The sequence below is a fragment of the Molothrus aeneus genome, chromosome 2 (assembly GCF_037042795.1).
Source record: "Molothrus aeneus isolate 106 chromosome 2, BPBGC_Maene_1.0, whole genome shotgun sequence".
Classification (NCBI taxonomy): Eukaryota; Metazoa; Chordata; class Aves; order Passeriformes; family Icteridae; genus Molothrus; species Molothrus aeneus.
Window position 1 is genome coordinate 34,234,655 of NC_089647.1, and position 121,896 is coordinate 34,356,550.

General features: G+C 43.5%; 4 protein-coding genes and 1 long non-coding RNA gene across 9 annotated transcripts in view; 2 read left to right on the plus strand and 3 right to left on the minus strand.

Annotated features, from left to right (window-relative positions):
- The window catches only part of PCF11 (PCF11 cleavage and polyadenylation factor subunit), a 20,994-nt gene extending 18,702 nt beyond the window's left edge, over positions 1 to 2,292 (minus strand). For both annotated transcript variants that reach the window (XM_066572354.1, XM_066572353.1), the window contains exon 1: positions 2,072 to 2,292. In XM_066572354.1, coding sequence (XP_066428451.1) covers positions 2,072 to 2,260 — 189 coding nt within the window. In that variant the 5' untranslated portion in view covers positions 2,261 to 2,292. The remainder of the gene's footprint in view (positions 1 to 2,071) is intronic.
- Positions 2,293 to 17,888: 15,596 nt separating this feature from the next.
- LOC136571721 (uncharacterized) lies at positions 17,889 to 26,230 on the minus strand. The gene is made up of 2 exons (XR_010785726.1): positions 18,791 to 26,230; positions 17,889 to 18,086 (listed from the first exon to the last, which is right to left on the minus strand). It is a non-coding gene; the product is annotated as an uncharacterized lncRNA (long non-coding RNA).
- Positions 26,231 to 30,916: 4,686 nt separating this feature from the next.
- RAB30 (RAB30, member RAS oncogene family) lies at positions 30,917 to 79,768 on the plus strand. 2 transcript variants are annotated; one of them, XM_066572355.1, is made up of 5 exons: positions 30,917 to 31,138; positions 62,162 to 62,262; positions 63,612 to 63,695; positions 68,772 to 68,955; positions 71,241 to 79,768. In XM_066572355.1, exons 2-5 carry the CDS (start codon positions 62,170 to 62,172, stop codon positions 71,489 to 71,491), a joined length of 612 nt encoding a protein of 203 aa, XP_066428452.1. In that variant the 5' UTR covers positions 30,917 to 31,138; positions 62,162 to 62,169; the 3' UTR covers positions 71,492 to 79,768. The 2 variants fall into 2 exon arrangements, with proteins under 2 accessions (XP_066428452.1, XP_066428453.1); XM_066572356.1 differs by lacking the exon at positions 30,917 to 31,138 and adding an exon at positions 37,811 to 37,913.
- A 4,210-nt stretch (positions 79,769 to 83,978) lies between these two features.
- DDIAS (DNA damage induced apoptosis suppressor) lies at positions 83,979 to 93,060 on the minus strand. Of its 3 annotated transcripts, none has more exons than XM_066572357.1 (6): positions 93,000 to 93,060; positions 92,787 to 92,897; positions 90,666 to 90,794; positions 89,730 to 89,891; positions 88,539 to 88,656; positions 83,979 to 86,711 (listed from the first exon to the last, which is right to left on the minus strand). In XM_066572357.1, exons 3-6 carry the CDS (start codon positions 90,776 to 90,778, stop codon positions 84,222 to 84,224), a joined length of 2,883 nt encoding a protein of 960 aa, XP_066428454.1. In that variant the 5' UTR covers positions 90,779 to 90,794; positions 92,787 to 92,897; positions 93,000 to 93,060; the 3' UTR covers positions 83,979 to 84,221. The 3 variants fall into 3 exon arrangements, with proteins under 3 accessions (XP_066428454.1, XP_066428456.1, XP_066428455.1); XM_066572359.1 differs by having other exon boundaries at positions 92,753 to 92,897; XM_066572358.1 differs by lacking the exon at positions 93,000 to 93,060 and having other exon boundaries at positions 92,787 to 92,926.
- Positions 93,061 to 93,306: 246 nt separating this feature from the next.
- On the plus strand, positions 93,307 to 120,712 carry PRCP (prolylcarboxypeptidase). The gene is made up of 9 exons (XM_066570294.1): positions 93,307 to 93,643; positions 109,226 to 109,366; positions 110,472 to 110,573; positions 110,898 to 111,079; positions 111,744 to 111,901; positions 112,480 to 112,652; positions 114,056 to 114,220; positions 115,385 to 115,572; positions 119,892 to 120,712. Exons 1-9 carry the CDS (start codon positions 93,515 to 93,517, stop codon positions 120,094 to 120,096), a joined length of 1,443 nt encoding a protein of 480 aa, XP_066426391.1. The 5' UTR covers positions 93,307 to 93,514; the 3' UTR covers positions 120,097 to 120,712.
- Positions 120,713 to 121,896: the final 1,184 nt, after the last annotated feature.

A 121,896-nucleotide genomic window follows, 5' to 3' on the forward strand; every position in this document is an offset into this window, starting at 1 on the left:
CAGTCACACATTTCAGAACCATTTATTAAATAGTAAAGCAGACCACTCAAGTTTTACACTAAACAAACTGTCTCCAGGCAACACTTTTTAAAAGTGGCTTAGTAAAGGAGATCACTTTCCCAGAAACAACTAAAAATTTGCCTTGAATAAACTACAGTCATAAACAGTAACTAGGCAAAACTAACCATTGATACAGGTTTTAAGAAGACATCCTTTAAAAAACCCCCACACCTCAGGGCAGGTTCTAAATCACCCAGAAATGAAAAAAAAATTGACAGCATTGTTATTTCATCACAAATCATTTTATATACATCCACTGCCCTTTAGGAGATATAATGGTGAGAGCTATTAGATTATGAGGTCACCTCCCCAAGGAATGGCAAAGCTCAGCCACTGGCAGCATTTAAAACTAGACTGGAAGAGGTCTGTGGCACACTAAAAAGACATCCTGCATTGATAGAAAGATAAGATTAAGTATCTTAAAAGATGTTTCCCACCCCCATCATTAGATAGTACAATTCTCACCATTATAAACCACGATTAAAGCCAAAGAAAAAAAGCCTTTTAACACCTGAGATCAGAGGGAGCAAGGGAAACAACGGGGGAGGGGTGGCTGGCACGAATACGGGGGGTTGGGGGATTGAAAGAAGAACCCTTTTCTTCTAAAATGCTCGCTAAAAAGGTGCTGCAAACCCCCATGCATGTACAGTGGCTGACTGATGTCAGCAACTGCCTGGGCTGGGCTCAGAGGGAGCCTCCTCTTTCCCTTTTTATATCATGTGCCTTTCAGACGCCATGTTAGGATCCTACAGGCTGCTGCAGTTTCTACAGTCAGGGAGAATTTCTTCTACCACATCCTCAACTAATAAACTTCTCTAGCCAAAATAAATTAAATACGCACACAACGCTAGTGCTACTCGGGGCACAGATCACCTGAAATCCGAACAGATTATCCCAAGCCCACAGAATTTTCTCTACCGAGGCAGAGCAAAACAACCCCCATCACCACCACACATGCTTCTCTAACCGAAAGAGATGTTCACCTTTCACCCACAAACTTTTTTACGATATAAGGGAGCCTCCACCCCTCAATTAATCTCTCACAGGGACCGCACTGGTGAAATAGCTTTAACTTATACTTAAAGGTCACTGCACTTAGCCCTTCAGTGGCGGACAATTTGCGCTCTAAAAACGTAACCTTATTTTCGCTTTAGACCACCCCCCCAAAGAAAAACCCAACTCTCCACGAGATCTCCCCACTCAGGTCCTCTCTAATAATTGCAGCGTCCACCTACTGTAAAAATCCCTAAAACGCCAGGGTTTAGTCACCAGATTCGGAGACCGAATCCTGGCTGCGTGTCGGGGGAAAGCCCGGCTCCAAGGGCGAGGAAGTGCAGCTGCCCAGTCACTGCCGGGCCGCCATGTTGTGCCTGCTATTTACGCGGGGCTCCCAGCGACAGCCACGCTGCCCTCCTCCCTCAGCTCTTCCTGGGGCCAGTCCCAAAGCCTTCCCTACTCCCAACAGGCTGGTGTGGGGGCTGCTCCCCTCCCTCGAGTCCCCTGCTCCCTATGCCACGGGGGAGTAGAAGCAGCAGCAGCACCCTTAAGCTTCGCGATGGAAGGAGGAGCCCCCGCCCGCCGCCTCGCCCCGTTGCTCCCTGATCCCACCGGAGACACGCTCCCCTCCTCCGCCTGTATCCCGCACGGCGACCCCCGGCCTCCTACACCCCCGTCCTCCCCCAACTCCGTCCAAGCCGCACTCTCTCTGTTCGCCCCCTCACTACCAACACCCGAGGCCCCCCCCCCCCCCGGCACTACTTCCTAGGCCCCCCCGCCGCCCCAGCCCAGCCCAGCCATGCCCACCCGCCCGAGCCTCTCCCCCTCTCTCTCACCCCATCTCCCGACCCTCGGGCCCTCTCGTCTCCCGGCCCTGCGGTGTCCCCCTGAACCGCCTCCGCCGCTCGGCTCCCCCCGCGCCTGTCCTGCGGGCCCCCAGGCCGCCCTACCCCGCTGCCCCGGCCGGTCCCCCCAGCAGTATAGGTAGGAGTAGTAGTCGGTGGAATATAAAAACCTTGGCGATTTGCGCCTCGATCAGGGAGACGATGTCCTTGGCGAAGGGCACGTTCTCCTCGGCCAGGATGGTCAGCATGTTGATGTGCGGTTTGCTGTTGAACGTCAGGTCCTCCAGCGACGACTGGTAGTCGCGGCACGCGTCCTCCCGAGCCTCGCTGCTGCCAGCGCTGCTCTCCGGGGCCGACATGCTGCTCCGACCAGGACCCGACCCACCGACCGACAGCCCCCTCCCCGCGATCCCCCGCCGCCGCCGCCGAGCGATGCCGATGCCGCCCCCCCGCCGCTGCCGCTGGGCTCCTCTACCGCATCCTCTACGCCGAGGCTCCCGCTGGCTGCGCTGCCGGTGCCGCCGCTCCTCGGGCCGCCGCCGGCTCAGTCTCCGCGCTCACAAAATGGCGGCGGCGGGCACGGCTCGCGAACCGCTTCCTGCAGCCGTTGCGTCATGTGAAATTGTGCTCAGGAGAGGGGCCGGCGTTTCGGAGAGGCCCTTTTGTTCGCCGGACGCGCCCTGATTGGCTGGCGCCCCGCCTGCGCGGCTCGCCATTGGCTCCTCCGTCACCACAGCGGCCCCCGATTGGCTGGCACCGCCCTTCCTCACCGCTGACAGGCTCCTGCGCCCGAGTCCCGCTCTCGCACGCGCGTCCCGACTCGCAATTGGCCACGTCTCCCGTCCCGTCCCGCCCCGCCGCTTCCTCCCGCCTTCCCGCGCTGCTCCGAGCGCTGATTGGTGCTGGGCGCAGCCCCGCCTCCCTCCGCGGCCCGCCCCGCTCGCCGTTGGCTCAGCCCCCACACGGCAGTGGCCGCTCCCTGGGCGCTGGGTTTGCCCTGCCGTATGGGAAGCGCCTGGGCGAGAAGCAGTGGCCATCAATAAAACCACAAAAAGTTCCACCTCAGCACGAGGAAGAACTTTTTCTACGTTGAGGGTGGCAGGCTGCCCTGGGAGGTTTGTGGATCTCCTTCTCTGGAGATTCCACAAACCCACCTGGAGGCGTTCCTGTGTCACCTGCTCCAAATGGCTCAGCCTGGGTGCGGGGATTGGAATAGGCAATCTCCAGAGCTCCTTGCCAATCCCGTGGTTCTGTGGCTCGTTCGCCTCGGCAAGAGCCCTGCCCCCCGTGCTTCTCCGATGCCATCCCTTTAAGCAGTCAACCCTCGCACCAGTGTTCCCAGGTCTTCACAGAGCCGGGAGCCGCCGGAGAGAACTGGGAATAGGGGGAGCGAGAGAAAAGTAACAAAACCTGCCTTTCCTTGGTCATTAGATTTGCCCAAAGGTACCTCTTGGAAGTGAAGTTGTTTGCAAAGCACTTTCAGGTGTAGCCATTCCTTCCCCCCACACTTCCTATTCCTTGGTAACTGGAGAGCTGACAGCGTGTGAAACCAGGCAAGGGGTGAAGCTTCATTAAAATACACGGCATAAAACACACCATGTGAGAGCGTGTTTAAAGTGCAAATTGTGTATATATTTATACATACAGACATCAATGTATTCTGCAAGTATAGTAGAAAGATAGTAAGAACATAAGCCTGGTACATTTCTAACAAGAACTGCTTGTTGTTTTATATGGCTAAAAAAATTTAGTTTGTATGCCCTTTATGGAAACCAGAGAAGGCGGGAACAGGAAATGAAACGGCATCTTCTATTTGCCTGTTGAATTGCATGTTCATGTTTGTTCCTGGAAGCCTCAAAACGCTGTACTTTGAACACATCACTTTGCCTTTACAGTGTGTCACCAGAAGATAAGAGAATAAAACTGAAGTTTCCGTCCCTGGCTGACCAAAGCTGGGATCACAAGACCTTTTTCTCAGAGTAAATATTAGCCAGCTGTTTGAAGACACATTGTCTATGAAGAATATTAATTATGTACCAGGAATCAAGCCATAATATATACCAGTTTATTTGGCAAAACCAGAACACGCTCTTCTGCTGCTAGGGGAAAAATGGGGGTGGGGAAATCTAGCTCCTCCTCCAAAGCCCGTGTTTGTAAGTTAGAATGCTCGCTCCTATTAATTACAGGAGCAAAACCAGTAATAGAAACAAAGCAGCCTTGATGAGGATACCGTGTGGTCCAAGGCCACCCTGAAAACCAGGTTTGCTGCTCACTAATGAGGAAAGGACCGAGCCTGATGTCAGGCGGAGCAGTTTGCTGCCTCCAGAACACAGAGCTTTCCTGAGAGCGAGTACCAACGTGCCTGAGCAGATCTCATGCTTTAGTGTAATATTAGTTTGCCTTTTATAATTACACAGGTTGCCTTTACCAGTCTTTGCGTGAAGCCACTTCTCACCAGGTCGGTGGTGAGAAGAGCCCGTGAGGCCCCCGTGTGCCGATGAATCGTGGGAACACTCCGTGCTCTAAGCAATTTCTGAAACAGCTCATTATGAGTGGCACAGGAATACCCACCGAGTCTATCCCCGGGCTCTTTAATGAAAAAAAGTTGATCATTATTATGGAATTGTTTATTATTTGTGTTATTTGTGTTGTTAATTACAGGAATTGTGTTGTGCCAGCAGTGTGTGCACAGTGTGGGTTTCTTTGTGCCTACAAAAGCACCTTCATACATGTGTTCTTGAACCTCCTATCAAAAGCAGAGCTTTGCTGAAAGCATCACCTAGAAATGCCTCTGGTGCAGCTGTATTCCATTGCTTCTTATCAGAGTTGACATAGCTGTCAGATAAAGTTTGGATATTTGGGTCATTTGAGGGTTTTTTATAGATGCAGCTATGGGTTTTGCTGGCATAAAACTTGCTAAAAAGCCTCTAAACTAGACCCACATATAGCACACATGACTTGAGAATCACCAGCAGTTGGTGATTAAGGAAGGTTTGCTGGATAGCCGTGAAATTATTGTAATACATAAAAAAAACATATCAAGGTAAAACACCTTCTAAGAATGTATTACATTCCAAAACATTTATAGTTGAGAATAGTCATGCTTGTGTTTATGTTATGAGATAAATTTTCTTAGGAAGTTTTACAAAATTCCTTTTAAGTGTTTTATAGCTATGCAAGGATTGGGTGGGGTGGGAGGGGAAGGATCTCTAGGCATCCAGAAATGTTCTTGCTGCTTTTCATTCTGGAAAAGTGAAAAAAAAAAAAAAAAAACCTAATTGAAAATGCATCCTTTTTGACATGTCTGGAAGAGGAAAACAGTCACTAGAGGAACAAACACAGTGTCGATTTTTAAATATTGCTTAAATGAGATGCAAATTACCCCTCCCTGTGTGAGCTGAAGTCCTTTGTTCTCCAGCCGAGAATCTCTTAAGGAAGCAGGCCGTATCCCGCGTGTTTCTCGGTGGGCTTCCCAGAGCCTGGGGGTGCAAAGCTTTACACTCTCCTCAAGCTTCCAGAGCAGCTCTGCTGTCATCAGCCTCGCACTCTCCAGCAGCTGATTCCTGGAACAGCCTTGACTAGAAAGTTTGCCGATGTAGCTGCAGTAGAAGACCTGGTAAACCCTCCAAGGGACAGGATCCAATTTAAGTTGCTTTAATAATTAGCTCTTGCTTATACCAGAGCTGCAAAGGGTGTTTTGCTGTTGAAACCACACCTGTGGGTTTTTGCTGGCAAAGCTGTATTGATTGGTGAGGGTTGTTACATCCTGCTATTGCTAAATCAGCAAAACTTTTAAATATAAACCAAATCCCTGTCATCTGCCAGCCAGATTACTCCTTGTCCAGATTACATAGGTGTCAGGCAGCCTCCCTCACTTTTATTCACCTTTAGAGTTGTACCTTGGTGACCTCTATCTGAATAACCACAAGCTTTTTCTAACTGGATTATCTCCTGTTTAAAGCTAAGCACCTGGGTTGTTCTGAATGTGGAGAGCCTAGTTTTGTTCATAAGGTCAAAATGTAGGAAATGCTGGAATTACACATCTGTGGAAGCACAAAAAGTTGCAGTTTACTTTTCTGGTGAGTACAGCTGAGTTGGAGATGCATGATGAAGGAACCACCTTTCTTTACTTTCAAAATTCTGGGTAGTGTAACTTTTCTAATATGTTAGCCTCAGGACGTCTATATTTAGTAAAAGATCATTTGCTGGGCTGATAATTAGGAAAAATTCAAATACAGACATAGTGAAAAATATGTTTAGTATGTCTAGACAAATGTACCAGCCTGTATTGCCTTTCAAAGGTCTGCAAGATAGTCCTGGCAGCTTGTAATCTCTGTAAGATTTTCAGTGTGATGGGTTCATCTTTACAGGAAGGCAGACAGACCTCAAACAGCAATGAGCCAAGATCAAAGACTAAGGAGAGGTAGGAAAGAAACTCTTGAATCTACGTATTCCTGTCTTTGTCAATCTATACTAAATACCATGGCAATTAAAAGATCTCTGAAATATTTTGTACAGTATTATCAAACTCAGTATTTGGTATGTGGACATAGCACCCAAAGATGTGACAGTAAGTCTTGTGAAGCACATCTTTATTTACACTGACTTTAACTGTGTGGGCTACTACTAAAAGCCTGACCACAGCACCTTTTTTCCTTATGTTCCTGGTGCTAAAGACTTGCTGCTTCCCCAGGAAGATTTCTGTAATCTTTGGAAACCCCATGCTGTCACAGCTAGATTCTTACTGGTGCCCAAGTTGACATGCCACCAGCTCACCTTCTGAAATGACATCTTCATGGGTCTTGGGAGATCGGAGTACTCAAAACCCAGATATATTTTACTCTGGCACATCTGTGTCATCTTCAGCTACCCAGAGAGATATTTATTACCATTCTGTGTTAGCTGGGTGACATTTTGCTGGGAGAGGTTCTGGGTTGCTACAGAAACTGTCTCTGCAGATCCATTCAATCAAGCAAGGCTCTAGTGACAAGACTCATGCTTTCAGCAAGAACATAAATAATGCACATTTTTGCTGGCCAGCTCTCCATGCCTTCCATACAAACAGGCTGGGAGCTCCAAGGAAAGGAAAGTAGCTGCAATTAGCTGGAACTAATATCTAGAGATTTAAAGGCATGTTTACTAAAGTAGACTATATTTTGGAAACATTTTGCTTTAGAGACTAATTTTTTTTTTTTTTGAGAAGGGCAACTCCAACAGGCCTCTTTGTCAACTGTTTTTTGAAAAGATAATGAGCTAGTTTAACTAAACCTGCTCCTATCACATGGCATCACACTCCCCCCCTCTATCCCTCCCCTGCCAAGGAGGCAGCTGGCTTTCTCATGGTTAGAGCACGCAGTCACAGAGCACCATGGAATGGACATGGAAAGGATTCCCTGGTGTTTCAGACCTGCCTGGCTCTCTCTGCCCACGAGCAGCCATTGGCACAGACAGCTCTGGGTACCCACAGCAGTGAGGGACTCACAGCGCTAAGGCTCTGTTCACACAGGGCATTGCAAGTGCTCATTAAAACTTGGCATTGAGCTGGAGAACTGAAATGCTGTTTCTACACACAAATTCAAGAGAGCTCCCTCTGTACAAGTTGTTAACCCTTGTCACTCCAACTTCTTCCATCTATGCAGACTATCTGTCCAGTATTTAATCCATCCCCTTCTTGGCCACACTTCTGCTGTTCAGTTCTGAGAGTTCAACTCTTCCTCCTTCTACAATAACATCCCCTTTTACAACTATTTTCAATGAATGTGGGATGAATATCAACAAATACAGCATAGATGTTAAAGAGTATGGGTGGGATAAATATCACTGAATATTGGATAGATGGAATCTACAGCAGTGTTTGGATGAGCCAAAGTCTTGTCCATCTTTAGCAAGAAGATTCACTCAAGAATTTTGTGAGTAAATTCCACCTAGTTAAGCAGTATCTGGGTTGTTTTAGTGTTTCATGTGGCTGCAGCTAGCCCAGCCTCTGCTCAAGACATAAATTATCTTTTGTGTGTGTGTGTGTTACAGTGTGGTCTGATATAAAATAAAATCCTTTAACACTTAAGTGTGTGCTGGTTTTGGGAGGAGTAGAGTTGATTTTTCTCACAGTGGCTCTATGGGGCCATGTTTTGGGTTTGTGCTGGAAACAGTGCTAGTAACACAGGGCTGGTTTTGTTATCCCTTAGTGGGGGTTACACAGAGCCAAGGCCTTTTCTGCTCCTCACCCCACCCCACCAGCAAGGGGGCTGGGGGTGCATGGGGATGGGACACAGTCAGGACAGCTGACCCCAACTGACCTAGAGAACATTCCAGGCCATAAGGTGTCATGCTCAGCATATGGAGCTGGGAGAAGAAGGAAGGAAGTGGGGATGTTTGCAGTGATGACATTTGTCTTTCCAAGTCACCGTTACCTGTGATGGAGCCCTGCTGTCCTGGGGATGGCTGAACACCTGCCTACCCATGGGGAGTGGGGAATGAATTCCTAGTTTTGCTTTGCTTATGTGTGCAGCTTTTACTTCACCCATTAAACTGTCTGTATCCCTCCAAAAAAAATTTCTCACTTTTACCCTTGTGATTCTCTCCCCCTTCCTGCAAGTACTGGAGTGTGAGTGAGGGGCTGCACAGGGCTTAGTTGCCATCTGAGGTCAAACCACAACAATATCACATGTCTTTGGTGGTCACCTGCATCTGCTGGAGGCTGTAGGTGCCAGATCATTGTGCTGGGAGCTGCCACATGAATTACAGCCCCTCCTGCCTCCCCTGTTCTTCTCATCACAGCTGTTTCTGGCTGTGGGATATTCTGGGGGCGTTTTGAAGCTTCTGGGCATTGCACCAGCTTAATAAATATTTGAAGTTGATATGAGAGAATGCATTTGATTTTCCTAGGTCCCTTTTTAGAAATATTCCTAGTCTGCCAACTCTGAGGAATAAGGAGACTGGAAAGCTATAGACTTCTGGTTGTGATTTCAACTCCAAAGAGCGACAGCACACAGACCCACATGAGAGAAAAGACCTTATCCTGTCCTATTCATGCAACTGATATTTCTGCCAGAGACTACAGTTCCAAAGTATGGCAGGTGATGGAAGGTGTGTTGTGTTTCTTTTTACTTCACAGATTCTGTTGGGAAAACCAGTGCTCACCAGCTCCTACTCAGCATGTGTGTCTGATTGTTCATGCCTCAGTGTCCTGGTCCCCATTAAGTTGCAGTCATGAAAAAGTTGCTCTGGTTGTCAGGTTTGTTTTGCAATTGAATCCCATCCTTCATTATAATTATGGCCTTCCCAGTTTTGCACTATTGGTAAACTTCAGACATGTATGTTTTATTCCATCATCTGCATTGTTAGTGAAACATTGAAACAACTTGGCTAGAGCCACGTAGCCACCTTTCTGTGCTGAAAATACATGAAACCAAATTTGTACTGGGCCTGGATGGGTTTCAGTTAGTTTGTTTATGAACATGCATGATAACAAAAATCTCACCAAAGTCCACGTATCTGATGATATCTACAACTTATTGCTTATTTATGAGTCTTGCTAATCTATCATAGAAAGAAATTTGATTGCAATTTCTACTAATATCATTTATACCTGATGAATCGTGATAGCTGCTACTCCTTTCCTAGTTATTTTCCAAATTCTTACAAGTAACTGTTTATCTACACCAAATTGAAGGAACTGAAAGTGGCTGGCCTTAATTTGCTAGTTTCAAAGACCAAAGCCATCAGATCCTACTTCTTATTGATGGTATTGAAGTTACACAACTTACAGTAACCCACTAGAAATGCAGGAGTTGATTTATATGATGAATTTACAGCCCGCACCACTGCGAGCTCACAGTGAGTGAGGACTTGACTAACAGAGGAGCACCTGATCTTTGCGCTAACACTGTGAAAATCAATTGGGAATAAAAAAGACAGTGTAAACATCAAGCTCTGAAGAGAAAGAGCTATTCCCTTATGTCTTTATGGAAGCAGACCTGGGATGAATGCCTGCAGGTGCACATCACTCTGCTCTGACAGTGAATCACTGATAAATATGTTCTGAGAACAGTTACACAACCAGTTTTGCACCCCCTTAGAAGTTGTAGCTGCTTTGCTTATGGGACTGTTATGTGAGGCAAAAGCCCTGCTCAAGTAGACATTTTCAGTGCTTTTTTTCCTCTCCAAGAATATGTTTACCCATGCAAGGTTTGCTATTGGTTTGAAAATCTTTTTTTCATTTAAATTGATGTTGTCAATTACTAATGTCTTTGTTATCTATTGTAAAAAAAAAAAAAAAAAGAAATTGAAATATTGGCAAAGATTTCCAAGGCATTTTTAAAAATGTATATTTTTGAGGTTTTTGTTTGATTGGTGTTTTCTAAATAAAAGCAAAGCTTCCATTTATCTTTTAACAAAAGAACCCTGTCCATCAGAAAAATGCTCAGTTTTGCAGTGAGGTGGAAAGTAGTTTTCTCAAAATCAATAGATAAGGTAGGTGGTGTCTTTGTTTTTAGATTAGAAGGAAGCACCTTCTAATTGAATTGAATTTTATACTGCTCCCCGGGCTATTCTTCTGGGAAGAACTGTTGTGATTCTAGGCTAAAAAATTCCCATTTGCCTGAAGGTGTCCATTTTTGGGGTTCCGCTTACACTACTAGCCCAACGATGGCTTTGTATACCGGTGAAAAATCTTTTTATGTGTATTGTATCACAGAAAGTTCCCAGCATTTCTCTTGAGAAAAGCAAATCTGGTCTTGGGATGGTGCTTTAACTCTTACTTAACACAGCTGTGGTTCCAGCAACATTAATTCCCACGAGTAGGAGTAGGACACATTAACAGCCTGGAGCAGGGTGTAATGTTCCAGGAACATTAACACCCACTGAGTAGGAGACAAAGCCGGCACCCTCCCTCTCTTTTCCCACTCCCATGCTGGACGCCTTGTAACGCATCTCCCTTCTAACACATCTCTTCCCTCTCTAATTTTCAGCCCGGACAAGAAAACCCATGCATGGATCAGAAAACAAATCATCCTTGCAGTGCCGCCAAGCCTCGTGTGTTCATTAAAATACAATTGTTGCTGGCTCAATTGCAGAAACACTTCCTAGAACCTCTTCTCTCCTTCTCCCACCCTGGACAGACCCTGAAAAATACCAAGCCACAGGGGGCTGGACTCCGCTAGCGGGAAAACCACATAACAGAGGGTCGGGAGACTGCAGCGTTATCAGCACATTATCTCTTGTTATCCAGAAAAGGCTCTTCCCTGATTCTTCAAACAGGATTTTCCTGTTATTGTGTGTGGGCTGGGAGGTTTAACTACATTCTGACTCTTTCTTTGCTAGGCCTGCAATTGTCTCCCAGAAATCTTTATGGAAACCTTTATGCAAGGAGGCATAAACCTGCTCGGGAGAGCAGTCTCAGTGCTCGACAAACCCAATCCTTCTAGCTGTCACCATCACAATACAGCCAAGCAAGCAGCCAGCCCCCTCAACCCTTTACACTAAGGAACAGTTTTTGACTTAAGCCTATTTTGTATTTTGTAAGAAGATTAAAAGAATTAAAGAGAAACCTGTTCAGTCCATTTAATATTAAGCATATGACACATAGCTTCATCTTGTACGGGGTCAGAATAAACAGAAGGACATAATGATTATACATATTTTATGCTGCTCTTGAGGACTTCTAAGGTGGAATACCCTGCCTGCATCCATCTCCAGAGGATCCCCAGAGCTTTGTCGTTGCATACAGATGCCAGCAGCCACAGTTCTTGGAAAAACCATTCTGAGTGAGCAGAGTAATCACTTCAGTATACTGAAAAGGAAAGCTCCCTTGGCTGTGCTGCAAAGGTTTTGAGGAGGTGAAAAGTGGGTGGCAGTGGGTGGGATGGGGCTGAAGTCATAGCATCCCTGCAGACCCTGCCCAGGGGGGCCCCCACAAGGTCCACATGAATCAGCACTTCTCTCATCAAAGGTGTGAGTAGACCCTGCTCATCAATCACATCAGTGCGATGGTGGCACATTGGTGTGGGGGACAGGGAGAGGACAGAAATTATGGCCTTGAAGGAGGGGCCCTGCAGCAGAGCTGTACCTGCCAGCCCATTCCCCAGGACTGCAAGACAAAAGTGATATGAGCACGATGACTTCTTGCCATACTGGCCACGCCTAAAGCTCTTGCCTGTCCCTAAGTAAATGCCAAACTAAGTGCAGCCATTTTGAGGACTCTGTACAGTAAAACAATTCACTGGCTGACCTAGATGGAATAATTACAGAAGTACTTAAAATGTACTTCTTCACAACCATCATAAAAGTCCTGGGTTAATTCCCAACTGCTTTTACAATCTATTTGCCTGAGTTGCTAGCAGGATAAAAGTTCCAGCTAGTTTATTTGCATGGTATAGGAACATACAGCTGCCTAATATCCCTATTTGTTTACAGCACTGTGTTTGTTCAAAATGTACATACAGTAAATATTGTCAATCATAAACAATCCATAATGTACTAACAAACTGTTGTCTTTGTACTGGGAGCAGCTGGTATATTGGGCTATACCATGAGAATCAGCATTTGGAGATGTGCCACATGAGATAGAACTGGGATGGGTTTCTGGCCTTGTCACAGCCAGTTATTGCTTTGAGCTGGGTTTATATGTGACAATACTGTGCTTGGGTATCTTGGCATATTTTTAAACATATGTAAACAAAAGTAAAAGTTATGTGTTTCTGTCTGGGGACAGTCTAGCCCCATAACAAAACCTTCTCACAATAATCCATACATGTATTTACCCCACATTTTATATGATTTAGGCTGCAATTTCAGTTAAGTCAATAAATTTGCAGATTTGAATTATCGAGTCACTAAGTAAATACAGCAAATAAGCAGAATATATACATACTGATGAGCTAGTGATTTACAGTAGAACTCATTAGCAAGCAGACACATGACTAGGTTGCCCAAATAAAATCTTAGGTTTTCTCTATCTCAATTTTCCTCCTGATAGCAGAAATTCTGGCTTCTCCTTTTGCCCTTTCCCCCTTGCTGCTTCCATCAGGAATAAGGAAGTATAAAGGCATCTATTTGTTTCACTCACACTATGTGAAACACTGCAAAGTGTACACACCAGCTCATAAATAGGTAGAGGAGCTGCAAATATGCTTTGTTCAAGTTCTGCATGTGTTATAAAGGGCCCCATGGTGCAAAGTGTGCAAAGGCACAAGCATTTAAAAGGGCAAAACTGAGACTCATTGATACAGGTCAACAGGGTAGCTCTGCTGAGGTGCTTTATGAGTCCTTCTCTTTTGCCTTGCCCTTTTATTGCTCTTTACCTCTGTACTCAACTTTTGTACGTGCAAATGCTCAGAAGAACTACTTGATGCTTCCAGGCCAAAGTTTAGCAATGAGTTTACATTCAAATCTTTATGTTTGGCAATTGGCTCTTGTCATGGTCACATGCAAATCTACTAAGTGCAAATCCACTAAGCACAGGGCAGAGGAGCAGCATCTCTGGCAATGAACTAAGGTATTCACATTATAACCCTGCAAGACACCTTAAAACAGGCACCTCCTCATTTTGGGGGTAATAAACATGTATAATTTTATTAGCACTCTGATGGAGTCAGCAGATCTTTGAGGTGGACCTACCTCCAGTTTTCCCTAGAAACACACATCCCAAAACACAAAGCTCTTAACTTCAGAAATCAGTGGAATAAAGGAATATTTTTTACAAAACCCTAACAACAACAACAGAGACCTCTTCAAGTTAGGCAGAACAGAAACAGAAAGTTTCTAAATTAACTCCTTGTTAGTTTAGGTTCTTTCTTGCAAACACTTTTCGCTGTCCATGCTATCCTTAAAGTGGTTCATTCCACTGATCATTCTTAACAGCACCAAAGAAAAGCATCTTGTCCCCTTTCCAGGGCTCCAACTACAGTTGCAGCATCCAAGACAGAGGCAGCATCTTCCCTGGTGCCAAAACAACAGCCTGTATGTTTTGTTACACACCATGTTCCAAGGCACGCAATAGTCAGTGAACACAAAGAGAGCAGGAACTCCCCCTGCAAGCTGCAGAAGGAGGCCCCGGGCTGTGGCTGCCTTGCCCTGCAGCAGTTGGGTTAGATGCCCTGGAACTGCCTGCTTTGTCCTGTTCCAAACCACCTGTGTGTCTGGCTAGGTGCTCATTAGAGGCAAAGACATCTGGCAATTTTGTGCCTTGTGTTGACTTTTGTGGGTAAATGAAGGCATGTTAGTGCCTGCACAGTGCACATGCATGTTTATACTCTATATAAACAACTACATTGTCAGTATTGCAAGATAGCAATCTCTTGTGGTCACTTTATTGGGGATGTAGAGCCTGTGTAACGGAAGGCATGTAGGTAGTCTCTGTGGAGATGGGTGCAAGAGGCTGCTGAATTCACCCCAGAGCTAAATGCCCTTACAGACTGTGACCCAGCTTGTGAGCTGATGGAGTAAATACATCTCACATCCCATGTATGCATGAATCTGACAAAGCACATTTACCTAGTTTACTTAAAATTCCAGCAGACTGACGACAAACAAAGCAATGATCTATATTTTAGATGATTTAGGCTGTGTTTTCAGTCAAGTCAATAAATTAGTGGATCCAAATTGTCCAGTCACCATAATCAGGATAACCAGGTCATATAATGAAAAAAGTTTTTAAAAGCTTATCTTGGAATATAATGAAGGTCTAGTTTTCTTTTAACCATAAAACCCCAGCTACTATTTAGCTAATATTTTATTGACACAGTTAACATGTCACTGGAGGACCCTGTCATTATTGGCCATAGGTGTCTGTGGAATATTAAGGGGATATTTTGGTCTTTGGCCAGTTAAATGATCCAAGCAGACAAGAACTGTACCTGAGCTCAGTTCAAGAAGTGTAGTTATACAAATGCTTGCAACACATCCTTAGATCTCCCTGCTTTTACATGTTAGCAGTTTCCCATTGTTTTTGCCATCTCTATGCAGTTACAGAGTATTTTGAAGATTTAACATGCAGACAGATGATGGTTGAATCATCTCCAACAGCAGTTTTCCCATAGCACTGGCTATTTCACTGAGAAGAACATACCAGTGGCAGTGTTTTCCTTTCTCAGAAACTGTAAGAGACACAGCTCACCCTCCTCCTCTGTGGCCATGGCTTAATGACACAATAAATCCAACATTAGGGCTCTTGGCATTGGACCAGATATACCATAACCTGCTACCCAAGGTGCAGATCCAGCTTTCACTCACACTGTCAGTTAAAATTGCTCTAAAATTTTTCTGATTTCTTACTGACACACTTAATGTGATTAAAACTACTGCTCTCTCTGTGCCATTGTCACTTCATGTCAGATTAGATATCAGCTACCAACTGTTAAAAACTCATATCAACTCCATACCAGACATACTTAATTCAATGACAACGTGGTCATGTGCCCACACTGAACTGGAACCAAACCTATATGCTTGGAGATCCATCACTGCACACATCCAGTAAAAATGATGGAAAGAGCCTCACACATGCACTCCACACACTAAAATTAAGACATGCTTTCACTGAGAAAAAGTTAAAACATGAATGGTTCAAGCAGCTGTTTCACTTCTTAGGATCTCTCTGATTAAAGTTACTCTGGGATTTTACCAAATTTGGTGTTCCTACATAAGGGTGCAAGGCAGTGTGTAAGGGGCATGGTTGAGAAAACAGCCCTGGCTCCTGGTTCAAACTGAAAATGCAGGACCTCTATCACTATCAATTTTGTTTAACAAAAATAATCAAAATTTTTAGAAGTACAGTATGTCCTTACATTCCTTCTTTTCTTGTCAATCACTGTCATGCTCTCAGCGTTTTTAAAGCACTCCAGATTCTTACTGTGGAGGAACAGAACAAGTAATAAGAGCTCACAGTTCAACTTGTTAGCTTTTGGCCTAAAAAGCACAAGGCTGTTTGGCATTTTGTAAGAGGACATTCCACTCATAGCTAAATAGTTTTCTTGTACAAGTTGTCAAGGGGATTTTAAAAAGCTTTGCATGTTCTTCATGTGTGAATAAATATTGAGGCTTGGGATGACATGGTATGCTGTTGGTTTTGGTTGTAGTGTTTCAGGGAAGGTGAGGAGAAGAAAGGAGAGAGAAGTGGCATAATCTCTCTTTTAAGTTAGTTCTTGAACTCCTGGCGACTTGTGTTTATTTATATTTCTGAAAGATAGAACTGCTCTGGGCACTGCCTCACATTTTCCGCTGCTTGGAGTTTGATCTTTCAGTATTAAAAAATGGCAGTTTGCAACCACCCAAGTTTTGCACTGTTGTTTCCTCTCAGGAATTGACATCTGCCCCACATCACCCATGACCAGGCAGCAGAGTGATATTTTTCTGTACTGTTGTACCAATATGTACTTCTTTCATTTGTCATGGAAGCTGCAGCATGTCAGTAGAAAAACAGATCCTGTAATTACTGTGAAGACTTCTAATCCTTAGAGTTTCAGCTTGCTTTAATGCTTGCCTTAGCTCAACTCAGTAGAATGGCTGGAGTTGCAATAGCATGTACAAGGTTGTTATTTAGTAAATCTCTTTCCCTTAGCTTCTCACAAGATGAAGCACACCCGTAGCACTGCTGCCAGGCAGAGACAAGATACATGCAGGAAAGAGTGGAGCTTGTTTTGCTGATAGGAAACTGCTTTTTGAAAGAGCAGCAGACCCTCCTCTGAGCATGCATTCTCTTCAAACATGTCACAACTTCCCTGTTCCTAAAGTCCGTCCTGTCAATTCCTTCCTTGTTGGTTTTGGCAGAAAGTTCACACAAATCAATTAACTGGTGACAAATCTCTGCTCTAAGAAAGTAAGATCCCACTGGGAAAACCAAGAATAGCCATTAAAAATGTTCCACAAGAAAATGCCTCGTGTTGCATCTGCATTTAATTTGTCAAAGGCTTTGCAAAATTCTGTGCCTTGATGGAGCAACTGTCAGTTGTCAATGTCTAATAGCATTGCATTTCAAACCTGGAAAACTGTTGGCTCTTTTACCCCACCCATGTAATTTGGTTTGTTCCACCTTCTTTCCTCCTTCTTTGTAGGATAACAGCTAAAATGAGCTGCTTCCAGAAAGGCACAGTGGCTTTTAACTGGCACATACATTATGCTTGAGTTCACACCGGGTCCAGCAATGGACAGGATCAATAAGTGACTGTTAGGTTGCAATGCAAGATGTAACTGCAAGTATGAATTCTGTTACCAGCTGTTTATAGCAGGTGGGACAGTTATTTTCTGTTAATGGGCCAGCTGTTAAAACCAGGTGGTTTAACCTTTTCCCACTGGATTCCCAGAGGAAGACCAGACCTGTCTGCACCACCTGTCTGCACCTTCAGAGGAGAACTGCACCCTTCTGCAGGATCACTGCTTCAACGGAACCACATTTGTCACTACAGGAGGACTGCAGCCACCATTCAATCAGACTGCTAGACTGCTACCAACACCCTGACCCACAGGGTGTCAGGTTATATTCTGACTCTGTCAGTAGTTTTTTTTTTTTGTTTGTTTGTTTTTGTTGTTGGGTTGTTTTTTTTTTTGGTACTACTGCATTTTTATTTTAATTTTCCTAGTAAAGAACTCTTATTCCTATTCCCATATCTTTGCCTGAGAGCCCCTTAATTTTAAAATTATAATAATTCAGAGAGAGGGGGTTTACATTTTCCATTTCAAGGGAGGCTGCTGCCTTCCTTAGCAGACACCTGTCTTTTCAAACCAAGATAGTGACTTATGACACTGTCCCAGAGATGAAGAGGAATGTCTCTCTGGCAGAAACAAATTAACAACAACACCATCACTCTGCAATCTCCAGCTATTTGGCAGCACACCCAGTAGTCTGCACAGCCACTGGAAATGCAGCTCTTCAGCCAAGACATTATGTCAAAATTAAACTAAACTTAACCACTCTAAGTTAGGACCATCCAACCTCCTCTACCTAAGCCTTTGCTATATTCTGTAGAGAAAGGGTAAAAATACTCAATGAAATACCTCACAAAAGATTTTTTATTATGTTGTCAGGCACCTAATCAATTTCATCCCTTGAAGGGTCAGATGTCATATTGCTGAGATTTCACTGGCATTAGAGCCTCTCTCCAAAAGGCAGTGAAATATAATCTTGTGGAGCATTACAGTATGTACTTTCCATCTGAATCCAGAACTTTGTGGACCCCTGGACTCATTACGCTGTGGGAGGAGAGTTAGGTACATACAGTAAATACAAGTAATTAATCCCCCAAATCAAGAATTCATTAATTTAAACCTAACTATACACAGGTATTTTTTCAGTAAGTTATTATAATTCAAATCAACAGTGACGTGGATCAAACCTTTTCCCCTAGGAAAGAGCAGTAATTAATCCAAAACTGGTAAAACTGGGACTAGTTCAAGTGAAAACAGTTGTCCAGTATCATCAATCCAAATCCCAGGGGACAGGTTTCAAAGAACAAAGAGCTTGTATGGGGAAGGCTCAAGGGTTAGAGATGACTCAATATTTCACTGCATCATTGCAAACAGGAAGAGGCTATTTCATAAGTCATGGGTCATTTCCATAACTGGAAAGCCCATCTGTATACTAACAGGTCATTAGAGCAGGGAATCACACACAGGATTTTCCATCTTAACCTCAAGCAGAGCACAAGTGCTGGGCACGCTTACATCCTGCAGAAAGCTCTGATTAGTCTGGTGTAGACTGGAAACTTCCAGAAGAACCACAGTGTATGCTGGTGTCATTGATACACCCTTGTGTCTGCAATAATCTTCTCTTGTCCTCCTGATCCTTTTCCTCTAATCCCTTAATCATTGTTGTGGCATGCCTCTATATTTACATACATCAAACGCTTCTTGCATTATGGATATGGTTTTGGAAACAGGCTCAAAAAGTTTGATACCTGCTGATCAGGCAGGAAGGAGGAAGTGAATCCACTTCACATTTGGTATTGCCTGTCTTCTGTGGAAAAGAAAGCCAGAGGTCATCTGCTGTTTGTAGCCTTTGTGAAGATGCCTCTTCAATTTTTTGCTTGAGTTGGTCCCTAAGTTGCACTATTTCTGCAAACAGAGAGGAATTTTATCTACTCTAGTAAATACTAAGGCTGCATCTGTGCTATACTTCTGCAATAGTTCAAAACTGCTGGTACTCAGGTGTTTGAGTTTTTTAATTGAAGAACTTTAGATAGGAATTCCATTTTGAAAATAATTTCTGAGCAGTAAATAAACTGAAATCAAGAACAGAAATGTCTGAATTTTAGTTCAAACCCTTTAAAACTACTTAAATATATGTAGGATAATTCTGAACAGAGCATCTAATTCAGAATATAAATCACTATATATTAGAACATGAAAAATTTTCCATCATCATTTACTACTACCTTTTATTTTTTAAAGCTTCTCAACAGGTCTCCAGTCAACAACAGCCTGAACTACATATTCACGCACACATGGTCCCATGTGGAATTCCACTGATTTCGGAGAAGTTAATGGCTGTCTACTAATTACATGAACTGTTACACTTTAATCCCTTAGATGTGAAATCAGATCTATAAAATCTACCAAGTGCGTGCAGGCCTTCAAAGATGAAGCCGAGTATTACCAACATTAGCAGCAGCAGCAGCCTGCAGGCACAGCAGCTGAGCTGTATCTCAGCTAGATGTGGAGGTCAGATATCTCACTTTGAGCTAGTCTAACCTCTGCTTCCTCTGTGGTCAATGAACAAACATCTCAAGAGACAAATTAGTCTCCCTGCAACACAGACACAAGAACTGAGCCCATTCCTACATAAACTACTCACATAATTAACCATCTAGTCATTAATTGTCACACATAGTGGGGTTCCACGTGAGAATAATTATACATCCACAAGTGCTGTTTGGGCTCAGGCTCCTACTAGCTTTTGTTCTCTACACTGAGATCTTGAATTAGGGTAAGAGGTGCTGAAATCAATCTTGGGATGTGTGCAGTACTCTCCACAGAGTGCAAGGAAAGCCCAAGCATGCACTGGGCATCTGTTAGGCGTCTGAAGTTCAGCAAAATTACTTCCATTCAATATTAGTGTCTTATGTTTCAATCCCTAATAAATGCTAGAGCACTGACGACTTACACAATTTTTATTTCAAATCTCTTGATCCTTAACTATATTTGGTTAACTAACTTAACTATATTTGGTTATTCTTACCTGGAAGAATAATGCCAGAGGAGAAAAAACCAAAAACAAATCAGCGAGGGGAAGCTGAAACAAAAACCTTTGCTAGATACTTCTTTCTTGTAATTACTAACTAAAGATGAAGTATTAGGCACTAAAGGAAGCACTGAGGCCATCACGCTCCATTTTCACGCTGTAGTGTTTAAACATTACAGGAATACATGAACGGTCTTAGAGCCACCCTCTGCTGGTGAACACCCACCGGTACAGGGGGCCTGCAGCTCAGGCAGCTACAGCAGCCTCTCCAGTTCCAGAGCCAGCAGAGATCAACGCCCCTGACGTGCATTTTGCAGCGCCACGTAGCATTCGGCTACTGGGAGGGACCGAGGGTAGGCCCCTCTCTGTGCCCCTTTGCGTTTCAGGGTGCCCTGGGTCCTGCAAGGGGAAGCTGCTATTCCCTTTCCCCCCTTACAGCTGCATCCAGCCCAGGTTTCACCTTACAGCCATGCCCCTATGAGTTTGCCAGGAGAGAAGATATGAACAGGATTTATGATTGCACAAACCGTGCTCTCTTTGCTGCTCTGCAGGCAAAACAGGTAGGCTAGGAAACCACAAACCCTGCCTGAACAAACCCTGCACTGACTTGCACCACCACCTGCATGACTTTATTTTAAATAAAATACAAATGTAATGTTTCTGTTTTGAAAATTAGGCCTTCTTTTATGACTTGTACTGTTTCTAAAGATATAACATAAAGCAACCTTGCATTTTGGACTCAGAAATGTGAACATACCTGCTGATGTCAAAACCAGGCCATATGCAAACGGATGAATAGTTAAAACTGTATCAAGAAGTTATTTATCTATGGATGGCTTCCAATATATCTTTACTAAAGAGAGGGCAGTAGTTGACTATGATTATGAATGCACTACAAATTAGGGGAGCCCTACAGAGGTACTTCTAAGTCTTTGATTCTCCTTATTAAAATGTGTCAGCAAGTTTTCCAAGGGATAATAGCTTTCACACATAACACTGTAAACATAACATGTATGAAGGGCTGGGTTTGCTCAGCCTGCTGACCGGTTTTTGCACTATTGTATTTTAGCTGTGACGGGCTGGTTCCCAGCAATACTGTGCGTCTGCATCTTCCTTGGGCATCAGCAAAACACCACTTCTGTGTTGGAGGTATTTGAAGCAACTGGCTGGAGAGATCTGGTTTTCCTCAGGTGTCATCAGTTTAGGAAATAGAATGCACAACTTTAAAGTTTTAAAATGCAAAGGTTAAATATATGAAACTTGGCACACAAAGAGCAATTTTTGTCTATCTTTTAAGTGTTATTACATCTCTTTCCCTACCCAGATTCAAAGAGGGCTCTTTCCTCTGGGATGCTATAGGTGGAATTCTGCAGCCACCAGAATCACCATCTCCCCACAGCTAAAATTTATTACTACAGGGAATCATCCTAGGGTTTCTCACACACTAAACACTGAGTGCAATGTGTGCACTACTTATGGGTGACAAGGAAATAGTAGAAAAATAAAAAAAAAGGGAGTTTGAAAACCTGTGTGTTGACAGACACGTTAGCTAGAAACAAAATGGTGATGAAAACCAAATGCCATTTGTGGATGGTGGACATGAGCAAAATAATGCCTTGTTTTTCCCACAATGTCACTGACTGCTGAGCAGTAAATTCAGGAAAGACTGGGATAGCTGTTTCCCTTACATCCATGGAGGTGAACATTACCTGGAGGTTGCCTACATAAAGCACTGCCAGAGCACACAGAAAGTTCAGAGTGCATTTTTCCTTTGGGAGAAATAAGATGGTAAATCAATACTACCCAAGAAGCAGTCACTGATACCAGTGAGTGAGGCAGACATATTCCAAAAGCAAGATCTTGGCTGATGTGATTTGTACCTAAATTTAACTTCAGGTAACAGTGAACTGAATATAGCAAAAGGCTGGAATATTTGAGGTACCATCAAACCCATGTGAATGAGGCTGCAGTGTCACTAAGAATGAATGGCAGCAATGCCACCCTTCCCAGAGAGCCACATCACTGAAGTGTTGACAGAAACTTGTGAGACCCCTCACATCCTTGCTTGCATGGCCAAGCATGTCACATGCCTCAGTGCTCATGACAAGGTTAATCCACCCTCCCCAAGGTTAAGAGTTTAAAAGACAGTCATGAGCAGTTTTAACAAAACAATCCATGCCAACTGTGGACCATTCATGCTGTGGACCAGATGTTTGTGTTCTATTTGTTCTCAAGAAGGAACAGCTTCTCCATCCCATGAGTTTGTCAACACAAAGCTCCTCTTCTTTTCCATGATTCTCCCAGCTTACTAATTTGTATTTTAGTGTTAAGATTATGAATTATAAAACAATGTATACAAATATATTTAAATACGTACGTTTTATATACATATATGCCTAGATTTCCAGATATGTACTTAGAAATAATTTACACTATAAAAATACTTATGAATTATTGTATAAACATTTATAATGAATAATATTCATTTATTCTCTTTGGACCTACTAAAATAAACTCCATTTCATCACCCCCTTGTTTCCAGGAGGTAGCATGGGACAGCAGTTCCTCCAGTCACAATCTACCCTGGAGATGAGAGCTTTCAGTGGGCAAGAATTTTCATGAGGCCAAATGCACCTCACTGCTGTTAGTAAAGGGTGACTGCCTGTCATCCCTGGTGACACACAGCACCCACCTGGCTGCCAGCTCATGTGAGGATTGCACATGCCTCTACTTCATGTTTGTTTCTCCAGAAAGGTCAACAGCAGCAAGTCTAACTCTTGGGGGATGCAATTACTCTTAGCTGACATCCACTCAGGCGGAGCATGGATGGTGAAGCCACTGCAGGTCTCTCTGAAACAGCTGTCACCTCATTGTTCTCATCAAAAGGCAACATTCACCATTTTCAGAATGGGAAAAGAAAATCGTAATTGCATAGTAAGAGCTCACAGCAGAGCAGCCTTCACTGGAAGCAGGAGCATTGCAAAAATGACAAGGATTAGCTTTTTACCTATCATATGTGCAACATTTTAGTACCCAATTCTCTTTTGCTGATCTACTCTGCCATTGAAAATATATTTGGCTATGTGTGCAGGGATAATATACAACTCCCTATATGTAAGAATTAGTTCAATCAAAGGAAAATATATTGGTAGTCTCAGTAATTTAAAAAACCCCAAACTTAGGAGAAAAGTGTTCCATATCTTACTCCAGGTCTGTTGGCACAAGGATTTGTCTGGAGTACATTGAACAATCTCTAGTGCTGCTTACAGACAGCAGTGTGGCTTGAGCTGCCTGGTCAGAAGGCTACACACAGCAAAACCACAAAAAGGCTGTGCCATGAGACCTAACACAGAAAAACATGGTTAACAAAAGCACCCATGTGCACAAAGGTTGCTGCTGCTCCTCCCCCACAAAATTAACAGCATCCTTAGATGCATAATTTAATGAGTCTGAGACTTCAGCAACAAGGCAACAACTTCGGACTTCTGGCATGCACCCAGTCACCTGGTTTTTGTGCCATGGTGAAAATGCTCTAAACCAGTTCACAAACCTAATTCAAGTTCTAGAAAGCCACAGAACTACAAACCTCTTCCTCCAGACATCTGCAATGACCCACAGAAAGGCATACCCAGGGCAGGGAGTGTGTGTTAACACGCTGATTAAGACACTGATAGCTCCATATGCTGCTCCAGGGAGTTGCATTGGTGTGAAAAGGAATGGTGTACTGCAGCATGGGAAGGCAAGGGCAGAAGGTAACACCAAATTCCTCACACTACCAATGCCACCACTGCCTCTGCTTCATGCAACTGCATTTTTCAAGAGCTCAAAAGCAGGGAATTCAAGTAATTACACCACCTGGGAATGCATGCCTAAAATGACTCTACTAGAAACAAAACACATGAAACCAGAAAACGAGGGTTAAGACTACCTTGAGCAAGGTTGCTTAAGTGATCAACTACACATCTCTAAGCTATCTCTCCTGTATTGTGGCACATCAGACCTGAAGAATGTATCCTTCTCACCCTGTGAGCCCTAGGTGTTGCGCATGCAGAACAAGGTTCAGAAATCATTCTGGGTCCTGCAACTCAGCAGGTAAAGTGAGCAACGCTAATGTGACCAACTTTAAATCTCTGCAAGAGCAGTGTAACATTATCTTTTTCATAAAGTTGTGCATCAGGAAACCAAGGGCTGCAAGAGTAGCCACTGAATTCATGAGGAAGCAGGTTTGTGTAACTTATGTGGACTGCAGCCAACACATCTAGGTTAGCTCCTCACTAGCAATCCACTAAATTACGTCCTTAGGACACCACATGTAAATAACTTGACAGAATGCAGCAAGTGAAACCATGTGAGTGGAAACTTGGCCAGGAACTTGAGATACTTACTGTCGCTGCCAGTTTTCCAGGAAGAGGCATTTGCAAATAAACAGCAAAAAAACCCCACCCAAAAATGGAAGAGTAAACCAGTGGTAACATACAGAAATACTAGAAGTTTGGGTAGAGTCCAGGGCAAGGAAGAGAGCAAACCCAGGGAACTGTAGCACAGGCAACACAATTAAATGGTGCTGTCCTAGGAGCTCCATGCTTTTTCACAGTGCAGCATTACTTACCCAAAGGAAGTGTTTCTGTGCACTGAGGAATGCTCTGACTACAATACTGTTGTTTAGGTACTCACTGCCCAAGCTTCTATTTTAAGCTGAATCATATAGGAAGCAATATGTGATTTTGCACCATTGCACCCACACAGCTGAAGAACCCAAAGACACTTACACCCATGATCAGGGATTCCAACAGTTTAGGTGCGGGACCTCCTTTGAAAATTAATAATGGTGCATCACTTCACATAAACATAGTTGCTAAAATTAAATGTTAACCTCTGGTTATGGCTTTCACTCTCCCTTCATCCAACACTCTTCCCCTACAACCTCACGAAAGAAAGGGCCAAGGAACAGTGCTGGACACCTGCCATAACCAAAGGCTCATATTGCCCTTGACAAAGGAGGTAATTTCCCAAAATGCATTCTTTCAATGAATATATTCTTAGTGAGCTTTTAATTTCAGTAGAATTTATCTGGCCCTTAAAAATCCTCTGCTCTCTCCCCTCCCACCTTTTTTTTTATGTTGAAAGATGTAAAAGCTAGTACTATGCTTGAATGTTTGTCAACTCATGGACTGCTCTCCTGGCACAGACAAGCCCATCAGCTAAACAGTATCAGTTACCAACTCAGGTTTACCACACCACAACAAAAATAGACCTTCCTCGGATTAGTGGCAACTGAGTCAGGTCCACACCTCTACCTGCTTTATGTAATACAGTATTTTTTCAAGCTTTGTGCTGAAGAGGGCAGTGCATACAGAAAGTACATCTAAACCTGCACTCCAAGTGTTTCTTGTTCCACATGGAAGTGCTCAAGGCATCCACTGTACATATTATAGCCAGAACATTGACAGCCAAAGGATTTATGCTCAGCCCTGAGTCCACCTGAGCCATGTTTGTGTGCCATTATCCAGCAATCCTCAGTGCACAGCTACAATCAGCCAGCTGGCTCTGCAGGAGTTAGGGGGGCCAAGAAAAGCTATTGTTCCAGGAAGTAACAGTATTTGACAAAAACTGAAGCTCTTTGGGTGGTTCTGAACTGGGTAGTGGCATATGTCCTTTCAAGAGAAATGCAGTCTGCCTACAGCCTAGTGGTCTTTAGTGGTCATGTCAGGCCATCCCACCTGAAGAGACATATCCATGTGTAGCTAACAGCTGCAGAACTTTTGGTTCTGCTTGTGTTTAGCAAGTTCTCCCCACTGCTATTGTGGCTTCCAAAATGGAGCTTCCCACAACTGGAGGCTTGGAGCCTCCTGTCCTTCAGCTACTTGCAGTTTTTCAGTGTCCTGACTAGCACTTTTAAGTTCTGCATATTGTGATGATCTTTCCCAGTATCTAAAATAAAATCAATTTCCTGTTTCAGTATTAGATGAGCTCTCTTTTCAAATGAGTTTGCTTGAGTGAACTGAGTGAGTTTGAAGCTGTGGAAGCAACCATCTTTTTCTCTCTACTGAGTTCCTTCAGATGCCAGATCTAAAGAACACAGGGACTTGCAGCAGCCTGCACACCCTTTCCTATTGTGTAACTGCTACTGAACTGCTGCCATGTTTCAGCTGAAGAACATGTCCATCCTATTTTGGCTCTTGACTGCTCTTAGAGCACTCTTCTTTGTGCTGAAAGACAAAAAAAAAAAAAAAAAGAAAACACTATAATTAGTCATTAGAATAATTTCCAGAGTTGCTTTACACTTGTTTGGCTATGCACAACTACTCTTCCAGATATTGGTTTAACAGTTGCTGCCCCACAATTTCCTGTAGAACACTTTAAAAAAGTACAGAAGCCTTCCACTCTTTCCTATTTTTCCAAGCTCACAATGTATTCTTGGCATTATCATTAAGATACTTGGAAACAGTAACACGATATACAAGTACTTACCTGTTCTTCCCAGCTGAACTCATCCTCTCACCTTTCCCCTTGCAGCTCCAGAAACTTTTTGGCAAACAGTTCCATAGGAAACAATTAAAATAAACCAACCTTCATCACAGCTTCTTCATCCACTATCATCTGAGCAGTAACTTTAATTTGAAAGAGTTTACACTCTTCCCCCACAGGCTTTGAAATAAGCAGTTGATCAGTAACACTTCCACTCCTTCCCCCAAAGGGACTTACAGCCAGGATAATTAAGAAAAGAGGATATTAAAACAAAATTATATGCCAAGATGAGCATAGATGGTATCACTTTTAGAAACCATATTCCACTTTGTTTTGGTGCACATGTAAACCTTTTTGTCCAGTTAATTTGTATACCAGGAATGACATTATGCCTGACCATCATTTCCAAGAACCCCAACAGTTCTCTGTGCTGTACTGACATGGATGTGACAGTGACAGGAGACCTAGACCACCACACACCCCAAAAATTATGACATGATGTATTAGTACACTTCATCTTGGAATCTTATGCAGCCTGGCTTTGTATACTACCCAGCGAATACTCAATTTAAGCATCCAAATGCTTGGTTTCTTTCAGAGCACACTTGTCAGAATGAGCACTGAGACATGAAGACAGGTTTCTATGTATGAACTTGGATTAAACTTAGACTGAGCATTTTCTTCTTTGAGCAAAGTCATCACACTTTCCTGCTTAACTTCCTCATCTCTCCTTCAGGATCTCCCAGCTGATTCTCCAGGTCAGGAAACAGGGTGGTTGCTTACCAGAGTTCACAGTGCTCAAAATCACTTCAGTAACAAAGACAACCCATAGGTATTGCAGGGCAGGATGTCAGCACAGTAAAGAACACACAAACCTCTCAGCTGCATAGGCTGAGGAGCACACAGACACTGGAGCAGGTGTTCCTTAACAGCGTTAAAGCAGAGCATACTGATGTTTAGGAAATGCCACAGGTGGGTTTTCAGTTCTGCTGTCACCTTCTATCTTTTCCTATGGGATGCAGCCACACCACCTACTTCTGCAACAGGACTGTAAGCTTCTTACAGACATTGCAATTGAGGCCTGTTGGGTCAGGATAGATTTGGACATTGGCACTTTCAGGTGAACACATTATCCAAGTCTGAGACACATAACACGGGTTTCATCATTAACATCTCTGACAAGCTGTGACCAACAAGTAATACATACACTGGCAAGTATCAAATCCTCCAAAACAGACCAAAGTGAACAACACACACAGAGAAAACTTGTTTTACTTCTCTCTTGCATCAGATGTTCATTTGGGTAGTCATTTCATTTCTGAAGTCATTTCCTTTTTCCTACCTTAGTTGAGACATCAGTGGCACCTACATCTACAGATAAGGAAATAAGAAATAAATAACAAAATACAATTATTTGTAAAGTGGGGTGCACAGCATCCTCCTCAGAGCAGCAGCACTGACTGCAGGGGGATGGGGAGGGAGTGAAGGGAACCACTGCAGGTAAAACCAACTGTTTCTAAAGCAGTTTAACAAAGCATCCTGTCATTCAGCCAGCAGACCATCCTGGATGAGGATTTCACATGCACTTTTTCTGACAATTATAGAAAAGATAACCAAGCTTGCTCCAACCATTCCACTGCATTATTTACCATCGTTACCAGGGATCAGCTGCAGAGATAAAAGCATAGGCCTAAAGTCTACAGTGGGCAACAGCTGTGGCAGAAGTCATTGAAGTGCCAGTGTCCTTTATTTCACCCACAGCTCACCTAATTCAAAGGTATCTGCATAGAGGAGAAACAGAATAAGGAAAGAAAAAGGGCTGTACTTTTAATTCAGAATTCTCCAGATATATCGAACTATTGATGCTACAAATTTTATTAAAAGAGCATTACACCCCCACCACTCCTTTTCTTCAGTGAGGAGTGTGATAAAACTGGAGAACCTGCCTGTGACGAGAAGCACTCTTAGAACACTGGACTTTTTGCAGGATGGCATGCAACTGGTTCAGCTTCCTTAACTAGAGGGAGCTGCACCTAAAGTGATAAAAGCATAGCATACATTGCTGTAGTACCAGCAAATCTTGAAAGGCCACAATGTTCAGGTGAAGTATCTGCACCACAGAACATCTCACAACATCCTTCCTCCAGCACTCGTGTACCCTGTGGCAAACACACCACCTGTGTAGTTACTGGGCAGCAATACCCTGGGCAAATGCCTTGTACTTACCTCCAGGAGGAGCCAAAGGATGAAATAAACCCTTGTGACTCCATTTTACCTGAGCTGTACCACCACTCGACTTTAGCCAAGACTTCAAGCAAGCCTGCAAAACTCCTCAGGACTCTTTCCAATTAAGTATCTTCTTGGCATAATGAAGTGCTTTATTTCACAGGAATCAGCTGTAACTAGAAATGATATTATTTAACAAGCCATGCAACACTTTGACCATCTTCCCTTTCCGTTTTGAGCACAGGCCTTCCACACATGGTTTCAGGGAACTCCAGTCCCCTTAAGGCTCATAGAGCTTTGATTACTCTCTCATTTGGTGAACACGTATTTCCCATTCCCCAGCACAAAAGACTAGCACAAGCAGGGATAATGTTCACTACAAGAAAGTCTAAAAGCATTGCTCAAAATTCCAGCCTACCTTCTGCATGCCAGCCGGAGGGCTGAAACTAAGACAGCACCTAGTCAGCTGGCAATGTGAGCAAGCAGAGACAAAACAGTGGGGAAACAAGTCAGCTTGGCTGCTCCCATACCATGCTGTGATGTCTTACACCACCTCATCTGCCCTCTCAGCTTTTTTAAACTTGATTTATGTGTCTATGGACATAGAATTATACATTTGGATTGGAAGTGACCTCAAAGACCATCTGGTTGCAACCCTCTCCTGCCATGGGCAGGAACACCTTCCAGTAGAACAGGCTGCCCAGTGCCCCATCCAGCCTGGCCTTGAGCACTTCCAGGGACAGGGTATCACAGCTTCTCCGGGCACCCTGTGATGGTGCCTCATCACCCTCACAGTAAAGAATTTCTGCCTTATATCTAATCTCAATCTACCCTCTTCCAGACATACTAAGGACTTTAAAAGGAAGCAAAGCTCCTCCTGCTGGTCACACCAAGCCGTACGTCTCTGGCAACCAGGCACCATTAGTACAATTATCAGGCATCGGACAGAGCCAGAACCCTTAACAAACCCCCTCAAACCAGGGAAGCGCAGGTTGTCACCTGCCATGTGACAAGGGCACGTTCCAATCTGCTCCCTGCGGACAGCCGCCCCAAGGCCAGCCCTGCTCTTTAACCCACAGTCCGTGCTCGGTCCAAGGCCAAGCACCGTGGCCGGTACAGCCCCGCCCGGGCCCCTCTCCCCGGAAGGCGGAGAGCACAGCCCCAAGCGGCACCGTGCCCGCCGCGGCTCCTGCGCCACAGCGCGGCCTCCCCGTTCGCACCCGCACGCCCCGGCAGCCGTGACCGGCCGCCGCTTCACCGCCACGCCGCCGCTCCTGCCACGCACCCACCGCAGCCCCTCCGAGCCCCGGGACAGACTCCCACCCCACGGCCCCGCCCCGCTCCCAGCACAGAGAGGCACTTCCTCAGCCAGAGCCGGCAGTCACCGAGTGAAAATCGGCTGTGTCCTTCAGGGCACCGCACCCTTCCCCGCCGCGCCCCGCCGGCTATTCCTCGGCCTCCCCCTTTTTTGTCAGCCGCTCACACGAGCTCTTCCTTGCCCCTTAAACCAAGACAGGACTCCCAGCCTTCCCCCTTTTCCGACATCTTAACCCGGCTACCCGACCGCTCCTCCAGAGCTAAGCGTCTCACGCCATCAACATGGCGGCGGCCACCGCCTCCTTCCCTACCCCGCTTCCCAAAGCGGCCGCGCGGCGCGGGATCTGCCGGGAAATGGAGTCCACTCCTTGCACGCTGCAGCGCTGCGACTGCCGTAAAAAACTACAAACCCCAGAAGCCCCGCTGCCAAGGGGCGCCAGCCAATGGCGAGGCGGCGGCGCGGGCAGTGGCCCCGCCCCGGCGGGCGAGAGGGGTGATGTCATTGCCCAGCGGGGGCCGCGGGGGCGCGCCGCGCGCCGCCGCTCATTGTGCTCGACCGGTGCCGCGTCCGCGTCCGGGGTCGGTGGGGGGGCCGCGCTCCCGCTGCTGCTGCGCTGCCTGCGGCGGGCGGCCCCGCTCGCATCCCGCGCACCGCTGCCTTGCGCCCAGCCCTGCGGCTCCTGTCCCGGGCGTCCTGGCCCCAGGGCGGCTCGGCAGCGTTCCGGACGGCTGCGCTGCGCTGCACGGGCGGTGGGGACCGAACACGCATCCCCAAGCGGGACTGCCTCTTGCGCCCAGCCCCGCTGCACCCATCCCGGGGAGCTGCCCTGCGCCGGGAGGGTGGCCAGCACCCATCCCAGTGGAAGTGGGCTGCGTCCCGCTCATCTCCGGGGTGCGCAGCTCGCCCAGCGTGCGGAGGCTGCAGCGCCCAGCCCCGCTGTGCCCGGCGTGCGGCGGCGGCCCGGGGCTGCCGCTTCTTCCCAGCGCCGCCGACCGGCTCCTGGCTCCCGCCTCGTTTTATGGTCGTGGAGAGGGAGGACAAATCCCAAACCAGGTGAGTTCTGCGCTGCTCTTCTCTTTTTGCGTGTTTTTCCTTGTCCTGTTACGTCCTCCCTCCCAGGCCCCCATCTCCCGATGCCCTTCCCCGCACTGTGTGCTCCTCAGCGGGCGCAGCGCTGCCGGGCGGGACCGCGCCGTCGTTCCCTGGTCCTGCTGAAAAAGGAGGGGCGGAGGGACGGGGAAGGGAGAGAAAAAACCCGCTACATGGTGTCATCCCATGGGAGGGAGATGAGTCCCTCTCGCCGCTCTTCGGGCCCGGGGCTGCGCGTCCCGCAGCCCCCGGGAAAGTCCCGCAACTCCGGGATGCTCCGGGCGCCCCGGCGCTGCGCGGTGCCGAGCCGCGGGGAGCCCGGGCTCGTTTGTCTCTCTCGCTGGGTAAGAGTGGAAAATAAGATGGATTTGGAATTGGTGTCGTTAAGCGCTGCGGAGCCTGAGAGAGCCGGGCTCCTGAGGACAGGATAAATCCGAGGTGTGCTTTAGGGTGGTTTTTTGGGGGCGTTGGTGTGCTGTCGTGCGGCTTCCTTGCTCTGACACCGCTATTCCTCCCCTCTTTCAGGGAAACGGGGGAGATTTGAATCCAGCTGGCTCTCAGTCCTGGCTGTGTGCAGTTGGTCCAGGTTTCTTTTCCAAGTCACATAATGAGTTAGTATCTTAAAAATTTTCGGTTGGACAGTCTGATGTTTTATTTCAACTTCCATACTACTCTTCTGATCTTTTTCAGTTTCATCGTAAATACAAGTAGTGCGTCTATTTTAAACTTTGTAGAAACTTTGTGGTCCAGCAGAGCTTCGTTTTAGTGTGGCTTTTTATTTGTTTCCCCGTACCTTGCTGTTTGTGAGATGCAATTTGGATCTTTACTTGAACAGTGCTAAGATATTAGTACAATATAAGAGATTTTTTTCCTGTTATTATGTGACATCAGAAGGTTTTATCCCCTTCTATAACTGAATAACTTCTGCAATTGCTAGTGGACCCCAGACACCTCATTTTGTGCTGGTGCAATGAAATGTGTGCACACAGAGGGATCCTGCTCCCTTCAAGTCTCTCAGTCTCTTTCAGCCCTTTAAAGTTAATCTTCACCAAAGCCCCCTTGGAGGCTGTTCTGAGAGCAGCAGGAGAGTGTGCAGCTGAGCTGATATTTTCAATTTTTTTCCTCCCCTCTGCTGCATATTTGCTTCTGCGCTTCTCTTGTGTAACTGGCACTGTGTGTCCTCTGGCAGGGCTTTCCCTGGAATTGCAGTGCTGGGGAGAGGGTGACATGAGTGCAGTGGGGACAATGAAACTCCCTGTTTGGTTTGCTCAAAGTGTTTGTAAACACCCAGGCGGTGTTGGGGTGTCCCGGGGCAAGGGATGGTGCTTTACAGCTGCCCCTCTTCCAGTGGGATAAACATGCTGCATCCACACCTCCTTGCCTTTTAACTGTGTTTTTTTCCTTCCTTCCTCTTTGCTACTGACTCAAAGGGGAAGAACAACAGTGCATGCAGGCGTTGCCTTTGCTTGGTCTTTTTTTAACATTTTTGTTTCCTGGAATGACGTTTTCCTCTTTATTTTACAAGGGAGGGAGCAGATAATCTAATAGCGTGTTTCCCATCTTGGCTGTAAAAGGAGAAGTTTTATAGCAGTGATTTTGTTAGATTGGGATAGAAGGCATTGGATATGAAGTGATAATTTGAAAGTGTAGCCTGGGAATTGTTCTGGGAAATACTAATACAGAAGTTGGTGAGAACAGGCAAAGAATCCATGGCCAGTGATTTTTCATTTAAATAATACAATTTTTGTGATGCATATTTATAATTTCTGTTTTCAACTTTCTATATGTATATATCTTGAACAAAACAAGCATAAATAGCAAAACATATTTGTATGTTTTTCAAAATTTATTGCATTTTTTTGATTTAGAAAGACTTGTTACAAGGTATGTGTTAGCATTTTCAGGTTATATTATACTATATCAGGAGGTGGATTAAAAATGTACCTCAGAAATATACATTATTGTATCAATCAGCTTACATTTTACCTTTCAGAAACGGAAACACAGACATATAGAAAGGGACAAAAAGCTGAAAATCACTCAATTGCTAAGAAAAAACCCAGAGCTAGGGGCCCCTTCCTCTTGTCCCACAAAGACCTAAATGCAGTGCATGTGTTTACTCTGAATCAAGAATTCTCCAAAATGCCAGTTGCTAGAAGCAAAGAAAATATCCCAGGAAGGCAGCACTAAACATTTCCTCAGGTCTTTTACTTTTGCCCCTCCCCATTTCTTAGTCAGGTCGAGTTTCTGAAGGGAAATTTAGGATTAGGTGGTCTCATGGTCATAATCTGCAGAGTTTTCTTGTATTTTAGTCCTGTTCCTCATGAAATTGAGTATGATGCCAATTATTGGCTTCCTAGTGAAGCCAGAAATCACATCCTTGTAAATGGGTTTTATGAGCATCACCTGTGTGCCCTGGACAGTGTTAAATTGCCTGTCCCAGAAGTGTTGCTGCCCTGGGATGCTTGGATGTCACTCAGCCTCATGTACAGGGATACCCAAAGACTGGTGAGATGAGGGGAACTGGGAAGAGCCAGAGCTGGGCCAGCTTTGCTGACTCTTCAGCTTAACTTTGCTCCAGAGATGAGCTATGAGAGGACAGGGATTTCTGTAGCCTGGAGCTGGAACCTGCTGAGACAGCTGAAGTTCCTGAAGCCAGAGGTGGATGGCTGGAGGTGTCTCTTTGGGGAGGAACTGTGGAGTCGCTTCCCAAGCAGGCAAGGGCAGAAAGGTGTCTGAGGCAAACACCCCCCATTTGTCACTCTGCTGTGAAAGAGCTTTTCTCTGTTGGCTGCTCTGGGCTGTGTGCTCCCCATCTTCCCAGACCCAGCTGCAGGTGGTGGGTGTTGCTCACAGCCTGAGCTGAGTGTGGTGGCTCTCTAATGCAAGCTGTAGAGAGCTTGTGTTTCCAGCTCTGGAGCTGACCTGGTTTGGGTCCTTGCTGGGAGAGCCAAGCTGGCATCCATCAACTGGCAAATAGAGACACTTGCTCTGAGTTTTGTGGTGTGTTTGCAGCTGGGCTTTTTGTGGGAGGCACAGGTTTGTTGGCATTTTCTTATTTTTACATAAAATGTAGCCAAACAAGGAATTATAATAGCTGGGATCTAGATAGATTCCATTTCTTATTTTAAGGCTTATTGCCTTTTTTTAAGGACAGGACCAGCAGTTTGAGTGCAAGCCTTGCTTTCTGTGAGTACAGAAGGAGGAGTGGGGAATGTGCTAGGTGCTAGTTTGTGCATATACAAATATGCACATATTTGTCTAATAACCACCCAGGCATTGAGAAAATTAGAGAGATTCATTGCAACTGTGGCTGGCATGGCAGGAGTGCAGAAAGTAGCACAAGATGGGCATACCTTGCAGTGATGAAGCTCTTTAGATACTGATGCTCATGTGGATGTTTGCAAAACTTTGAAACAGGAGATTTAGGAGACAGTAAAATAACTTCCTATATTACAGATGGGTTTCTGACACCAAAAACATCAGCCCAGTTGGAGAGGTCTTGGGGCAGTTGAGAAGGTCTTGAGGCAGAGATGCTCAGCAACAGCTCTGCTTTGGCTGGAGGGCAGATGAGATGACCTGAGGCAGTGTTTTGATTGACTGCCTAGTTTCCACAATTTCATTTTGCAGCAAGTTATTTAGCTTCCTGCTCCCTCCCAGTGCTTCTGTCAATAACTAACTAAATTCTCATTTTATTTTTAATGGCTCTCTTACAGTGGGAAAGAAGTGGTCTGTCATGTTTGTCGTATAATCTTGATTGGCCTGTGCATAAATCATGAATTTAAAGTGGGGGGAGGGAAGGGGTTGAGTCAAGTACTCCTCAGGTGCTAATATGTTGAAATAATTAGGGCAGAACAAGGATAAAACTTGTCCCTTAAAATCATTGTCAGCTTTTAAACAATCAAGACCACACTGAAGTCTGTTGCTGTTGCAGTAGTTTCATAACTAATCTGTGCTATTAAACATTGGCCCTGCATAAGGTATTAGTGAGATTTGTGTTGTAATGTCATTTGATTTCACCTTGCATAGATAAAAATAATTAGAGAGCTTTGTTGCTTTGAGCTGAGGAGAGATATTTAGGTTGTGAACAGCTTGAGATTCACTTGCTATTTGTCATATCACCTCTCCTGGAGTTACTGCTTTCACTACACTGCAGAGGTGCACTGTTCCCTAATATACTTAAGGCAAAATTTAAACCTCTTTAAAACCTATTTAACCTAGCTATTAGTTTCCTGAGATAATTAGGGAATACTTGTACAAACAGAGGAGAAAACCTTCAGTAAGGCCTCACAGAAATCTGCTGCTGTCCTTTTAAACATCACAGGATACCCTGTTTATTTTCTTTCCTTTTAGCAGAAATACTGTCTTTTGAGTACTGCTGAACTAAAAAGTTAACTGTAACCTTTAAGTATCTAAATAGTGTTTTCTTTTAGACCTTGAAAAGAGTAATGAGAAAAGGAAAGAGAGAAGAGGAAAGGGAGGAAAGGCTCTGCTGGCATGAAAAAAGATGAGCTTGTGTATGGTTTCTTAAAAGACTGTATCCTGCAGGCTGAATTTAAAAGGAGAGGAAAAAAAAAGAGGTGTTAGAGATGCCAAAGTACAGAAGTCAAGCAGTGCTTGGGTTACTGTGTCCTGCTAAGGATGCCCTCCATAGAGAGAGGGACTTCATGCAGGGCCGCAGCAGCCCAACCCACTGCTGCACTGTGCTGCTTCTCCTCTGCAATGAAGGCTCCAAAATCTCAACTCTGCTTTTTTTGATTAAGCAAAAACTCAGTTTCTCAAAGGGCAGCATGTGTGCATTTAAAGTGGGCGTATTTCTTGATATAAATCCAGGCTGTTGTTTGTAAAAGAGAATTGTCATGGAACTACCATCCCGTAGGCTGGTGCTGAGCCCTGGTGCCAATAATTTTGGAACAGTGCAGAAAATGAATCTGACTGCGTGTGAGAGTCTCGCATCCCCCACAGGAACAATCATTTGCATGTGCTTTCCTGAGTGTTTTGAACCAAAATTCTTGCAGCCCAAAAAAAAAAAAAAAAAAATAGCTTTTATTGCTTTGGCAGGACAGATTGCCCTGTTACCTGGCTGTGGAAGGATAGGACCTCTCTCCAGAGTAATCAAGCAGTTAGAATAGAATATTTTCAGTTGGAAGGAACCTACAAGGATCATCTAGTCCAGCTGCCTGAACAGTTCAGGGCTGACCATAAACATGTTAAGGGCATTGTCCAAATGTCTCTTGAACACTGACAGGCTGGGGTATCAACTGTTCCTCTAGGAAGCCTGTTGCAGTGTTTCACCATGCTCTTGGTAAAGAAATACTTCCTTGTGTCCAGTCTGAACTTTCTCTGGTGCAGTTTTGAACCATTCCTATGCATCCTATCACTGGATACGAGGGGGAAGAGAGATCAGCCCCTCTCTCTCCACTTTCATTCCTCAGGAAGCTTCAGGGAGCAATGAGGTCACCTCTTTTCTCCAAACCAGAGAAGCCCAAAGCCTTCAGTGCTGTCCATAGTGCTCTTCCAGCCCTGACAAAACTGTGTGGGGTTGTACAGGATGTTTCACTGTTTAGTGGGATGTCGCTGAAGAGACAGCACCAGCTCCAGGGGAGTTGCTAATGTCCTTGTTCCTAGCTGCTTTCTCCCTGGTTTTCCATCTGCCTGAGCCTCTTGCTCCAATGCAGCCACCCCAGCTGCACCCTCAGGAGCTTGGATACTCCCAGACTACAAATAAATCTGAGGAGTAAATGGAGACTTTAACTGAAGAAGATGAGATGCCTATAGGAAACAGATTATTAGAGATGCTGAGTAGAAGAATTTGTGTCTGGTTAGTAGATCACCCTACATGAGACATGAAACTTAAGGCACAGGAACTTGTCAAACCTTCCTGTCTTTTCAGTGCTTTCTTTTGCTCCAAATAGTAATTTATCCATAAATATGAGCATGATGAGAGATCCAGAAAAAATCTGTGCTCCAGAAAAGTCCCAGATCCATGCTTGGGACATAGGCCACTAGTTGAGATGTGAATGCCAGCATTCAGATTTACAACCAATCAAAGGAAACTTAAAGGACTGCCAGGATTAGAAAAGAGATTTTGGGTTTGATATGTAAAGAACGCGTTCAGTAATGAAAAGCGGACTTGAAAAATAATCATTAGCACTTCTCTGTGATTTAAGTTTCATTGCCTGGACTTGGAGAAATGGAAAACAGATCAGTCAAGGCTTTTCATCTAACAGTTTTTAAAGAAAGCCAGATTTGTGTCTAATTAGTGAGAATTTCTTCATGGTGTTTCTAGGGCCTAAAGAGTGGTGTTTTCATGACAGTTGGGGCTGCATGGGAATATTTACTGAAAATAACATCCTTACTTAAAAACATGATAAGACAACCTTGTATAACCTGAATTGACATCAAGAAATCCACTACGGCATCTCCATTCTGTGTGGTCTTATTGTCCTGTTGCTTTCTGATGGTAGTAGGGAGTTGCAAATTCCTTCTTCTCCAACACTGGAGGTTGAGACTTTATTATAGTACCTATTGAACTTTATTAACTGAGAGGGAGGACAACTGCTCCTTGAAAAAAATAATTATTTTAATTATTTTTCTGTTGTTCTTGCCTTACAGCTTTTAACACAAATACCTGAAAAGAAAATGTAGGCTTGAAAAAGCTTTCCTGGCTCCTTTGGTATCCCTGCTAGTCCTCTGGAGACCTCAGATTATTCCATCCTGAGACAAGTAATCTTTAGAGGTGAGAATCAGGTAGCCTGAAATTGCTGTGGGGGTGTCAGTTCATTTTTGCATATTGAGAAGAAGGTTAAGAGAAATAACATTAGCCTTTTTATTCTTGCATCCCCCCTGAAGTTTGTGGTGCAACATGTCCTGTGGAGAAAAGGTCTAAATTCAGATAAACCTGTGGTAATGAGTTTATTTAAACCCCAGAAAAGACTAGAGAAATCTCTAGCTGTCACAAAAAGGTAAGGGCAGGTTTGGGATTTCTGTGTTTCTGTGGACTGCTGAGGACATCAGAACAGTCAGCTGGTTCACTGGAGATGTAGCAGCAAGTTCAGCCTGTGTGATGATGGCTTTGGGCTCTGCTGTTCTTCTCTGTAATCCCTTTTTCTGTGGCATAATTACAGAAAGTGCTTTTACTCTAAAGGGGATGTTTTGACACAGTTTGCAGCTAATTCCATATTTTCTGTCTAAAATACACTCAAGTGCAGTGACTATCTGCATCATTGCAATTACTCCAGCCTTGTTGGCAGTAGCTGTCTTCTGTCTGTAGCCAACAGAAGATTGTGGTACCCTCTAATTTCTCACATATAAGAATCCTTACTGTAAATATTTGCTCTTGAGAGTGTTAAGTACTTAGGAGGGAATTTTGGAACAATGTTGGGTCTATTGAAAAAACCAAATATATGAAGACTGTGTCAGAGTTACATGAACTAGCAGCTTGAAACTGTAGAAGCAGAGTCCGTGCCTGATTTCTCTATTGCGTTTGTCCTTGTTCTGAACAATTTGTTCCTTCTAAAAAGGGAAATGTGCCCATTCCCTTGAAGTCAGCAGTATTCACGTTTCTAAAATGTGGTAATAGCATTTTGCTTGTATTGATGTATGTGTGCACACCTAGAAAACCCCCAGATAAACACAGGTTTCTGTTAACTCTTTAGTTTCAGCAGGCAAACAGGAGTCTAAAGTTGAGCTCTTAACTCCAGGTTGGAGGATTTCTGCTCGACCTATTTAGGAGAAGGAAGCGTGAGCATAGGGCTCGGATGGAAACTGCTTTGTGGGATCTGTAGGAGTGAAGTCTCATCTTGTGTTGTGACCTGTGGTTGGCATGCCCTGAACACCTTGTGCAGGGATGTAGTGTATGCTCAGTGCAGAAACAATCAGTGTCTTTGAGCAGTTGTTAACTCCAAATTCTGTCTCTTTGCCGATCACCCAAAAATGGAGAATAAACTTAAATATATCCATATTGCAATTCTGAGGTACTTCTCAGTATTTCCATTATGTTTGTAAATGACTTTTGCTACTGTAGAGTGTTTCCCTCTACTAGGGAATCTTTTTTTCTTTTCTTTTAAGTAGCAGTTCTGTTGTCACAGTTCTGCAGGAAAGTTGTGTCTTGGTGCACTTGCACTTAGCTATGCAGGTCACTGGTCCCTATGTGTCTCTAGGAAGCACTGACAAAAATGTCTTCAAAAGCATGGCTTGTGAGAATTGTCTGCTGGGTCACATCCCTGTGCTGGAGATTGCCCTGTCCTGTGCCATTATATGTGGTTGTTATGGACCATTCCTGAATTCTCTACTGCAGATGTAAATGTAGTATGGGGAGCTTGTAAAGCTCCTCCTCAAGCTGCTGCCTGGCCTTCAAGTGTGCTTCCATCACGAGTAACTTCACCTTGCTCATTGTGAGTATCCAGTCTTTTGTCAAGGGCCATCACATTTATATCAGCGTTGTTTCTGATCTATTGTGCCTCTGGATTGGGAAACTGCTTGGATAAGTCTGTCTTAAAATTAATCTTTTTTGCTAGGTTAGCTTTTTGGGATAGCATCCTCAGGCTGATTCATTTTGCAGCCATGTGGATGGTTAGCTGGTGTTTAATAATAATAAATAAAGGCACATTTAAAACAAATCCCCCCTAGTTAAGAATTTGCGACTGAAGAAATTCAAAATAAATTGAGTATTGATTTGCACAATGAAATAACCAAGGAAAACATTCGCTATGGGCTGAAACTAATTCTGTTAGAATAAATGAGGCTGATTGTGAAATAAATATTAAATAAAGTATCTCATTAAGTTCTGCAGTTTTGCAAAAGCTGTCACCACAGGGAGGAAGAACCTGGTGTGAATGATTGTTTGTTTACTGCAGCTGTCAGTCATTGTGGGGGAGAGTGTGATGCATCACTTTGTGGAGTAGCCACTAGTAACCAGGTCATCCTGCTTAAATGTCAGGCTTCTTGCTGGAAAATGTGTGAAACTACCTAAAAATTCTTTCCGTCTTCTTAGCACATCTCTCACAATATTTCTCGTTTTGCTTGATGACCTCAGTTCTTGGAGATACAGAGGAAGGTTTTAAATATATCTCCTGGGCAATGCTGGGTGATGCTTAGCTAATGAATTTATTGATGTCTGCCTCATACTCTGGAGGGTTGATCCATTTCTTGTTCTTCTCTGATGCAGTTTTTGAGTCATTAATCTCTGCATGGCTGTTCCTGTATTTTGTGTATAGATTTTTATTATCCATTATAAGGTCTTTGGGATAGGACTTCTGTCTGTTAGTTCTCACTTTCTACAGTGAAAAACGTGCAGTTTCCCACAGTCTGTAGGTGTTACTGTAATGTGAGTGACCAGTGCTGTGACTTGGGTAGGAATAGCCATTAGTAGTTTTGGGGAAACACAGTCTCCTTGCTTTCATTGCAAATCAATTTATATAATTCATGGTTTCCTCTAGAAATTACATCTTTTGTACTTTGAAGGCAAGACAATTGAATTCTGCATCTCTCTTGTGTTTATAGGTAAGATCCTTTTAAACTTTGTTTCTTGGTTGCCTCCATGCATAAAATTGAGATAACCTCAGAGGGCTGCCCTGAATATTCATCAGTGATTTATTGTATGCCACTGAAGAAAAGTGTTACCAGCAATGCTAATGAAGTTTATTACTCAGCCCCTCTGCTGCACATTTATTGGTATTTCAAAGATCTGCAGTCTCCACAGTGAGCTCTAGCAAATTCTTGACTGGACTTAGCCTGTAGATGACACTAATAACTTTGATTTATGTGGGGCTTTCCCTTTGGAAGAGCTCCAAAGAATTTTATAAACTGCAATGTAAGCCATAGTGCAAATATTGCCTTAGCAGCCACCAGCTATCAGGGAGGTGCTTTGTGATGGATATTGCAGTGCAGCTGGATGTGAGGGGATAGAAAGGAAAAAAAGGAGTTCTGCAAGTGTTGGAGGTGACACAAGGAGAGAAGTAAGAAAACAAGCAGCTACTACCTGAATTGTGATTTTTATCTTTGACATGATTGATTCTTCTGGATCAAGTGACTCTCACATGAAAGGTGGCCTCATGATGCTGTGGTCCTGGTTCAGTTGAAGTCTGAAATTCAGTCTGTTCAGAGTAGAACAAGCCGTCCTAGCAACCAGGGTTTTCTTTTCATGCAGAGCATGTGTGTTGCTGGATGTCTCAATTCAAATTCTGGGGTGCAGCAATGTGTTTGCAGTGGTTCCTCAGGCTGATGTGGTTGGCTCGGTGATGTCCTCCTCTTGCAGAGGCAAAAGGCACAGTTGCTTGGAGTTTGCCTTGTATAAGATCCAAAAGACTTGAACACACACCCTCTTTACTATTAAGGTGATGTCCCATTAATTCTAAATCCTTTTAGAAAGTGTAAATAACTTTTCAAAATGTCGGCTTAGAATTTATTGCATTCAGTTGGGTTTGTTCACTGAATGGTGTAGCCTTGGCTTTCCCCCCTGAATCATAGGTGCCCAACTTGCATTGTCTAAATAACATTGTTATTTAGATGGTCCCAGACACCATCACTAGAGAGAGATAGCAGAGTCAGAAGTGGGTCATTCTGGTTAATTCCTTGAAGGTGGGTGAGATAAAACAGTGCCACCATGTATGACATAATCTGCCAGACCAGTTAGTGTTCTAATGGAACTAGGCACAGGGCTCAAGGTGTCAGATCACTTTATTAATAAAGGAGTGGTCCAGCTTTTCTGTCCCATGCAGGAGCATCTCTTTTAGAAAGGTTTTGAGCACTCTCACCTCTGATAGCTGAGTGCTGCAGCTTCAAGAGCTCAGAAGCAGTAGATGAGGTCCAGAAACCAGATAGTACAAACGAGTGGCTAGAACTGGAAGCTGTGTTTGGAACAGTTGGAGAAGAAATGCATGGCTGCTAAGTCTGCTCTTGTTCAGTGTCCTGAACAACCAGCCATCTGTAGCCAAACAAAAAATGGCAAGAGCAGAAGTCAGCTCAATAGTGGCAGTGTGGATGCTGATTTTGGGCTCATCCCAGCCACCTGGGGATCAAAAGAGTTGTAGCAATGATATCGTTCTTCATAATTTTGCCAAAACACTCTTTCAGTAAATTCTGAGCCTCTTGGCCGGGTTAGATGATTGTAAAATCTTGTTTTTCTTAGAAAACAGGGCTAAAGTGTGTATAATGCTTTGAGGAGCAGGGAGCTTGTTGAATTCAGATGCTTGTTTGGCAGTGCTCATCTGAAGATTGACTGGCATGGAGTAGAGGTTGCACTGTATCATATTTAGGCTTGGTGTGGGCAAACGAGTATTTCTTTTGGAGCACCTAATGGAGACCTCAGCAGTCAATAGAGCAGAGTTTGTGGCTTGGCTTTGTGCCTGGCTATAGGCTTACAGCCATCTTTGCAGCAAAAACAAAACACAAAGTATAATTATAGCCTGGTGGATGAATTTATGTTTTTGGTATATTCTATTGCTGGGACTATTTTAAAGCCTCAGTGTCCAGGATTCTGGTCTTTCTAGATGTTTAGTTCTGTATTTTTCTAGGCCATACCATTAAATATGTGTATCTATTGATAACAGTCAATGGGTGGATTAATGTTTAATTCAGTACATTTTTCTGTTTTAGGATCCCATTCATCCATATTGCTTTAATCGATTCCTCCTGGAAATGCTGTGGTAATTAGAGGAGAGAATGATTTGCAAGCAGCGCTGTGACATGTGTAACCAACCTGTCTTGTTTTGAGCCTTTCATTACCTTAGCTTATGACTATAATTGTGTACCATCTCAAGGAGGAGTGTGAACTTTTCATTTGCATGTTAATGGCACTTAGTCTGGGAAGGTGCTACAGGGATTCAAGCAGTGCTATGCAGAAAAAGTAATGTGCCCAGTAAGCAAACAATTTTGATGGTTAGTGGTTCAGACATTGGTAATAATAAGGGTCTTTTTTCTTCTGAAACAGCAAATGCATCTTTCAAATGGGCAAGACAATTGGGATGGTTTAGAAAGAGAATTGTTACAGAGAACTCCTTCCTGTAATCAGCATCTGTCTCTTCTTAGGAAATAAGTGCTTATAACTTGTGTGCCCTTTTGAAAGGGAGACTGCATTGATTGAATCTTAATATGCGTTGTGATACATAGAGATATGTTGGGAAAAGCTGTGTGCTGAAACTCACTGGCTTTGTCATGTGTGAGATGTGAAGCTTGTTTGGCATTTGAGGGCTTTGTCCAAGGCTCTGACATTTTACTCTCCAACTTGTAGTTTTAAAAAGGAACATCTGTGATTTTTATACTAAGCCTGAAGTGGGTCCCAGTGCCTCAGTGTGGGATTGAGGTTGTTTGTCCTCTTGCAAAGAACAGGCTCATAAAGGCTATTTTGGTTGTTCCTGGGAAAGTAGACTCTCCATCACACTTCTGCTTTTGCGTGGGAAGGGCTCCCTCTGAAGGTACAGAAATCCCTGTAAATATCAAAAATGCATCTTGTGTCACATTTCAAATCCTTCATAATTCCCTACTCTCCTGCTGTTTGCAAGAAACCCAAGCCACATGCTTTCCTCTCACCATCACCTCTCAGCCTGGTGGATCCAGGAGGAATTGCCTTTTGCTGTAGGTTCAGACCTGGAGGAAAATGAGTAACATGGGCATAATAGCTTAACATTTCCATTTAGGAACAGTTGGATGAGCCTCAAGAGGGGAGACCTGCTGCTTTAAATTAAGAGTGACCACTCAAGTGAGATTCCTTCTGCCTCCTGCCACTGTATGTTGCTGCAGCATCCCATGGTCCATCATTGCATCCACAGGAGCTGTCAATGGCAAAATGCAGTTTCCACCTGTCAGAGCCCAGTGCTTTCTGGTGGGTGACTGCACATTGTGATCACTAAGAGGTAGGGAAAGGCCAGATAACAGCAGTATTTTTGTGCAGGGGAAAGCTCAGTGAGTGTTTTCTAGGAGACCTTACCAGCTGAGAGGGAGAGCACAGTTGACAGGGCTGCTTTTGCTCTAAGGATAATTAGTGGGATGTAGGCTAGGCTGTAAAATGAATGTGAAAAGTAATAACAAGGAGTTAGAGCCATAGAAAGAAAAAAACTGGAAACCCTGAAGATACAAACTGGGCAAATTGTGCTTTAACAGGATCTTTTTTTTCATGTGTGTGGAGATGCCAGTGATCCAAGATCTATCGAGGCTAGAAAGGTACAATTGCAATAACTGAGATTTGAGAGGGTGCTGGGCTGGATTAATCCTGAAGGGACTTGTCTTTTTTTTTTCTTTTTTTTTTTTTTTTAAGGCTTCTCTGCTGTACTTCTGCAGGAAATAACTCTGTTGCCAGCTGAAAGTAAACCAGTTCTTCATGTGAATGATCTGTGCGAACAGCAAAGGTGCAGGTTGATGAGGCTTTGGTTGGGAAGAGTAAGGCTGTCCTGTGAGAAAAGGGAAGAGAGGGTTTAAGGGAAGCTGGGTGGCATCTGTTTTAAGCTGGAAATCTGAAATCTTCTTCGGTAAGTATCAGCTACTTGAGAGCTGCATCAGCCAGTTCAGTTGCTGCACATAGAATGTTAAGTCAGGATAGACAGTATTTCTGTTGGAGTCTGGGGACAGAGGCACTAGTGTCTGGGAGAGAATTTGGACAGTTGCAGAGCAATGGGATGTGGCCTGTCTGCCTGGAGAAATGGTGAAGACCCCAGGAAAGGCTGGGTCATCATGGATGGCCTATCTTCCAGCACTGAGGAGTGAGTGGGAAGAGAAGGTAGAAGAAAGTATTATCTTCTCTATTGTGGTAGCTATAGCTTTTATACAAAACTTAGTTAAAAGGGAAAATTTCCAAATATGGTATAAAAGTAGTTCCCATAGAAAAACACCAGACTTATTACAACTTCCTTGACAGACAAAGACAACAATGCACATAGAGAGCATGATACCAGGGCAGAGGAAGGTGGATGTTGAGACTGCAGAATGAAAAGATACTCATCAAGGATAGTAAAGAAAAGCAAAGCAGAGTTGAGGACATCAGCAGGGAAAGAGTCTGGAGAGGTAAAATAGTTCAACAAAAATATGAGGCATAGGTCTGATTTACATGGGGTTATTTCTGAGTTTCTCTCTTTGAACAAGTTACCTGATCTGTTACTTACCCTCCATTTTGCCTCTGTTTACAGAGTGTTTAAAGATGGACAATAATTCTTAGTAAGTAATTTTTCTATAGTACAGAATATAGTCAGGCTATCAGCCCCAAATTGAAGTTTTATCGTGATACAGGCTTGAAGTTACTGTTAATGATGAGGAAAGGGGAATATGTACATACTATTTACAAGCAATTTACTCTCCTTTAAAATTTAAAGGATGTACAAGGGGGTACATGTGAGGTTGAAAGTGTGCTTGCAATAGTTAAATGTTGAGTGAAGCTTTTGACTTCTTACTTCAACATTTTAAAAGTGCCACAGGCTACTTTTAATGTGATAGACCAAAAAAGAGATATATTCTCTCAAAGCACAACTCACATGTTGTTAGAGCCCATACAACCTTTTGTACAATCTCGTATAAAGAAAACTCTTGTCATGCACATGGAGGTACCAACAAGGAGAATATAACAAAATAGAGAAGAAGAGTCCAACAAGTGTGTAAAGCAGAGACACCACCCATATAAGGTCTGCAACACTTCTCTGGTGCTCTTACATAACCCAGCTAATGTTTGACTTAGTTTTGTGTTCATTGTTGGTTGTTGTAATGAATGAAGTAATAATTTACTTCTCTTCTATATTACATATTTAATTATGGCTTCCTAATTCTAGGCTCTGGATCTGTCCATGAGTGTATTTGTGTTGAGGGTGAAGGGAATGATATTTGTAACCATGCTGAGACTTTATTTTGCTTTCTTTAGGGCAGACATGAGTGGACACAGACCTGCTCCAAAAAACATGCACTGACTTCTTAAAAAACATTCACTGATTGCTTAAGTGTAATACGTATACAAAAGAAAAAAAAAAAAACAAAAAAACCCAAGCACAAGTGCTTTCTGTGTGACCCCTATTATTTGCAACTCTTGTATTGTACCTGGGAACTCTCACTTGGTGCTTGTCCAGTTTTGTGGGAAGGGAGAGAAGAGGTTATCAGTTGCCAAGAAAAGAGACCCAAATAATTTTCAGGAAGTGCTTGGAACTGCTGGCTGTAGCTTTGAGCAGTATGTGAGGCTCCTGCTGAGTAGCATCAATAGGGCTGTGAACCAAAGCATGGAGTTAGCAAGTCCACAATGAAAACTTATATCTCTCCACTAGAGGTGAAGTTGTTCACTCCAAATGCTATATAGACTTTTTTTGGATGTGGAACACTTGGCTTTGCCCCAAGCCCACCTACACTGCTGTGCCAAAACCATACTCAAACCTGTCCCCTTGCATTGCGCCACAAATGAGATACTTGACCTTTAATGCCTAATATTCCCTGATTGTTGTGGGGTGTTTGGAGCTTTTGACAGTGAACCAAAAGCCCCTTTGTGACTTACAAAGGCATGTTCTGTTACAGGTGGATGTGTTAGCTGGGGCTGTAGTGGCTGTTCTTCAGGCTGGCACTGGAACCCGATTTATGCTTAGGGTTTGAATTCAGATTCCCAGATCCAATACAGTCTTGCCAACGTATGCACCTCCTTTGCAATTTTAAAAACAGAGGGTGTTCTAACTTTTGGCAGAGATAACCTCATGGCTTTTATCTCTGTAGGTAGCTGGCAGGTGTCATTCCAGAGTTAGGGATAGTTTTTTTGCCATTTGTTTTTCCCATCTTCCCCTCTGGGCAGTGTTTTTCCTGCCCTTTTTTGCTGTGTTGGGCAGGGATGCTCCTCTCCGCAGTGCGGCTGCATGGGCTCGTGCCTTGGTGCTCCAGCAGCATCTGCCTAGACATCCTTAGCCCAGATTCATCCCCTGTTCTTCCTGTTTGCTCTGTCTTTTCAACCTGTAAATCTTATTTCTTCCTTTCATAATCATAACCCAAAATTGCCTCATGGTTTCTTTAAAAACACTTTTTTTTTTCCTTCTTTAAACCTAGATTTTTACAGCTGTAACGTGTTTCCGTTCACCATCATCTGTAGCAATTGAGAGTACTGCCAGCTAAGCAAATATCCCAGTCCAGATGAGGCCAGTTTTACAAGCCTTGTTACCCTGCCTGGATTCTTTACCTCCACAGCAGCTTCTCTTTTGCTTTTTGTCATACATGTATCCAGTAGTTCACGTTGCCTCAATTTCAGTTATTCTGCACATGACAATTGCAGAGACAGTGAGGAGCTTAGGCTACAAGGGAGCAGCAGCACATGTTAAGAGGGAGGGTTTTTTTCCTTTAGAGTGAATCTAAATAGATTGGAGGAGAGGGTAGTTTGAAAAGGTGGTTCAAAGCTGAAATTCTTATGTTCTTGCTGGAGTTAGCTTACTGCAATAAAATTGTGCAAGTCATTGTAATCCCTCTGTTTTCAGAGAGAAAACCGGTGACTTTTTATAAATCTGCTTTTAAAATTAAGACTTAAGATAATGCTGTCATTCAAGTTCCTTGCACAGAGCTTTGCAGGATGGGTGGATTTGGGCTTGCAGTGCCATTTCAGGGCAGTGCTGATGACTGCTGCCTTGGAAAGAATAAATTCTAAAGTGCTAAATAGCACCTGTCCTGCAAGCAGTTAGCCAAATATCTTCTTATATTCTGACTTGTGGTTTTGGTCTTCACCTCTTTTACCTGCTAAAAGGATAAATATGCACCAAAATAGGAAAAAAACCCACCCCTATTCTGTTCTCTGGATATCCAATTTCCATCACATGTAGTATAGAAACACATACAGAAGCAAATAAATATGGAGCTCCTACAGAAGTCTTGTCTTTGCTTTACACAGGCTCTGTTAGACATGCAATCTCTTTAGAACTCATGACAATTTGCTGTGGAAGAGGAGCTGTTGTCGGTACATTGCTTTATACTTGGTGGGAGCATGCTGTGCTGGAGGGCAGCAAGGCTGTGCTTGTGTTTGAGGGGATAAATGGCAAACTGAAATACAATGTGAGGGAATTCTTTATTTCCCTAAATAAAAAATGCCTTATGTTGAGTTTTGAATTATAAGCAGTATTTTTGGGTAGACTGCCCATTTGGTAAAGAACAAACAGTGCTAGTCTAAATAGTTTTGTGCAAAATTGGGAAAATGCAAGGGATGAACAAATGTGAAATGTGCCTTACCCCCATAGGCACAGTCTGTCTGCCTCATACGATCTCAATTGTCAAGCTCTATCCTAAAGGAAAATGCTTAAGTAAATATGTATTTGAGAAGCTGAAAATGCAGTCTTTTTTGTGACTGAAACACTTTTCTTCCTGTATTGTGTGTCAAGATCTTGAACACCTGAGTGTGACTAGCTGTAGCCTTGAGACTACTACTGGGTCTCCTAGTCAGGATGGAAAATATTTGCTCTGTGACATCCTTTCAAGCTAAGGCTGTAGAACTGTGTGGTGTCCAAAACTGGCAGCCTGTTCTTCTGTAATACCCAATGAGAGCTACTCTTGCTTGGTTTTGGTTTTCTCAGTTTCCCTTTTTCTTTTGCAACATGCCTTCGAATTCCCCTTTGGCCCATGCTCTGTCCCTTGCCCGTTCCTTCCCACAGCCACAAACATGCACAGCAATCCAAGAAACACTCTGCACCCTGAGCTGAGGGTGCTGAGTGTGCCAGCCAGCAACCCTTGCAGGGAGGGCATGTCCCAGGACCAGCGTGGTGGGGGGTAGTCTGGCTGGAATCCTTCATGGAACAATCATGTTTTCTGTGTAGTTGGCTTATTGGATGGGTGAAAGAGCCGAGTTCTGTCCCTCGGCTTGTGATTGCATTCCTGGTAACTTCAGTAACCTGAATGTTCCATCCCCTTGTTGTGGGTGAGGGTTAATGCATGAGCCTTGCAGTACAATTCAGTGTTGCAGCTGAAGTTTTTGTGGAATCTCTTTATCTCGTGCTTGATACAAAGTGGCCTCGTTTGGTACTTGCCGCCTGGAAATGAAGGTGGTGTCTCCCCCGGGGTCCTGCGGGCACAGCCTGGCCACGGAGGAACAACCATGACTTGCCTTCCTTCTGCCTCATATCCCAAAGATAAAGGATCCAAATTAGTTATCCATGTGTTATCTCACTATCTTTGCTAATGTGTATGGGCATCCCTGATGCTGGGTGAGGTTTGTGCAGGAGCGTGGTTTTGCTGTTGCGATGAAGGTTCTGCAGTGCAAACACACTGAGGCTTTGGGAGGACGTGGGCCTCGGTGTACACGGCCAGTGTTGGAGTGCAGTGGTGCACTTTGGTACCCAGCTGCTTTTTCAGGATGATAAAGGAAAGAGCTTGTGGCTTTCCTTAGAGAAGGGGCTGCTTTCCAGTCAGCTACCCATCTGTGGTGGTGCATCTTCTGCTGCCCCCAAGCAATCACAGTGGATGGGGGTGTTGGAAAAAACCTAACCTGCAGAGGAGCACTGCTTGCCACACTGTACAATAAACATTATTCCTTAGGGTGCTCTTGTTCCTTCTAGACAAGAGTATTGCACTGAAGTCTAGGAGTGGAGAGCAATTTGCAGTTGGGGAAGGGCTGGAGATAAACTGATGAACTAAAACCTGCTAATGAAATGAGTGATGTAAATCTGCTGTGGGGATATCCTCAGCTTCCCAGATTTTGAACATGCAGCCAAAGACAAGACAGTGTGACGGGAAGGAACAGGCTCTCTGGGGACCTGCTTTTGAAGTTTCAGCCAAATTATTTCCCTAGATTTAGAAAATCTACTGTAATGAAAGATGTGTGGTGCTGGTCATGCCAGCAGGGTGCTTTGGATTGCCTGGGTAGGAGCAAGCACTGGGGTGTCTTTGCTGCTGTTAACCTGTGTGGCAGATCAAAACTCACACAAACATCCATGGTTCTGGCTTGCTTTGAGAACATGGGAAAACACACCCATTGTTGGACATGTGGCAAGAAATGGCACGGTGATGCTGAGTGTGGGAGCAGAGGAGGGGGCTCACACTGCTGCCAGCTACTCCTTGGCCATGCTGTGCTGGCAGCCCCCCTGGGGGCTGGTGGCTGAGCCCTCGTGGAGCTGAGACCCCCCTTGCACTAGTTCAGGCTCCCTTTGGCAGGCAAGAAGTCACCACATCCAAGAGCACGTGGTTTTCATTGCCCGCGCCTGAATGTCTGCTGGGGCTGAATTGCCTGGATCCCCAAGAGCTGCTCAGTAAGAAACAGCAAACATTGTCCCTGGGAAGGAGCAGCTGTTTATATATAGTGTGCAGTGGGTTCACCAGTGATTATTAGGAAAACATTGCTTTCCAGTCATAAAAAAGGGCATTTTTGTTGTTTCCTTTCCTCTAAAACAGGCAAGTTGGAGAGTCAGGGATTTTCATTTGCCATGACAACCGATGAAACTGCCAAGCCATGTGATATCTTTATCCTTCCTATGATTAAATCTTTTTTTTTTTTTATTTTTAAGGCCATGTCGCTAACTGTTGGGAAACATCAGGTGTTGTTTGCTTTTCTCATGTAGATTAGTCAGGATTTAATTTGCATGTTTTTATTTAAGAGCTGTGGAGAGCTGGGAGGTATTGATATTTCCATGATTTATGGTAAGGATGGTATCCTAGTTCAGAATTGCTGTACTGTACTGAAGTTTTCTCCCCTCTGCCCCTTTCCCCCTTTGAGACAGGACCACTCAGCACTGTCTCCCACAGGACAAAAATTATCGTGGGGCCCATCAGTGCTGCTGAGCAGTGATGAGGCTCAGAGCCTTGGGGATGTTGTTTACACAGGATACAAACGTCTCAGAGACATTATAAGCCAATAGCTGTTCTTATGCCAGGACAAGGTTTTGCAAAGACAAAGTGTGAGGGATGTGACTCTTGATGCTTGGTCCATGTGAGAGCTTCCCTTGGCTCTAGGTCTGAGCACTTCACACTAACCAAGAGTCTGATGGTGATGTTGCTGTCAGCAAAGCTGAGTGCCAGCATTTATCCTCTCTTTTAAAAATTGCTGTCTTCTATTTAGGAATTTCCTCAGGGTGCCAAATATAGATTCAACACAAGAAAAAAAGCCCCACAAGCTCAAAGCTCAACCCCAAAAGCTGCTCTGTTGCTAAGGAATAAAAATAGATGGTCACAAACAGGGTGCTCGTGCCAAGCTGTGTCCCCATGACCGTGCAGCTGCATGTGCCAGGTCCCTGTCCCAGTGGCAGCACTGCCCAGGCTGCACACCTCACGTTGGCATTAGTGTCTATGAAGGACTGGCTGCTGCTTGCTTTAAGTAAGCAAGATCAAGTAACTTTCTGTTTCCTAATCTAGTCCCAAAGAGCTAAAAACTTCAGAGGGCTGCTGCCAGGAGATAGTAGTAGTACAGAAAAAAAAACATTTTTGTGTGCTAATATCTGTAATACAGCAATGTCTGTACTGGAGGAGTCCTGAGAGATGGGAAGATATTTTTGAACAAAAGCACCATTCTTTGGGAGATCCTGGGCTGTCACAGAGTTGCTGGTCATTGATGGCATCAGGAGGGTGAATACTGGTGCTGCAGGAGCTGCAGCTGTCCCTTCACCTTCTCTCCAAATGCAAATCTTTCTCTGCAGATCTCTGCAATAATTTATTAACGCATGTGGCTGGAGATAGGCAGTAGCTGAGCTGGGTGTAGAGGTGTGCAGAGGTGGAGACATGATTTATCTGGGCTGGAGAGTGGCTGTGGCCAGTGCCATCATTTAATGTGTGTGTGCCTCACATGCAATGCTTGGTTTTGTGGGGCCCTGCCTGCTTAGTCCTCAAGGTACTGCTTGCTGCATCAACTCTAAACAATAAATTTCCAACGACCCTAGAACACAATTTTTAAAATAATGTTTTCAGATTTTGTACTTCTAGGTGAGCTGTTTGACTAATGTCTCTGCAGTAGCAGAAGCCTGGAGCAGAAAGCTTCTGCTAAAGAGCTGCTTTTTTGTGTTTAAGGATTTGTTTTAGTGCCAAATTTACCCTGTGCAGTTTCTTGAATTGCAGCTGGTCCAAAGCTGAGATGAGGTTTTAACAGCAGATAGCTGCCCTAGAAGACTAACTGTACATTTGCAGTGGTTTAGGGTAAATAAAAAGTACTGTAACCACCTGAAACTATAAGGGGAGCTGACAACGGGCTATGTGTTTAGTGTGTGAGCTAAAATGTAACCAAAACATGAATACTGTTCCTTACCTTCTGAAGAGACCCGTCATATCCTTGTAGAAATCTTACTTGGGAGCCATCATATGATGTTGCTGTTATTGAGATACTCAAGATAGTAAACATACTTCTTTACAAAATTAAATTCTGTAACCCTGACTATGAAGTCTAATTCTGCTGTCCCACCCTCAGGGATTTTTTTCCCATCTGGATTGGGTCCCTCCTGCAGCTGTCTGGAGCAGGCGGGGTTGGAAGCCTTCCCTTTGGAAGCATCTTCTTAAGCCAGTCCTGAAGCTACACCCAAGTCTCTATTGTTTCTACTTTCTTCCCTCTCTGAACAATTTGTTTTTGTGAAACATCTGCTACTCTGGCAGATACTCACAGTTAAAGCTGTACTGCAGTGTGCAGAAAGGCAGAGAATATTCCCTGCCAGATCAGTCACTTGCCAGATGAGATGGCTCATCCCAGCTGAGGGGTTTCCATCAGATGAGACCATTTTTAGAGGGGAGAACTTCTTAGAGGGCACGTACAATGCTTGAGCTGGTGGTGTAGTTCCATTAGGAAGCTGAAGCGTTGTGTGCATGGGCGTGCCTGGTCCAGGTACTATGTACTTCCCATCTGGAAATAGGAGGTGGTAAACTGAGGACCACTGGGGCAATAATCAGCCTAGGAATAGGTCAAAACTTATCACCCCAAACTTGACTTTAGTGGCAGACAGGGCCCCTGGTTTGGGATCCCAAGCTCATCTTTGGAGGCAAAAGCCTGTAACACTCAAGTGTATTTTATTCCTCCTATCCTGTAGCTTCATGTTCAAAAATGCTGCTACTTCTAGATAAGAGACCTTCCCTTAAAAGGTGTAACAGAGGCTGAAATCCTTCTGAAATGCTAATCTGCTGTGGCAAAGTGCTGCCTGTCCTATTGTGGTGGCCCAGGTGTGATGCACAGCTCACGTGTGGCTCACATACGATGTTGCGTGTGTGCTCATGAAGAGGGAGCCTCCAACTGAAGCACAGGGTCACTTCTTTATTTCCTCATGTTAGTGAAAAATAACCACAACAAAGAACTCTTTATCTTAACAATCCACCTCTGGAGCAGTAGGTTGCCCTTGAGAGTTTTGCCTGGAAGTGACAGCCCCCTTCTTGAGGCACCAGGAAGAAGCTGCCCCTGGAGCTGCCCCAAGTGCAGATGACTGGCTGAAGATGGGTTGCTTGAACTTTGCAAATTAATGCCCTGGTGAATTTGGGTTTGCTCCTGGATAAAGTTCCTCTAAGCAATTGTCTTGGGGAGGCTGCTTCAGTGCATGATGCTGTAACAAAATTTACCAGAGGAGCTGGTTAGGGATTGAGCTCCTGTCAGTGAGGTATAATTGTAGAGTCCTAGAGTGGCTTGGGTTGGAAGGGACCTTAAAGATCACCCGGTTCCATCTCCCCTGCAATGGGCAGGGAACCTTCCTCTAGATCAGATTACTCTGAGTCTCATGCAACCTGGCCTCAAACACTTCCAGGGATGATTTTCACAGATCCCTTCCAACCCAAACTATTGTATGGGTCTATGATTTTTATCTATCTTCTCTTTCTCTTCCTCTGCTGCTGGTATTGCTAATTTATTATTATTACAATATTTACAATATATATAAAATATATATTATATATTGTATATTAAATTACATATTACTTTATATGTAGAAAATGTATTTTACAATATATTTATATATTCTACATTTAGACTTCAGGTATGATATATCTGTCCTGAGCCAAAAGTTTGTTGGTTTTTTTTTAGCTTTTTGATTGCTACTCCAGGATACTGTTGATTTGGCACAGCCTGGCTTTCACCAGTGGCATGGGGGAGGAGCATCATGCACAGGGCTGCATGCAGCCCAGAGCCCAAGCTGTGAGGTACCAAGCACAGCCCAGACCTCAGACACCTGAAAGTGCAATTAGCTGAGGTTTAATTACTTATTACTTCTAATAGGTTTGATGGAGAAGTGATATAAATCCCAGTAAATCACAAGCTTACTTAAGCAGAAGTGAAGAGATGGAAATAATGGCTTATTTTTTCAATTAGAAAGCCTTCTTGCTAAACAAAACCTTATTGGATTTTTTTTTTGTTCATACCAGAGACTCTGACACAATGAAAACAAAATGGTCAACAGCAGTAAAACATGTCACTGCAGTTAAAACTCAAGAAAATTTTCTTGGATAGTCTGGGTTATGAAAGTGTGTCTAAGGCACATATTCATATTTCACAATACACTTATGATTATGTCACTGCTAAATGGCATAGTTACACTTGTGCTAATTCTGCACTTGCAACCTCATTTGAGTCATGATGTTCCTGTTAATACTTTCTTGAAATTCTTTGGTTATTATAGCTTTTCTCGTATATTCTCAAAAATGATGGTCTCAAGCTGTCTAATCTTTCAAGTTTTTAGCAGAACCTTGTCACCCAGTTTCAGAACTTTTCCATGTATGATCATGGTGCCACTCAAACCCCTGCCAGCCCAGCAAACGAATGCATCAGGAGACTTCTTTGCTTTTTATGTGCTTGACATGCACAAGCCTTTATCGTAAACCAAGGATTTGTTTCTCCACTGGCTTTGCCTCCTTGTGAGGTGGGCAGCCTGCACTTCACTGCTGGGAGTTGCACTGTCCCCAGAAACCTCATGGAGACACCTGGGGTTCGGCCTGATCCTGCACCTGGTTTCTAAAGACACAAAATCTCACATAAGTTGCTGATGGGTTTCCCCATTTTAGTGGGTCAGGTCTTGGTGTGGGAGCTTTATTTCACCCAGAGAGCTGGACTCAGTAAGCTTTCCTGCCTTTTCCATGCAAGATATGTACCTCTTGGCTGTAGTTTAAAAAATAATTGTGTTGGGTTTTTTCCCCCCTTTGGGAAGAGGCTGTTGTTTTTGAGTGGATGAAACAGCATTTTTTGGCTGGATTTCTGGCAATAGAGTTTTTTCCACACTTGGAAGTCAGCCTGTCTGCTGTGCTGGCTCTAAATGCTTCAACACACAAAAAGATTTTGCTGCAGGGTGTCCAGCTTGGTGGTCACAGGATGTGCTAAAAAGTAGCCAAGACCAAGGGAGTGTTGCTTTGAGCATGCAGTATTGTCCCCACCCCCAGGCAGGTCTTAAAAGATGTTTGTGAAAGCAAATGTTAATATTGCACCAACTTTTTTGCAGTGAAAACCCAGATTTTTACAGTAAATGGAGTGTCAGGCTGCTCTCATGCTTCTGAAGATGGTGTGTGTCCTGGGGGTGCTGGTATGTGGTCTGGTCAGACACCATTGAGGCTCAATGCCACATGTGCATGTCATGTCATCAGGTGTGCTCAATGCCAATGTGCATGTCATCAGGTTTTTTGTTTAATCCTGAAGAAATTATTTTTCTATTTGCCATTTTGTAACTACTGCATGTACCTCATTATTCCTACATAACACAGAAATCTGATTAGTTTATCTGCGTGAGGAGAATTATTATTATTAACAGTTCAGTCCTCCGATGTGTGTGATGGAATATAACTTGCTGTCTGCATGTGGTATTTAGCACTTCTATGGCCATTCCTAATGCTGACATGCACCAATGTCTCTGGGTGAGACAACTCTCCCTCCAGGGGGTGAGAAAGTTACGTGAGGACACTGCATCAGGCAAGCTGTGAGTTGCCTGATCTCTCACCAAGGGGCTTTGGTGGCACTGAGATCCTCCAGGAGGTGTCCAACCCAAACACATCTTTCTACCGTCCAGCCAAAAAGAGTTAATGCAAAGTCCCCCAGAAGACTTCACTCAGAAGTGGAAAGCCTGGACACAAAGCCTTTTCACCATCAGGGGATGCCTGGGATGTGTGCAAATCCAGAGACTGTTCCTGAGTGTGAGATCTGTCCCCTCAGAGTTAAGCCAAGCAGGCAGATGGAGAGGGCAGCCTGCAGGCTCTCATGTCCAGCCATGGGCTGGGGTGTCTTGTGTTAAGTGGGAGCACCACAGCAGAGCATCCTGCTCTCTGGAGCTCTGGCTCCAGGCTCTTCTTTGGGATGATATTGGTGCTGGATTTACCTGTTTGTTCTGTGGGGAAACAGCTGTAATTGCTGGTCAGTGGACTCCTCTGTAGTACCTACACAAGCTCCTGGAGGCCAGCTCATGTGTGAGCCATGACCTGAGCAAAGTAGCTCAGAGAGCTGTAAATTTTCCATGGTGGCAAAAGGGGTAGGTGTGTTCTCTGAATGGTCATTGATCCAAAACCTTTCAGCATCAGCTTGCCTTTTATTTATAGAAATATGTCTGTGGCATAAAACATACATCTGATACATGACCACTTGTACCTTCTCAATCTACTTGGTTGGTGTAAGAGAAACACCCTGAGTGAAGCATTGAGGAGCATGAATCTCTCCATTTGGGATAGGGCTGAGGTTTTTATAATGTGGAGTTTTTTCCCAGATGCACTTTTTAAAATGTGTCTGGAATTTTGAATGATCAGCAGCTCATCAGCCAATGTTGCACCATCCCAGCTACTCGTGGTTTCGCCACCATCAGTGCAGAGGCATTCATGATCCAGACTTTCTTGGGAATTAAGTCCCTCTTAATTTTCCTAGTGTGACTGGAAGTGAAATCAAATCCTCATCCTGTGGAGATGAGGACTGAGGAAGGTGGGCAAGGAAGCAGAGGGAAATGCAGCCTGCTCATTTGCAGAGGGCATGAGCTGGGCTCATGCTTGCTGAGTGCAGGAGCCTGCTTGGGTTGGCAGGTGCTTTGGGAACAAAAATATTTTATCCTGAGTTACGTAATGCAGCAGCATGTCCAGACCTGAATTCCCTGCAATTTTCTGGCCTGCAAGGAATAATTTTCTGCTTGAAATATTAGCCTGAGCTTTGAATTTTGTTGCTCATATGGCATATGCAATCAGTGTAATATCTGTATACATAACTGCTGCTGTTTGAACTTGAGATGTTTGGGTAAATTTATTTTTGTTTATAGCTGTTGGGTGATGAAAAACAGAAAATACTTGTTTATTAAGAACTGTGTAAATACATCAAAACCTGCCCTGGGCTACTGCTTAGATCCAGCAGGTGAAAAGGCTGCAGATCCTTCTCTGTGCCTGATTGCAGCACTAGGCTCTGATGGGGTTTTGAGCTGGGATAGAGCTGAGGTGCAAATTATCAGCATTCCTGGCTTGATATGGTTTTGGTCTTAATACTTAAATGGGGCAAAACCTTTGCAGCTGTGGATAGTTGGTTTTTTTTGTTCTGTTTTGTTTCTCATCCAGCTTGTTACTGGGTAGAAAACTGGCTGGATGGCTGAGCCCAGAGAGAGGTGGTGAATGCGGTTACATCCAGCTGGCAGCTGGTCCCAAGTGGTGTTCCCAGGGGCTCAGTTTTGGGGACACTCCTGTTTAATGTCTTTAGCAGTGATCTGGAGAGGGGATCAAGGGCACCCTCAGTCAGGTGGATCACATCAAGTGGAGTGGGAATGTTTCATCTGCTGGATGCCAGGAAGGCTCTGCAGAGGGATCTGGACAGGCTGGATCTGATCCTCTGTACGAGGCTCAGCAAGGCAAAGTTGGGTCGTGCACTTGGATCACAGCAGCCCAGACAGCATTGCAGGCTGGGGGCAGAGTGGCTGGGAAGCTGCCTGGTGGAAAAGGACCTGGGTGTGCTGGTCAACAGCAGCTGAACATCAGCATGGGAAAGGCAGCCCACTTCCCTTTTCAGGTGTCTCCCTGGGAGCGGGAACTTGTTTGTACAAGGTTGGGTGAGAGGAGGAGAAGTGAAAGTGCCTGGTTTCTGTGCTTTTGGTTTGAGTGCCTCTCACCAGTCTTCTGGTTGAATTAGAATTAGTAAGTGAAGAATATTGAAAACTTTTATTGCACTGTCTTGCCCAAAGAGAGAAACACTGAGGTTCTGGAGCATGTCCTGAGAAGGGCAATGGAACTGATGAGGGGTCTGAAGTACAAGTCTAATGAGGATAGGCTGAGGGAGCTGGGGGTGCTTAATCTGGAGCAGAAGAGACTCAGGGGGACCTTCTCATCCTACAGCCAGTCTCCTCTCTCATGTGAAAAGCAATAGGATGAGAGGAAGCATCAAGTTGCATCAGGTGAAAATTAGGTTGGGATGAAGAAAAATTTCTTCACTAAAAGGGTGATGAAGCGCTGGAACAGGCTGCCTGGGGAAGTGGTGGAGTCACCAGCCCTGGAAGTATTTGAAAAACATGGAGATGTGTCAGTTAGGGAAATGCTTTAGTGGTGGACTTGGCAATGTTGAACTCTATGATCTTAGAGGTCTTTTCCAACCATAATAATTCTATGGATCTGTGAAAACTAAGTCTAAAACAAGTTCTGCTGTCCTTCAGCTGCATTCCCACTGATGGATCACCTCTCCAGGTGGAATCAAAGCCCTGCTTCAATTTATCCCTCCTGACCTCTTGTTCTGTCCAGAGGGACCATGTGTGGGATCTCATGATGGAGTGAAGCAGAGCAGTGACACAAATTAAATAAAACCCCACAAAACTGATCCCGTGTGTGAGGCTGGTAGGAACTGCCCATGGAGGCTGGTTGGGATGCCAGCTGCATAAACTGCCTTGGGGAAAAACAGCTGTGAAACCAAATTTTCTGCCCTGTTGCCAGCCTTGGACTCTACTCCTGCTTCATCTCATGACAGGACATGTCTCTGTGCTGTAGGGTTTGTGATTTAAATGAGTGTGGTGAGGGGTGGCTGAGGCATGGACAGGCATCTCATCTCCTGCCCTCACTGCAGGGTCCTGTCTCCTTCAGATGATGGGATAGGCAGCTGCATCCTGAACACTTGAAACCACTGCAGGGATGTGAGGCAGAGCCTTGTACCTACAAACACAAGAAAACAGAGGGGAAGAAAAAGTCCAAACCCACACCAAAAATCCAAGAAAACAAAAACAAATAGAGAAGTTGTGCTCTGTGTTTGTTTTGGGTTTTTTTCAAGCATATAATGCAATGTGCTGTCTTGCTGAGATGCACATTCCCCAGCTGTGGTAAGTGGGGTAGAGGGTGAGACGCATCCTCTCTGGGGAGAGGGGGGAGGGTGTTGTGAGCCTGAGTCAGCAGCAAAGGTCACTTGGCTGCAAGGCTTGGCGTGCAGGAGGAGAGGATTTCATGACGTGGCCAGGGCAGTGTTTGTGTGTCCAGCACTGGCAGCGTGTGCACTCAGAGGGAGGAGCACCAGCTGGGGTCACAGGGTGACATGGGCAGCTCCACCTGCCCACTCCGCCTCACGAAACACTGCTCACTCTTCCTTGCTGCCTCCTTTGCTTTCTCCCTTCCCATGCCCTGACTTCTCGTATCTCTTCACTTCTGGCATGTAATCTCATCATTGCATGATTGTTTTATGGTCTTGGCTCATCTTTTAGTTCCTTTTGGGGTCATTATCACATATGATTAGTCCTAGAGCCTAATGAAGGGGATCAGACATAACTCTAGGGTATGTCTGAGCCATTTAGCATCTCTGACCTCAAAGATCTGCAGAGAAAGTTTATTTTTAAGCTTCCTAAGAAGATAAAGTTGAATTTTGGATTGTTTAGGGTGCAAGTAATGGAGCTGAAATCTCTCTGGGTGGAGCATGCCCTCTGGGGTGTGCAGTATCCCAGGAATAATTATGCTGTGCTGCGTGAGTATCATTAGTCTTGAAATAGACTTTTGGTGGATGATCACGTTTTTCTACATGGCAGAAGCTACTGTGAAACCTTGAAACCTTATGTTAGCTTTTAGTCCTCATTTAAGAGCACTGTCAATGTGTGTTTAATACTGCTTTTGTTATCCAGTCCCACTCTGGGAAAGCCAGTCCCGAAGATATGGAACAATTGTAGCAAAGTAAGAACCCCAGAAAATAAAAAGGGCACATTTTTTGGGGCTGTTTTTTAAGGCCCCACTCTACTAAGAGAGGAAGGATCTGCAAGGACGTGTGTGTTGGAGCAAGGTGATGTCAGAGCATCCTCAGGACAGCTCCAGCTGCTGCTGTTTGGTGGCACTGTGCTGCACTGTGTCCCTGACCCGGGCGAAGTGACACGTCTGTGCAGTGACTCAGCTGTGTTCCTACTAACCATCTGCTGATGTGATGCAGCTCATTAGTCACTAATTGGTGTGGTTACCCTTTTTTTAGGCTGTTGGAAAGGCCAAGGGCCACATAGATGTGAAGCAGCTGAGTCAGTCTTCTACCTCTTTTGCCCTCAGGTCCAGCAGACTCATGGTGGTGGTTGGAGAGCTGTTTCAATGTTCTCTGTCAGGGAGAAACAGACTGTCTCAGCTTTATCTTGTACTCTCTGATTGTTTGATTATAAGCCTCTCACAGCTGTTTGGTGGGACTGGAGTCTGTAGCTGGAGCCTTCTGGTGTGTGTCTCAGTGAACCCTCCAAAGGAAGGGCATTGGAGGCAGTGGGAGATAGCACCCTGACTTTGGACTGACCATAAGAAGCTGGTTTCTCCCAGCTTGCATTTTCTCCCTTCATCAGCTCTGTAGAAATCCTCTAAGCAATCTGGGGATTTACTGAGGATAGCACTTCTGTAATACATTCCCCCCCCATTCCCCACCTATCTGCCCTGTACTTCTGCTACACTTACCATCCTTGACTCCATCACCTCATTCTTTACCTGATCTATAGGTACTGGTGGGTTAGGTACTGATGTTTTGCCTTACATGGTATCTGCACTGATGGTGTGTAAATCTGTCTATTTTCTGATATCTTGAGGGCAGGTCTTTGATGCTGTGTGTAATATCTAGATCCTCCTGGACATAGCTGGATTTGGACACTGTCCTTTGCTTTCTTGTCTCTGGGTTTTTCTCTCTGCCTAAAATCTCCACCTGAATCTCTTCTGGCTGTTGTTTCTTTCCTGGGAGGTTATAGACCCCTTTTCTGGGCCCTGTGTTGGCAGCACCCTTGGTAGCCCTGGAGATGGAGGTGTGGATGCTCATCCTCATGACTTGCTCAGCTGCAGCAAATGCATTTGTCAGCAGCTCAGCTCTGCATTTGTCTCTTTGGTCCTTCCCATGCTGTGAGTGGCATAGGAAGCCACGTGGATCTTCCCCCATGCAACCCTGCCCATCTCCTGTGACGTTGCTCAAGTATCAGTCACTGCATCCTGCCAAGGAGCTTGGATTTGGGGCATGGAGTGTGCTGGATAATTCCTAAGCTCCTCTCTGATCACTTCCCATTTGAGCAATCTAAAGATTCCTCACAAAACTAAAGAAAATTATCAGAGTAGTAATATTCCTAATAGCATCTATTATTTCTTTTCTTCTAAAAACCTCTCGTAGTCAGATAAACTGTTACCCCACTTCTCACTCTGCTTTTAGGACATGAGCTCTTTCTGTTTTTAAGGCAAGCAATGATGCTCTTGTTTTAAAATGAAGTCCCTTACCTCTTCTGCCCTCATGTGTGCCCAAGCTCTGCTCTGTTTGCACCCAGTGTGCTCCTGGAGTTGCTCATGGTGGTGTTTGGGATATTTCCCTCACAGGAGTCAGTTACATGATCCCCTCAGACAATGTGATAAAGTCCATGCTGTCCTTTGGGGCTGATGTAGTTAAAAGCAAAACATTTGGGAAGATCTAGGAATCAGTGTCTCAGGTCTGTGGAGCACTGCTTGGAAAGCTGACACCAGCATCCCTAACTTGTGGGCAGCCAGGTGAGACCATATGAGAACCAGAATGGGGCCAAGGTTTCACAGCAGCTGACTCTGACTACGTGGATGCCCCGGCTCAGAGTGAAAAATGTTCTTCCTGCTTATCAAGGATCCATGTGCGTGCCAAGAGACCTTTGTTCTGAATATTTGGAGTAATAAAGTTCAGCTGGGATAAAAGGGCATGTCCCCACTGGCTTGGTTCACACAGTGTTGTGCTCTCTGTCTCTCTTGCAGCTGCGTAAATGAGTATGGAAGATTATGATTTCCTCTTCAAAATTGTTTTAATCGGCAACGCCGGGGTGGGGAAGACCTGCTTAGTCCGTCGCTTCACTCAGGTAAGGCTGGCTGCCTCTTGGACTGTGGAATGCTGGGATGGGGACAGCACTGGCATGGGAGCATGGAGCCTGGGGCTCTGCACTGAGGGCTTTGCCAGCATCACAGCTCCAAAGCATTTTGTTGCTCACACTCTTGGTGCATGCATCACATACAGTGGCACACTGGTACAAGCAGTGCATCTGTATCTAATGCTGCACCTGGCCCTGTTCTGGAGTTTGTGTTGGAGAAACCTCATTCCTCTCTGAAGGTGGAAAATCCCCTCTGAAAGCCACTGGACATCTCCTCCTGTTTTGGTGGCGTTCTGGACCAGTTATAAGACCAACACGTTTCCTGGTCTCCTCCTCAACCTTTGCTGCACAAAGTGCTCCCTCTTATTTGTCATTAGTAAAGAAATAATCTGGGTCCTGAGCTGTCAGTCCAGTGTCCTTTTTTGTGATCCAGGGCAAGGGAAGACTTTGCATGATGCATAATAAAGCACAAGTTGTGGGGTTTTGGACTCTCCACTAGGAATTGTCAGCAATTTTACCCTTCACTGTTAATTTTAGTTTTGAAGCTATAGTGATTTTAGATCACTATAGCTCTCCAAAAACATGTGGCAACCAGTGGCAATAAAGTTAGTCATACCCAAAAGGTTTACAGCAAAAATCTCTGGCAACTTCTGCTGCTTGTTCTTTGGCAGCACAGCTGCTGTAGGGGATGGACGTGCCCCAAAACCAACATGACTTGGTAGACTAGAAATCCAAAAGCTCTCATTTCATTTACTGCTGCTCCTTTCTGATGGTGCTGCAATCAAATACCACCAGCATTGTGCTGTCCTTTGCCATTGCTGTGGCACTGGTGATGGCTGGCACTACTGTGCTTCCCTCCTGAAATGTGCCCCCATTGTTGAGAGCTGCCAGAAATGCCTGTTGGTGCCACAGGGTGCTGTGGAGGGAAAAGGGAAGGCATGAGGTTGCAAATGCATCTCATCCCACACAGATGTTCACACATCTTTCTATGCATTGGGAAGTAGGGTGGAAGGTCCTCACACTTTCCCTGCTTCTTCCAGCTGTACAGAAGGGCTTTCCCCCTCTCTTTTTCCCGCCTTTTCTTTTCCTGTGCTCCTACTTCTGAAGTTGATGACTTGCAGCATAATTAGGGATGTATAAGGCAGGGAAAACAGAGTTTGAATGTATGGTAACTTTTGTGCTGGGGAAATGTCACACTCTAAATGTGATGGAAGTAAGTGTCATGGGAAGGGGACATCGGATGAATGGTTTTGAAGATGGAAAAGGGTGAGGATTGGCACCCAGTGAGACTTTTGTCTTGTTCTAGAAATAAATTTAATCAAACTCTTGTTTTCTTCCAGGGGCTTTTCCCACCAGGGCAAGGAGCCACAATTGGGGTTGACTTTATGATTAAAACTGTGGAGATAAACGGTGAAAAAGTAAAGGTAGGAGCCTGATGTTTTAAGATGTAAATTCATGTGGCTGTACCATAGGTGAGGTTTCTTGCTGCAGCCCTTCCTCTCCTGGAAGACACTCAAGGTTGTCTGGCGTGGCTTGGGCAATGCAGGGTCTAACAATCTGTGTGCCCCTCTCCACCATTACTATCAGGATTGTAAAAGTGAACCTGCTGGAGAGGAGAAAATGGAACAGGGAGACGTTGCAAAACTTCTGTCCTTGCTTAGGAGACAGTGATGTCATGCCTAGCTTGAGGAAGGCCAAAGAGGCATTTCAGTGCAGCCTCTGCTCGCTGTGTTTCTGACGAGCAGAAATTTGTTGCAGAAATTCCCACTGAGATGTTCTTGAGGAAAGTCTTCTCCTGTGAGCTCCCCAAGATGGCCACTGGGGAGAACAGACATCTGAAGTTGTGTGGTTCTGCACATCAAAGGCTCATCTTCCACTTCTGCCAAGTTACGGATTTGGGAGAAGCCGAGCCAATCACAGTACTTGTGTTGCAGCAAACAGGTTGACTGCAAAGGGCAAAGTTCTCCATATTTTTAACCCTTTCACCCTCTAAAATAGCATGGAAGTCACTTCTGGGAAACTGTCCTTGTCCTAAGCTGACTCCCAAACTGAGCCTGAGCATCGCTTGGCAGTGAGCTACTTTGCCTGGGCCAAAACACACAAAGCATGGGATTGGAGACCCATCTCATGCTTTAATGGGGTCCATGGTTGGGTTCCAGAGCCCAGAAATGTTGGCTGCTACTACATTGTTCATTAGTAGAGGTTTCACTTGAGCTGCTATGGTATTTGAGATGAGAAAAAAGTAGTTGTTTGAGCCTCTAAGGTCAAGGTGTCCATGGTCCCTGAGCTGCTCCTGGATTTACTCTGCCTGCAGGAAGTTCAGGGGCATCAAAGTGAAAACCAGCGGTTTTTCTCTTGCTGTCTTTATCAAACCCAAGAGTGGCACCAGTGTGACAGTGGCTGGGTGTGACACTTAGACCTGTTTTTAAGCTCGTGTAAGTGATGGCATGGAAATAGTGGACTTGGGCAGATTTTCAGCCCTGGGGTTTTTTTAACCTGTATCACAGCACCACAGAGGGGTTTAAGAAGAAAATGGGGTGCTGTGTTGCTAAGTTTAGGACATATTTTGAGAGCTGTGGTCATGCCAACAAGCTGCAACTGCTGCATGAGGAGCTTACAAACCTATGGGAAGTGGTGGTGCTTCTCCAGAAGACCTTCCCACCTGAGGAGGTGAAGGAAAAGGGGTGGAAAATCCTTCACCTGATCAAGGCCAAGTTTATGCTTAGCATGTGGCTGTGCCAGTGGGCCAGAGCAGCAGCAGGGAAGCAGAGAGCATCGCGTGTAGCCCAGGTGGTGCTGGTGCTCATGAATGCTGCTTGTCCCAAGCTTCTCAGACAGCAGAGATGTTTCTCTCAGCCAAAAGCAGCTCCAGTGAAGCAACTCAGAGGATCTGAGCTGGTAAATGGTGTGATCACTGTACTGGAGGTGGAATTTGTTCTGTCTTGTATACATAGTTTAAATCAGAGGCCTCAAGGCTGTCCTGGTCAGTAGAGGGAGAAAAGCAGTCCCGAGGGACATGAATCCCATCCACTTCAGATACCTCTCCTTTTGAAGCATCTGGTTCTCTGTCAAATTCTGCTGGAGCTTTAGAACATCACTTGTATTTGAGCTCTGGGGTTTGTACTGGTGAACTTACCCTCAGGATTTGTCTGTGTTTGAAGTGTTGCTCCTGTCACATAATCCTGTTTTAAGACTAATTTGGACTGAAGGTGCAAAGTTCTTAAGAGAATATTGGAAGCAGTTGTGCCAGTATGAGCTGTCTCAGGGGCAAGGATGGTTCAGGGGAGCTCTACAAGCTAAATGAAAAGTCTCTGCTGCCTTGCAAATGTGTGATGAATGCACAAGTGTCCTCTCTGCATCACCTTGGGGCAGGATTGTGTGTCACAGGACCTTAGCAAGTGCTAGCTGGGATATCTGCTGTATTTCACATGGCCAATGCTGGGTTCTAAGGTCCCTCTCCTGCCCCCACCAGTGCAGTAAGTTGGAGTTGATGGAGCTGTTTCAGTGACAAAGCCTTGGTGGGAGCTTAGTGTGATACATTTGGGCACTGGAATGAGCCCTCTGGTGTTTGGAAGGCAGATTTCTTTCAGTGGTCTTGTAGCTGAAACTTCTTGAGTAAGCAGTGCTTGTGAGAATGAACATTTAATGAGAGGGGAAAGCAGGAATGAGTCAGAGAACAGAGCTGCTCTGGCTGTTAGCCGTTTAGGAGTGCCCAAGCCATGACTCTCTTGCCTCTGTGCTGGGCAGCCTCCCCTGCATGTCTGCTGGGATCCAGAATGAGGGAGCAGAGCTGTTTACCAAAAGAGTTTTGAGACTTGAAAATAAATTATGGATTTCTGGGGAAAAATACTTTCCAGCTTTCAAAAGAGCATTATAAAGTCAGTGAAGAGGGACTAGCTAGTATGAAAGCTGTGTGCAAGCTTTTCCAGATATGAGCAGCTACCAAAGCTCACTGCCCAGTGAGCTGGGAGAGCACTGTGCAGTTGTGGGGGGATTTTGATCTGCCTGGCTTCTTCCAATAAACTCCAAAAATAGTGCAGCACTTGTAGCAAGAGGGCCCACAAATTGAAGCAAAGCAGGTAGCACTTACCATGCTGGTCAAAGCTAAGCATCCTCAGTGCTGTGAGCAGAGGGCTGTGCTGTCAGGGCTTAGTGGAAAGCTAAATGTTGGGAGGCCATGAAGTATCAGCTGACACCAAGAAAATAAACATCTGTGTTTTCTGCAAGCTGAGACAGACATTGTCCTTTGGTTACTCTGGGGGGGAAAAAATTGTACAAATAAAATAGTTGCTTTGAAATATTTTATTTGACAGAAATGACCAATGAGGGAAAGTGTGAGACATGCATTTTGGGTGCAGGAAGAGTTTATCAGTGGCTGTAAGACTGGGGCTCTTCCCTGCCTTCTGCACCCAGCTCACAGGTAGGCTCGTGTCTGCTCTCCCCAGGTCCCACAATCTCTTCTGCTTTAAGTGTTCATTAGATTAAAGCAGTGGAAGAACATATTCACATCAAGTTTTTATCGATTTAGAGATCTCCTCAATAAAGGCAGAATATATATAAGCTGGAGTTAGCCAGCAGACAGTGATTAAATGTTTTTCCTGGGAAACAGCTGAATAACAACAGAATTACCTGTATCTTTCCATCCGCCAGAGTTTGGTTTGTTTTAACAACGACTCATTCATTATCTGGTTTTCATGTGCAAGTAATTTCACTTATGGTTTTGTGTGTTACTTTACAGATACCAGCTTCAGCCATTTAAGTACAGCTATGCCTAGAGATAAAAGCACAAAGGTGCCCAGGAGCTGTGAGCCAGCCACAATTACTTTCTCTGCAAAAAAGTGTTGGTTTTGTTGTTTTTTTTTTTTCCAAAATTATACCCCACATCTAAAAGCTGCTACTGGGAGCTCTCATTTCAAACTAACATGTTTATGATGAGTTGCTGGCATAGCTCAGCTTTGGAACTGGGCAAGAATAAGGTTTTCTCTTTACAGGCTGCTGAATATATGGAAAAAATCTCAAATACTTTACCTTTTTCTTCCCAAAATACACAGGATTTTGGCTGGAAATCATCCTTCCACATATTTAATTCCAGGGAGAGATGCTTTAAAAAAATAAAAGCTGAAGCAGAGAAATATTCTTTTATCTTGAAATTATGTTAATCATGGATGTTTTTCTTAGACTTCCTTTTTGAAGAATTGAGGTTTTGATGACCCACTAAAAACTATCAGATGGTCAAAATATAAAATCCGTTTAAGTGTAGTTTCTATTGGGAAATGTAGGCTTTGTGGATTCAGAGGGTTTGGCAAACATTCATGAGTTGTTTGGTGGTGAGACACAGGAACAGGCTGTCCAGAGAAGCTGTGGATGCCCCATCCATGGAAGTGTTCAAGGCCAGGCTGAATAGGGCTTTGAGCAGCCTGGTCTGATGGAAGGTGTCCCTGCTCATGGCAGGGGGGATGGAGATGGGTGGTCCCTTCCAACTCAAACCATTTTGGGATTCTGTGATGTAGCCAATTTTGCATGTTGGGAAGGCAAACAGTGAGCAGCTGGATGAGATGGCTGAAGCTGTAGAGAGGAAATGTGTTCCAAACTTTAGATAAGCTTTCAGCTGAGCTCCTTGTTCAATCCTGTGTTTTTTACCCATCACTGTATTGTCTCTGGATAACTGCAACCAGCTTCATGAGCTAGAGGAGAGGCATTGTTATTCCTTCTTGGGAACGGAAGCTGCTGTTGTTAAACTTCAGGGGTGGGAGAAGTTACTGTCTCCCTCTAGCCCCTCCAGGCTGGCAGCTCTGCCCACTGCAGAGGGAGATGCTGGAAAGTTGCATGGAAGCTGACAGACCTGTGGCTTCCAGGGCTGTTGGCTGTGACAGTGGTCACAGGGGTTTTCAGGTGAGGGAAGAGATGAAAATGTTGACTCCATGTTCAGAAGGCTTGATTTATTATTTTATGATATATATATTACATTATAAATATACTAAAAATAATAGAAGGAAAGGTTTCATCTCAGAAGGCTAGCTAAGCTAAGAGTAGAAAGGAAAAGAATGAAAACAAGGGTCTGTGGCTCGGACAGAGAGAGAGAGCCAGCTCTGCCGTGACTGGTCACTAAATCCAAACATCCACGCGAGACCAATCACGGATCCACCTGTTGCATTCCACAGCAGCTGATAACCATTGTTTACATTTTGTTCCTGGAGCCTCTCAGCTTCTCAGAAGGGAAAAAATCCTAAGGAAAGGATTTTCACAAAAAGATGTCTACGACAGTCGGCCGCAGTGCCAGCTGACTTTGTGCCTTGCATTTCAATCCACAAGTGCAGGAGCACAAACAAACAATGCTGGGGGAGGGGAAGCCAAAGGGAGAAGAGCAAAGTGCTTTCCCAGCATTGGTTTTACCCTGCAGGTAATTTTTTAGGTCAAAATGATGCCGCTATCAAATAAAAAAAATTAAATAACTTTTTTTTTTTTTCTCCTTTTTCCACCCTTCCTTGCTGTGGCCAAAGCTGCAGATCTGGGACACAGCAGGCCAGGAGCGGTTCCGGTCCATCACGCAGAGCTACTACCGCAGCGCCAACGCGCTGATCCTGACCTACGACATCACCTGCGAGGAGTCCTTCCGCTGCCTGCCCGAGTGGCTGCGCGAGATCGAGCAGTACGCCAGCAACAAGGTCATCACCGTGCTCGTGGGTAAGCCACCACCACCACCCCGGGGCTGCCTCGGGGGGAGAGCTGTGCCTGCCTGCAGCCTGTGCTCGCACCATTCCTTCTGCAAACGGGATGCTCCAAGTGGTGTTCAGGGTGCCACCCCTTGAAGCACGGTCCTGGGTGGGGTCTAAGGCTGTTGTGTGCGGAGAGGGATGCTTCCCACCATGGGGACTGAAGTGTAGATGGTGCAGCTACCACTGAGCTAAGGATGGAGCAGTTCCCCTTGTGACTCCAAGCCCAGATCTCCACAAATAAGTAAGGATCTACTCGAGCTGGTGATGTGTAAGATCAAAAAAAAGAGGGTGTTCCCTTCTTGCCAGGGGACTTGTATACCCGAGGGAATAGGGGCAGGAGAAGAGGATAGCAGGTATCCTGTTGGGAGCAGGGGAAGAGGATCTCAATGGTATCCTATTGAATATATTCAATAGGATACCATTGAGCAGGCGAGGGGAGGGGTAACCAGAGGCCAGACCACCAGGGCGTATGAGGCACAGGGGTGGATGAGGGAGAGACCATGTGATGGGAGAAGGGAAATAACAATCTATGTGACATAACGTACTCAGTGCAAATTTCAAATCACCCAGTGCAAAAGAACAACTAAATAAACTATTTAGTGCAATGCAACAGTGATGCTATACTCCATTGGTGTGGGAAAATCAATCCTGTCTCAAGTGGTCAGGATCTGGGAACAGCATCAGGACATGGCGGTTGTGTGGATGACAGCGTTCATAGGTGGGGCAGTGCTGCTGGAAAACTGGATGTTCTTGAGTGGATTTTAGGGAGACTAAAAATAAACAACGGAATGTTATATTAATCTGTAGAGCTTCAACTCAAGGCAAAACAGACCTCAGGCCATCTGTCTGCTACAGGCAAGGGGAAGGTTATTTTGCCTACCAGTGCTTTTCCATGCTCTGCTTGCAGCATCTGATAGTTGGGACTTGGCTTTTAAAGGTCCAAGAATATATAAAGAACAGTGGAAAAATAACTTGGGGAAAGCTAAGAAGTTTCGTGCTACAGTGTCACCTTTAATAGTTTGCTATTTAAATGAAAAAATCTAGGTCATTGTAAGAGGTGTCTAAAAGTGTATTTTAAAGGAAAAAAAAAAATCTTTTGAGTTTAACATGCCCCAGTGCTACTTCAAGTGAGCTATGGGGTTTATAGAGCTTCCATACAAGAAACTCATGCTCCATGAGTATGGCCTGGGTACAAATGGTGCAGAAATATATAATAGATGACTAACAAATGTACATTAATTTTTTTCAGTGAACATTAAGTTAATTGATAGCATCTACAGCACAGCATATAAATCATATTGTAGTCATAACACACCCTTTGAAGATGGTGACACCCATAAATCACTTGTGTTGAGTAATAATCTGTTCAGAAGGGTAACTTCAGTGCAGGTAATGGGTCCAAGACACTGCTCTATTGGGAAAGGAGATCTCAGAGGGGAAGGCAATGAGAGAAGGCTTGCTGGTGGAAACACCACCTCTTCCTCCTACGAACTCTCACAAAATTGCTGGTAGAAGTGGGGCCAGGAGAGGTTTTCTCCTGAGCCTGGTGAGTCTGTGGACAGAGCAGTCTGTTATTGAAGGTCCTGGTCTGTTATCATTGTTGTAAGATTGATTTACGGCAGAAACATCATGTTTGAAGTTAAGTGGCCAGAAATAGTGTATAATCATATCAGATGCTGGCTTGAGGCTTTAATCAACTCTCTGCCAGACAGATCCCTCTGAACCAAAGGGTTTGTTTCTCACCCCACCTCACTCTGCAAGTGACCCACAAGCCCATCCCTCTTCCAGCCTCCACAGCCAAGTCCTATACTGGAATATTGAAATGGGGAACCTTCCTTCCATGCCAGGCTTTTTAAAAGCTTGTAACAACATGATGAATATCACATTTAGTGTCTCCTATGCTATAATTGACATTTTAAGTGCTCCTCAGAGCAAGCACAGGAGAATTTTCAATAGATGTTAGCATGGAAATCCTTTAATGTTGGTTGATAGCGGCAAACAGATGCACTGTGCTAAATTAAAGCATACTGGCTTGGATGTTTACAGGGCATATTTCATTACATGAGCTGATATTAAATGGACTTGAGTGTTTCAGGGAACCCATTATTTGGAGGAGAGAGCAAGCACTAGGAGTTACATATCCAAGCTACTGTCCATACATACATCAAACCAAACTCCTATTTATCCTTCATAGACCTCAGTTTCTCTTGGTTTTGAAATTAACTCCTTTTCTAAAATATTTTATCAATGCAGGTAATAAGATTGATTTAGCTGATAAGAGGGAAGTCTCCCAGCAAAGAGCCGCAGAGTTTTCTGAAGCACAGGACATGTACTATCTGGAAACATCAGCGAAAGAATCGGATAATGTGGAGAAACTCTTCCTGGACTTGGCCTGCCGGCTGATCAGCGAGGCACGACAGAACACCCTTGTGAACAATGTCTCATCCCCCTTACCAGGAGAGGGGAAAAGTATCAGCTACTTGACTTGCTGTAATTTTAATTAAAGAGCTGGCATGTGATTGCCCCTTCTGCCATGGGCCAAGTGGATTTTTTTTTTTTCCTATGCTGGGATTTATCTACTTGAAGGAGTTCCTGCCAATCAGACCCATCTGGCTTACTCAGAGTCAGGTTACAGTCCTGGAAGCATGGCAGGCTGATGGTTCCAGCTGCATGGCAATGTAGCAGAATACAACAGGGTTTAAATTTCATTTTTCTTGCAGTCTGTGGAGCAGATCAAAAAAGGAAGAGTTGCACAAGTGCTTCATGTAATGCAGAACATGAGCTGCTTTGTTTCCTTCTGTGTGAGAGTAGACCAGCCTTTCTTGAAGATACTGAAGAGATCAAAATCTCTCTTACAGAACAATGTGTTTGACCCTTTTTAAAGTAAAACAAAGTAAGAAGAAACGCAACAATGAACACTGACTTTGGACTACCCTGGCAATCTTCTGGGCTGTCAGTGAGCGAGCTCATAGGATGTGTATATAACGTCTGCCCCTGTGTCTTCATGGAGGACTCTGGTGTTTGAAATAGTGTTATGTGTCTCATCTACAGGCACTTTCATGAACGTGGAATAAACAAAAAAAGTTACATATAGCAGCATTTTCAAGACTGAAGAAGACGTGGATACGGCTCAGTCGCTCCCTTTGGTGCTAGCAGTTCAGCAAATATTCCATAGGCCAAATGTAGTCTTACCACATTACTGTCTTCTGAATGTGTAACTTAGACTGGTTAGGAAAAAACACTAATAAGCACTGTTCATAAAAATAAAAAAAAAAAAATCTCATTACCTCTTTTTCTAGGCCTGAACATAGTGGGAAAGGACTGTGTGCTTCTTTGATATCCAACACAGGATGAAAAGACTTTCCAGAAATAAAAATAAATAAATAAATTAACCATTCCTCCTCTAATTAGTCATGTCCTGATGTAAAAAGTTAGCCTTGGGAAGGATGTTTGGTGGACTTGGCGGAAGTGCACCAGATGTGACCAAAGTCTTGTGGGTGCATGGATGGCGTACAGGGGTTCCAAGGAAGCACAGTCTGAGCTGGCACTCTGCAATGTGTGCAGCTGGAGAGCAAAGCCTGTAGATACAGCTCTTGTTGGAAGGCAGGTGTACAGATTTGTAGAGGGTTGGTTTGATGGTAAGTGGAAGTAGCAGTGGGTTGCAAGTGGTCCTTCCATGCTGCTCCATCCAGCTCTCACCTTGTGGAACTGCTCTCAAAGGTGCTCTTGGAGGTCTGTTCTTGGTATCCGGGCTCTCTGCTAGGGTAGCTTTTAGGTTCAGGGCTGTAGAGTAATTTTATTTACCTGATGCTTTGCACCCTTAATCCCAAACTCTGGTACATGTAACTGTTTAGGCAACTTCTTCCTACAGAAGCTCTGAAGGGGAAGCAGCCTGGAGTTTGTGATGTTACTCCACCTCTAGTGCCATACAATGCATTGTAGTTTGACACCTTGGCATGGAAGCGAAGTCAGGAGATAGTGAATGCGCACATAAACAATTATATTTAGGAGTTTGAGTTCAGTATAGCTAATCTGGATAAATCTCTCCTGGTGATTATATGGCTGTGATATGCTGCAATTTAGAGTTAATCAATTTAATATTATTTGGCTTTTACTGAAGACCATAACAGAGCTTTTGTATTGATGTAAAAAGCTGCCAGTAAGTACTTATTGAAAAAATAGCAATTAAAAAAATGAGGCATTTTGAAATGCTTTTTTTGTTTCCTGGGAAGATTTTTTTGGGCTGTATCATGTTGTGCCTTTGATATGTAACAGGAAGTTGACTCTGTGTCAGAGAGAGGGGGGATTGGTTTGTCTGTCATAGGGCCATTTTTAATATTTTCTTGTTATTTTTAGGTCATTTTTATGACTAGTGGTAAAAGGAAGATATAGAAGTTGTGGTATGAAGCTTGTTTGTCATTTAGGTAACATTTAGCAAAGAGCTTCTGTAAGTGTGAGATGCTGGGGGACACGTCATCTGCTGCTCTGCTCTGGTCCGTTTCAGCCTCTGCTCATGTTGTAATCCGGAGGATTTGGAAATGTGTGGGACTTGGTGGCTTCTGCTGTACTGGACCATGTGATCTGTGCTGAAGAGCAGTATCTTTTTTCTTGAGCATTCCCCAAATCACCAAATGCAGCTTCATTTGAGCTTGTGAAGAGCACCCAACTCCAAGAGCTGATTCTGCCCAGCTCTTAGATAGTTCTTTAGAGCTGGACTCATGGTGTTCCATGGCTGGTAAAACTCCAGTTAAAAATCAATACCACGTGCATTTAATTTGTAGTAGGTCTTAGTCCCTGAAGCTGGACCTGTCAGCATATAATTGATAACAAATAGGGCAGGGCTCTTTGATCAGCTTAATCAAGGAGGAAGGAGACTGCCCAATAAAACACCCATGGGTTACTCAGCCTGGTTTCCAAAAAGATCAAAGCTGGGCAGGTACTCTTCATCCCTGCTGAGTAGCACTATGAATGCATTTTAAAGTGCTCCTTGCATCACTTCTGGAGCTGGAACATGACTGAACAAACTGAGGTGGTCAAATAGCAGAAACTGCTAACTTTATTTTCTTGGATATTTACTTTGTGGTTTCTAGAAGACTAAATCTTCTCCCGGTGCTTTCCTAATCAGTAGGTGACTATTTTGGATACTAGCTGCCTACTAGCAACTTCAAAGCACTGGTTCTTTTTATTGCTAGTGAATCTTTGTGTGAGGACCCCATCTCCAGACAGTGATGTGCTTTTGTGCTGGGGTGGAATGCTGTGGTTGGGCTGATGTTCAAGTAAATGACCTGACTTCTCCAGTCAAATTTGAACTGATTCCTTTCAGTGTTTATTCTGTGTAGACTTAAAAAGTTGAAAGGAAACAATGATGGTATGTGCAACGCTTTTTACGCGGTCATAACCAAAGCTGTAGTTTGAGACTCACCTCTCTCTCTGCTGTTTGCAGACACGCCTCTTGTTGAAGAAGTGGTGTTTTATTGTAGTAACTCCTTTCCTGGAGTTACTTTTGTACACCTCTGAATATCTCTGTAGTGCATACAGCCAAACCTTCCTTGTAGCACTGAGGGCTTATCTTCTCTTCTGCAGTCTGATCCACTGCTGAAGGCTTCCCAACTGGAAGAGGAACTTTATCAACTGCAGAATCTTGAAAAATAAAAAAATCCCAATTATGTGATAATCAGTTCTCCAACTAAGCACCTTGCTAGATTTTTGAGAGAATTGTCAGTAAAAGCCTTGTGATGCTTGCTGCATAAAGTATCTAAAACCCATGCAGAATTGATATAATGGGACCAAATTTGACTGGGAATGTTCTCTACTATCTGAGGAGCCAAACTTTTAGTGTGGTTGCTGGATTTGAATGTGTTTTGAGGGTGATATATTCACAGCCATGGAGTTCCTTATTTCTGGCTGAATGTTAATTTTTGTAGTAGTCCTGTAATGAGACCCTTTCGTGACATTTTTAGCACAATGATTATGTCCAAGCAAGAGCCAATACTGGATGGTCAACAGCTGTTTGCTTAATCTAGCAAGCCTGTTAGCAGAGATTAATAGAAGCATCTCTGAAAACTGGGTGGCCTAAACTCTGATTTCCAGTGGGAGCCACTGATTCAGTCAGGCTGATCTTGAGTAAACCACCAAACATTCAGTGCTTCAGATCACTGGGTGTGAAGTACTTGCTGTGAAGTTTTGCATTGGGTGTTGACACAGAGTTTGCTGAGACAAGCCATGACTCCCTTCTGTCCATATTTGCATTCCCCCATGAAAATGTTAGGGGACAAAAAACCCAAATTAAAAAAAAACCCTTCAGGTCAAAGAAATAATATGGAAAAAGTGAAATTATGAGCTCTGTAAAGAAAGGGGATGTTGTGTGCCTCATCCTACCTCGCACCCTGAAGTCTTGATTTGACCTCCAGGTAAGAGTATGCAGTCAGAGAAGTGTTTGTGCTGAATGCCACATTGCTCTATGATCATTATTTAATGAAAACCACACATGACAAATTATCAGGCAAGATACTTTGTTCTTTGCTGTAGAACACATGAAACAGCCCCTAAAATCTGTCAGCCTGCTGGTGCTGTTTGTGTTTTTTTGGAGATGGCTGTGTTGGTAACAGTTGGCTCCTGCTAGTCTAGGTTGAGCAGTTAATGGCTATTGAATTCCTTCAGCATCAGTAATGCCAGCAGCAGACTGGGGCTGACACAGGAGACAGTGATTTGAAAAGAGGGAAAGTCGAAGTTAGTGATGCAGAAGCACGGTGGGTGCACACACGTGGGACAAGAGGCTTTCCAGAGCTTTTGCTGACAAGGGATGCAATTAGTTAGAGCCAAATCCACTGGGTTCTGCCTTGTTTATTATCCCTAAGGACTGCTGTTTGTTCAGCTGCTTTTCCACTTGTCTTCTCTTTTCAGTATGAAGGACTGTCTGTAAATCAGTCTGAAATGTTGAGCTGGCATGATTCCTGCGGTCAGAGACTGAATTCAATTGGAAAATAGGTAAAGTTCTCCAGCTATTGAAACAGGCTGAGCAAACATGTAGGATACGCTGCCCTTTGGGAACCTGGGGTGCCATTGGGGTCAGATATGGCTGGATACACGGTCACAGAAACCCTCTCCTGGCTGTAGGGCAGAAATGAATGCTACAGCCATTTCTGCAATGGAAAGATGACTCTCTGGAGTAGAAAATGCAAGTAAAGAGATGGCTCCGTGTGCTCATTTCTCCATCCCATCCTCTTTTAAAATTATATCTATGGAGTCAATGAAAGCTCTGGGCTTTCATAAAGGTTTCCTTTGAAATTTAGTCTGAAATTCTACTTCTAGAGTCAAAGCACCAAATATCCTTATGTGATTGGCTCCTACCAACTCTACCAACAAAGTCTTTTTTTGAGTTAATTCAGTTAGAAAAAGGTGTTTCTAGAGGATATTTTGGGAATTCCCAGTGAGCAAGTATGGAAACTCTCCATCCTTTTTAAAATAGCTCTGTACATAAGGGCTCACCAGAAAACCCTCTGGAGCCAAAGGAAATATTCTAATACATTCTAGTAGTGAAAATCCTGTTAAATCAATATCTTTTCTTCCTCTTTTTATAAATTTTGTCATCCTAACCAGTTTTGGGTTTGACATCACCCTTTTTCCTTGTGTCTGTTCTATCCTCTTGTTCCTCTGGGTAATAATTGTTGTAGCTGCTGTTCAAGGATCATCATTTGGAAGGACAGTCTTGTCTTATGATGATGAATGGTGGGGAAACAATAGCTTGATTTCTTATAAGCACGCAGTGCATCCTAACCAGAGCAGCCTCAACTGGAACCGGTGATGTCTTTGAAATGCAATCATCCACTTGAGCTGTAGCTAAATGTACCATAAATGTTACTGACCTCACATCTGCCTCAACTGAGGATTTGTCTTGGCTGGGAAAGCAGACAGCAGGGTAGTCATGCTGACCATGATGCAGGGCTCCCAAAGCAGCAGCTGCCTTGCTCTGACTTATCCTTCTAATCACCACCTCACTCACCTGACCCAAAGTAGCCTTTGCTGTACTGAACCATATCCAGCTGGGATAGATCACCAGCTGTTGTCACTCACAGACACCATCACAACCTTTCCCCTCATGTGAACGAGCTGTAACTTAAACCAGAAGTAAAAGCTGTGCCATGTGAATTACAGGTGTGTGTTTCTTTCTCGGTGGGAGCCACATATTCAGAAAAAAGTCTCATCTCTAAAGCTTGCTCCTTCAAATACAGTTAATGGGATAACTGGGGAAAGATAGAGCAGAAAATGAGGTGGCAATGAGTGTAATTCAGGCTGTAAATGCTGTCAGTGAAAAATTAGACTGGTTTTAAGAGCACAGCCAGGATCAACAGCTCAGCTTCTCTGTCTGGATGAACAGGAGCTGGGTTTACAAGACTCGGAGATTGTCTCTGTTTTCACACTAATAACTTGCAATTAGGACTTGGTGGATGTGACCACATTTTTTGAACAAGTTATCCTTTTCCAGTAAGCTCAGAAAATAATTTTACCTCTGGTTAGTGCTACAATATTACTCAAAAACAGATGCCAGTTTTACATTTGTACCTTTGCTTTTTCCACTTATGCTTATCTTAGGATAACATTCTCAAGGACATGCACACTCATGAGTACACAGTGGTGGTGTCCCTGGTGAGCATTTTCTGAATCCCTGGTCCTCAGGCAAAAAATGACGCGGCCAAAACCTGTGCCAGTCATGGTTTTAGCTGTGCACAGTTCCCTGGGGCAGAGGGGATGTTGAAAGTCTTATGCTTTCTTGGGCAGCAGTCAAGGGCTCTGGAGTGTCTGGTGTCACATGAATGCAAACCTCGGCACTTCTCAAATCTTGATTCCTCTAGCACCCTTCATCAATGAATCTGCTCTTCTCTAATTACTGCTCATGCCTCAAGCACTGTGGAGGGATGATCTGATTGCATGAAACACTAGATCTGACTCCTGCTTTACTTAGAAAGAAGAGCAGCAGAGACTCATTTTCTGTGCCACCTCGAGCTTCTTACCATGGACATAAAGTTAATAACTCAGTAAGCCTCTTCCAGCCAGGACACCCTGTAAGGAATACTTCCCTTCTTACAGGACCAATAAAGGAGATTCAGACATTCAGAATTTATGGGAGTTTGGTGCAAATGAGTTGCTCTCTAGTGAGTAGGTGGGTGCTGCTCTCCATCCAGTGAGACTTGGGGTGGTGTGGAGGGAGAGCTGTCCCTGAGGAGGGGGAGTGGTGGGAAAATCTCTGAGAGCTGGGGTTGCATCATTGCCACTGAGCTTTAGTAAATGCAGTGTCCCACAGTGTCCCAGCAGCTGAGTCTTTACAGAAGGGCAAGCAGAGGAGAGGGAATGCCAGTTTCACATTTTAACAGAGGGGGGATTAAATATTTGGTCTATGGTGGGGAGAGTTGCTATGATTTCAGGCACTGCCATTGCCTCAGCTCTTACAGACCTTTGGGGAAGACAGGGTTAACACTCACCCCCACACACAGCCAGCACTGAAGGGGGAAAAACTAACTTCTGAAGCCAACATTTTAGTAGAGAAAAGGCCCTCTAATGAGAGTATGGAGCAAGCCCAGTGCTTGTTACTATGCTGATTGGGAGTGACAAGTATATCTCTGGATATTAGGGAAGTAGTTTAAAATATGCCATAGTTTTTAGCATAATAAGATGCACTGCAGATATGTTACATCCATTTTATTCTCCACAGCTGTTTACAAAAGGAAAAAAATCCCCAAAACCCTGAGATTGGAGCAGCTGTAGTCACTCAGCTGTCAATATGGGACAAGGCTCTTTCTGCTCTTTTATTTCCACTTCACTCTGTTCTGCTGCTCATATTTGGCTGTTCTGTGAATTTGCAGATCATGAGATTTTTTTCAAACTGCTTTTGATCTATACAAAAAGACTCACCCCGTTCTCATTTGAATTCATTAATACTTTGAGTAGGCATTTTAATTTTATGTTTACTGGCTTGTTTCCCTTTGTAATGTTATCTAACTGACAAGTTTGTCATGCTCTGCATTACCTTTAGACTTTTGAATCTAAAACATTTCCTCTTTCCTGAAAGCTATGATAATTTTCAGAGATGCTACAAAGGCATCTTCATTTCCTCAGGAGAAAACCTGAATTACCCTCAGCTTTGATTACTAACAAATCAACATTGAAACATGTAATTTCTTTTACAGCATGAACAAAGTATATTTTACACCATCAACTATAGTTTGAATTGTAGTTTAAAAAAATCTGCTTAAGCACTAACAGCAGCATTTTGTTTGTGATTTCCATGCCAGGGAAGTCACAGCATTAAAGGAATTTTCTGTGTTGGAGTTTTTCCTACAAAAGTCTGCTGTCTTTTTCCCAACAATTGTGAATTTAGCACAATGTACAGAATTTTAGCAAGAACCCTCATTCCTAAACATTTGGCCAGAAGGATGAGGAAAGGATGTGGTTTTTGTTGATCAAGCACAACCATTTCAGTGGAGAAAATGCACTACTGCTGGTCAGACAATTGATCTCCTTGGTGGGGTAGTGATGTCTTTGGGGAGGGTATAGGTCTTAGCAAATCACCAAACTGTGAATCGTTCACTGTCAGAAGCGTTTGGCTTGTCTCTTCTTTAAGTTCTTGTGGTCACATGTGGTACAGTGGGCTTGAGAAAGGAATGTGTTTTGGATGACCAGGATGATGAATGTATGATGCTTCACATTTATTTGTAATGTCCTTTTTATACTTAGAAATTGCTTACATGTGTATCTGTATGTAAATAAATGTTTAATCCTTTCCACTTGGTGTCTAAAGTGTTGGATTTGTTTGGTTTTTGATTTGGACTGCAGAGCAAAGTTGCCTTAAATACAAAGCATTCAATTGACATGATTTGACATTAGACCAGCAAATGAGTGGCTACTGAGGATTTTCTGCTTGGGCTGAGCATACGGAGGCTCTTGCAGCACTGAGACCTCACAAGAAGAGCAGATGTAGAGCTGCTGCCCATGGGAGCAAGGTCCCTTTGCAGTAGAAGAGGGAAAAAAAAAAACAAAACCAAAGCTCAAAATAGGAGAAATTATAGAGATTTGAAATGCCAAAGAAATGCCAGCATCAGGCACTAGAGGGTGGCCTTTGACAGGGGCACCGTCCACCCACTGACCTTGCAAACCTATGGCAGGTTAAACTCTTGTTCATGCAAGATGCTGGATTTGTGTAGGATAAATGCCAGATGAGGTTTGGATGCTTTGGTTGTCTTTTATTCTTTGACCTAGTCATTTTTTTGTTTTTTAATGCCATTCCTTCTGTTCAGCCTTCAACTTGCTGTTTTCATCCTCACTGAACTCCCCTGGAGTTCCCCAGTGACCTGCCTTCCTCAAGGCCTAAAATCCTTTTGGACAAGATCTCCCATTTTAAGCCTTTTGTCTTTTGGTAAATGCATTTCAGTTTATGCTCTGACTTCTTCTGGGGATCAGGTTTCCTCCCCTGTGCTCTGCCCCACATCAAAGATGACTCCTGCTAACACTTAACACCGGGAAACAAGCTGTGAAGCTTGAAGACACCATGTGTCTTTTATTGCCTCTTCCGCTGACCTTGAAGCTCCTTCCTTGGTAAATGTCTGACATGAGGGCTGGACCATCTGCTCTTCCTTCCCCAGGAAGCTGGCAATTTGAGTCTGTGAGAGAACAGACAGGTATTTGGATAGGGAAAAGTCCCTGTATGCTTCCAGGTAGGTACAAGGCAAAGACAGGGAAGGAAACATCCTTCAGATGCTCAGACCTCTTGGGAAGTGAATATTTACAGAAAGAGAGGAGGGCTGGAGTGTGTTGCTTTTGGGAGTGTGTTATGTGTTGCTTTTGCTGGAGAAAACAGACCAAACTCTTCCTGGGGAAAGGTGAGTGGCAGCTCTTCCTTCCAAGGAGCATGTATCCAGTGGGATGTGCGACCTGCTTCTTGTTCAGCAGGTGTAGCAGCAAGGGTACAGCCCTGGTACGGCCAGGCTTTGCCGAGGGTGAAAGGAAGGGGAGCACACAAACACTCCCTGCAAAAAGGGAACAAGCTGCCCAGGGGAGCACATGCAAGGCTGACTGACTACAGGAGCTTTTTGTGCCTCTCTTCCATCCTCTCGGGCTCAAAGTCTCCCTACCGAGCATATGGGGAGCTCTGCCCAGAAGATGCCATCTTGCTGACAGGGGCCTGTCACACAACAATACTTTTTGCTCTCACTCTGTGTGCAGTCCTCTTGCACAAAGCACAGGAGATCTGAGTGCTCTGCTTTAATTTCAATGGTATGGCACAGACAGTCCTGCTTAATTTAAAATCTAGTCTTGATTTATGGATTTCTATGCATAGGGAATCAATCACAAACCCAGTGTGCATTTTCAGGAGTTTTATTACCCTCAGAATTAAACATGCTGAGCTTTAGTCTTTTTGTACAAGCTTATAATTATAATCACATCAGCCTGCACCAAAGCTATCACTTACCCTGGTATGTGAAAAAAAATCACTCATGCTGGACCAAACATTTCATGTCAAGATGCTGTCAGGTATATGATGTAGAAGCTCTAGCAGTGTTTCATAGCCAGCTGCATCAAGTCTCTGGTGTCTCACTTGGATCAGCTCTAACTCCTGGTGATAGAGTGGGTATCAGTCCAGTTCATCACAAGGGAGTGCTTAAAGAGCCAATGATAACTGCAGTACCCTATTATGTGCTGTAGTAGAAACAACTGGTTTCAAGTGTTATGATGTCTTAAAACCTTTTCTGTATTGCCTTCCCTCTGCTCAGTAATTTGGGTATGAGTAACGCTGTCTTTCACTTCATTTCTTCTACATAAGCTATACACGCAGATTTATAATTTCCAGGCAGGCAACATTTCTTGCTCCTTTTCCACTTGCCCCAAGGGTTCATCAAGTTGGATTTTATTTGCAATACATAAAATATTTTCAATAGGCACAGCACTTGGTAAATGCAGGCATGAGTCCAGGCCTTTTCACTTGGCCTCATCCTAGGGCCCTCCCCTACCCCAACTGAAGCAGCCCTGGTGTGGTTATGGTGTACTGATTTGCTGGGCTAAAGCTCAGCTGCACAACTCAGCAGCAGCTTGCAAAGCCCTTGTTACTTCTCCTGGCTGTGCCAGGAGGCCTTGCGTGGGGAGCTCTGCGTCCTTTACAGCAGAGCCCTGCCATGTTCTGCAACATGTTCTGCTGTCACTGGCACCACACTTTGCAAGCAACTCTACTCACAGGTTACCTTGGTCACAGAACCACGGAATGGCTTCTGTGACCCATTTTGGGTTGGAAGGGACTTCAAAGATCTTGTTCCAATCCCCCTGCCATGGGCAGGGACACCTTCCACTACACCAGGTTGCTCAGAGCTGCATCCAACCTGGCCTTGAATGCTTTCAGGGATGGGGCATCCACAGCTTCTCTGGGCAACCTGTGCCACTGCTCACCACCCTCACGGTGAAGAATTTCTTCTGTGTATTTAACCTAAATTTCCCCTCTCTGTTAAAAAACATCATTAGTTTATCAATTAAACATTGTTAAAAATTGTGATGCCTGATTCTGCTCTTTTTCTATCTCTCTCTTTGCTACAGCAAGATGTTCCTTTTTCTTCTGTTTATGTCTAGGGTTCAGGAACTGCAGAGCTCTAGGCTTGGACCTGTCAGAAGAAATCTTGCACCTCTTTCCACTGCCATCTGCTATTGCAGGATCCTTAAATACCAGTAGAACTTTTGTGCTGTGCTTGAGATTCTTGCTGGGGACAGCAAGAAGAGATAAGGTCTTTCAGTGATCTCCAGAGCTGTGCTCCCTGTCCTTTCAATGCCAGGCAAGTCTTTGAACTTGTGCCTAAATTTCAACTGTAAATAATGAGGAAAAAAAAATAACCAAACCAACCAATGCTGACTTGAAAAAGCTTCTTTGTAGAAGGAAGTTACCTGTGCAGACCTGCTGCATAACCATGTGTGACTTTTTCTCGGGTCAGCCTACAGGAATGTCTGCAGCCTCAGCACATCTGCACCCTTGGCAGGAGAGGCTGTACCTCATTTATACCCTGCTCAGCCACAGGAAAAGCTTGTTTCATTCCAAATACCCTCCTCCCTCCCATCTCTCAAAGGGAAAAGCATTTGATTAGAAGGTGCAGAACTTAGGCTAGAGACTGAGAAACTGAAAATGTTTACCTGTATGTTCTGTGATGGTGATCTATGCTAAAAATCATGGATAAGGAACAAGGTAGTGAGAATAAATGCCCTTATTCCTGAAAAACTCTTCTGAACAAAGAGAGAGGCTTAAGTAGATGCTGTAGAAATTATGAGGCCTCAAACATAGGAAGATAAAAACATCTGCCTTGCAGCTGAGAAGGAGCCAAGTAACTCCTCCCTGTCACCAGTCACAATGTAAATGGTTCATATTCATTTTATACCTCAAAAGAAAAAGTCACAGCAAGTACTTTTAGGTCTGCTTCTGGGTCTACAAGTGTGGTGCATCCCCTTCACCCCCTTGGGCCACAGTAGGACCTTAAAACACTCACTCACAACAAAATGTCAGCTGCTCAGATCCTGTGACACTAGATTCCCACATCCTTCTGCAGAACCTGATCTACAAGCTTACAAACAGCAGATCCAAGATTTCTCTGTTCAATGATCCCAAATGCAGCTGGTTTGGATTTGGGATACAGAAGACCTTAAAGGAAGGAGAGGGAATACACTGTCAGGAATCTGCCACTAGCAGTCTTTAACTTGAAAAAGCCTGGAGGAAAACTGGGAGCTGCTGCCAAGCTCTCAGGATGGCCCCCTCCACCCAGCTCAAGGCTGTCACAGGATCTCAATGGGCTCAGATACAAGGCACCATCAAATCTTCAATGAAAATTTGGCCCTTCTCCCGAGAGTCATCAGGCAAAAATGTGGAGTGGACATGGATTCCAGTGCTGCTCTTGTGATGAAAAGACAGCAGTGAACATTAAAACACTTCACCGACTTGTACTTTATGAAGTGAGATGTATTCAATACTCACACATTTACAAAAGTGTTTATTGCACATCCTCATTAATTTTCAAGAGAATATAGTAACTAGAAATTCTCATTTCCCTCATCTCTGTGGTACAAAGGTCTGAAAATAAACCTAATTCCTCTTTGCAAGATACATGCCGACAGGTGTATAAACAATTTAACTTTTAAATAGCTCTTTTCTTCCACCAGATAATTCCCTAAAGTTTAAAAAAATTAAAAAGAACACAACATAGAAATGTATCTTTCCTAGTATTTTGGCTTCTTTGAAAAAGGGGTCTGTGCTTGGAGGAACAGCTCAGGGGACCAGACAGTTGGCCTTTCCAACACAACCCCTGAATAATTTCCACCTGACAGGTGATTCTCACCTTCTGAAGGGGAGCAAGTTTTCAGGACAGGATCTTTTAAAAACAAGGTCTTGGTGACACTTGCAGATAAAGGAGTTGTTAGAATCCTGGCTCTTTCCCCAGGGCTTATTCTCTCATTTTGGATGAGATTTTCATAATTTTCACTTCTCTTTCTGCTTTCAGAAATAGAGTTCCTGCCAGTGTGCTCACAGGTGGATTGCAAGTCAGCAGCCCAGCTATCTGCTTTTAAATTTAAAGATGCAGTTGGTTTCAGCCCTTTGGTTGAAGATGGAGGGATCCACTCCTCCAAGCTGGCAGGCAGTTGGCTGTTCAGGAACTTCTGGGAAGCAGAGCTAACACCTTCTTTGTCTTTCCTGCTCCTCGGTCTCTCACGTTTCACTAACTTGCCAGTCAGCTGCTGCAGCAGAGTGTTCTGAAAGGAAGACCTGGATCGCTTGCCTTGGGAATGGATTTTAGTGGGATTTTTAGGGGTGAAGAGGGTGATGAAAGAGCTTCTTTCCCCAACAGGCCATAGTTTCTGCAGAGGTTTTGTCATAGGAGTTGACTGTGAATGAGGAACGAAGTCCTGAGCACAAACTGAACTGCATTCTGAATCCCTAAAGGAGTAAGTTACAGGTGTACTGTGCTTGCTAAAAGCATGACGGCACCTGGGTAGGGATGAGCTCAGTTTTGAACTGTTACAAGGAACACCTCCAGGAGAAAGCACTGATTCAGCTGTGACCTCTGTCAAAGTATCTTCCTGTATTGAAGAACTACATGATTTATTTAAGAATTCCACAGGTTTTGCTACATCTCTTACGCTTGCATCAAAGAGATCAGCAGAAGCATTGTAGCTGCCTTCAGGGAAGATGTTGTTCCACTGCAGCTCTTTCCTACTAACACTTTTGAAGGTATTATCTGACAGTTCTGTCAATGGTTTTAATTCTCTTTTATATATACTTCTTGCATTGTTGGGAGCTGGTGGATCAGAGACCTGGGCCTCTGTGAATGTAAGATCTGTCTTCTGGCTCGGTGTAGAATAGTTTTCCTTATTTTCACAAGAAGCTAAACAGCCTTCACATGCAGAATGCACACAGGTGGCTGTCTTACTCTTTTTTGAACAGGAGGTTTCTCCATGCAGCCTAATAAAAGACCAAGACGAATTTGCAGGGTCATTATTTGTTTCTTTGGAGCGCACACATCTGCTCTGAGAAACAGAAGGCTCTGGTGTAACTGGTGAGGACGCTCCACCTTCCTTGAGGGTTGAAGATAAATCACTAGGGGAACACTCATATTGTGAGACATCACTTGGAGGGTTTGCATTTGACTGAAGACAAGCAAACACTGTGGTCTCCCAACTATCATTCCCTACTGCTGGCAAGAGCCTCCCTGAGACACTGGCTGCAGGCAAATCACCTACAGCTTGCCTGGAATATGATTTGCTAACATTTACACCCAACTTGCTGCTCTCAAGATGGACAAGTTTGCCTGCATCAAGGCTGGGTGATGTTACAACACTCCTGCCATTCTCTATTCTGGCTAACAATTCATTTAGGCTTTCTGAGAATGGGAGCTCTTCCCAAAGGATGGAGTCCATCTGAGACACTCCAGCTACATTTATGTGATTAGGAGCTGAGGCATCTCTCTTGCAAGCAAGGGCATTGTGGGATTTTTCTGGATAAGAATAATTTCTACTATTAGTTTTTGGGTAATTGTTTTTTACCTCAGATTCCAAGGGATGTTGTAACAACTTGGAACTGTTTCCATATGAACATTTGGTGTTTGAAGAGGAAACTCTCTCCAATTTATCCGTTGCAGAGATACTGTCAGTCCAACTAAGCTGTGAACTTGATTCATTATCCTTCTCTTTATCCCCTTCCTCCACAGAAGAGATCAGAAACTGTGAGTCCCAAAGAGTTTGATTGTTGAGGCTTACGCTGCCCAGTTCTGCAGAGACAGGCTTCCCCTCTTGTTCATGCGGTTCACTCACCAGCTTTCTCACTTCCAGAGTGGGAAACTCTTCCGTTGTTACCCAAGCAACAGATGAAGTCAGACTTAAGGATTGCTGCCAGCACCCTAAAAAACTTTCCCTGCCACTAGACTGAACAGAACAGGAGCTCCTGCTCAGACTAGACAAGCTGCTGAGCTCACTGAGAGGTTCATCTATGGGAGCTGATGACGCATCAGGTAAATCTGAGCTGTTCTTGCAGCTCCTGAATTGTGCCGACTGCAGGAGATGATCTAAGTAGCTGATAACAGTGAAGCCAGTAACAGCAGCACTTGGCGGGAAGATCTGGCACGCCACAAGGTTTTTCGTACTTCTATTAATTCTGGAACACTTCTGCAAGATGCTGCTGGCAGCAGAATGCCCTCCATCTTCCCTTGCACAAACCTGGGCAAGGGGAAAGAAAACAAAAAAACAATCAACTTAGAGAAAAAAAAATATTAACACATGTCTTCTAAGTCAGGCGTAAATTTAGATCTCCCTTTTTGTCAGGATCTGCAGGGGAGAGAATACAAAACAGTCTGTCACACAAGGCCCTCCCTGGGAAATAAACCCTGGCAAGGGCTGTAAAGGGCATCACAGTGAGAAGTTCTTTGCTTGTTGCAATTACAGCGTTTTGGAGCTGGAAAAACAACCAAGAACTCTGAGAAAGGACTTCACAGAAAATTTCTTCCTCCCTTTAGGGCACTGAATGCTTCCGGGCCTCCTCTAGTGCAGTTCAGAGTGAATGGCTGGCAGCCTAAGGCCAGTGCTTTGCTTTTATGCAGGAGGCACTGGGCAGCACTTGAAACAAAGCATTCTGGTAGCAGACACTTGACTTGGCAGCTCAGCTGCCAAAGCCAGCGTGGTACTTTCTGTGCACTACATCCGTGAAAGGGAAATGAGCTACGACCTTCATCTGCTCAGATTTTTTAGAGAGCAGCGTTTCAAAGGAGCTTCAACTGCAATTCTGTATAAAACCTGCTTCTCTGTATACTGAAATTACAGGTGAAAAATGACATTAAACGGAGAGGCAATCAGCTCATATTTCAAAAAGTGGATAAACCCTTTCTGATCTACCCCTCAAGGTCTGGCAAAGCCAGAGAGGCCAAAAAGCAGATACAGTTATCTGCAACAACCCTCCTCCTCCCTGAGTCTGTGCACAGTTTGAGGCTGAAGGCTGTTAGGCAAGGACAACACCCTCCTAGGTAAGTCTTTAAAAAGTATGTTATGCTGATTCTGAGAACTATCTGGGACATATACACAGCTGAACACAACTGTACAGAAATGTCTACAGCCAAGGGCTGAACAAAGTCTTTGAATGTGTGTTCAGCTCTTGTGTATGTACGAGCAGCCACAAGGCTGCTGATATCTAGGATGAGTTACATTGGTCAAGGCTTCAGGCCCAGAGACCTGGTCAAGAGTTCCAGGTAAGTAAAGTTAATCCAATAAGTCCTCCAACTTCCATTACTTGAGATGCTGTCCACCAGGAAAAATCTCAGTTCAGATACAACCTGTGGGAGAGGCAAAACACCTGCAGATAGGATTTAGTTCAGAGATTTCATAATATGAATGACTCACATAAGCACCACTTGAAGAGAACCTTGAACACTGTTTCTATAGAAATATTGCTAAGAACTAATATTTCAAAGGGTGTTAAACACACAAAAGAGCCACCAATGCAGATGCTGAGCAGCTGTACTTTAACAACATTTTGAAAATGCTGAGCAGCTGTACTTTAACAACATTTTGAAAATACTCTTGAATCCAGAAATATTAAAATGCTACAAGAGGATGTGCTTCTCCTTACATTTTAGACTGGAAAGAAGAATACACAGCATAGGAAAGGTAGGGCAGTGCTTGGAAAGAGAGTCTCTTTCTTGCTCCAACCGTACAGGGTTTTTTACAGGCTGCAAGCTGTTACTGATATGCACAGGAGCTGGAATTGCTCAGGCTCTCCAAAAAGCACCCTGACAAGCTGTTAAGCTGACTACTGCCATTCAAGATGATTTTTGGATGTGACTCATTCAAAAAAAAAAAAAAGAAAAAAAAAAAAAAAGAAAAAAAAACCTACCAAACCACAGGAGTTTTGGGGAAAAGAAGCAGAGTCCTTCTCATGTCCTAGCCTTACATTTTCTCAAAAAGAAGTTGTACATGAAGCTTTGATAAGTCAGTCTATACCCCTAACTGGCTACAGAAACTCACTAAAAGGCCATAATGTGGATTAAAAGTTACCTTCACTCCAAATATAAACCTTTTTCCAATGAAACAGGTTTCCACTGCTTGAACTAACGCTCTTGCACTTGACTCTGTGCTTGTTTCTCCTGACAGCTGATTGAAGTCTTGAATATACCTAGAATAAAAACACACAGAGGTATTGGACCAACAGAGGAAGAAGACTTACACAGCATTTTAGCTGTAGTATAGTACTAATAAGGACACATGTTAAGGAAAAGATTTTGTGCTAGCTTCAACTAAACTCAGAATGAAAACATGAAGCTATAAATTAAATTCTTTAGTTCACCTAATTTGTTAGTGAGATAAAATAAACAAAACAACCACTCTGGACAAGTTCAATACACACACAACTTTGAGGTGTTCCCCACAGGGTTGTGATTTTTCTGCCAACACAGTGACTGTACAATGCTGGTCAACATGCTGCTGTTCCTTACACATCCTTCCTGCCCAGCCTTTACAGCACAGCAGTACCATGCAAGACATGGAAATAACTGCTTTCCACAGCTGACAGCAGTACAGCAGTGTAGGGCAAAATGCCTGTCATGAGCATGTTATTAATGCTGCTAATATGCCATTACAAACAATTCATCTTTGAGCCAAGGCACTGGGAAAATAACAGACTAGAAAAAGAAGCAGGGAATCTATCTGAATATCCCATCCTGGCAGTTTCACATTTCAGAAAATCTGAAGCCTATAATGTGGGTGGTCAGGCTCTGAGGACTAACAGACTTTCTTAGAAATCCCTTCTTTCTTCAGGAAAATTTGGTTATACTGCCAATTAGTCACAAGGTGCATTCAAATTGTTAAAAAAGAAAAGCCAGAGGCTCTATCTGGAAGAGCCAACTTACTTAAACAAAGGAAATTCAATCATCTTAAAAAAAGGAGAAAGGACACCCGGAAGAAGCCAAACCAACCAAGCAGTGAGGCTCACTTAACAGGTAGAAGCAGCCTTCAATACACAAGTGGAGGATTTCTTTTACTACCTAGAAGTAATCCATCTCAAAACATCAAGATTTCAGGAAGAAACTAACTTCCACGCTTTCTCAAGGTGATGGGTACCAAGGAAATACTGGAAGGGAGCACTTTAGCAGTTACTTCCCACTCATGTTCCCACCATCTAGGCTCATTGCAGTTTTTTTGGGCTGAATAAATAGCAGCAGCTATATGGTCAGACAATCTATTCCTTACCTCTGCAGATTCTCTGCGGTGACCCCAAAGAATGGATCTAAGCAACTTCCAAAAACAGTGATGTCAAACAAATCATTAGTGTCAGCAATCTTTAGGGACAATCTATATCTGTAGCTTGCATCTTTAGCTTCACCTGTGCAGCCACATTTTAGACAGTTGAATCTGACAAAAGACAGTAAAAGGATAAAAAAGATTGAATAAATGAAGTTCTGTTAATCACTGCTGAGGTAAGAATTTACCTGCAGCCATAAATATTACTACTATAATGTATCAAACATTCCATTAAAAACTGTAAGATTTTTTTTCTTATTCTTTACTCCTTGAGGCATTAATCTTATCAAAGGCTCAGAGCAAGATGTGTGTATTATGACAGAATGGCTATGATTTCTTTCACTGATTTATTAAATGCTAGCCTGTTGTGAAATTGAAGGGACAGTGGGTTTTGAGAGACTGTTGGGGTGCAATTTTGAATTTTTGAATTTCCTGTGCTCACTTTTCTCACATTTCATTTTGGTTTGGGATTTTTCTTCCTGCAGCTTGAGTATAAATACCTAGGTTTAAAAAATAATCTGGAAACAACACTGTTATTTTGTACTTCAGCATTTGAAACAACAGATATCCTTGTTTTACAAAGTCAGCTCCTTCTATTTAGTGCTGGCATTCATTGATTTACTCTTCTTCTGTGTGTCAGAGATTTCACCCACTGCTGCAATTAAAATAGAAAGCTCATCCCTTTCTGCACATGCACTCAGTGAAGAGTCATACAGGACTACCAGGTGCACTGCACATGTAGAAGGAGATGAAAAAAATAAAATCAGGATTTGATCTGGAGGGGCTGGATTTTCACCGCTTTTTTTTTTTAGCGTTCAGCTAACAGAGTAATGGAAATCAGTAAGTTAATGGAAATCAGTACATGATCCCCAAAACAGGACCTACCTCCTGGAATCCAGTATCAGCCTAGAAAAGCAGTTTTGACAGGCAGGATAGATGAAGCAGGAATTCTGGATGGAAATCACTGAGGCAGCCAAGAGTCCCTGCACGCTATTCATGTGCTCACAGCATCACCTGAAAGAAGTAAGTTGAAATGGTTAGAAGAGTTCTCATGAGATGTCAATATTAAATGCTTTCAGTTGGGTTATTTGAACATTTTGAACAGCAGCCTTCAGGAAATTATGATTTCTCTTTGTAAACAAAAATTCTATTAATCAACTCTTAAAAAATAAAATAAAAAAATGATAAAGTTATGCAATATGAAGGAACTGTTCATGGCATTTGCACACCATTGCACACAGATCATGCAAATTCTCACTTGAGTTTAGGGATCTTTATCAGAATTATCCTTGGGCACAGCACTGCAGGAAATAGCTTTCTAATTCTTTTCCTTAACTTAGATTGAATTCACAACATGGGGTAAAAACGGAAATGATTCTGCACTTGTAATTCTACAAATGTTTCAACACCAATGACTTGGAGAGGTTACTCAGAAAATCCTGAAAAAGGCTCACAAAAGAAACTATATTTGCTCCTATATCATGCTCTTTTTGCTAAAAGGGCAGCTCCTGGTCAAAGAGGCTGCACAGATTTGACAAATAAATGATGAACTAAACAAATAAATAGGAGTGAATTTATTTTTATTCAGTATTACTTTCCTGTAGATTTATTTGGGCTTTATTACACTACTCTGCCCAAAACACCAAGTTTTAGGAAACTTCCAGTATTTTAGACAGACAACTTTTTTTCTCAGCAGATGTCAGGAAAATGTAGACAACAATCACAGAATCCTGGAATGGTTTGGGTTGGAAGGGACCTTAAACATCACCTATTCCAGCCCCAAGGCCATGGGCAGGGACACCTTCTACTAGACCAAGTCACTTGGAGCCTCATCCAATACCTCAAATCACAGAGTTCCCACTTAAATGGCCAAAATGTTCTCTACAGCTGAATCAAACGACTCCTTAGAAGTCTGTATGTACAAAAGCTCTTTTATCACAGCCACAGCTAAATATAAATCTCTCTTTTATATAAACTGCAGAATAGGAAGGGAATTCCACATCTTTATTCCAAAACTCTCTTGAGAGGCAAAAGACCAAAGAGATAGAAGAGACTCAGCTATGGCTTTTACAGGTAAAAAAAAAATCCCACATTCTATAATCAACAAAGATGTTTGGTCATGATTTGCCACCAGAAAGTTAAATTTATGGGCTATTCCTTTGCTTGGAACACCTTTCTCAGCCTCCTGGTCAAAACAAGTTCTGTAACACTGAGTACTAGAAAAATGTGAGTGACTAAACTCATTGCCTCTGAGTAGGTCAGATAAAAAAAAAAAAAAAATCCCAATATTCCCTTATTCCCTACATCTGGAAAACTGAGGTAGGAAAAGGGAAAAGCTGTAATAGGGAGCCAAACAAACTAAGAAAAAACCCATCTCTTCAGAACTTACATATTAACAGAAACTAATTTGACTCAGTATATTGAATGGTAAACGCGTTCAACTCATACCATAAGGGAACTATTTAGTTTTAGTAACAAAGACTTTGTTTTAGAACAAGACAACAGTAAAAAGTATATGGAAAATACATCAATATATAGAAAAGGAGAAATAAAGTTAAGTCTGATTTTTTTTATTGCCCAAAAAGGTGGGCTTGGAGAAACTAGCAGGTGCTTCATTCCCACCTGTTTTCAACTCAGAACTCCAGAAACGAAGTTCACATAGTTTTTGTTACCTGCACTTTTTCGAGACATTAAAAAACACACAACAAAACCAAAACCACCCAAAACACTAACGCGCACCCCAGAAAACAGAGAACACTGCAAGTATTAAACTGAAATACGGGAGATAAATCACAGCGTGTAAATGCTAAACTGAAATAGGGGAGATAAAGCACAGCGTGGAAGTGCTCATACAAGTTCTGTCAGGAGCGAACAGACTCGAGATCTCCAGCTCTATTTCCCTTCGGAAGAAATACAGCACTCACTACCCGGACGCAGACTGAAAGAGTTCGGCACGAACAGATCTATCTTACTTGAACTTTTTGTAACAAGCCAAACAACGCAAACCTCAGTGCCCGGCCGGGCAATCTCAGAGCCCTGCTGCCCTCGCTGCCGTTCAGCGGCGGCCCCAGCGCGGTCCCTGGTGCCCTCTGGCGATCCCGCTGCCTCGCTCTCTCCCTAAGGAAAAACAAAGCACGGGTGGTTAACACATCTGGCTTCCGTTTACGCGCCTGAGCCTTCCTGAAGCCGACAGCGAGCGGCCGGTCCGGTTCGACTCACCCAGGCCGGGCCGGGCCACGCCGGGGCAGCAGCGGGGTCTGGATCGGCGGGCGGTGCCGGGACCTGAGGGCGGAGCGAAAGGGCGGAAGTGCGGCTGCTGAGCTCCGCCAAGGGGGGCGGAACGAGGCGGCGCTCAGCCAATCGCGATGCACTCCTAGGGGACAGTAGCTCGTCTCGCCCAATCACAGAGCGAGAATGTCGGCCGCACCCCCGCACGGCGCGGAGCGGCAAGACGGGCGGGTCACGTGCTTCGGGAAGCCAATCGCTGCTTCCCCGCAGGAAGCCGCGCGGCCGAAACACCGATAGAAGCCGCCCCGGCCAACCGCCGATCGGCAACCAATGGGAAGGCGCCGTTGGTTGGGGCCCGCCCCTGCACGTGTAGGTTGGCCCCACCCCCAGGGCCCCGCCACTCCAGCGGGGCAGCCCCGGGTTGGGGAGCCGAGCCCGTATAAAGCGGCGGGGCCGAGCCTGCTCCCTCTTCTCTTTTCCCGCTCCTCCTCCTGCCGCCCGCGGCGATGCTGCGGCTCCTCCTGCTCCTGCCGCTCCTTGGCGTGGCCGGCTCCCTGTCCGCCCCGCTGCTCCGCCGCCGCCGGAGCGCCTCGCTGCCGGTCGGGCCCTACCAGACGCGCTACCTGAGGCAGCAGGTGGGAGCCGGCTGCGGGGGGAGGGAGTTTCCTTCGGGAGCTGGGGGCGCTTTCCTCTGTCATTAGCCTCACTCTTAGCCCCGCGCGGGACACGAATGTTCGCTTCAGGCTTTTAAAAAAGCGCTGAGTGCCAGTTCTCTTCGATAAAATATTCCAAGCCGTGAGTGTTCCGGTTAAGCGCAGGTATTTAAAGTGTCAGGGGTCTGCGCTCTTTTGTGCCCGTATTGCCGCCCACAGCGAGGGGCTGCGCTCCGCCGCTGCACGCACACCGCACCTGCGAACAGCACTAGCGTGGGGATTTTTGTTTGTTTGTTTAATCACAGAATGGTTTAGGTTGGGAGGGACTGTAAAGATCCGCCTAATTCCTTCTCCCCAGCTATGGACAGGGAGAAATAGCTTTTCCCTGGATGAACACAATAGGAAAATAGCTTTTCCCTGGATGGTGATACCCATTTCGTTTTTACCTTTTTTTTTTTTTTTTCCTTTTATACGTTCCCTGTATTCTTCGCACATTTATCTGTAGCCTGTTGTACTAGTGGCTGGTTTTTCCAGTTATTTTCTATGGCCTTTCCTTAGGCAAAAAGACAAAACAAATTCCAGAGCTCCCAGCCCCAGGAGGCACAAGGCCCCTCTCCTATCTTGGATCTTTCTGGGAGCCAAGGTTGACAACAGCTCTTTGAGATGTGTTTCATGGACAAAGTACGGCTAGTGCCAAAGGGGACTAAAGAGAAGGGGCTTGACCTGGGGGGGAATGGCATCACCACTTGTCCTCCTAACTGGTGCTTTTTATCAATTATTCTGATTTCCTAAAACCTGCAAAAATGTACTCACCCCTTTGGGGCTGGGCTTTTGTGGACAACTTTCCATAACTGCCTCTGAAAGCCTTCAATAAAGATCTTTTATGTTACCTCCTTAGTAAAATTATCTCGAGTTTCATTTCCAAGTTAGAAAAAAAGGCAAAAATGGAACATGAAACAGATTTCTATTACTAACTTGAGCTTTGTCATCCTCTCTCCTCCAGCAACTTGTTGGTGAAATCCATGGCATGTGGATAGAATAGAGGGCTCTGCAGTGTCTTTAAGTGTTGGTGTGGTTTTGTTGAATCAGACTTGAAACCCTCCTTGTTCACAGGTTTTCATAAAAACAGTCAGCAGTTCCTTGGGTGTGTTGAGCAGTGTCTGCAGCGTCCCCTGTTCTGTACCTGGGTTTCCTGGGGGAGGCAATGGTTCTTTTTGCTGGGAGGCACAGTAAGGGAGGAGGATGTTTTCCTAATCCTGGGACTCTCTTGCTTTGTTCAGAATCAGGCTTGTAGCATGCGTCTGAATTTCATGCCCTGGTCTGCATAGGGAGGGGTGCAAAGGAGAAGGTGTTTAATTTAGGATAGAATAATAAGAATATAATAGTTTAGGTTGAATAGAATTATAGACTAGAATTATTTAGGTTGTAAAAGACCTTTCAGATCATCCATTATTAACCCAGTACTGCCAAATGCACCACTAAGCAATGTCCCCAAGTTCCATATCTACACCTCTTTAAAAATCTCCAGGGTTGTTGATTCAGCCACTTCTCTGGGAAGCCTGATCCAATGCTTAATAACTGTGTCAGTGAAAAAAAAAAATTAACATCCTATCTAAATGTGTCTTGGTGCAACTTATGGCTGGGCATCTTGGATAATATGTGGATTGAATATCTCCTGTTTCAGCTTTGTACAAGATGAAGTTATGGTGGAGTGAGCAAAATGGGAAGGTTACACTCACAGAGAGAACAGGTATAAAGAAAACAGATAATCTTTACAAGATTACACTGAATAGCTATGGAATAATTTTAGGGTCAAGGTCCCTGTCATTTGAGGTGGAAGATAGATTTGGAATGATTTTAGTGAGAAATACATCCACTGAGATTACAGTCTTCTGCAGATAGTGTTAATGGTTTGGGAATGCTCCTGTTCCAGGAATCTCCCTGCATAAATCATGGAATCATGTCTTGACAACATCTCTGCCTCATGTCCCCTCGGGTAATGATTTGAGATTTGTGTCCTGCAGTAACTCCTCTAAGAGCCCTGGACTTGTATTGTGAGCATAGTGCAGATAGCTTTGCAGTGTGTGGCCAGCGCTGGCCAGGATATCACTCCTGCAGCAGGGCTGTAATTAACCCTAATTGTTGTGGCACACTGGTTGTTGCACATTGCTATCATAGTATCAGTGATACTAATTCTGTGCTGTGAGCTGAGCCACCCTTTGTCACACTTCTGTCCTCACCTCCTCCCGGGGCCGTGCTGTCACCTGGCTGGTCTCCTCAGCTCTGGCACTGACAGACCAGGTGCCATCCAGCTGCCAGCAAAGCAGCAGAGCTGTGGTGTGGCTGAGACCTGTGGATTTTGGGACATAGATAGGTATTGAGAGATGGAGGGAAGAGCCACAGTAAGAACCTATTGTAAACATTGATCCTACATCTTGTTCACCCTTCTGTCTCTTCCTCTCATACCTCAAGCACAATCATGTTAGCTGAGAGTGGCTGCTGCTGGAAAGAGGGAGCCCATTCACCAGCTTGGAAATCCTTGCTTTCCTTGTCCAAAGACTTACTAATATTGTTGAACAGAGTGTGAGAGGTGTGTTCATCAAAGATCTGAATTCTGCTGCATGGCACTTGAAAGATACAGGGATAGCACCAGAGGTCTAATCACACAGAGAGCATAGGACACACTATCAGTAGCACAGTGTGTAGAACTGATAGCATTCAGCCCTGATAAAGCATGCACTCAGTGCCGTCGTCTGGGAATTTGTACTTGCATTATTGTTCTGTAGTCCAACATAAAATTATGTTTATGATTAACATATTAAATAAGGTGGGGTGATACTTTGCCACCTCTCAGGATTGTTGAAGTTTAATTACTTACATTATATTTCTTATGACATGAATTATCTGCTTGTGTTCCTTGCTGCCAAGTCTTTCCTCTTAGCTAAGGCTCCTGTTTTGATTCTTGTTTCTCTCTTTGGTGATTTTCATCACAAGTTGAAATAATTTATCTAAAAGCATTCAATATAAAAAAATACTTCATAATATGGCAAAATACTATGCTGTTACAAAGGAAATGTTTTTATACCTATTAATATTAAACATACCTTTAAATAGAGTCTTTAAATATTTAATACTTATACAGAAGAAAACTTTGAAAGTATAAATAGATTCCTTACATGATTTGTTGCCTAAAAAGTTACTTCTTGATAACTGTGAATAATTTATTGGAACCTCTGGGCATGACAGTCTATAGACATGTAACATTGTTTGAGTGTCTAGTGTCAACTTTTACTGTGAATCAGTGACATTAAAGTCTGTTTTCATAAAAATGGGGCAATAACAGGGTCAGAGTTAAGCTCAATGCTCATTGCATTAAACTTCCTCCTGTTTACCACTTTAAGTGTCAGACATCTGTGATGATGGGGCTAAAGTCTAGAATATTGAGAAATCAGTCAAGCAGTGCCTGTGTCACTGTGACTAGCATCTTAGCTTGTTTGCTAACCTGTGTATGCATTTAATAACTTTTATTATTTTGTCTTGGAGGTGTGATTTTTTTTCTTTTCCTCTCCCTTCAAAAGTAACTGATGTCTTTCAGCCCTCTACTCCTCCTATGTATGAGTGAAATACAAAGTCTTTACTCCAGTAAAAAAGTACCTCATGCGGACCTAGAAGAGGAGATGGTCCTTGAAGGAGAAACTCTGCCATCAGCCACATCTTTAACAAATTTTGTGTGTTTAGGGGATGGTTATCTCTTTTATAGCTTTTCTGATGTATTAATGTGACTTTTGCAGGCAAGTCTGTGGTAATTTGTTTGCCTGCTACACAGTTGGTTTTGATTTGTGTGTTAAATTAATCCATCCAAAATGGGACTTTACAGAGAGAATGATGTGTAGAATGTATAGAGCTGTATCAGGATCACCACTGCTGGGATGGCTTCTTTGTAAGCAGCTGGGTCTGTGACCACAGTATAAATTCATTGGAATGACTTGGTGAGGCATCCAAGATCCATCTGGTTCTCTTTACCCAAGCAGAAATAACATTACAGCATACTGAGGAGGGTCTGGAGTCAGTCAGTTCTGACTTATGGGGAGCCTTATCTTGTACCTTTGTGTCTCTGTCTTTGGCACACATACCAGCGTTACAAAAGCCACAGCCTGAGGACTTGTGGTGCTTTATAAGCAGTACTGCTGGGAGCATGATGCCTTAAAATTGCTGATATTTGAAGGCTTCTCAGTGATAAACTTATCTTAGAAAGGAGAGTGGACCTGGTGTCTCTTCTCTCAATTTGATAATTGATGGCTGTGTGAGACTCTGTGCTGAGGAACTCTTCACCTCAATCACGGTTTGTGAACTGCTGTGAATTTGTCTAAGAACCAGTTGTAACAAGGACAAATTAATTTTTGTTCAGCAACTTACTGAGCCTGGTCCTTCAATCAGATTGTCTTTTGAACTAATACATGTCAGTTGTGTCACCCCTTCCAAAAGAAGGATTCTGATTACATTTCGTAACTTCCTAGGTTTCACACCTATGTCAGTATCTTGTAATAAATTCACATGAAGTCTTTGTGCTCTGAAATGCATGCACACTTCATATTGTGTGTACATAAAAGGAAGATATGTTGAAGCTTCAAAGTGATGAAGTTTAAAAAGTAATGCAAATTGATCCTTTCTGACTTTATCAGGGGTCTTTAATACCCTACTTTTTATTACAGACTGAAATTCTGAGGTATAGAAAATAAAAGCCCTGATTGAAAATGTGAACATTAGAATGAATATAAATGTTTTTTTAAACCTAATGAAGTAGTTTTCAGTCACAGGTCTATAACTTGCTTAGGAAGATATTGAGATAGGTTGAGGTTATCATTTTTAATTGTGGTTAACATCTTATTGTGACTCAGGTTGGTATCTCAGAATAGTAACAGATGTCGGGAATGGTTAAGATGGGTTTGTTTTTCATGCCTGGTACATACAATAGCACTTTTGGCTTCTGGTGAAGGAAAAAACAAAGTGCTTTTTACAGAGCCCCTTGGTACCAATTAAAAGTTATGCCGGTGTTTAGAGAAGAAGTGATGTTGATGTTTGTCTCTGAGGTGAATTACTTGGAATATGTGTTTTACTCATCAAGTAGTACAGGGGTACTTGGCAGCTCTTACTCTGTGATTTCATAGCATGATTTAAAATGGGAACTGTAAGCTATAAACCAGGAACAATAGCTCTTACTCAGTGAACAGGAAAACGGGGAAGTACTTGTTAAAGCTTGTCAGTGAAATTTTATTTTTATGCACTACTTATCTACGGGGTCACAATGCAGACATCAGCTTCTCAAATTAATCAGGAAACAATTTCCTCACAACTTGCAGCCTCTTCCTTCAAGTGAGCAGTTAATACTAGTGACTCAAAAAACATCAATGATCACTACTCTCTCACTGAAAATGAGCATATCTCACTAGCTTTAATCGTTCAAAGCTGTAATAGGCTACTGAAAGATTTCTGATAGACTGTCTAGATTAAAGAAAGTCTAAAGAACAAAACAGTAAGCAGAACTGACTTGTGGCTGAAGTAGCAAGCCTTTCCCAAGCCAGATGTGCATGAGAACTCCTGTTACCTCCATTAAATTTGGCTTGTACCATAAGATTCTACAAGTTGAAGCAGAGTCTTAGAGCTGATTTTTTTTTTTGTGGGGAGATATGGAGGAAAATGAAGTTCAACATGAGATTTTATGCTAATGAGTTCTGTATCTATTTCTTCATCTGACTTTGAGAAGATGAAGACCAGCCATCAGCATGAGAAATTGTTGCAGATCATGTAGATAATTTGTAGCATTTTGCCAAGTTGAGAGACCAGAAGTCAAACTTGATTATTTCATTTTAAGCTTTCAAAAATCAAATACCTTAATTTATTTCGACATCCTGTAATATTTGGATTTTATATCTAAAGCTGTGAGGCTTATAAGAAATTTAGTGGGGGCACACCAGGCTGTACTGGGCCATCTTACTAATATTCACAAAATGGTTAATTTCTTTGTTTTCCAGGTATGTCAATTCAGAGAATTAAACATACACAGAAGAATGGGGATTGCATTTCTTTTAAGCACAGTCAGTAGATACTCTTTGCCTGTGGTGTAATGGGATTTTTTTTTATTTTGAATTTCTAGTTTCTGTCTCGTGCTTTTGTTCAGCTCTAGCATACATGTAGTGTGTTCTGATATTTGGTGCTGTTATAGTGCTGCTATCAGGTGTGCTCTGCATGCTTGTTGTTCTCTAAACACACACAGTGAGCAAAGAACAAAACTTCTGATCCTTGTGGGCTGTTGTTTCTATCTTTAAATTGATGTAACAGCTTTTCCATTATTCACATCTGCTGCCAAGATACAGACAGAGCTTATGTACAAGTTCACCCTTGTGTCAGGCTTGAAGCCAAAGTGGATATGTGAAGATTAGCTGGAAAAGGTGCTTGTGGAGGGGAATTTGAGATGTGTCTCTTCCCTGCAGAGGAGATGGCTCACTGAAAAGCCTGTCTGCATGGGCTACCATGGAGCCATGATACTGTGTGATGTCCTTTCCCTCTGATTACCAGTATGGATACACTTGGTGGTGCAGGGAGCCACAGATGATATTTCCCTGAATGCTGCTGGTTTCCCCATCATCCTGTCTACCAACATCTTGCAGCCCTGCAAGCAGAAGTTGTTCCTTGGTGTTGCAAGCTTGCCCAAGTAGCAGTCGCTACATGGTAGTTTCGCTATTGCACCAGGGCTGCAGAACTAATTGCTGCTCTCCTGCTTTGTTTTGTGAAATTTTCTCTCCCCCCACCTCAGTGCTGATCAGAATTGGTGGCTACTAAATGCATGATCCACAGTGGCATGTGTAAAACACTTAGCCTTTTAATGCTGATAAATTGCCATCCCTGCACTGAGCTCTTGTAATTTAGTCTGTGCTCTGCCTAATTAGAAGATTATCTGGATAGATGACAGGACAGTTTTCCTGTTTGCTGTCATTGTTCATCTCTATTTCCTTGGATCCTCTTTTCTAGGATTAGCAATAGAAAATATAATACAAATAATAGTGGTTGAACTATGTCTGGGAGAATGATAAAGCAAATTTATTTATCGTTGTGAAAACCTGGGAAATAAAACAGCTGTAACCTGGATTAAACCTTTTAAAAATGTTTAGCAAGTTAGGCAGTTCTAGACCTTTTTGGGGTAGAGGTAGAGCTAGTTTAAATATTTAATTTGACTAAATAAAAATATTATCTTGTCTCTGAAATGCTTTTATTCCCAGTGTCTTTATTAAAAAAAAAAATATTGAGGAAGTCTTTCAAATGAGAACCATGTTCATCAGAAAAGATGAAACTTTGCAAATTCTTTTGCTTAAACAATTAGTCCTAACAGAACTTTAGGTCACTCTTAAAAAAACCTGGAATGCTTTTATGCTGCTTAATCTGTGACATATTGACTTTTCACATCCAATTTTTTCCTCTCCTCTGAAGTTAATCCTCTGAATGTGATGGATTTGTAATTCAATCTGGAAGGCACATGGAAAATATTAGTGGCCTTTGCCTGTTAGGGGTTTGAGAGGCCTTGCACAAGGGTAACTTTGATCTTGCTGGTGTATTGCATCTTTGTGCTTTTTTCAGCCTTGAGAAATCGCACCTTGTGAAGTAGGGCTCTGAGCTGGTTGTTCTCCATGCCTTGCCCCATCCCTTGTCCTGTGGAAGCATTTTGCCAGGAAAATAATACCTTGAATGGAAGCATCACATTTGGGGTGTTTACAGCCATAGTAGTTAGTTGCAGAATTATGTAGCTGGTGGAGTCTGAGCAGAACAAGCCTCTTCATTGCTCTGAAAAGAACCAGGTGGCAGGGGAATGGAGCCTGGTGAAGGAGTGACAGCAGTAAAGCTGACTGAAGACATTCCTGCCTTGGTCACCCATTCTTCCCCTTGTGCTGGAGCTTTGTGGCTCTCAAGTCTGGGACAGAAAATGTTGAGAGTGCCTTTGGTACTTCTCCTTCCAAATGGAGGAGTTCTAACAGAGAATAGCATCTTCACTGTCTGCTGGAGGATTTTAAAGCCTAAATGTGTTTATGGACTTCATTTTTACATTGTAAGCAGAATCTGGAGGTTCAATTGCAGCACAAACCTATGGTGTGGGGAAGTTGAAATCAATTTGTTTGTGTTCTCATTAGCTGGTTGGGCTTCCGACATAAAAATAACCTTTCATCATGTACTGTTTGTTTCTAACAAGGGCTGATCTGAGTACCCTGGTGCTTTCCTACAGCATATCCTGTCGCTGCTTAAATTTTCTTTGGTCTTTTCAAGTGCCTGTCCAAACTGTGTGACTCAGGGCAGGGGTAGAGTTCCTGTCTGAAGTTTTCCTTGTTTGTGTCTTTTAATCACTGAAGAGATAAATCAATGCTAAAAATTAGACTTCCTTAAACATCACAAGAGTAGGTCCTGTGATTTCTGCATCATAAGAGAAGTTTCAGAAAGATACATGAAGTGTAGAATCATAAACACATTTAGGCTGGAAGAGACCTTCAAGATCATCAAGTCCATCTGTAATGTAACACTGCCAGGTTTATCACTAACCTATGTGAATTATCAAAGGCCAGTATATTCTCAAGAACAGTTGCAGTTACAGATTCTTTCTATTACACGGATTTGATCCTAATCCTCCATTTGCTCTGGGGGCATGGTTGGCTGGAAGCTCATTATTGTCAAGAAAAGCTTTGTAACAGTTGCCCTAAACTATCTCAATAGTTGAATAGAAATTGAAAACTGTAAATAGTCAAAAAGCATGTCTATTGTTATCCATATGGTTTGGTAAATGTGATGGACCAACAAATAAAATTAAGTCTGGTGAACAAAACCTCTGAACTATGGAGCTTGGGGAAAAGAACAATGACAGAGGCAGTCTTGGCTTGGATGAGCATACTCTTTGCTGGGTGGAAAACTGGCTGGATGGCTAAGCCCAGAGTGTGGTGGTGAGTGGGGTTAAATTCAGCTGCTGGTCTTCTGGAGGGCAGGAAGGCCCAACAGAGGGATCTGGACAGGCTGAATCCATTGTCTGAAGCCAGTTGTATGAGGTTCAACAAGGCAAAGTGCTCAGTCCTGCAGTTGGGTCAGAACAACCCCAGGCAGGGCTACCGGCTGGGGGAAGAATGGCTGGAAAGCTGCCCAGGGTAAAAGGATCTGGCAGTGCTGGCTGACAGCAGCTGAACATGAGCCAGCTGTGCCCAGGTGGCCAAGAAGGCCGATGGCATCCTGGCCTGGATCATGGTGTGGCCAGCAGGAGCAGGGCAGGGATTGTCCCCTGTACTCAGCACTGGTGAGGCCACACCTCAAATCCCGTGTCCAGTTCTGGGCCCCTCACTGCAAGAAGGACATGGAGGGGCTGGAGCGTGTCCAGAGAAGGGAAATGGAGCTGGGGAAGGGTCCGGAGCACAAAACTGGTGAGGCACAGCTGAGGGAGCTGGGGGTGTTTAATCTGGCTGGAGGGAGGCTGAGGAGAGACCTTAATGTTCTCTACAACTTTGTGAAAGGAGATTGTAGGGAGATGGGTTTCTGTCTCTTAAGTAACAAGCAGTAGAATGAGAAGAAATGGCCTCAAGTTACAGCTTGAGGGGGAGGTTTGGGTAGTAGGAAATCTTCACTGACAAGCTTGTCAGGCACTGCAACAGGATGTCCAGGGAAATGGTGGAATTGCCATCTCTGGATGTGTTCAAAAGCTGTGTGGTTATGGTTCTTGGGGATGTGGTTTTGGGCTGGGCTTGTCAGTGCTGGGTTAATGGTTGGACTCAGTCTTAAGGTGTTGTTCCAGCCTAAGCAGTTCTGTTATTCTAGCCTATGATCCTATCTCTTAGATTTCTGGTATTATTTACATTGAAGACTTTCCAGTTAGTAAGTTACACAGCCTGATGCAAAAAGGTGCAGTTTACATCTCCCTGCTCTTCCATAGAACACCAAATGATTATGCATTTCCACAGAGAAGTACAAATCTTCAGTCTCTGCTGTTCCTTGCACAACTATCAGCCTTGAAAGCAAGAAAACACCTCATTCCTTGCATTTAAAATGAAAGATATGAAACAAATCTAAGCTTGATTTTCTTGTCTTTTTTCCCCCTCCCTTTCCTGCACTGAGCAGGGACAAACAGAGAATCTTATCAGGTACTGATGGGATGAAACTTCAATCCTAGCAGGCTCAACAAAATCTGCCCCCCTCCCCCTCCTTTGTTATACAGACATGACAAGAAAGTCCCTGCCCTCATGAACTTCAAATTTGAATAGAGGAAGCAAAGGTTATAAGAGGAAACAAAACTATTAGGGCCAGCTGACTGAACTGGAGTCCCCAACAGCCCATCAGGAGTAAAAGCAGGAATAGAAGCACATCAGTGAAATCCCAAGGAGGCTAAGGTCTACACTGCTGTTCACACAGGAGGATATCCTCAGGCTACCCTGTATCTTCCTGTCCTCAGGAAATAATTCAGACAGGATGAGCCCTCAAAACAGCTCCATGGCCATGTGGAGAGTAAAGAACAACTTAAAATCCCCTGGCTCCTCACCAGTAAAACAACTGGCTTGATTTCACATGGAATATCCAATTTGGGAAAACAAAGCTATCGCATGAAGGATTGAAATTCAAGGCATCACAGAAAGCCTTTCAGATGCTCACAATCTTGCCAGAAACCCAAAAGCATAAAGCCATCAGGTGCTGACTTACCACCCCTGGTATTAGATGCTTTTGGTTAAAAACTACCCTGTGAATTATAGTCTTTTCTGGTAAAGGCTTGGCTTTGCTGCCCTGTCTCTAGTCACTGATGACCTTAAGGTGCTGCTGAGAAGGAAGTGGGTTTTAGCCCACATGTCCTGTTTTGTCTTTGTACTCTACTCATTGCCTGAGTTCCTGAATACTTCCAGAAGTACATTAAGCAGACTAACATCTGTATAATAACATCTGTTGAGCCTTTTTTGTCTCCTCCCCAGGGGAGATGTGGCAGAGTGGCTTGTTTTATTTTAAATGGACTTTTAAAATAGCAAAAAAGCACATTGCAAAAACCACCTTGAGATAAGTAATCTTTGAGAGGTTAACAAAAGCACATGGTACATGTGCACTTATAAAGATACAGAAAGGTGCTGTATAGTTCAAACAGAAGGCACCAAGGTGCAGTTTGGCCATTCCTCCCAGTGTGAGTTTATTCAGTAAACCAGTCTGGGGAAGGTGCCTCACCCTGAGCTGATCAGCTGCGCTTCTTTGTAGAAGGTTTCTCTGAGCTGAAGGATTAAAGCTGCTGACTTGAGCCTTCAGTCTGGTGCTCTCATCATCCTCATGGGCTCACTGCCTTGTGCTGCCCACTGACATCTGTACTCAGCTCAGGGAGTGCAGTTCTCAGCAGCCCTGCCTTGGGTAGCACCTACCTTCCATCAGAGCTGCCTGCCTCACAAGCCATCTGCTGTATGTTTGCTTTTATTTTCCCCAAATGCTTTGTGAGTCTTTGCACTCAAAGGAGTGCAGGAAAATATGAGGCTTTCTTAATCGAGCAGTGTTCGATTTTTGTATGGTTTTTGTATGTGGAACTGAAATTTGTGTTCACTTTGCCATCCTGCTTGCCTCAGCTGACAAGAATTTCTCTTAAAAACTTACTCATAACTTATGGGTTTCAGTGCTACTTTTTCTAATTTTATCCTTCCTCTTTTTAGTATCAGAATGGCTGTTCTTGTGTCAGTAGATCATAGTTTCATCTATAAAACATTTCTGTTGCATGACTGATGATGATTGTGTTGTTATTTTTTTATCAAACTTGCCACGTAGTCCTGTTTACAGAAGCTTAGAACTTTGGGCTGAGTAACTGGTGTGCATTAATTCTAGAATAGTTTAGTTTTAGGAGTGAACTATGCCATCATCTCTTCAAACCTCCCACACAAAGCAGGGCCAATTTAAAAATTGTCTAGGATTGCTCAGGACCTTGTACTTACTGCTGACATCCTGGACACAATTGTAATTATGAAAATTTTAATTGGAAAAAACACATATCTTCTGGAATGCCATTACCATTGTTTTAACCAGCAGTTAAGGTATTTTAAATGTGTTCTAAACAGGTATTTTTTCCTTTTTGCTGTTGTGGTCGGGTTGTAAAAGTAATTGCTTTTATCTTACTTCATTTGTGTAAGAGTGGGAAAAAAACCTTTCTGGTTCAACTTTTTAATGACGTCTCCTTAAGGGAAAAAAGCTATAAAAATACCTGGTTAATTTGAGTACTACAGTAGGCATCACACAGTTGCTGGGATTTATTACCTGTTTGCATGCCTGTTCCATAAAAAACGGTGAGATAAAGCAATTGTTTGAGACCCAGCAGTCCCTGTGCACAGCCCTGCACTCTCCTGCTGCACACTTTGGCTACACAACAGCTCCATCTGCTGTTCCTCAACTGCAGCTTTCCCTGTGTGTCCCCTAACCCTGACCCTTCACCTCACAATTTTACATTGATTCTTGGGCTTCTTCCCTCTGGCCTGACAAATTTTAACACAGTTCTTACTCTTTTGAGAAGATACTCCTTGGGATACCACTATACTGTGTTTTGATGTTTGGGATTTAGAATTTCTTTAAATTTCTTGGCAATAACTAGCATTTGTGACACTTTCTTTTTTGACTGCCTTACAAACGTTAGGTTTTGTTTTGGTTTAGATTTTTTTTTTTTACTCATGTTGTATGTCTTACTCTCGCAAAGACAAGCTACTACAAGGTATGAAGCCCCATCATCTAGAACTGAAGGAGTTTCTGCTCTTCAGCCAAGTAATAGCTGCTTATGATTTTTTTTTCTTCTGGAGAAGTTTGGTTTTGTGTTTGTTCTGTCTGGGATCTTACATGTATCCACGGTTGGATGTGCAGTGAGTGTGATGAACAGAGGCAATCCAGCTGTTGTGGGAGTATCAAATTTCTACAGATTGAGGGAGGAATAGGAAAAAATAACATGGCTGATGGCAGTGAGGGAGTGTACAGCATGTCAGAGTCAAGACAGAGGATCGTGACTTTTCTTTGATCAACATGGTTACTAAAACCACCAAAAGAAAACTTAAATTCCTGTATTTTTCTCCCTCTTCGTTTTGAAAGACAGACTCACTAAAGCATTATGATTTTGTGGTTTGTTTTGGGGAAGTAGATTTGCTGATCACATCAGAGGAAAACTCCAGTAAATCACATCTCTAAAGAAAACTAGCCATAATTTGGGAAAAGATGTGCATGTTGGAATAGCACTCTCTTAATTTTCTAGCTCTTGTGAAATAGGAAGAGTAAGATGGGCTTTAGAATCTGTTCTGCATAATACCCCATTGGATAAGTTCAGCCTGGTAGCAAAAATTTTCTCTCTGTTTTTTTGTTTGCTTGGGGTTTTTTTGGTTTTTGTTTTGGTTTTCCCTCTGCACTCTTTTTTGTCTGTTGCATGTTAAGTTGCCTGCACTGGTCTATATCTTTGTATTTAGGAAAGTTGAATATTTTGTGGGGTGAAGTCCTCTAGCTGGCACTCTGGCTTCATGCAGGTAGGATGCAGAATCAAGTTCTAAATCTAAATATTTAATTTTATTTCATTTAGATGATTCCATAAAAGGCAAGCAGGACACATGGGGCTGTTTTTCCTATCTCTGGCAAGCAGCCTAACAAGAAATTTTAAATAGAAAAAGAATTTCTCCCATTTACAAACAAACATGGAACAAAAGATGTGTTAGTTGTACTTTCTAACAGTGTTGGAGTTTATCAAACTATACAGTGACTTTTTAGATGTGCCTTAACTGATTTTTCTCTTTAATTGTCCCAAGGTCTTATGACCAGAGACTTTTTCAGTTGCTGACCTTGTTCTGCCTTTCTGCATTTAATCACTCTTAATAGGTGAAACTAAAATGAATAGCTGTGCAGGTGAGTTGTCAGTGTGAAACAAGCCCAGCGTGTGCTGTCAGTACTGAAGCCCAGTGAAAGAGCCCTTAAACATGCACATGATATAGCATCACCATGTACTTAAGAGGAAGGAGCACATGGCCTCCTAGAGGAAAACTGTGAGAGTACATAAAATAGTTTTATTTGGGTCTGGAAGCAGTCACTGAAGTTACTTATTGAAGGCAAAGACTTTGTCTCTTGTCTGTCCACACCATGCACAGACCTCCATGTGTTGTAGCAGTGAGCTGCAGCACACACATCCTCCCACTTGAGTCCAAGAGTGAGTAACCCCTAAGGGAGTTCAGAAAAGACATTTTGCAGCAGACTGGGCATCTGAAATAAGTTCCTGTGCTCTCTTTGACCCAAAGCAAAGATAATTACATGGTGTGGAGTAGCTGGATCCTGCTGGTCAAGCGTTAGGCTTTTCTGAGCTGCTTAAAAGAATCCACCTAGCAGGTATGTTACTGTGATATCAGCAAGTGCTTGGGTTTGGGTGCCATCTGCTGCTCTTCAACTTTAACTTGCAGATGTCCCCAAAACAGGGAATGTGAAAGTTTGTTTCCTGTAGCAGCTGAGAGGTGTGGCAGAGTTTGGGTGGGAAGGAGATGGATGGGTGAGCAGAGATCCTCAAGCCAGCAGATGTCAGGCTGTTACCACCAGCAGGAGCTATGACAGGAAAAGGTGGGTTGATGCACTGCTAAAAGTCAAAACTGGGAAGCTACAGGTCATCTTCAGCTGATGAATAAAAATAGTGAAGAACTGTGAATACTGCTAATTAAGTAGGATAGGTCTTATGGAGTAACTCTGTGGTTTGGTTTGATTTATTTTTTTAATATTTCATAGTAAAAGCCTGTATGGGTATTCCAGAATAAGATTATGCCTATGCAGGGAGTTACTTGGAAAAGCAATTTACTTGTAAAAGTACAACTTTCCAGTGTGGATGAATTCTAGGGGAAGGGTCGAGGTGGATAGTGAATACAAAGCAGTGTGAGTAAAAGCTGGGAAAAAATGACTGTAGGAATTGAATTTCTAATGAGAGAATAAATCTAACACTGTGGGGTTTGGATTAAGAGCTATGATGTATATAGGCTGGCAATATTTGTAGAGCAGTGGTAAACAATAAAAACTCACTTTCTAACAAGAATCTGTTTAAATTTAATTCTTATGCCAGAAAGAGGCGAGAAAGAAGAGGTGGGATTTTTGTTGGTTTTAGTTTTGGAGTTCTTTTTTGTTTAGTTTGCTGGGTTTTTCTTAATAACTATGCTAGTAAGGTTTTCCTGAGACTCAAAACATCCTGTGATGACTCTCTTTACTTGTTGGTACAGTTTTATTGCATGAGGTACTTTGTGACCTCTCAGCAGATTTGTCCAAATTCCTAAATATATTTAGAATATCTGTTAAGTAGGATGCTAGAAAGTGGGCATGGATTTTTTTTCTTAATGCCTGAAGATAGCATTTCTCCTTCAGTATAAACACCTGTAATTTTGACTATTTTTTTTCACAAAGCAGAAATAATTTGATGAATTAGGAATATAAATTAATTTAATGACACATTTTTTTAACCTGTTAAGTAACTGTCAGCACTCCCAGTGGGCTCCAGGATCAGTTCTAGTTTTCTGACCATGTTGCTGATGCTCATTCCTACAGATTGATCACTTTGGATTTGATGAAAATGGTACATTCCAGCAGAGGTACCTGGTAGCAGATCAGCACTGGAAGAAGGACAATGGACCAATACTGTTTTATACAGGCAATGAAGGAGACATCGAGTGGTTCTGCAACAACACGGTAGGTGGGAAACAGTGGGATTGCACTGCCAGTCATGGCATCCTGAAAAAGGGAGGAGGAGCAAGAAGACAGTCACAGAAGGTCTTTGAAGGATAAGTTTGTAATGATTGCTGTGATTGTTATAGGAGGAAGAGGAAGCTGAACAAACACACAGAAAAAGTTTAAGGGGATTCAGGGTCCTATTTGGAGCACAAACAAATAAAGGGATACACTTCTGTTAAATTCCTGGGGCAGTGAAGAAAATTTCTAGAGGAAACACCGTAGTGCCCTGAGCTAGCAGTTCAGAATTTTGGACCAAATTAAACTTATCCTAGTACTTTAGAGTCCCCAAGTAAAATGGAAGGTTTTCATGTTTGGATTTTTGTTTCTCTATTAAGAAAAATATAAAGGAAAGTGGAAATCAGAGCCAGATAATTCTTGTTCTCTACAGTACCTGTGGAAGTTTTTACTTCCCTGACTGATACAAATGCAGAATGGAGTGTGTGGGTATTTTTCAGACATTTCAATACAAAGTCCAGTAACATGACAGGAGGTGGCATGTGCTGAGCTCAAAGCCACCAAGGACTGCTGGCATGCTCTGTGCTGCCAGCTGATGATCTCTGTCTGCTTCTTCTCATAGCTGGTGGTAACAAACTCTTATCAACAAGTAATGACAAGTTGTACTTATTTATTAGTTGAAAATAACTGTATTGCAGTGCTCCAGATTACTGGTTATTGCCAAACAAATTTTGTGTTTTCTGTACTGTAGTCCTAGGTCAAATGCATGGTTTTCTCCTGTAGCCTGTTTTATTTCCTGTGTGTTAAGCTTGTGCCATAGGAGTTCTGTTAAATTTCCTACGTGTAGTCACAAAACTTTATATTTAATATTTTGCAGCATTGAACTATACCTACTGTCTTTGTATATATCAGCTTCCCTGGGTTGATACCTGTTTTGTGTGTTTCATTACTTAAATGATACCTTAAAACCAAATTGCACTCTGTCTTTCTAGTGGCATTTTGATAGTGATAGCTTTCTAATCAAAGAATTGGAATACACTAGATTGAAACTAGAGACTTTTAAACAAGTTGAGTCAATTATTTTCAGTGTCTGTTTTCCTCCACCCAGGGTTTTATGTGGGATGTGGCTGGAGAACTTAATGCCATGTTGGTATTTGCTGAACATAGATATTATGGAGAATCTTTGCCCTTTGGGAATGAATCTTTCAGTGTAAGTGTCATCTTTTGTCTTCCTAATAAATGTATTCCCTACAAACATAATTCTGCATATTTTAATTCTTGCCAGTGTTAACTTGAGTAATATATAACTCTTTTGTAGCTATCAATTCTAGGGTAAAAAATTAAAACCAAACTAGAAGGTTCTTTTTAGTGCTTCAAGGGACACCTGCGAAGAATATTTCATTTGTTCTCAGGCACAGATTTAGACTTATGATTTCAGCTGTACACCTCATTTTAGCTGTAGCTGCTGTGGGGAATAGAAAGGCTGTTGCTGGAAATCACTTGTGCTGTCCATAACCTGCTTTCTTTCTCTCAGGATTCCAAGCACCTCAATTACCTGACATCAGAACAAGCTCTGGCAGACTTTGCAGTACTTGTTGAATACTTAAAGACAACCATTGCAGGAGCCAAGCACAGTCCAGTCATAGCTATTGGAGGATCTTATGGAGGAATGCTTGCAGCCTGGTTTAGGATGAAGTATCCCCATGTGGTGGTTGGGTGAGTGTGCTCCTCCTGCTTAAACACAGCAGGCATTTCTTACTTCTGTGCTATAAATGTTACTGCTCTGGGAGAAGTACCATAATTCAAGCTGGTGTGAATTTTTCAGTACTGGGAGAAGGATTCAAGTTACTTTGAATTTGGGAAGAGGCGCTGTTTGCCTGACAAAGGCAACTGTCAGTCAGCAGGTACTGGATGGTGTATTTTGTGAGATTTGTGAAAACAACATGTGAACACTGACTTGGCACCTACATTTTTTAGGGTCTTCAGACTTTAGACAGGTTTTTAATCTCTCCAATAACCTAGTTACCCTCTTGGAAACAAGCTAGAGAGTATATTTTCGTGGACTGGGTCTCTCTTCATTTGAGTTGACATAATGCTTAGGAGAAAGACCTAATTGATAGGTGAGAATAAAAAACAGTAAAGTAATCAAGTCTGAATTCCTACCTTTTGTTTGCTGATATTGTTGCACCAGTGTCCAAGACTTATATCCTCCAGCAGCCTTTTGCATACAGACACGTGGAATAATTTGGCAGCATTATGGTTGGTTCACCTAGAGCCCAGTGTCCAAGTTGAATTATAAATGCTGCCTAGATAGTGGCTATTGGGAGGGTATGGAATTCCTTTTTGCAGGGGTTCAGGATCTTTTTATGTCCCTTTGCAGAGCTCTGGCAGCCTCTGCCCCAATCTGGCAGTTTGGTGATCTGGTTCCATGTGGCACATTTTTCAGCATAGTGACCAATGATTTCAAAAAGAGTGGCAAGGGCTGCTCAGAGAGCATCCGGAATTCCTGGAATGCTATTAACCACCTCTCCTCAACAGGTAAGACCTCACCAGTGCTTTTTCAAAGAATAGTAAAGATCAGGAGTGTGTTATGACTTTCGCCTGCGTATATAATGAGTTTTTTGAAACTCTGCTGCTTGTATTGAAAACTTCAATCTAGCACTACTTTTGAATGCCTGTTTTCTTGTATCACAGACTTCTTTCAGGCCTGGTGGGATGCAGAATCCAGGTCCAAACATTCCTAAGGTCAGATAAGGACAGACTTAAAATCAGAACCTCAAAATAGGCCAGATAGTAATTACTATAAAAAAAGTACTTTGCCAACTGAGACACTGAGGAAAAGAAAATTACTGCAGTCACTATGAACTCAGTGACAGGGATTCAGTTGGACTTGATCTTTTCTAACCTAAGTGATTCTGTGATTATGTAACTACCTGAAAAGAGGTTACAGTGAGGTGCTGACTAAAATTTGATTTGCTGTGCTTGTATGTCTGTGGAATAGTTTCACTAAGTTAGTTAGGCTAAGCAAAAATGGTTTTTTAGTAGCAGCACAACTGACGTATGTGTTAATAGTACAATACATTGAATACTGTTTTATTTGTTTGCTTTTATTAAAGATGCAGGTTTGCAGTGGCTTTCCAACACATTTCATTTGTGCAGCCCCTTAAAAACTCCTCAGGATGCTGCTGTATTGAAAAATTGGCTGAGTGAAACATGGGTAAACTTGGCTATGGTGGATTATCCCTATAAAGCTGACTTCTTGCAGCCTCTGCCAGCCTGGCCTATACAGGTAATATAGAATCAGTATCTTGTAGAATTGACTATTTGGTCTAATTAATTCTCTCCTCCTCTCCTAGCTTGCACCTTTTCCTTTGTTTTCTTGGCTCCATAGAAGCAATGTGCTGAGAAAAGACAACCAAGATAATATCTTGTGCATATCTTGGTTTGTTGCCTAACTGCTCCTTGTAGGTCTAACAGGTTATATCAACAGCCCAGGAGGAAAAAAAGTGCCAGGGATGACTTACATGACCCAGCTGCCCTGCAGAGCTGTTCTTGAGTAGCAGAAATGCTGCACAAAAAGCACATGCAGTTAGAGCTTCTGATGTCAGACTCAGCTGACAGAGCTTGCAACAGAATAAGTTTTGAGCCTATGTCCTTTTTGATGTGGGAAAACCAGTGAGAGAAAATGTGGATCTCCACAAATACACTCCTTGCAGGGTCGCTTCTCAAAGCAGAAGCTCTTTTTACACTTGCAAGCCTTCGCTTGTGCAGTTCTGTTTATCCTTGGAGTGTTATTCTTTTAAGACTCTGCTGAATTTCCCTGCAGGACTTGGGTTACTGTGTGAGGTAGGTAAGATGTAAGTATTTTAGGCAGTAGTTAATTATAAAATAAAATCATTCCCTTGTGTAGAGCTGCCTGATGGAGGAGAGAGGGAAATGAATCTGTCCTCTGTGGCTGTCTCAAAGAGCAGAATAAACACCTTGAAAATTATTTTTGCTTATAGACCTAACCCAGAAAAGGCCATTACCCATTGGACAATATAAATGTATGAAATCTGATTTATATAAGTTGTTAAGATACTTTATTTTCTGAAACAGTAGCTCTGATAGGACTCTTAAGGCAAGAAAGGGGGAGGGAAATGTGGACTTGATGATCTTGGAGGTCTTTTCCAATGTTAATGAGTGGCTGGATATGTATTTATGTATATATATATATATATGTGTATGTATATATGTATGTATGTCCATGTGTATGTTGTTTAATCTGTTCTCTCTTGTGATCTACCTGCATCAATCTGCAGGGAACCCCAATCAATACCTGGAGCTTCTCTGTTAGGTATCTGTATGTGCTGTCTTTAATTACAGAGGTACTAAATACTATTTATTAAATATAATCAATTTTAAAGTATGGAAAATGGATTGAAAAAGTTGGTGAATGAAACATTAAGGTAGAACTGTTGGGTTTTGAAAAAAAAAATTTAGTCAGGAAATACAAAGTTTCAGGTTCCTCATAGTAGCATGCACTACACATATATGATACTGCATTTTTTGATAATCAGGGTATATTACTTCATAGACACTTTCTGGAAGTGGTCTGATTGTACTTGGAAGAGAAATTAATATCCTACCAGGTGTCATGTATTAATATTTAATTCCTATAGATTTAGACAACTTCTTATCTCTTCATTGCAGGAAGTCTGCAAGTTCTTGAAGGATCCCAGTCTCTCTGACAAATTGTTGCTGCAGAATGTTTTCCAGGCAGTAAATTTATATTACAATTATACAGGAGAGGCCTCATGCTTAGATGTGTCCCAGACTGCAACGAAGAGTCTGGGTGAAATGGGTTGGTACTACCAGGTATGCTCACTAATCTTTATAAATTGTAAGTCAGTGGTGGTTTTTTAATCTAGAGCTGACGAGAATCGTCATTTAGCTGTTAATATATTGTCCCAGAAGTATTGATGTGTATTGATGACAAACATAGTCACAAATCAAGTGTGATTGTAGTGGGGAAGACAAGGCAGAAAAGAGAAGCAGCTTTCCCAGGAGGTTTAGATTGTATCTTCATTATCTAGCTACTTGCTGAGTTTCAGCTGTTCACTGACTGGAAAATGATGTACAGCAGACAGTTGTAAGTTGTGTAGGGCAGTCAGTTTTATGAGGTCTAACAAGGCCAGGTGGTGGGTCCTGCACTTGGGTCACAACAACCCCAGGCAGGGCTAGAGGCTGAGGGCAAAGTGGCTGGAAAGCTGCCTGGGTAAAAGGCCCTGGGGGTGCTGGCTGACAGCAGCTGAACCTGAGCCAGCAGTGCCCAGGTGGCCAAGAAGGCCAATGGCATCCTGGCCTGGATCAGCACTGGTGTGGCCAGCAGGAGCAGGGCAATGATTGTCCCCATGCACTCAGCACTGGTGAGGCCACACCTCAAATCCTGCATTCACTTCTGGGCCCCTCACTGCAAGAAGGACATTGAGGGGCTGGAGCATGGCCAGAGAAGGGCAATGGAGCTGGGGAAGGGTCCAGAGCACAAGTCTGATGAGGAGTGGCTGAGGGAGCTGGGGGTGCTTAGCCTGGAGAAAAGGAGGATGCTGAAGAAAGACCTTAATGTTCTCTACAACTTTATGAAAGGAGATTGTAGGGGAGGTGGGTTTCTGTCTCTTAAGTAACAAGCAATAGAATGAGAAGAAATGGACTCAAGCTGTACCAGGGGAGATGTAGATTGAATATTAGGAAAAATGTCAAGCACTGAAACAGGCTACATAGGGAAATGGTGTGGAGTCACCATCCTGGAGTTTTTTAAAAGATGCTATGCACTTAGGTACATGGTTTGCAGGTGGCCTTGGCACTTTTTGGTTTATGGTTGAACTCAGTCTTACAAGGTCTTTTCCAACCTAAAGGATTCTGTAGTCCTTAGGTAGTAATTACTGATCAAATGCTGTTTGAGCCTGCCTTTTTAAATACTGCAGTAACAGCTATTGGATGTTCTCCTCAGAATTTACTCTACTGACCTGCCCTTTCTTTCAGGCTTGCACTGAGATGGTGATGCCCTTGTGCACAGATGGTGTCCATGACATGTTTGAGCCTCAGAAGTGGGACTTTGATGCACTTTCAGAAGAGTGTTACAGGATGTGGGGAGTGAGGCCTCGTCTCTCTTGGATTCTTTCTATGTATGGAGGAAAAAACATCAGTTCACACAGCAACATCATCTTCAGGTAAGCCTTGTTTCAACTGATGGTGTAATGTCTTCCACCAGTTTGCATTTCCAGTGCAGAGAATCTGCTGCAAATAGCAAAGGCATAATAGCAAAGGGATCTGTCTCCAGCACTCCAGCTGAATAAATGATGGGCATGCTTTGTGTTGCTATTGAGAGTAAAATGGTCAGTCTGCAGTGGCCAAAGAAGCCAACTGTTCTGTTACTGCCTGTGTGACTCTAAAAGAAGCATCTGAGCTGGGATTCTGCCAAACATCTTCTTTCCATGTGGATTCCTTCTTACCTTGTGGCCAAATTCCAGGTTTCCCATGCTGGTGAATTCCTACTTTTATGAACCCAAAGCCCTGTTGCTTTACACACAAAAGGAAAGTCTAAATGAGTTCTAGCTATAACACAGAATCTTGGTCACCAAAATTACTGCTCTGAGTGATAGCCTTGTGAAGGGGCTGGCATTGCATTCCTTTTTCCCTTTCATACAGAAAGAAGAGGGAAGTAACTTGGGGAGTTTTTCTATTACTGCCAACAGCTTTTTCTTTTAGTGGCATTTAGTCAAATTTCAACAAACTTGTGGAAGATCCAGATACAGAGATGTGTCTATTTTTGTAAGGAATACTGGTAATACAACAAAAGTTTGTCTGAAACACATTTGTATGTGGACAAAAAGTGAAAAAAATGTTTCAGTCTAGCATAAAAAAACTAGTCCATGCTGCTTGCTCTCTATTCAGCCTTCACTTCCCTGACTTTTAAGATTACACTCTGCTGTCTTCAAAGGGAGGTTCATGTGGTTTTACTTATGCTGTGAGGTGATTCAGGTGAGTATTATTTATCCATCTTATGTGGGTGGGAGGTGTTCCACAAACCCATTTGAGACCTCAGGAGTCCTGACTTGCTGTACCCATTGCCCACTATGGGAAGCTCCTGGATATGTAGTCCTCTGTGCTCTGGTTAAAATTTTGCTAGGCCTTTTCATAAAACACCTTGCCACTTCTACAAACCAAGGTCAGAATTAGTCTTTTGGATGTGGTAGATAGGTATGCATTTTAAAAGTGGAAAGTTCTCACTTGAATTGGGGATTATTTTCTGGATCGCAGCTGCTAGTGTCGGTCTGTTTGGCTGCAAAGGCCTTTTGCTTTCCTCTTGTTTGCCTCTTGCTGTTTCTGTCCCAGCAGGATATCTACTCTGGAGGGAGAAATCCCACCCATTTTTGGAAAACTTTTTAATAAAAAAAATTTGTTGGTTTCACTTAGTTTCTGCAGAGTGTTGCTTATTTCCAAGGCTGCACAGCTCTGTACAGTAGAAATCTGCTTTGTAAGCGATAGACAAACAAATCTAAATAAGTGTTTAAGAATTTATGCCAGCTGAAGGAGCTGGAAATGAGAAAAGCCTGAAAGCAACCAAATGAATGTTAAAGTAGTGCTGTACACACAAAGCTTTTGGATCTCAAGCTGGGATGTTTCTCTTCAAACAAATACATTGTCAACACTGTACATTTTATATAAGAGCCTTTTATCCTCAAACACTGCAGAGTGCTTTACAAAAAACATCCCAGTGTTTACCAGGGGATGTGGCTCCCTGTGGGGTGAAAAGGATGGTGTTTCAAGTGACAGGCAACTTGCACAACAGTGTAGAGCAGGAAGGGAAAATTACTCCATCTAAAGAGAACCACTGTAGGGTGGATTTATCCAGACACAGTGGGATTTGGCCAGGATGCTCAAACTGGTGCTGCTGCTTCTCCCTCTGTGAGCAGTACATCACTCTGCACAGTCATGCTGTTGTTTGTAATGCGTGGGATTAATGCAGGGAATTCCATTGCCATTCTGGTACCTTCCTGGAGTAATGTAGTGTGCAAGTGGTTACTTAGGCTGTGGGCAGGTGGTACTTGCCTCTTCTAGGCAGTACACCTTTATTACAACTAGTCAGAGGAAATTGGGGGTTTCAGAACACTGTTTCCCCTTTCTCTTCCAGCAATTTCCCCTCTTCTTATGGGAACATGCTGTGTACTTCTTGTGGAAGCATTGCACAGTGGTGGGAAGTGACATTTTAACACTGTTCATACATGTGGTGGCAGAGAGCTTGTAGCAGTTGTAGTGTCATCAGTATACTGTGTAGTCAGAATCAGCCCAGGTTATATTAGACAGTATGAAATTTGGTGTGCACAGTCTAAAAATGGGGGTTTTCAATCTCAGTGAATCACACCTAAGTTGTAGGCTTCTGAGTCAGGGCACCCACATATCCAGTCCTGCACTGGCATGGGAGAGGCAGAAAGAGAAGGCTCTGTTTTAAGAGATTCTGTTGCTCTGTGCAGAAGGGAGAATAGTTAGCACTAAAGGAAGGAAAGGAGGCAGAGAAGAGAAGACAGAACAATGTGTTGCTGAAGAGAAAAGGTTAGAGAAAAAAGTTAACAGGAAACATGACAATTGTGGAGGGTGGTCATGTTAAAAAAGGATCCACAGTGCTGCTACAATTGTGTAAAACTTCTGGACAGGACAGGAGGGCTGAAGAAAATACAGGAAACGGAGCTGTGTGCTGTGGGATAGGCAGAACCCTATGGATGCTGTCAGGGAAGTATATGAATTGAAAACAGGACTAGCATGCTGATTTTTGCACTAGTTTTTTTCTGAAGTCCTGTTTGCCTGGCCACTGCTAGAAAGAAATGTCTGACTTATTCTTTCTCTTCTTTTTCCTCCTTGGTTTGTACTGGGAAATTCCTGTCCTGTGAGATGGGCAACTGAGTACTTACATGCTTGCTTAGTTTTAACACATAAATAATTTATTTCAGTTGGAATTATCTTAATCTGCAAAAACTGTAAAGATTTATGATTTTGTGGTGAGCCCTCCATCCCCCCTCCCTTTAAGTTTCACTTCCCAAACTGCGTCAGTGCCTCTGGTGCCATCCTTTGGAAGGAGATACAGAGGATGTAGCCAGAAGCTCACAGAAAAGCCTGTGGCATGCTTAGCTTCCGCATGACTGGGACCAAAAGATCCAAGTTCATGTGCATCATGGGTCTCTCAGCAACTCATTCCCCTGTTGCCAAGGTGCTCTGCTGATTCAGGTGACCTTTTAAATCCAATGCTTTTGGCTTATTGGGAAGCTCTCAATGCTTTTTGTTTTGCAGATACAAAATGTTTCTCTTGTCTTAAGTCATATTTAGAATCACTGAAAGTAAAGAACTACAGAGACTCAAGATACTTGGCTGTTTTGGTTTTTTTGCAGTGGTGAAACAAGTAAAATATTAGTTTAGACTCCAGGTTTTTACTTCTAGTTTTTTCTTAAAAGGCTTTAAAAAAATTCATTATTTTACTGTTATTTTCTGGTGCTACCATTGTGGTATTTTTCTAGCTGCATATCTCTGTGTCAAGGATGTTTTAATTTCTTAGCTTCTTCTAGAAATTTACCCTCTCATACCTCAGCCCATCTCTGACATTTCCTTTTGTGGGCAGGCCCAGTGTTTAAAGTGAGAAACAGATGTAGGTTTGTGTAGTTCCACAAGTATATGGATGTTGCTTTCTTTGTGCAGAAAGATGGGCCATGTGTGGGAAGGTCATTGCAGTAAAGGAAAATAAGATGTAGTAGGGGTTATTGGGTCAAATCCAAAGCTAGGAATGAGAGATGGAAAGCTCTCTCCCAGTTGAGCCATTGGCCTGCTCGATGGACTATTCTTTGGAGCCGGATCTATAGTGTAAAGAATTGTTAAAATTGATCTAGGATGAGGGAGGAGGGGGAGTAAATGGTATTAAGTTGTCCTGTTACAGAGGAAGAGTCAGTTTAGACAGTTTTTTAAGGGATATAATCTTCATTTTCATATGGTTGTTATTAAAGTCAGCACATTAACAAACCATCCAAGCATTTCTTTGCAAAACCAGGTTGGCACTCAGCTGAAACAGCAAAAGGTAGAACTTCCTAAAAATTCAGCTCTAAAGGGTCCAGTGGGTAATTTGTTTATGGCAGACTGTGAAGAAGGAAAGTGAAGTGCTTTGGTTTGGGAGTTTGGGCATGTTTTGGTAAAGGGAAACCTGAGACTTTAATGACAATTACAGGTGGCAGCAGATTTCTCTTCAGAGGCTTTTGCACTTTTATAGGTTATTATCTGAATTAGCAGATAATTGATGAGAAGTGTAGCCTTGCTTAAGCCGCTGATAGCTCCATACTTCTGTCAAAAAGTTGCTTCTTAGCAGAGGGGTGGGCACAAGACATTAGGACAGGGCTGAGCTCTGTTTCTGTCACTGCACGTGCAAAACTAGTAGAAATGGTGATGTGAGTGCAGCCTTGCTGCTGACTGCTGTGCACATGTCCCCTAATGAAATAGTCTTTCCTTACAGCAATGGTGGCCTGGATCCATGGTCTGCAGGTGGGGTGACCCAGAACATCACCGATTCCCTCGTGGCAGTTGTGATCCCGGATGGAGCCCATCACCTGGACCTGCGCAGCCGCAACCCTTTGGACCCCAAGTCTGTGCAGCAAGCTCGAGCCATGGAGATCTGCCTCATGAAGGAGTGGATTGAAAAGGCCAGGCACAGCCACTGAAGTGCTACTGCAACAACTGTGGCCATTTCACCTCTCTTGGCTTTGCTGAGAGTAGGGCCAGGCCTTGTGATATGGTCATTGGAGCATTTCCCTCCTCATCTGCACCACAGTGGTCACCATGGCTCGTGTCCATGAGAGAGGCAGGCAGCAGATGGATGGAGAGCATGCTCAGATGTTAAACTCCAGTCAAAGTGCATGGATTGAGCTGCCTGCTCTGGTTTGCTTTCCTCTTCTGCTCTTCTCAAATGCTGTGCTTTACTGCACAGTAATGGGTTCCTGTTCTAGGCTTGTTGCTCTTCTCCTCGCTGCACTGAGTGATTGTTCCAACAGTTCCAATTGCTGGTGGATCCAACAGTGGATTACATAGGAGTGCTGTTTGTGGTGAAACTCTTGCTGCCTCCAGTGTGATTGAATTTCAGACATCCTCTACTGGTGGAGATAATGAGGGAACAGAAATCACATCTTACTGTGATGTTTGGTGGAGATGTAGGGAAGGCTTGTTGGGGAAAGTGGCTGTCCTGTGTGTAAGGAAACTAAATCCTTACCCAGCCCTTACCAGCCCCTTACCCTTTGGAATCAGTGTTGGAAAAGAAATAAATATACGACTTTTTTCCTACCTAGTTTTCCAGCAGCTTATTAATCGGTGGATTTTTGTATTCTGTGCTGTACTGAATGGTCAGGGCTGGGCCCAGACCCACTCTGCTGATAACTGGCTGAGCATGCAGAATCTGCATCAAGATTTTACTACTTCTTTTGCTGAATCCTAATTCTGAGATATGTCACTATCTGTGCTGATGGTTACCAGAGAAAAATGAGTGTATTTTGTGTATGTATGTGTGTGTATCCCTCACAAATACTTAGCTTTTTAAAATCAGGAAGCTTTTGAGGCTATTGTCTTGAAGAGCAAATGGGACACTTGTGCTGGCTACATCTTATGAAGTGACAAATAATTGGGGCTGTGCCTTGTGTGGGTTCTTCCCTCCCCTCCATTCTGTGTATTGTTCAAATTCTGCATGATCTGTTTGCTGATGGCTCTTCAATAAAAGCCTTTTAAAAAAATTGTTTGCTGGACAAACTATTGAAAACACAGAATGCAGCTATTCCCTTGGATCAGCCTAAAGCCTGATGCTGAGCTCACCAAGCCAGGTGCACTGGGCTTTCTGTAAGGCTTCCAAACCAGACAAACTGCCCTGATTTGTGAGACAGCATATTTGACATTAATAAATGGCTGGGGCAGTCCCCTTGTTTTCCAGCTTTGGCTTCATTCACACTGCAACCCTTCCTCAGAAAGGATTCTTTGCAGTTTAAAGGACAACTCCATTTTAGAATGACTCAGGCAAGTCTTCATGTCCCCAGAATTTTAAAATTCCATCTCTGTTGAAAAGTTTTCTCAGCTTTGGTGGTATGCCTGACAGTTGAGTATATTCCTAAGATCCCAAGTGGCCTTTTCTGTTTCCAGTCTCCTCCTGTCCTCTGGAAACAAAGAGAACCCAACACTGAATATTTTTATCTTTTCAAACACTCCTTAGATAACAGATTATCTAAGATAATAGATTATCTTTTTCCTCATCTAGTGTTAAATATGGCATTTATGTTCAGACTCTACAGTCTAAACATTCCTGTGCTTTTGAGCAAGGTAATTTAGAGACTCCAGAGAACAAGGCCAGGGCTAAAGGATGAGCTGTGCAGGATTTGCCTGAAACCTGTTGACTGAAAGCTGTTGGTGTTCCCCTTTTCCAATAGTTCCAGTTTTTGCTGTAAATATACTCCAGACTCTCACTCGTGGACTTTAGAACAACA

Excerpts from the sequence above, each read along its gene's own strand:
- RAB30 (XM_066572355.1), top strand. The coding sequence starts at position 62,170 with ATGAGTATGGAAGATTATGATTTCCTCTTCAAAATTGTTTTAATCGGC. Across the intron at positions 62,263-63,611 it reads TAGTCCGTCGCTTCACTCAG|GGGCTTTTCCCACCAGGGCA; the intron begins GTAAGGCTGGCT and ends GTTTTCTTCCAG. Across the intron at positions 63,696-68,771 it reads TAAACGGTGAAAAAGTAAAG|CTGCAGATCTGGGACACAGC; the intron begins GTAGGAGCCTGA and ends CTGTGGCCAAAG.
- DDIAS (XM_066572357.1), bottom strand. The coding sequence starts at position 90,778 with ATGAATAGCGTGCAGGGACTCTTGGCTGCCTCAGTGATTTCCATCCAG. Across the intron at positions 89,892-90,665 it reads CTGATACTGGATTCCAGGAG|ATTCAACTGTCTAAAATGTG; the intron begins GTAGGTCCTGTT and ends GTCTTTTGTCAG. Across the intron at positions 88,657-89,729 it reads ACCGCAGAGAATCTGCAGAG|GTATATTCAAGACTTCAATC; the intron begins GTAAGGAATAGA and ends TTTTTATTCTAG.
- PRCP (XM_066570294.1), top strand. The coding sequence starts at position 93,515 with ATGCTGCGGCTCCTCCTGCTCCTGCCGCTCCTTGGCGTGGCCGGCTCC. Across the intron at positions 93,644-109,225 it reads CGCGCTACCTGAGGCAGCAG|ATTGATCACTTTGGATTTGA; the intron begins GTGGGAGCCGGC and ends TCATTCCTACAG. Across the intron at positions 111,080-111,743 it reads TATCCCCATGTGGTGGTTGG|AGCTCTGGCAGCCTCTGCCC; the intron begins GTGAGTGTGCTC and ends GTCCCTTTGCAG.